Raw genomic sequence first — 104,976 nt, forward strand, 5'->3', positions numbered from 1 at the left:
GGTCGCAAAGGCCATTACGGGAAAATGTGTTTTGCAGAAAAAGTACCAGGCACCTGATAAGCGCAAACCTAAAAGGAACAGACCTCATAAGAAGAAACATGACGTACACGCCATTGAGAAATCGGTAAAAGACAACGTTCAGTCTAGTGACTCGGAATATTCTGTATTCCGATCACATAACAAACGCCCTCAAGTATTGGTTAAAGTTGACGGTATACCCATCACTTGGCTTGGCTTGTAGATACAGGAGCGGACATTAACTTGGTATCTTCAAAGGTTTAAAAAAACTTGACACCAAAACCACTGTTAAACAAAGTAAAAACCAACGAGTACTCGTATGGTTCTCCAAACTCATTGACGCTCGATGGAAAGTTTCGTACGCAACTTAAATATAAAAATAAGTTCTTAAGCACTGAAATTTATGTTTTGAATGATTCACATGGAAATCCATTGCCAGTTTTTGGATACAAAACGAGTTCAGAGTTAGAGCTTGTACATTTTACCACTTCAATTTTCACAACACTCAAAGATAAGTTTTGAGGGTATGAAGATTTATTTCATGGACAATATGTAAAGCTTTTTAAGGGAATTGGTAAATTGAACGACTATCAAATGAAACTTCACATTGATCCCAGTGTACAACCAGTTGCTCAACGTCATAGACGAATCCCTCTGCATCTCGGAAAACCTTTAGAAGACGAATTAAATTTGCGTGAAGAGCAAGGAGTTATAGAGCGGACTACGGGTCCCACACCTTGGATTTTAGCTCCAGTCCTAGTTCCACGACCGAAATCTGGTAAACCTAATGCCATACGACTTTGTCTTGACATGATATGTGCCAATACGGCCATCGCAAGAGAGCAACATGTAACACCAACTTTTGAAGACATTTTCACGAAGCTCAGCGGAGGCAAGTATTTTTCGAAAATATATTAAAAAAAATGGCTACCACCAGTTGGAGTTACATCCAGACAGCCGCAATATAACGAAATTTTCAACGCACGAGGGTCTCTATCAATACAAATGTCTCAATTTTGGTGTTTGTTCAGCGGCTGAAATATTTCAAAACGTGATCCAACAGCTCATCAGTGACATTGAAGGCGCAGAGAACGTCAGTGATGATATACAGATTATGAGCATAACCAAATTGGAACATGATAACACCTTACATGCTGTCCTCCAAAGGTTACTAGACAGAGGGCTCACATTAAACAAGGATAAATGCGAGTTTGGCAAAACGAAAATCACGTTTATTGGTCATACATTTGGTAGATAAGGGTGCTCTCCTGAAATTGAGAAAGTCAAAGCTATTCAAAGAGCCAGAGTGTGCCAAAGAAGTTCGAAGCTTTCTTGGGTTACTTAATTACTGTTCACGTTTTATTCCTAACTTAACTACGATTGTCGAACATCTGAGACAGCTCTCGAGAAAAAGTGTCCCTTTCAAATGATCAAACGCTGAGGAGAATGCTAGGAACAAAGCCAAAGACGCAATTACCCCTACACCAATTTTAATTTAATTCGAAAATTAACTTGAGAACCGTAAGAGCTACGAAATTAGCAAGTTGTTCCCCGTCACATTTTATGGTTAACTAGCTTTGACTCGATCTGATTTGCGAAATAGGAAGTCGAGAAATGTTAGGCCAAAAACAAGACGGTCGTTAAATTGATAACGTGTAGATGACGAGTTTTGGGAGCTGAAATTTTCAAACTAAAGACCCTCAACCACGATGAGGTTGTCTAACAAATTTCAGTACTCTAACAAGAGTACTTTTCTTATCAGTTGAACATCGTCTTTAACACGTTATCAACTTAACGGCCTTCTTGATTTTGGCCTAACATTGCTCAACTTCCTATTTCGCAAATCAGATCGAGTCAAAGCTAGTTAACCATAAAATATGACGGGGAACAACTTTCTAATTGGAACCAACTTCGTAGCTCTTACGGTTGTCAAGTTAATTTTCGAATGACCTTGAAGACATGGTTCAAGGTCATTGAAATTTTCATAATTGGTTGACCCCCTGAGCGCTCTATAACAACCTAAAATTTCAAAATCGTAGTTAAAACAAATTTTTAGATATTCGCCCTGGTCCATTTTTAGTTAACACCCTGTATAGAGAAATATTCAACTGATACGTTTTTTAGAGTTTGAAATTCGCGCAGCACTTATTTTGTTAGCCTGCATCTTTGGAGAGTCTGTGGATCTATTTTTTACTATAGAATTACGTGAAATATTTCAGAATCAAATAAATTAATATAATATAAAGTGTCTTTATCGAGAACTCTTTCCAGCAACCGAAAAAAGCCACACCAATTATGGTGTTTAAGGAAAATAATGTGGAAGTACACCTCGAAAATGGTACATTCGACGTCGGATCAATTGAAGATTTTGTTGCACGACCCTGGCTGGTTATTACGCATTTAATATGCAGTACCCTGCCTCTCTTAAAAAGACAATGGACTACCTTCAAAAAATCGTGTTTAAAATTGAAGCCTCTAAAGTTTCTACCTCAATGGACCTCATTGTAAACCAATTATTATTATAAATAAAATTATAATTTCACTGGTTCTTTCAATTGTACCTTGAAACATAAATGTAACACTTATTTAAGACCCTCTAGTGAATATTTAATTTAATAGCGTGCCTGGAAATCAAAATAAGGATATAAGGCGCTCCAAAAATGAACAGTTCATTGTCTAAAGTCAATACAAAGTATTGAACGGTATTACCTACAGAAATAAATCTATTGAACCGCTAATATTCAACGTTTGTTCATCCGTTATTATTTAAGTTATTTCTCAATATTGAAAATTTTCAGCTCCAAAGTCATACAATTTAAAATTTGATGTTGGTGGGTTGAGTGTTCACTACCAAACTGGTATCTTTTCAATTTAGGACCAAATAATTTACAAAATTGGACAAAACAAAAGCTAATATTACCCGAATTAAAATCCAATATCAGACAAATAACCTCCCAGTGTTGAACATAACAACCTTCAAAATTGGACAAATAAATAGCTAATATTACACGAATTAAACTCCAATATCGGACAAATAACCACCCAATGTTGAACAATTCGAGTCCCAAAATTAAAATATATTTGATGCGATATTATACAATAATTGACAAATTAACTACCAATATATCCCGTAATAATGTGCAATATTAGATAAACAAAAAGTCCAACGTTGCACGTATTGTTTTTGTGCAATATTGGACAAAAATACGTGCTGTCTCAGTGACAACAATTTGGATCATGTTGTATACAATAATGGACGAATTTTTCTAAGAGTGTATGCTAGTAAGGCTTTAACTACGATTGAACAAAAATACTCGCAAGTTGAAAATGAGGCTTTAGCATTGGTTTGGGGTATCGAGCACTTTCATTTGTGTCTGTGTGGCACACAATTTACAGCTGTGACAGACCACAAAGCGCTGGAATGCATTTTTATTAATCCACTACCGCATCCACCAGCCAGAATTCAAAGATGGGCGTTACGTCTCCAACGCTTTAGCTTTCAAGTGCTCTATCAGAAAGGTGAAAACAACCCGGCAGATTATTTGTCCCGACACCCGGATAAGTCGATTACACCAATAGAACTTCGGCGTACGCAGGAAGCAAAGCAATATGTTTATCACGTATCCAAGATCTCCGTACCACATGTGCTAACCATTGACGAAATACGAACAGCGAATTAAGATTCCACGATAGTGGAATCTTTATAAGGGGCCAACATGCTTCTCCATAGACTTTGAAAGCACTATTAATGCTATCAAAAACGTAAGTTTTTTTTCACTTTTAAATTTTAAGCGATTTTCATGCCCAAGATTCAGTTTTAGGGAGGCTAGCGATAGCTTTACGGGTTTGTTATTACTGTCAACTTAAAATATAAAACACTTAATAATCGCAAAAAATACATGGTTTACTCAACAGTAGGTAAAAGACTACCTATGGCTTTGCTTTATTGAAACATTTTTGACATGACGGCTTTACTTATCGGCTGGGAAGTTCATGAGCAGCCCTGTTCCAAAATTTTAAAATAAAAGTTTTGGTCGGTGCCGCCTTAAAAGTTCTAAATATTTTAAGTGATAATGAACGTATTATTTTTAAATAAATTTGGTTGTGGTGCATTTAATTATGCATAAATATTTATTTAAAAAATAAAATAACAATAATATTGTTTAAAATAATTGTAATCAACATTTAAAAACTTAAACCTTTGCACCCCTGTACTTATACGGTAATAGTAAAATTATACCATTTTCTTATATAATCATTAATCATTCTGGATCGATTAGTTTTTACCTCTCCGAGGGGACTTTGTATCCGAGGGGACAAAGTCCCCTAGGAAAAGTTATACAATCACCGTGTCTGTGCGTCTGTGTGTCTGTCTGTGTCTGTCCTGCGAACGCGTTCGCATTTTCCGTGCAAAGGAAATTTCTGCGTTCGCAGTTGCTAGGACTGTCGATGGGTTGGCAAAACCAACGTGCGACGGTGAGCGTTAACGGATTAATTTGCGGTTGGGTCAAATCATGTTTTAGCGCAGTCAGCAGATCAGATGGTTAAAGGTAGAACCCGTTAGTTTTTTGTAATATATTTCCTTTTTTCAATCTTTTTTATCTATTGTGTGTTTAGCGTATTAGTTTTCAAGGGTAATAGTTCATTTATGAAGAAAATATCGAGTTGTTTACATAGTGTTCTTCACTTATGGTGGTCTGGGTTTTTAACTGGGTCGTCATTACTTCGTAATTTATTTTAAACGTTTTCTCGACTGATTAAGATGTTTAATGCAGTTCATCAATTGGGTTCGTTTGTTTTATTTAAAAAGAGCCCTAACTATTCCGTCTACGGTCATTTATTGATATACGAGCTGTCGTTTAGTCAAGTGGCTTTCTGTGCTTTGTGAATGGTAAGTTTTTCGATTCTTGTTAATTCATTTTTTATTGGTGTGGATATTTGGACATCTACGATTCCTAATGCAGTCATTGATTTCCTGGGTGTGCGAGTCATTATATGATATTGGAAATTGGACGGTATTGGTCTTTTTCATGCGGTATGTGTCACAACGTCCACATAAGTCTACGAGTCGTCAACTACCAGTGGTAGAATATAGCTATTCTACGGTATCTTCATCAAGGGCGAGTGATGATATAAAATGAGCGTTAAAGATACGGCAACTATTTCGTAAGCGAGAAAAATACAAATACTCTCTGTAGATATTTCTTTCATTATAATTTGCTTCGTATTATATTTAACTGATAAACTTGTTCTGTAATTGGGTTAAATTCAATTGTGCATTGTTTTAGTACGTGTAACTCGCTGTTGTAACTACTTAATTTATATTATTCTGAATAAATTAAACTCGGTTGTTTCGTCTAAACATTTTAATTAAGATTAAAATTTTATACCGGGTGGGATTGAACCGGGATTATGTTTTTAGTAAATAACTCTAAATTGCGGAGATATCTTTAAGGGACGTCTCGAGAAATTAATACCACTAGGGACAATTCTTCCGAGGAGAGGTATATTTTGGCTTGCCAACTTGTTACATATTTAATGTAAGCTATCACATAGTACTAACTATTATTACTTAACATTTTTATTAAAGTTAATGGTTTATTTGGTTGTACATTGTATATTAAAATAACCATTATCATTTTAAATTAATTTTATTTCACTTTTAAAATTTATGCCTATGCACGCATGAATGTGACACGGTAAGAGCTGCAGTATTAAAAATTCCCAGTAAATTAATTATATAGTATCAATTATTATTATTATTTTAATCAGTGTTAACTAATGTCCATTATTAAGAGCTTTACCGTTTAATAAAATTTTGAAATTGGCGCCTCAAAGATAAAAATTAGTATGACATCTCTCGTGGGCTATGGGAAAGATAATCACTTGATCAGTAGAGATGTGGGTTTAAGAAATATTTCACTGACCTGCTTGTATCTTGGATAAATTATTTTTACAAGCTTTTTGCCGCATCATTGTTATCAAATTTTACAAGCTTTTTGTCGCATCATTTTTATTGAAATAAACTATTGAACATAAATGGTAATTATTAGATAAGCGTTCTTACTAGATTATTCATTCTCTATTTTTAATCAATATTACATTACGAAACTGATCTGTAACAATGTTTTACCTTGTTCAGTTTTCATATTACATAATCACATTGAGTTCAAATACCAAAGTACTATAAATACAAAATGTAAAAGTCAAAATATTGTCTATTTAATAAAAAAACATATCCAAGTAGCTTTGTCTTTCAATTTCAATATTATTGACCTTATGAAAAAATAACCAATTACATTCCGAAGATTCAATCTGCGTATTGAACATGCTCACTAGAACCAGTTAAACACCTATAGCTTGTTATCTAAACCTTAATGGACAATTAAAAGTCAGTTTGACAAAAAATTATTGGTTAAGTTGAGTATAATATATTTAAAACTATTTTAAATACCGTTAATTACATTCAATAATATAGCACAATATCCTACAACAAAGTACTGCTCTGTTCTATAAAAAATAAAACCTATTTATTGTCTAACTTATGGCTTTTATTTTCAATTATAAATTTTAGGCAAAATATGCCCTGTGAGGTAGAGCAAAGGGACAGCTATTAAATAAAAATGCTTTTATCAAAGCAGTTGGAAGGTTGATTTAAGGGGGAGTAGTTGGGATCTATGAAGGCACAGATATTGGAAATGTTTTAGAATTGAAGAGTTATTTTTTGGAATTATTTTAAAAAGCAAAATATATTTCTAAAATAATTTCCATCGATTTTCCTCACCTTTTATATCTTTTAAAACCCTTTCCTTAAATTTGAGCCTGGAAACTGTAACAGTAAACTGAGAAAATTTTAAATTGAAAATAGACACCAGAGTAAAACAGGTGGACTCCAAGAAAAAAGCCAAAGCTAAAAAATACGCTGACGAGAGACGAAGGGTAAGAAACCCCGCTTTCAAGAAAGGAGATACGGTACTGGTGAAACAACTCAAACGCAATCAATTAACAACTGGTTTCGACCAAAAGTCAATATGACTTCGTACAAAAAGTCTCGCTTTAGATGGGGGTCCAGGAACATGTTATTTCTATGGCTTTTCCACTTTTACGCGGATGGATACTATTTTCCCACCACAGTTAAGGCCGACTTTCGTATGTACATACGATCTTATAGGGGCTCAGCCGCGATAAAAAGAGTTCAATGGATTTTCGTCGTAAATTTTCGATTTCATTATGACTTGCTATTTAATAGAAATATTATTTCAATAACTCAGTGTTATATATTATTTAAATAATTATTAGCTCAATTTGTATTTAAAAATGACAATTTGATGAGGTAATACAATACTCGCATATCATTGGTTGTGATTGTCGGCGCTTAAATTGAGGAATGAAAGTCCTGCTATACCCAAAAGCAAAGGTCAATGTGACTTACTCTTTTTACACTAAATAAAATAAGGTAAGGCACAATCATATAACTAAAATTTATAATAGGTGTATTTCACAACAGACTTTTCATTTTTTTTCCCAGTTATAAGTCAATTTCATCATGGCAAAAAGAAAGGATAAAAACTCTATAACACAAGAAAAGGACAAAGATCAAGGCTTAGCACCTCTTCCTGCAGATTTGAATGTAGATAAACTTATAAATGAATACCAAGATGCATTTTTTCAAGTCGAAGGCTGTGATAAGAGAAAATTTCTAATAGAACATTTGAAAATAACAGGCGATCTTAATTCCCTTCTTGAAAATATGAAAAAGAAGTACAACGAACTTAATGTAAAACTAAAAGGTGTTAGAGGACCATATTCTTCATTTCTTTTCTTATGGTCTGAGTTTGTAATGTAATATGTTACTGAACTGTTGGGAAATTTACAAAACAATAACTTTGAAGAAAATGAAGTTGTTTGTACAATACACTGGCTTGGAATGAGGTTTCTTGATGTTGTAGCGGAGTCAAGATTTAGCAATCCCGCTTCAACTGAAGAAGTTCAAAATGATAAAACAAAGAAACAAGCAAGGATTATTAGACATAAGAAAACAGACAGACTATATTCCATTAATAGATTAGGCGGTGGTTTCTTGGGTGAAGTGTGGAAAGTTAGCAAAGGGAAAATGCAAGTACGTCTGAAAATTATGAAAGGAAAATAACCACTAAGCCAAAAGCAGAGAGACTTAGCCCATCTTCTATACAGAATTAGCCTGTCAGTTAGAAATATGTATCAACTGCCAGATATAACGCCACCTGTAATAAAAATGATAAACAAAGGAGGATTGTTATTGCCTGACGTATCTCTTATTCCCTACGTGTCAAGAATGAGTGACTTGGTGGTAGTGGAGTACGTAAAGTGGTCGAAAAGTAGATTGGCAGAAAATTCACTGAGTGAGTATAAAAATACAAAAATCCATTAGTCTGTTTTGTTAAGTTAAATAAATTTAAGCGTAAATCCTTAATTTCAGAAGCGTCAATGAAAATTTTAATTGAAGATGAAGGTTGTAAACTTCTCTTCCACGAAGCTGTGATAGATATACCTAAATTCAAGGAATTTGAATTTTCGAAGGAGCAGCTAGAATTGTTTCGTAAAGAATACCAAAGAAAATTAGGCCATGCTTAATTGGGAGATCTGGTAAGAGGAGATATTTTTTTTTAATAATCAGCACCACCTTAGGCCTAAGTCATCATGCGACTTTTGAAGCCCTTAATTCCGGTGGCCGGGTTACAATGCGTAGGAGGGTGGTTACAAGCCCTGCATACCACGAGAGCGAGCCAACACCTCCCTACACTAACTATTACCGTTAACCTAGACAAGTTTTTATGGCAAAACGAAAATCACGTTTATTGGTCATACATTTGGCAGATAAGGGTGCTCTCCTGAAATTGAGAAAGTCAAAGCTATTCAAAGAGCCAGAGTGTGCCAAAGAAGTTCGAAGCTTTCTTGGGTTACTTAATTACTGTTCACGTTTTATTCCTAACTTAACTACGATTGTCGAACATCTGAGACAGCTCTCGAGAAAAAGTGTCCCTTTCAAATGATCAAACGCTGAGGAGAATGCTAGGAACAAAGCCAAAGACGCAATTACCCCTACACCAATTTTAATTTAATTCGAAAATTAACTTGAGAACCGTAAGAGCTACGAAATTAGCAAGTTGTTCCCCGTCACATTTTATGGTTAACTAGCTTTGACTCGATCTGATTTGCGAAATAGGAAGTCGAGAAATGTTAGGCCAAAAACAAGACGGTCGTTAAATTGATAACGTGTAGAAGACGAGTTTTGGGAGCTGAAATTTTCAAACTAAAGACCCTCAACCACGATGAGGTTGTCTAACAAATTTCAGTACTCTAACAAGAGTACTTTTCTTATCAGTTGAACATCGTCTTTAACACGTTATCAACTTAACGGCCTTCTTGATTTTGGCCTAACATTGCTCAACTTCCTATTTCGCAAATCAGATCGAGTCAAAGCTAGTTAACCATAAAATATGACGGGGAACAACTTTCTAATTGGAACCAACTTCGTAGCTCTTACGGTTGTCAAGTTAATTTTCGAATGACCTTGAAGACATGGTTCAAGGTCATTGAAATTTTCATAATTGGTTGACCCCCTGAGCGCTCTATAACAACCTAAAATTTCAAAATCGTAGTTAAAACAAATTTTTAGATATTCGCCCTGGTCCATTTTTAGTTAACACCCTGTATAGAGAAATATTAAACTGATACGTTTTTTAGAGTTTGAAATTCGCGCAGCACTTATTTTGTTAGCCTGCATCTTTGGAGAGTCTGTGGATCTATTTTTTACTATAGAATTACGTGAAATATTTCAGAATCAAATAAATTAATATAATATAAAGTGTCTTTATCGAGAACTCTTTCCAGCAACCGAAAAAAGCCACACCAATTATGGTGTTTAAGGAAAATAATGTGGAAGTACACCTCGAAAATGGTACATTCGACGTCGGATCAATTGAAGATTTTGTTGCACGACCCTGGCTGGTTATTACGCATTTAATATGCAGTACCCTGCCTCTCTTAAAAAGACAATGGACTACCTTCAAAAAATCGTGTTTAAAATTGAAGCCTCTAAAGTTTCTACCTCAATGGACCTCATTGTAAACCAATTATTATTATAAATAAAATTATAATTTCACTGGTTCTTTCAATTGTACCTTGAAACATAAATGTAACACTTATTTAAGACCCTCTAGTGAATATTTAATTTAATAGCGTGCCTGGAAATCAAAATAAGGATATAAGGCGCTCCAAAAATGAACAGTTCATTGTCTAAAGTCAATACAAAGTATTGAACGGTATTACCTACAGAAATAAATCTATTGAACCGCTAATATTCAACGTTTGTTCATCCGTTATTATTTAAGTTATTTCTCAATATTGAAAATTTTCAGCTCCAAAGTCATACAATTTAAAATTTGATGTTGGTGGGTTGAGTGTTCACTACCAAACTGGTATCTTTTCAATTTAGGACCAAATAATTTACAAAATTGGACAAAACAAAAGCTAATATTACCCGAATTAAAATCCAATATCAGACAAATAACCTCCCAGTGTTGAACATAACAACCTTCAAAATTGGACAAATAAATAGCTAATATTACACGAATTAAACTCCAATATCGGACAAATAACCACCCAATGTTGAACAATTCGAGTCCCAAAATTAAAATATATTTGATGCGATATTATACAATAATTGACAAATTAACTACCAATATATCCCGTAATAATGTGCAATATTAGATAAACAAAAAGTCCAACGTTGCACGTATTGTTTTTGTGCAATATTGGACAAAAATACGTGCTGTCTCAGTGACAACAATTTGGATCATGTTGTATACAATAATGGACGAATTTTTCTAAGAGTGTATGCTAGTAAGGCTTTAACTACGATTGAACAAAAATACTCGCAAGTTGAAAATGAGGCTTTAGCATTGGTTTGGGGTATCGAGCACTTTCATTTGTGTCTGTGTGGCACACAATTTACAGCTGTGACAGACCACAAAGCGCTGGAATGCATTTTTATTAATCCACTACCGCATCCACCAGCCAGAATTCAAAGATGGGCGTTACGTCTCCAACGCTTTAGCTTTCAAGTGCTCTATCAGAAAGGTGAAAACAACCCGGCAGATTATTTGTCCCGACACCCGGATAAGTCGATTACACCAATAGAACTTCGGCGTACGCAGGAAGCAAAGCAATATGTTTATCACGTATCCAAGATCTCCGTACCACATGTGCTAACCATTGACGAAATACGAACAGCGAATTAAGATTCCACGATAGTGGAATCTTTATAAGGGGCCAACATGCTTCTCCATAGACTTTGAAAGCACTATTAATGCTATCAAAAACGTAAGTTTTTTTTCACTTTTAAATTTTAAGCGATTTTCATGCCCAAGATTCAGTTTTAGGGAGGCTAGCGATAGCTTTACGGGTTTGTTATTACTGTCAACTTAAAATATAAAACACTTAATAATCGCAAAAAATACATGGTTTACTCAACAGTAGGTAAAAGACTACCTATGGCTTTGCTTTATTGAAACATTTTTGACATGACGGCTTTACTTATCGGCTGGGAAGTTCATGAGCAGCCCTGTTCCAAAATTTTAAAATAAAAGTTTTGGTCGGTGCCGCCTTAAAAGTTCTAAATATTTTAAGTGATAATGAACGTATTATTTTTAAATAAATTTGGTTGTGGTGCATTTAATTATGCATAAATATTTATTTAAAAAATAAAATAACAATAATATTGTTTAAAATAATTGTAATCAACATTTAAAAACTTAAACCTTTGCACCCCTGTACTTATACGGTAATAGTAAAATTATACCATTTTCTTATATAATCATTAATCATTCTGGATCGATTAGTTTTTACCTCTCCGAGGGGACTTTGTATCCGAGGGGACAAAGTCCCCTAGGAAAAGTTATACAATCACCGTGTCTGTGCGTCTGTGTGTCTGTCTGTGTCTGTCCTGCGAACGCGTTCGCATTTTCCGTGCAAAGGAAATTTCTGCGTTCGCAGTTGCTAGGACTGTCGATGGGTTGGCAAAACCAACGTGCGACGGTGAGCGTTAACGGATTAATTTGCGGTTGGGTCAAATCATGTTTTAGCGCAGTCAGCAGATCAGATGGTTAAAGGTAGAACCCGTTAGTTTTTTGTAATATATTTCCTTTTTTCAATCTTTTTTATCTATTGTGTGTTTAGCGTATTAGTTTTCAAGGGTAATAGTTCATTTATGAAGAAAATATCGAGTTGTTTACATAGTGTTCTTCACTTATGGTGGTCTGGGTTTTTAACTGGGTCGTCATTACTTCGTAATTTATTTTAAACGTTTTCTCGACTGATTAAGATGTTTAATGCAGTTCATCAATTGGGTTCGTTTGTTTTATTTAAAAAGAGCCCTAACTATTCCGTCTACGGTCATTTATTGATATACGAGCTGTCGTTTAGTCAAGTGGCTTTCTGTGCTTTGTGAATGGTAAGTTTTTCGATTCTTGTTAATTCATTTTTTATTGGTGTGGATATTTGGACATCTACGATTCCTAATGCAGTCATTGATTTCCTGGGTGTGCGAGTCATTATATGATATTGGAAATTGGACGGTATTGGTCTTTTTCATGCGGTATGTGTCACAACGTCCACATAAGTCTACGAGTCGTCAACTACCAGTGGTAGAATATAGCTATTCTACGGTATCTTCATCAAGGGCGAGTGATGATATAAAATGAGCGTTAAAGATACGGCAACTATTTCGTAAGCGAGAAAAATACAAATACTCTCTGTAGATATTTCTTTCATTATAATTTGCTTCGTATTATATTTAACTGATAAACTTGTTCTGTAATTGGGTTAAATTCAATTGTGCATTGTTTTAGTACGTGTAACTCGCTGTTGTAACTACTTAATTTATATTATTCTGAATAAATTAAACTCGGTTGTTTCGTCTAAACATTTTAATTAAGATTAAAATTTTATACCGGGTGGGATTGAACCGGGATTATGTTTTTAGTAAATAACTCTAAATTGCGGAGATATCTTTAAGGGACGTCTCGAGAAATTAATACCACTAGGGACAATTCTTCCGAGGAGAGGTATATTTTGGCTTGCCAACTTGTTACATATTTAATGTAAGCTATCACATAGTACTAACTATTATTACTTAACATTTTTATTAAAGTTAATGGTTTATTTGGTTGTACATTGTATATTAAAATAACCATTATCATTTTAAATTAATTTTATTTCACTTTTAAAATTTATGCCTATGCACGCATGAATGTGACACGGTAAGAGCTGCAGTATTAAAAATTCCCAGTAAATTAATTATATAGTATCAATTATTATTATTATTTTAATCAGTGTTAACTAATGTCCATTATTAAGAGCTTTACCGTTTAATAAAATTTTGAAATTGGCGCCTCAAAGATAAAAATTAGTATGACATCTCTCGTGGGCTATGGGAAAGATAATCACTTGATCAGTAGAGATGTGGGTTTAAGAAATATTTCACTGACCTGCTTGTATCTTGGATAAATTATTTTTACAAGCTTTTTGCCGCATCATTGTTATCAAATTTTACAAGCTTTTTGTCGCATCATTTTTATTGAAATAAACTATTGAACATAAATGGTAATTATTAGATAAGCGTTCTTACTAGATTATTCATTCTCTATTTTTAATCAATATTACATTACGAAACTGATCTGTAACAATGTTTTACCTTGTTCAGTTTTCATATTACATAATCACATTGAGTTCAAATACCAAAGTACTATAAATACAAAATGTAAAAGTCAAAATATTGTCTATTTAATAAAAAAACATATCCAAGTAGCTTTGTCTTTCAATTTCAATATTATTGACCTTATGAAAAAATAACCAATTACATTCCGAAGATTCAATCTGCGTATTGAACATGCTCACTAGAACCAGTTAAACACCTATAGCTTGTTATCTAAACCTTAATGGACAATTAAAAGTCAGTTTGACAAAAAATTATTGGTTAAGTTGAGTATAATATATTTAAAACTATTTTAAATACCGTTAATTACATTCAATAATATAGCACAATATCCTACAACAAAGTACTGCTCTGTTCTATAAAAAATAAAACCTATTTATTGTCTAACTTATGGCTTTTATTTTCAATTATAAATTTTAGGCAAAATATGCCCTGTGAGGTAGAGCAAAGGGACAGCTATTAAATAAAAATGCTTTTATCAAAGCAGTTGGAAGGTTGATTTAAGGGGGAGTAGTTGGGATCTATGAAGGCACAGATATTGGAAATGTTTTAGAATTGAAGAGTTATTTTTTGGAATTATTTTAAAAAGCAAAATATATTTCTAAAATAATTTCCATCGATTTTCCTCACCTTTTATATCTTTTAAAACCCTTTCCTTAAATTTGAGCCTGGAAACTGTAACAGTAAACTGAGAAAATTTTAAATTGAAAATAGACACCAGAGTAAAACAGGTGGACTCCAAGAAAAAAGCCAAAGCTAAAAAATACGCTGACGAGAGACGAAGGGTAAGAAACCCCGCTTTCAAGAAAGGAGATACGGTACTGGTGAAACAACTCAAACGCAATCAATTAACAACTGGTTTCGACCAAAAGTCAATATGACTTCGTACAAAAAGTCTCGCTTTAGATGGGGGTCCAGGAACATGTTATTTCTATGGCTTTTCCACTTTTACGCGGATGGATACTATTTTCCCACCACAGTTAAGGCCGACTTTCGTATGTACATACGATCTTATAGGGGCTCAGCCGCGATAAAAAGAGTTCAATGGATTTTCGTCGTAAATTTTCGATTTCATTATGACTTGCTATTTAATAGAAATATTATTTCAATAACTCAGTGTTATATATTATTTAAATAATTATTAGCTCAATTTGTATTTAAAAATGACAATTTGATGAGGTAATACAATACTCGCATATCATTGGTTGTGATTGTCGGCGCTTAAATTGAGGAATGAAAGTCCTGCTATACCCAAAAGCAAAGGTCAATGTGACTTACTCTTTTTACACTAAATAAAATAAGGTAAGGCACAATCATATAACTAAAATTTATAATAGGTGTATTTCACAACAGACTTTTCATTTTTTTTCCCAGTTATAAGTCAATTTCATCATGGCAAAAAGAAAGGATAAAAACTCTATAACACAAGAAAAGGACAAAGATCAAGGCTTAGCACCTCTTCCTGCAGATTTGAATGTAGATAAACTTATAAATGAATACCAAGATGCATTTTTTCAAGTCGAAGGCTGTGATAAGAGAAAATTTCTAATAGAACATTTGAAAATAACAGGCGATCTTAATTCCCTTCTTGAAAATATGAAAAAGAAGTACAACGAACTTAATGTAAAACTAAAAGGTGTTAGAGGACCATATTCTTCATTTCTTTTCTTATGGTCTGAGTTTGTAATGTAATATGTTACTGAACTGTTGGGAAATTTACAAAACAATAACTTTGAAGAAAATGAAGTTGTTTGTACAATACACTGGCTTGGAATGAGGTTTCTTGATGTTGTAGCGGAGTCAAGATTTAGCAATCCCGCTTCAACTGAAGAAGTTCAAAATGATAAAACAAAGAAACAAGCAAGGATTATTAGACATAAGAAAACAGACAGACTATATTCCATTAATAGATTAGGCGGTGGTTTCTTGGGTGAAGTGTGGAAAGTTAGCAAAGGGAAAATGCAAGTACGTCTGAAAATTATGAAAGGAAAATAACCACTAAGCCAAAAGCAGAGAGACTTAGCCCATCTTCTATACAGAATTAGCCTGTCAGTTAGAAATATGTATCAACTGCCAGATATAACGCCACCTGTAATAAAAATGATAAACAAAGGAGGATTGTTATTGCCTGACGTATCTCTTATTCCCTACGTGTCAAGAATGAGTGACTTGGTGGTAGTGGAGTACGTAAAGTGGTCGAAAAGTAGATTGGCAGAAAATTCACTGAGTGAGTATAAAAATACAAAAATCCATTAGTCTGTTTTGTTAAGTTAAATAAATTTAAGCGTAAATCCTTAATTTCAGAAGCGTCAATGAAAATTTTAATTGAAGATGAAGGTTGTAAACTTCTCTTCCACGAAGCTGTGATAGATATACCTAAATTCAAGGAATTTGAATTTTCGAAGGAGCAGCTAGAATTGTTTCGTAAAGAATACCAAAGAAAATTAGGCCATGCTTAATTGGGAGATCTGGTAAGAGGAGATATTTTTTTTTAATAATCAGCACCACCTTAGGCCTAAGTCATCATGCGACTTTTGAAGCCCTTAATTCCGGTGGCCGGGTTACAATGCGTAGGAGGGTGGTTACAAGCCCTGCATACCACGAGAGCGAGCCAACACCTCCCTACACTAACTATTACCGTTAACCTAGACAAGTTTTTATGGAAGGGGCAACCGAAGAACTCGGGGGAAAACCCCTTACAACAGTGGGGGTAGAACCTGCAAACTCAACGCAGAAGGAGTTGTTCCGAGTTTTCACCCAGTGCCACAATCTGGGATCGAACCCGGCTCCTCTGCTGCGAGGCGAAAGTGCTAACCACTCCGCCACCCCACCTATATCCAAAGAAGGAATGAAAGGAAAGGAAGGAGGGGAAAGGGAGGTCAAAATCTACGATGCACGCTTTATGGCTTATCTAAAAAAGACAAAAAAGTTATTAAAAAGACCCTTAAATTGTCATTAAATAAAAAAGTTCCTAAAAAACAAGTTCCTAAGAAAATATTTGAGAGGGTGGAATCTGCACGAACTGCGTCTTGCAGTTCTGCAAATGTAAGAAGCCCAGTAGCGGTGGAACCTGTAAAGCACACCAGAGTGGGGAGAAATGTCAGGAAAAAACTACAGGAAGATTTCATTTACTAGTCAAAATAAACATTGTGATTTTTTTCGCAATATTTTTTATTGTAGATAAAAACACATGATAAAAAGGTCCTATTTATATGTTATTATTATTTATCCAAAATATCGAGGCCAACTTTTCTATATATCGATTCTGCATTTTGTGAGGTACTGGTGCAAGCCTTGATCGCCAATGCTCTAACTCCATTTTTGTAATTTAAACCAGTTAGCTTTCCACCTGCTATGTACTTGACCGGACTAAATAACGTTTCAACTGCAGATCCATTAATTATTACAGGATACACATATTTTGTAGGATTTCTTTCAGTGAAGTCTGTGATGAATCCAGTAAATCCATAAATTGAAATGCGTAATAACTCCCAGGTTTGCCAGGCCAGAAACTTTCCATCATTTAAATTTTAGCACTATTTAATCTTTGAGTAGCCCACTTATTAAAATATTCCAAACCCTGAAGCCTAGATTTTATTGGACTGGACTCTGGAGAAGAAACTGCAATTTTTGACAACAACCCTTCCTCGAAAATTTTGTGGCATGCATGTAAATAATTATAGCACGCCATGACCTCATCTCGGTCAGTAGGTCGGTCTTCGTATAGTGGATTTGCATAATTGTACAGCTCACCTAACATCGGCATCTGCTGCATAATTCGAGCCGGTGTGACGTTGAGTTTCACCCAAGAGTCTCTATCAATATAGGCCTGGCATAATCCTTTAACTTGAACCAACTCTTGATTATCTCTCCGATCATCTTCTCTTTTTTTGACACCAACAATTTGGGACCATCCGAACCGAACACCATCAACCTCAAAGTCCTTCGAGTCTTCTTCTTTGGAATGATTAAGCGCATTTATCATATTCTTAAGCTGATGACTGGGACACATAATCTAATAAATCCAACGGTTAATTTTATATGGATTTTTAAATCTAGGACATATGGAAAAATCAAAAGTACCATCTTCTTCTGGGATATGTTGAGGACTTTTCTGCCAGCCTAAACTATGTCGTAAAGATGCAATATTGTTACTTCCACCATCAAAAATTAACGCAGAAGTCTCTAGACCAACGGTTTGAAAGGCCCAAATACATTTCAGAATGGCGTTTGTTATAAAACTATTAGGAGCAGGTTGAGATAACTTGAAGTAAGGGCCTATAATATCAAATTTGGCCGCAGAGGCCCTCCACAGAATTTGCAAAATATATTCAGCTTCAAGAGTTTCTGTTAACGGATTTTCTTTAAAAAGATCTTCCATAGAAGGCATTTCATTGGCTGTCAAAGCACTTCCTACAAACTCATTATTCCGAGAGTTCCACATTAGTTTGCCTATGACCTTAACCTCGTCAAAGCCCAGAACACCTTCTTTAGGGGGTTTAATTTTCCCAAGCATATTCTCAACCATTATGTCAAATCGGGTAGATTGGCTTTGCAAATACTTCAGATCTATTCCTTGATCACATGGGATTTCTCGTGTTTTCTTTTGAACACTATGAACACTCGGAAGGTTAATTATTTCAAAAGAAGCTAGAGCTTCATATGCAGCTTTTGAACGGCAATACACAGCAAGCGCTATCCGATAAGTGAGAGGGCTCCATCTGCTTCCTTTTGAACCAGCAGAACAACGCTCTTGATCTTTGAAGAAGTCATTGTGATGTAGGTCATTTTTCCACGCCTTTCGTAAAGCTACACCTAATAGCTTGTTTTTCCCACTTGCGGTTGGGAATATTTCTTCCATGTCCGTTTGGCTTTTAGAATTGATTGCTGACACAAGTTCTTGCACTTCTTTATCTTATTTGTCACAAAGCTGAAGGGCAGTATCATCAACCTTTTTTTCTAATAATTTAATTGTTTTGTTTAAATTGAAGCGGCAATGATGGTTGTTTATCAATCTCTTCGTTCTGGATTTGGGAGTCAGCACTCTAATTCTACATTTAGATCTCACTGATTGTGTTCGCTGTTTTGTACGTGGGGTTATAGCTTCTTTTTGCTTAATTCGACCAGAAACATACCTAAGGAAAAATGATTTTAATTAGAGAAGCCTATTGTATCGTTATAAGAGTAACCAAAGAATATAAAACCCAGGAACTGAAAGGTATAGTCATGCGGTACGGGTTGAGTAGGAAACTTTCACCTAGGCTGATCATATAACAGGGGTGTAGCGAGGGTTTGTGGCACCCTGGGCAAATCTATTGAATGGCACCCTTTTTACTTTAAAAATACCTAAAAGGAAACTTTGTTCATTGACGCAAAAAGTCAATGGCATGATGCCCCCCTTGCTACGCCACTGTTGTACGAACTGGAAATAAGCAGCACAACCCTTCCCCTGCCTTGGAGAATAGAGACGGAAAATTTATCCTAGCAAAGGTTAAACATTCTGTTCCTGGGACTTTATATTCTTTGGTTTAACATTTACCGTTGAAGGTAGCGGCATTTACTACACTGGTAGATTTTAGACGTAAATTCTTCTTTAGGTATATTATTTTGTGGTCTGTACCAAACTAAACAGTCAACGGCTTGAAGTCTTTTTTCCGGATAGCTTATTTCCACCAGGTTTTTCACACGGAAATCTTTGCAGATATCGTGTAAATTACAATGATACTTTGATAAAACGTTACCTGTGAAATTCCTGGACAAAATACAAAGTCATCAATAATTTGACTCAAAGCAAATGAGATAATTTCTTCTTTGAGTGAGTTGTTTTCAAAATCAAAGTACTGCATAAGTTGCGAAGCCTTGAATACTGTGCCAATTGTCAGATAGCCATTTGATGAAAATAAGAGTCTGACGGGAGAATCCAGTTGAGAATAAGAAATTTGAATCCAGCCATTTGTGTTAGTTATTTCCATCTGTTCCGAGGTTTGTTGGTGATTGTTTCTAAAAATCCAGGTTACATTTCCTATTATAGTATTCAAACAAAAGATAATATTACTGTATAAAATTCATACTCGATAATTTAGTATTAACTTACGCAATATTAAATTTTCAATGTATTCCTTTAGAATTGTTTATGGAATAGTTGAGGGTGGGTTAACAAACTTCAAACGTTTAACCTTTGGGCCTAAATCGAGTTTAGGATCTAACAGTTCCTCTTCAGATATTTTCCTTTTATCATTCAATTGCATGGGAAGATCACTGACAACTACATTCGTAATGTTTTCTAAGCTCGATACGTTTGAAACAATATATTCAGTTACTTCTAAGTTGGTTTGAACTCCTGAATTCTTTAATAATTTAATAGGCGCTAAATCACACTGTGTTTTTGAATTTACAGTAGAAATGGTTTCTGGGGTTTTGTCAGGCATATAGGGCCAAGGCTTGACTGAACTGTCTTTTCAGCTGTAGTTTTTAGGTAAAAATTACACTGTGACGATTGCTGTTTTAACTGAATTTCTGACTGGCTTTTACTTCTCTTCCGCGGCATTATAAATTTTCAATTTCGCATTTAAATTAGGTAAACGTTCATTAAACTCACGCCGTACGTTTTCCACCGCCCAAATTTTTTTAAACACAGAACAGACGGCCAACCGTACTACTTTTTTTTTAAATCACGTGGTTTCACGAAAATTAGCTTTCGTTTTCTTATTGGACAGAAAAAAACAAGCGTCGTCTACTACTATTTATGCTCAAGAAATATCATGACAAGCATGGCCAAAGCTACGAAATCGAGCGAGAGCGAGACATGAAAATCACAGGTGTAAAAGGAACTATGATCACGGCAGAGAACAGACAACGATGAATAACGAGAAACTCTTCGAGGTTTCGAAACTTCCGTGGTTGTAGAGATACAGATACTGACGGTGATTCTAGCGATGCTGAAGATGACATTCTACCTCTACCTCCGGCCCACCACGAAGTAGTAGCTGACGATCAAAGAGCTATTCACGAACCACCAGTGCGGGTTGAACCCCACCCTGGCAGAAATCAGCAGTTTGTCAGAATTTATAGCCCAGTGTACCTTGTAACAGAGACCATACCACCGGAGGCCTATCATCATAGTGCCCTACGCCAGCGTGCACCTAGCCCGGACAGGTGACAAATTCAGCATGGGTACTGATGGTCGTACATTTGACGCAAGCCACTCAACCCAGCAGAATGTGCAGCAGTGGGTGGACCAATTCCCACTTCGCACACAGCAGTGGGATTAAGAGTGGATGCTGTAGCAACTCCAGCCGACACCCTACCTACGGAGGTAAAGAGTGAAACCCTTGGGAGAGAGCTCCTAAAGGGGAACGACGAGCACACAGCAGCCCACGTTACCGGCACAGTTGGCACCGGACACCCGTTGTTGCCCCAAAAGGCCGGGAAACAGGACCTCGGTGTCTCATACGGAGACCCACCGCCCCACAGCAGGCTACCCAATCCTTCGAGGCGGCCAGTTTGCACGGACCCTCTCCGTTAGCCTGAGCCGAAGCTCAGTATCTAGCCCAAACCTGATCGAAGTCGGAGGTGGAGATAGGACCATTTGATCAGAGCTAACATCTCCCAGTGTGCCACCGCCCTTATGGGTTACAGGAGCCGGACACCGACTCCCCGATAAAGCCACCAGTTATTGCACACTCTAACCCATTTAGGGCCGGCAGAAATCAGCAAGCAAGATACAATTTACGCCGCAATATGCGACTTCCTCGTTTCCTAATTGATGAACTCTAATTCTAAGATATCCTAACCCTTTCGCGATGTATATAATTAATATGTTAAAAACAAAAATTAAAAGAGAAAAGAAAGGTAATGCAGTGCTTTAGTTCTTAAATGTAATGAGAGATGGCGCTAATATCTGCCTATTAATAGATGACGGTATTTACTATAACAATAAAGAAATGGGATATATGTTTGTACGTAAATTGGAAGCTCTTAAGGGGGAGAGTGCGAAGAATACATGTACGGGTTGTGCACCTGGTAATTACCATAATGTTTTGTTGTTTACACTGGAGCTATTCATTAATTTAAACAGTAAACTCAAAATATAACAATAGCTTCATAATAGCTCCAAAACTTTGGTCAATGACATTTATCTCCTTCAAACGTCTTTATTTAGATTGCCGGGAGTTTAATGGCATTTTGGTTTGAACTTGCCTTTCGCTGTGTCGATGCTTTTAAGTTTTCGATAGCTATCTGACCTTTTGTCTTCACAGTAATAATTTCTTCACGAATTTTCTCCACTTGTTGAATTTCGGCTCCTAATTGTTCCAAATTCACTATGTCTTCTATCGTATGGTCCAGTTTCTTAAGAACATTTTCTCTTGGCTCGATTTGGTTAATAAGCTCCTCTAATTTACCGATATTTGTCGGATCGCTGCTGAGAACTGTTTCAATCGCTTCGACGGTCATTGCGATAAGATGTCTATAGTATTTGCGCTTTGCGTTTTTTCTATAATATTCCGACATTGCACTTCTTAACCACTTTAAACCATGTACTCTATTATTCGCGATTTTAACTTAGGATTTAATTTTGGGTAAGAAATACAGTAACTTTTATATACACGAAAACTTTAATATAGAACAAAACAAAGTTACATTCAACTACGCGTTAAAAAAAAGGTGAGGAAACCTAAGCCTTTTTCCCCGTCTTTTTCAAAACACACACGCGTACAAAAACATAATAGCTCGTGAAAAATCAATCTCTTATTGAAGCTCGTGAATTTGAACCTAAAAACAATAAGACGGAATGTTATACAAATGACCATGGAGGAAGCACGTGACTGATACTGCGTTCAGTCGATAGGAGCGGACATCTCCATAGAAGAGGAGGGGTTCAAAAATCAAGTGGCTCTGCCGAACGGCGGAGACACGAACTGAGTCTAAGCGGACGAATTTTCGTGAAAATTGTTTTTTCTCCCTAATGCTTTTCATATGGGAATTTGTTTTCCTAACTGTGTTGCAATTCGGAGACTTTTTAATAATTTTAGTGTTTGTACTCAACTTTGAATTTTTCATATAATTTTTAGTAAGTTTCCAGGTTTTATTTAAGACTACTTTCATAATTTTTCCTTAATTATTTCACTTGTAATCAACTTTTAAAATCGACGAAATTTTAAGGCGAGGAAATGAATTCCCCGCCTTTGGGACCTGTATTTTGCGCAATGACTTTTAAATTCCAAACATCAAAATCGAGGCCTAGCACAAATATAGGTCCCAAAGGCGGGAAATTCATTTCCTCGCCTTAAAATTTTCGTCGATTTTAAAAGTAGATTACGAGCGAAATAATTAAGGGAAAATTATGAAAAAAGTCTTAAATAAAACCTGGAAACTTACTAAAAATCAAATGAAAAATTCAAAGTTGAGTACAAACACTAAAATTATTAAAAAGTCTCCGAATTGCAACACAGTTAGGAAAACAAATTCCCGTAGGAAAAGCATTGGGGAGAAAAACCAATTTTCACAAAAGTTCGTCCGCTGAGACTCAGTTCGTGTCTCCGCCGTTCGGCAGAGCCACTTGATTTTTGAGCCCCTCCTCTTCTATGGAGATGTCCGCTCCTATTGACTGAGAACGCAGTATCAGTCACGTGCTTCCTCCATGAAATGACCCTAATAATATGTTTTCCTACATGTTTCAGAGTTTCAAAACTTACTGTCGCAGTGATCTTCCGGGCCATACCAAATTCCCTCTTGGCAAGTCAAAGATTTGTATCCCAATTTTCGTGTATCGTCTCCTGGTTGACAAGGAAAATGACATTCCAATGTCGACTGACCTATAGCCGTATTAGATTGATCCTGTTTGCATTTACGGCCAGCTGTATCCAAGTACGGGTGATACGGGCATTCCCAATTTCTCTCTAGTCCAGAATAAATCCTCCATTATTGGGGAAAAACATATTTTTACTCTTTCTAAGATTCTAAATTCGAAGTAATCAATCTAGAGCTCGGCAAAATTACACAAGGTACAATAAGTTTCCACATGCGTGACATAATAGTTCGACTGAATTATGTTTATAATAATCTGTCACAGTCCGATCGTTTTCGAACACGAAATTTTATCATCAGCTTCAACTCGAAAATACCTGCTTGCATGACTGAAAATTAAGTGAGTGGTATTATAGTCTATTTTAAAATTCAATTAAAAAATTCACATTTTTATATTCCAAGTCAGTTTTTTTAACCCAATTTATGGAACCCAAAAGGGTGGCTAATATTGGGATAGTTACCGCGAGAGCGCGATAACACCTGAGAGGAAGCGTCAGATAAGAACAATTTTTTTTGGATCAGTTAAGATGCAATCTGAGAACTAGATTGTCTCTAACAGTCAGAAATGGGGAACATTATTTAGAAGTTGTAACATCTTCGTAAAGAAAAATCTAGAAATACTTTTAACCCCACATAGTGCGCTACTTTATTAGAAATAATAATTATTAGTAATAATTTAAATATTTACTTGGATATTTACTGCCACAGTCAATTCTGTAAGGAGGTTTTATTTCAATCGTGCATTCAGATTTCTGACCCCGTACGTCTTGACAATATTTTTGAACTGTATCGTTGCACCGTCTTTCGCTCCAAGAACCTAAAAGATTCCAGAATCACGTTGAATAATCCGTTAACTAGAAAAAGTAGTCAACTGAATTGATTTCAAATTAAAATGAGAAATTCGACGACGAGGCGAAAATTATAAAATAAGCTGTGTGCAACCATTTTTGCCATTAAAAATAGTCACCGCGGGAATGGGAAGTGATCAGGTTCATATCTTTTTAGGTACTAAAGGAAAAAGTAATTTGGCATTCGGAAATGGGAGGAAATGGATTTTCCCTTTGGTCTTGCTACTTTTAAAATCGACGAAAATTTTAAGGCGAGGAAATGAATTCCTCGCCTTTGGGACCGGTATTTGTGCTAGGCCTCGGTTTTTATGTTTGGAATTTAAAAATCATTGCGCAATACCGAGGCCTAGCACAAATACAGGTCCCAAAGGCAGGGAATTCATTTCCTCGCCCTAAAATTTTCGTCGATTTTAAAAGTAGATTACGAGCGAAATAATTAAGGGAAAATTATGAAAGTAGTCTTAAATAAAACCTGGAAACTTACTATAAATCATATGAAAAATTCAAAGTTGAGTACAAACAATAAAATTATTAAAAAGTCTCCGAATTGCAACACAGTTAGGAAAACAAATTCCCGTTGGAAAATCATTAGGGAGAAAAAACAATTTTCACGAAAATTCGTCCTCTGAGACTCAGTTGGTGTCTCCGCCGTTTGGCAGAGCCACTTGATTTTTGAACCCCTCCTCTTCTATGGAGATGTCCGCTCCTATTGACTGAACGCAGTATCAGTCACGTGCTTCCTCCATGGTGCTAGGTTGACTTAAGCGAATGCCCACGAACACCCACGCGCAAAATGTGGCGACATTCAGAAATGTATAGTGGATATAGAAGAGAAATAGCAACTTAATGTTGGATAAGGCCTAAAAAGCACTTCGGGTTATTTGATATTTTAAATATAAGAAGTTCATATAAACTAGCCCAAGAAGATCAGAAAGATAAAAAACCACATGGACGATCTTCGGCTTTTTGTTGATGAAAATTAAGCCAGACTATTTCTACTTAACGCACACGTGACACGCAGAATCGAATACAAAGCGTTTAATATCAAATTCAGTCTGATCGACATAGAATGCGACTTTGTGCAAAACCAACGAAAAGACGCAAAGTTTTCGGAGCTCTCAGTAACTAAGGAAATAAAAAAGTTGGATGCTTAACATGTCGTTTCTCCGCAAAATTTTGTGCATGAAAATCAAGCTTTATGTTAAGGTTTAATAATTTGTTCGTTCAACAACAAAACGTCTTCTTACAAGTATACACTAAGCCGCGTTCACACTAGACACTTTGGAACCGTTTTGAAATGGATTTGAAAGATAAAATTGAAAATTTTTGGTGTGAACTGTATTAATAGCCCTACGATAAATAAATTTGACAGCAAAATTATACAATTTGAACTTTAGAAACCGTTTTAAAATGGTTCCAAAGTGTCTAGTGTGAACGAGGCTTCTGTTTCCAGTCGCTCAAGGCTCTGAATGCAATATGTTAGTAATTTACCATTTACCATAAGAATATCCGTTGAAAAGATTTAAAAAAAAGCATATTCTGGTCGTTTAAATAGGTTAGTTCTACATAATAGTAAAAGCCTATATAACGTAAAGATTTACTGACCGAAAAAACTGGATTTAAAAAATTAACGGCGGGATCATATACATGTTACTTATGAAGGCAGTATTATTCCATTGCAAATTGTGATTAACCAGTTCAAAGATTTTTACATACTGAGGCACGTTATTTGTCTATCCCAAGTGGAATTTTTTAGACAGGTATACGTCATGTGTAATTTCTTATCCTTGAAGCATGGCGCATTGCAGGTCCACAGTTCAGAAACCAAATCATTGTAACATTCTACACCTTCGATTTGAAATAGTCCATGATATGGGCAGGACCAATCTCTCTCTAAAAACCAGGGATAATAAAAACCAATATAATAGATGATAAACTAAAATAGTTAACGTTAAACATGAATAGATTATGTCGAACAGTAATAATACATTCTAAACTCACGTAGTGTATGTAAAGCTCAGATAGTGTAAGCTACACTCGGATAGTGTATCTTTAACTCACGTAGTGTATGCTAAGCTCGGATAGTGTATTTTAAAGTCAGTGTAAATTAAATTGAGATGGTGTGTGCTTAACTCAGATTGTGTGTGTCAAACTCAGAAAGTGTGTGCTTAACTCAGAAAGTGTGTGCTTAACTCAGAAAGTGTGTGCTTAACTCAGAAAGTGTGTGTTAAACTAACCTAACAAATGACGTTACTTACATGGGACGTTCTTAACAAGGGTAGTTCCAAACAAGGAACGATCCTGACTAGGGAGTTCTTAACAATGAACGTCTATTACAAAATAAGTACCTTACAAGGGATGATCCCGAAAAGGGACGTTCCTTAAAAGAAATGTTCCTTACAAGGAATGTATATTACAAGGGACGTTTCTAAAAATAAATTTTTCTATAAAGGAACATTCCTTACTAGGGACCTTCCTATCAAGGAGAGATCTTCACAAGGAACGTTTCTTACCTAGGGCGATCAATACAAGGGCTGATTCTTAAAAATAGACGTTGCTTACAAGGGATGATCCTTTCACGTGTCGATCCTTACCAAGGAAAATAGTTCCAAGTGTGGATCCTTACAAGGGAAAATCTCTACAACGGACGTTCTGTACAAGGAACGTCCTTTACAAGGACGTTCTGTATAAGCTAAGACCATTTACACCTGGACTACAATGCCAACGTTATAACCCCGAATTCCGAGTGTCCGCTACAAAACACCACCAAGTGGAGAAAATCCGCGAAAGTAATCCACAAACATGCAGCAAACCCCCCCTTGTTTGATCCCCCTTCTTTAGGAGGCGAATGGTTCGCGCTCTGTTCCGCGGTTTTTCTCGGACTCGGGGCTCCTCTTCATTTCTAGCGGGGGTCTAAATAAATTTTCGGTGGTCTGCAACTTCTCGGCCGTTAAGTGGTTAAGCCTAGGGCCCTAGGCAACAATAATGCCGGCTATTCGGTGCTCTTATGGTTCATTCAAAAACGATAAGCGGAATATTCAAGACAATATTAAGTTTCCCAGTGTAAAACTGGAACGTGCCAAATGTGATAAGTGGGTCAAGGCTTGTGGTAGGTTAGACCTTACAATGAAAGATTTGGAGAGTCGATACTCAATCAACCAGCCTAAACGATTTTACGTGTGCTCGTCGCATTAATAATTCATAATTAAACATACCTTCAATAAGTTCCCAAAACGTTTTAGGTGGAATTTCAATAAACTTTGCCATGTGGTTTCCACTTGAGCCTTGACGTCGTAAATAACGGGCGACAATTGGTAACGACTCGCGGGGCGACCGAGCAAATGTCGGGAGAGGAGTGCGACGCTATGAACGAAAGGAGCGCGATGTGAACGCGTTTTTTCAACCCGAATTTCCTTGTGGACGATAGTTGCCTCTAAATAATGATGGTGGCGCTGGGGTAGCGGTGACACTAGCCTAACAACAACGCCTACCTTCATTGCAGTCCAGGTGTAAATAGTCTTAGGTATAAGGGACGTTCATTACCAGAGACGATCCATTAAAAGGACCTTCATATCAGAAACGATCTTCTAAAAGACATTCATAACCGAGACGATCCCTTTAAGGGACGTTCATAACCGAGAAGATCCATTTAAGGGACAATCCTTAAAAATGACATACCTTACAAACGAAGATCTTAGCAAGGAATGTTCGTAACAAGCGACGATCTTAACAATGGATGGTCGAAGCAAGGGAGATCCTACCGAGTTAATATATTTACAAGAAACGATCCTAACAAGGGACGATACTTAAAGGGATGATCCTTTGAAGGAAGTTCCTTACAAGTGACATTCCTTACAAGATTTGATCCTTGAAAGCGAAGTTCGTTATAATAAACTTTTGTACAAATGACGTTTCTTACAAGCGACTTTCCTCACAAGGAACGTTTTATATTTGGACGTTCCTTACAGGTGTCATTCCTTAGAAGGGACGATCTTTGCAAGGAACGATCCATTCAAGGGACGATCCATTCAAGGGACGATCCATTCAAGGGACGATCCATTCAAGGGACGATCCTTACAAGAGACATACGTTACTTACATGGGACGCACTTAACAAGGGAAGTTTCAAACAAGGAACGATCCTGACAAAGGAGTTCTTAACAATGGACGTTTCTTACAATGGACGTCTATTACCAAATACGTACCTTACAAGGGATGATCCCTACAAAACCTCAAACTTTTTATGAACTGCAATATTTTAGAAATAAACGAAATAAGGACCATCCTAATACGCCGCTGCCGCGTACCATACTTGTGGCATGTAAAACTAGCGTTACTCTTGTAGCAAAAACAGACGCTCCTCGCTCGGAGTTAATGGGTGCTGTATTAGGAACCCGTCTTTTGAAACAGCTGAATAAGGCATTCTCTATTGAAATCTCTGAAATACAACTATGGTCCGATTCGACCAAATTCTAGATTGGATTCAAGATAAATATCCAACGGGGTTCAAAAGATACGCTCTCATACTGACCCAACTCCGTGGAATCATTGCAGAGGGGAAGAAAATCCAGCGGATCTGCCTTCCAGAGGTCACTCTGTCACTGATCTCGCCACTAATTCGTTATGGTAGCATACACCTTATTTCCCAAGGAAAATTGAAAATCTCAAACGAGAAACGGTTCGGAACCATCTCAGCAATGAAGAAAACCATGAGCTTGAAGACGAACTCAAAGCCAAGTTCCAAGTACTAAGCGCTAATAAAAGCCAACCAGCTCCTACTTTAGAGTAAATATTAATAATAATAATAATAATCAGCTAGGCTAATACTCTAGGCACCACATAAGGTCCAGATCATCAAGGGCTATTAATTAAGATTGCCGGGTTTCAATGCGTAGGAGGCTGGTGTTGTGATTTGAAAATTAACGAGAGTGGTCACTCTTGATTTTCGTTTAATAAAAAAAATATCGTTTACCCTATTTTTACTGTTTTTGATATCGACGGTTAAGCCTAGTCATCCTTTACTTAGATTCTAGTACGTTCAGTCACCTAAAATTAGTTAGAACGGTTAAACGCTCTACCAGTTTCTAATACCTTACAATTTGGCACACCTTAAAAGGGGACGATCCTTAGAAAAGACGTTCTTTACAATGGACGATCCTTAAAACTGAAGTTCTTTAATAAAGACGGTCCTTAAAGGGACGTTACTCACGAGGGACGTTTCTAACAAGAGATATTCATTTCCAGTGACGTTCTTTACAAAGGTCAGTCACTATAAGAAGAAACAGGTCGCTATTTTTCTAAGCTCAAAGCTTACCGATAATATTATTTCTTTTAATACTATAAAACTTTACCAGTTTCCCGCGAGTTTCGGAGATCGGGCTGGAAAAATACTAGCATATATTTAGACCGACTTGCTATCACGCAGTATAAAGAGGCGTAGCTATTTGATTTGTATTAATATTTATCAATCGCCAGTGGGGCCCTTTAATTTCACGACTTAATATTAAAAATAAAATGTGTAATTATTATTTTTGTATATATGGGCACAAATATTCACTATTATAATAAAACTATTAGATATGGTAGTAAATTAAAATTAATAGCATAGTTTGTATTTCCTTGGTTTATTTCTTTTTATATTTCATGCGTGTACGTTATGAACTAATTACCTGGATATTGGCAGCCGCAATCAATTATATATGGGTCCCTAAATTCAATTGTGCACTTTTCAATTTTAGAATCGGGACACCTTTTTCTGTATAATTTCTCACAGTAGAATAATTCTATATCGTTGCAACCTTTTTTAAACCAAGGCTCTGAAATTGATGTAAAAAATTAATTAGCTGAGCATCAATACAAATAAAACCAAGAATATATTTAGGTGATCAGAGAAAAAGCACGCCGTATAATCATTTATCTTTTCTGGCAGTCAGGGGGGAAGTCACTCCGATATCTTCAGCGATTCATATTCTATAATAACTTAAATAAATTCTTGATAACACGTTGTTTTTAATAAATTAGAATCAATTGTAGTAGCTGAATTGAATTTCTCACATTTAGACCTTATAGAAAATTGAAATGTTAGTTTTTAGAGATCTCTCAAATTACGAAACGATTTTGTAAGCCTGAGCTACAGTTTTAAACTAAATGCAGACTAGTTGCAAATGAATTACAATCTAGTTGCAAGTCAAGTTTTTTCCAGCAACATTTCAGATTTTATGTAGTTGCAATTGTAGCTAAATTAGAATGATGCTATTAAGGTCAGACTTCATCCACTTTCCAGTCTACAAATTCAATGCAGTTAATTTGAAGACTTCATGTTTTGCAATAAACTTTTACTGAAATTTAATGATCAATAATGGTAAATCATAGTAATAATACATTTTTACGAATTATCTACAATATTTAGTACTTAAAGCTGCATATAAAGAGGTAAATTCTTGTCTGTCAGCAGGGTTTGAAAATAAGAAACCCGACCCTAAAAACCGAGTAGTTTATTTTTGGACGCAACCACCTCAAAAACCAAGCTCAGAAAAAACCCACTTCCAAATCTCAGATTTTAAATGAAAATCCGACTTGTTCAATGTGAAACGGCCACTTAAATATATATCTTAGACCTAATTGTAATGTGATACAAACTTCACAAAGTTAACTGGCTTGTTAACTTGAAACTTATAACTTGGTACTTCTTCCAGTTCTTTGGTTCAGTTTTGCAGTATCTGTAAACTTATACATATAGTCTAATACAAATATGGAAATTGTATACTAAAATAAAAAAAACCCACTTAATAACCCACTGTGTTGGACTTTTTGGAAAAAACCCGGGTAAGGCTTAGCCGGGCATATTAGAGGTCTACTGACTTCTGCTGGCTGAATAAAGCTGAGATAACATTGTTTTGACTATGTTCCATATCGCAGAACGAAACAAAACGTTGAGTCAGGTTTCTTACTCTCTTTAAATAAGTTTTAGGCCGTTACGATTTTTGAGGTTTCTTGCAAATTTCTCGAAACAGCTACACTTAAAAAACCAATTGTAATTATTTTATATTTACGATTATCTTTCATAATCGATCGGATTCACAATGGCCGATTAATACCTAGAAATTGTAGTTTAACCTCTTTACGACCAACGTTTAAGGAGATATCGCCTTAAGACATATTTTGCTGAATTCACGAAACCGTAATATGCCAAAATACCCATCATCGTCACGCAAGACCAATACCTAATATCATTAATTTTGATAGTTGTTCAAAGACGGCTGATTTTAGGCTTTAGTGACGTTGATGGTTATTTTTGCATATTAAGGTTTCGTGAATTCCGCAAAATATTTCTGAAGCTGATATCGCCTCAACAGTTGCTCGTAGAGATATAAAATGACCATCTCTAATTATGAATCGACCATTGGGAATCCGAAAATGCCATTTTAGTGGCGTCGCAATCGTATTTAAAAATTTAACGATTGTTGACGATCGATAATGAAAAATAAACCTAAATGAATAACAATGACAATTGGTTTCAGGAGTATCAAATTCACTGGCTGTCAGATCAGTATTTTCGGTGCTTAACGAATTGGCACTAGCCTTAGTTGTACAGTGTTTACACTTTTTAGACTGATTGATATTAACGTATAAAAATATTAACTAAAAGTTCACAGAATCATTTTAAAACTTTCAGTCGAATGTCAGGTACTCCATTTTCACCACGGTTTCCTAAAACACGTGAATATGTAGCCCAACCCTAAATAATCAAAACCTCCTATGGCCCTTCAATTATCTAAAACCATTCATCAATTTAGAGTTATAATATCCTAATTTTTGTATTTGTAAATAAACTTTTAGATGTTTTGGCCAATACAAAGATTTCTTAGCCATATAAGACGCCATTTCAGAGATTAATAACTTCAACATGGTTTTACATTTTTCTTCTTTGGATCATTTTTCGGTGTCTGAATCCCTACTTGCGCGAAAGACATTTGGCAAACATACCGCATATTGGAGGATCGTGGTACCATTGTCCTTCGGAATTGCAATAGTTCATAGCTTCACCCACTCGTGTGTAATCCTCAGAACAATTAAAAATGCATTTCTTTTCTTTCACTTTCATATCAGTATAACAATGAACTCTTCCCTTTTTGGGTGCCTTTCGGTCTTCGCAAATTGCTATAAAATATAAACTCGGAGTGAATACACAAATTTAAAAAACTATTGCTAAATAATGAATGAGTAATCGCAACCCCTTGTTTTAGGTACTTAAGGTTCTGCAAGTGCTTAGAAATAGTAATATAATAATATATAATTATGCAATTTAAGTATTATTTTTGGTATAATTAGTCGTTACTAACAAGTTATTATTAAGTTCGCATATTTCCCCGAGAGTATGGGTGTCGAGGGACAAAATCAGAGAAACTATTCAAGATCAGTTAACATTTGGTGTTGCTTGGGAGATGATCAAACCCAAGGTTCCTACAAGCGCTCGAAGAGATATTAAAACCAATCGTAGAACGTTTTATTTGTCAATCATATTATTAGAGACTGCAGGATTCAACGTTAATGTTGGGAGTTTTATTTTGTTACAATGCACTTAGGTTCTATTTCATGGAGGATAATTTCCCGGTACGAAGAAGAAATTGATGATTTGGAGTGGCCACCGTTATCTTACGACCCGAACCCAATTGGAAATCTATGGGCCAGATAGTTTTTCTGACGGAGAAAAGAATTCCAAATAGTTTCGGAATATCTAAAGAAATTTGGTAATTGCCGCCTTTAACCGTTTGACTCTCCAATATTTGACAATTTTTTTCCGTCGAAGACTAAGATAATATTTAAGAAGAAGGGGCGACTTTATTCCCTTTAAGTCTTTTATTTTTTATATTTCCAACTGGGTTTTATAATTATTTTGTAGAAAAGTTATTTTGTGCGTATAGGAAATTAAATGTCCTCCGGATCGTCGTGTTTAGGCTAATTGGCTATTCTGTTGGTAGATTTTCTAACGTGGCGTAGTTAGAAAGGAACACCACTAATTTGAGGCTTCTGATTTCCTAACTTTCATATTTGATCCGGCATAAATTTGAGCGCTCGGGGTGTTTTATCTGTATTGTCAATCGATAGGTTCGTCACTTTCATGCTTGTAAGTCGCAGTGCGGCAGCATCTACTCTCATAGGTTTTTTTGGTGTTAAAAAAGGGCGATGATAGCAAAATATGTCTGAAGGTGATATCGCCTCAACCGTTGATTGTAGAAAGCACATATTTTGGTATCTGAAACCGTACTTGTGATAAAGACATTTTGCAAACTTACCGCATGTTGGAGGATCGTTGTACCATTGTCCTTCGGAAGTGCAATAGTTTATCGTTGCGCCCACTCGTCTATAATCTTCGGAGCATTTGAAAATGCATATCTTTTTTTTGGCTCTCAGATCTATTTCGCAATCAACTCTTCCATATTTTGGTGCCTTTCGGTCTGAGCAAATTGCTATTAAATATATATTCATTTATCAGGGTGAAGAAACAAATTTAAATAATTTATTGCTAAAAGGGGAATGAGTAATCACAACCTAATTTTGTATGTACTTAACGTTTTGAAAGTGCTAAAATAGTGACATTACAACTCATAATTACGCCATTAAAGTATTTATTATTACGAAACATTGTTTAAGAGAAAAGCTGAAAATTACGTAACTACTAACATCGTATCGAAAACGTGTCATCAATAATTTAAATGGCCGATCTAGACCTTGAAAATGGCCATTTTGACCAAGAAAATTTTATTTCAACCTTCCACAGGTTGATCTTGAAACTATATTAGCATCTTATACACTGTAATAGGAAACAACAATTAAAAAAACGTGACGTCGTTCGTCAAAATGGCAATGTTTTAAATTGGAAATTTGGGTTACAGAGTTGGTGGACCTAACAATAACCGGGCAGAGAATTAAATATGTTGGACCAGTCATTATATACGTTCCACATCATATGTATAAAGCTTCTTCCCAAGGAATGTGCAAAACACTTCATGTATACTCAAAATTTTAAAGCGTCCTTTAGTACCATATTATTATGCTACTTATGGTTGTACGCTAAACACTCGGCTCACAGTTTCATTTAGGGTCTTACTTACGGATATTGTTACTTATGATTGAACCTAAACCGACCTAAACCTTGACTCACAGTTTTACTAAGTGGAATACTTATGGATATTGTTACTTTGATTGTACGTTACACAGCTTCATTTAGCGTCATACTTAAGGATATTGTAACTTGTAATTGTACGTTACACAGTCTCATTTTAGTGTCATACTTAAGGATATTTTTACATATGATTGTTCTTAAAAACACGGCTCATCTATTTGTCAAAATTTATATTGATCTTCCATTTATATTGGTCCCTTAAACGGTGGCTGAGGAATAATAGTTACAATTTTGACCAACGGTTATAACGAAGTAGAAAGAATTTCATACCCTATTTATCGACGTATCATTTCATGGAAAAAATTAATGGATTCCCAACGACCCAAAGGTTCTTCGTAATCAATCGTTATTTTCATACCACATTAAACTATGTATCGGTCATATTTTTGAGTTCAACGGTTACTGATAAACTACGAGGCCCAAATTATGACCCTCGAGGGATCAAACGTGTATTTGATCGAAAACCTTTTCATACTCTATTAATAAACGTATCGGTTAATTTTCCATCAGCACTCCCGAATCCGAAAACAGTACCCTCATTGATATTTATAGTTAAACAAGAGAGATGATCCTATCCCAAATATTGATACCAAAATACTAGCCGTGGACCTGTCCTACGGACGGCTCTCTTAGTCTATAGTAAACGAACATTTGTGGAATCCTTGACTTATTCGTTTAAAGTTCAACCACGTTAGTTTTGGGAACAACTCAGCAGATTAAACATTTATGGAATCTTTAAATGACGACCGGACTGATTTTTAGTCTATTGCTATTCTTTATCTGCATTACTTCTACTCGAGGGGCTAACCACTCTTAGAAAGTCTGTACACCGATTACGCCAGATTACCACTGCCAAAGGCAGGGACTTCAAAGATTACGCGTAATCCCATTAGTACAGTCAAAGGTACGACTCTGTACACCGATTACGCGGAGTGATCAGCCAATCGCTTCTACTGAATTCAAAGCTGCTGTTATCTCATCTTCTCAAAACGTTGCAACATAAATAGACAAACCATTCGTTAATTTCAGTTTTGCTTTTAGCCGTCGATTTAATTAAGTCGCCCCATAGAAGGCGCCCCAAAGGCGGGGAGTAGGTAGAATCGAAACGTTATCAACTATCGGAAATTTGAAAATGGAAAGAGCTAGGCGTCGATATATCGATGTGGAAAGTTATTTTTGAAATGATATTTTCCGAGTGAAAGAATACTTACGCGTGCATTTAGGGAAATTATTACTCGTCCACTTCTTGTTTTTACATTCGATGTCTCTGTTCCCTTCAAATTTGAAAAATAGTTCGTCTTTACATTGAAACCTGCAAGCTATGATGTCTCCATTTTTCTCCCAGCAGGAGTAATTTAAATTCGAATTTTTTCCAATTTTAATTTTGTCGCAAGGAATTTCTGTTAAGAAAAGCAAACGCCAAAATAATTTTACTACAATCGTAAGCTATATAATAAGCGTAAGTTTAACACTTCCCATTCTCCAACGAAATATTTTTAATCAACCTGTTTCAACATTGGCTATATAAATTTTCGCAAGCTGTTATTATAGTCTTTTGAAGTCTATGATTACAGGGCTAAAATATTACCGTCGACATATTTTAATTTTCAGCAAAGGAAATAAAAATTACTAAAGCAAAATTGTGATCCAATCACTAGCGTATGTTAATCGGCATGCGCTGTTTCAGGCGCGATTGAAAGTCTGAGGTGCCTCGAGATACCAGCGCTATCTTTAATTTTTAATTATTGCAACAACTGGTGACGTAGAGAAATCATACATCAAACTAACCGCTATTTAATGGAAAACACTTTTATGGTTTATGACGAATTAATTTATTTACAGTTGGGGAAAATGTTGTGATGAACCAAAGGAATCATGGTCTGTTTTACCACTGGTTCGAGAGAAAGAAGGACTCACGTCATCAGTTTGTGCTTCTGTCGCGTCGTAACACGCCAGTTTCCCACAACCCGTAATATAATTGTGTGATTGGATTTTTCTAGAAAAGAGCTGACTGTAAGAGCGCGAAAGTGGACCAGAAGCAGCGCCAAAAGCGTTTCAACATTTTCCCCAATTACCAAAAAAACACGCTCATGTCTATCAACTTACTTTTACAATATGTCGCTTCTTCAATGCCTTGTCCTTTTATGTCACATTTCCATTTTCTTGGTCCCACGAGGTAATGATCATCTTTGCAAGTGAAGTCGCAATGCACAGCATGATGTTCCCGAATGGCACATTTTGCTACTCCATTAGCAAATGTCTTTTCCAAGTATTTCTTATAATTTAAACATCGTTGGTGCGCTAAAATTAAAAAAATCTTTTGTAGATTACACTCGGTAGTATAAAATATAGGCTACGTTTCCGATGCTGCCCTTCAGTTACGGATAGCATATAAAGAGTAGGGTGCCTCCAAACTTGTTTCATTGAGTGAGATCGTGGCACACCTCCTTTAACCTCCTCACTGTTTGAAGGGGTTTTCCACCGAGATACTTTTATCAATAACCTTAACAAGTTTGTAAGTGTAGGATCGAGCTGTATCCACACGCGGCATGAAGGGCTTGCTACGACTCTCCTGCCCATTGTAACCTGGCCACCGGTTTAAATGGAATGAAATGACGCTCAATGACTTTTGCCTATCGTGGAGCCTTGGGTATTAGCCTATCTAATCATAATTATTTTTATTTAATCAAAACGAATCGAGGGAAAAATGTGAGGTTTAACAGATTTAAAGTTATTCTTATACATGTAAAATTATGAGGTTCAACAATATTCAAACTTCTATCGCACACCACAGGAGGGAAAAATGAAGCTGATTGCGGGGACTTCCGTCACACACTACAGGAGGGGAACATGAAATGATTTCGGTGACTTCCAACGTATACTACAGGAGGGGAACATGAAACAGATTTCATTGAGTTGGTTTGGTAAAAACACTTGCAATACCAACAAGCACAGACATTTGTCCGGCCCACCCCCTCCCGATGTATTAAGTACATGTTGCATAGTTCATTTATATTTGATAAAAAAAATATATTCTTGTACATCAGAGCGTCAACAAGCGGGCCCAAGATGTCCCCTTCGTAAGACCCTCTCCAATAACTTGTTTGGTCATAAGCCCTAATACAAAGGCAACCATTAGAGCGCCTCTTTTGAAATGATTTTATACATGTTCTGTTGGTTTATATTATAAATATTAATTTTTATCCAAATGCTCTTTTTTTTGGAAATAGAATTTTAGGGTAACACGTTAGTTCATTAAAAATTATGGCTTTGGACATGTGTATTTAAAAATCCGGGTATACGCAAAAAATACAATTTAAAAAAATCGAACTTATTTTTACAGAATCTTACTGAAGATTTCACAGACACAACTTGTTTAAGCCGGTACTTCTGTAATTTTTTACTTCGTAAACTAGCAAGTTCACCGCCTTGATATTGAATTAACTACAGTTTTAAATTATCCAAACCGTTTCGGTTTATTTTACAGAAAATACCTTTAAGGTACAAAAATAGTTATTTTGTATATTTTTAGGAATGTTTGTAATAACAAAGAAAGCGCAATAAATTTTACAGATTTTTCTGTAAACGTGTTGCGCAGTATCTTCTTGTAAAAATGTCCTGTATCCCAATATAGTCGAAGCCATCCGGGGCTTTTTTAGGCCAATCGGAGAGCCACTCTAGCCGTACCTGCACTTAAATTTCCGCACCACAATGGTGACCATGCACTGAAACTAAAGTCCTCCCACGTGACAGACTGATGTCTTGAAGGGTTGGCTACGCAAATGTATAAATTAATGGTCATGCTTACGTCGTTTGGGAACGCAAGCGCAATTTTTTGAAATTTCATTCCAATCGCAAAATAGAACTGTTCCTCTTGTACATCTTTGTCGAAATATCTTACAAATATTACATGCTGGTGGCCCGTTAACTAAAGTTAAAAATCGTTAAATTAATCAAGCTGATCGAGAAATCAGTGTCGCCAAACAAGTTCTAAGAAGTTAAAAGATACTCCCCCTTTAATATTTGCTCTGGTCTCCCTACTATCCGAGGGGCAGGTCACTTCCTTGATTAACGACGCACCCCTCAAAAGATTAAATCCGATTTAATCGTGATTATTTTAATTAAATTCAACTTAATTACGATTATTTTGAATAAATCATAATTAAATGATTAGTATGATTAAATCGTGATTAGTATGATTAAATCACGATTAGAAATTAGAACGAGAATCAAACACAATTGCGATAGAACCATCAATATTAATAATGAATATTAATTATCGTACTTTAGTTTTGATTTTAGTTATAAAATCTATATTCCACCAATTATATTGATTAAATCATGATTAAAATAATGAAATTTGATTATAATGATTAAGAATATTATATCGTTTAAATCGATTAAATCGTGATAATAATTTCTAATCATGATTAGATTTTTTAATCACGATTAATCTGATTTAATCATTTTACTATGATTAAGACGCACCCAAAATGGAAGTGACCTGCCCCTCGCTACTACCAAGATATTATAAATGTAAATAATTGGAATTTCTGAAAATTACTGCGATGGCCGACGTGACCGTCAAAATAGCATTAAGTATTTTCTTGAATAGAAGTTTACTTACCTTCCGCGATTTTTAACCGTCTAAATACGTGATTTTAAGTGGAAATAGACCAAGAAAAATTATCCAAGATCTTTATCGTGAGAAAAAACTTGGGCTTCTTAAGACTCATTTGCTGGTAAGTCTACTTAGAAAGTTTCCTGGGAGGCTTTTCTTTAAAAACCAAAATTTTCATAAAAATCTCGATCCGTCAAAAATGGAAATGAGCATGTTGAGAAGGTGAGACTATCGAAATATTAAACTATCAATTGTTTTAGTTAAAGTTTTAGTAGTGGCCGTATGTTTCGCTTATCCGGTATTTTAGTCAAATTATTAACTAAATGATTAAGCGCACAACCAATATGTTTATTTTTTTGTTCTCACGAATTAAAATGCCACCATCGACCGTATGTGGAAGCATTTCTTTAAAATCATTTGCATCAGCATAACAAAACGCCACGTTTTGAATTTGACCAATACTATCGATTGTTTGATATTTCGATAGCAGCCTCCAGTGGCGTAAATACGTCAATGCAGCCAATGCAGGGCCCACCCCAGTAATGGGGCCCATAAACTTTTACTTAGCAAACTGTCCGATCGGCTGTCTCACGAAAGAACGCCTTAAACATTTATATTTTTATAGAAAATATTTCCGTGATGTCATAATCACGATATTACCGTGATGTCATTATCACGATATTGGAAAGCAGTGACGTAAATAGGCCAACGCACCCAATCGCTTTAATTGGAACACGCAAAAATTGACATGTCACAAGGGCCCGTTTTCATATCTTGCATTTGGGCCCGATTTTCCTCTTCTGCACAACCACATTGTCATTTTTGACGGATCATGTTTTTTGGTCATTTTTTATTTTTACAGAATAGCCCTCCTGGTTTGAAAAAGCACTGATGTTTTAGGGAATTATAAATGCCTCCTGGTGGACAGTGCCAAGGGTCCCTACCGCTGTATTGTATTTTCCCACGTAATATTATCTCTCCAGCTCTGGTTATACCTTGTGTTAGGGTCAAAGCGTTAAAGAGCTCCCACACAATTATCCTGCCAACATTTTGGCAATTAAACATGTGCGTAATTTATCTGTGCAACGTATTTTTGTAGAAGCTGAGCTAGTTGTGTGTTTCGAGATACACTCCAAGCCAGTTAGCCCCCCTACGCCTTTTTCACATGTTAAAATATCCAAGGCACCCTTTTCCCATGCGAGAATTTTCGTCTTAACCTTTTACATGCAACAATAACTCAAAAACGCGCCTACTCTCTCGTCCCAAACATCCCCCAGTAAGGCCCTCCTCCCACTTTTTCACAAGCGATAATTTTCATGGTACCGTTTTCCCCCCAGGAAAATAACTCAGAAACTCTTATTTCTCTCTCGTCCCAAACCTCCACCAGTAAGGCCCCCCCCATCCCTTTTTACCCTTGCGAAAATTTTCCGTGGTACCGTTTTACCCCCGAAAAAAACTCAAAAACTTGCATTTCCCTCTCGTCCCAAATCTCCACCACTTAGACCCCTAACCCCCTTTTCCCATGCGAAAATTTCCATACTACCCTTTTTTCCGCAAAAACTTGTATTCTTTACCGTCCCAAACCTCCACCAGTAAGACCCCCTCCCCTTTTTCCCATGCGAGAATTTCCGTTTTACACTTCAAAATAAATCCACCTTTTTAACATGTAAAAGTTTCCATGGTACAACCTGTGTTGGGCAAATTTTAATTGCTGGGGCAACTAAAACTTAATTAATTAATTGTTAATCACGGCTATAAAAATTAACATTTAATTAATTGTAATTGTGAAAACTCACGATTAAAAATTTATAAATTGTTATATAGTGTCGCGCAATTAAAAACTAACCAATTGTTAATCGTGACTTTTCACAATTAACAATTAACATTTAATAAATTGTTAATCACGACTATAAAAATTAACAATTAATTAATTGTGATTGTGAAAACTCACGACTAACAATTGATTATTTGTTATATACTGTAGTCACAATTAAAAGCCAACCAATTATTAATCGTGACTTTTCACAAGTAACAACAAATCAATTTTCAATCTTTTAATACATTTGATGAAACACTAACAATTAAAACAGATTATTGTAAAGGGCGCGGACTGGAGAGTGGCGTCCGAACCAATGTGTAGTGCGATGGAAAATGCTTAGCGTAGTAAGTAGGAGCGAAACAAAGATGGGCGATTTCCCGCCAAATTGGGCTACTTTAGGTACTTTGTTGCGGAAAAAAAAATTGGGCGGAGGCAGGGCCGTATTAAGGTATGTGTCAAGGTTGCTATGGTACAGGGCCCCCGAAGTTTGGGCTATGTAAGGAGACCTCCGAGGTTGGGGCTAACTTAGTGGCCTCTGAGGTTCGGGCTTATTCAGAGCCTCGGAGTAGTTGCGTGGAACAATTCCTAATTTCTTAGACGAAAGAAACTCTTGCAATTTTGCGCGAGCCACGTTAATAAAAAAATGCGCGCGCTACGATTTTTGTAAGATCGATTTAAAGTAACCAAGTGACGTGGCCCTACAACGTTTTCAGAGCTAATGTACCTATTCTTTCGGTGTTTTGCGTTTAGACATGATAAAAGTCGAAAAATAAGGGCCCCAAATTATACTTGGCACAGGGCCCCCATTAGTGTTAATCCGGTTCAGTTTTTAGGGTGATTTTATAATGATATTTAAAGACAAAATGACGCAGAATGATTTAACTGAAGCAAAAAAAGCTACGTAGTAGAGCGGTGCAGTCAATATAGGCTTTTAATGTTTGCTTCTATCATAATTATGTAAACTATTCTTTATGAAGAATTATTTTACTGCTCTCTTTATTTTTGCCCAATTAGCGTTCAATAATCAATTCAATTATTTTATTTAATATATCTTTCCAGTTTATATGTGTTGTAGGGCTAAGTCATTATTGACTTGTAAGCCCTTGCGATGAATCACCAACACTTCTTAATTTGTTTAAGAGGGCCGCTAGGCGCGATCTTTTTGGACTGTATTGAGGAGAGAATGATGCTTCATTGAGCGTCATTTTGCTCTAGTTGTCCAATTGGAGTGTGCGGTATCCTTAAAATTAATCTGGCCTATCTGGAGCGAAAGGCAAGTACCCTTTGCACTGCGTGCCGTGCCAACCGCCTACAAAACAAACAAACACGTCGCGACTTGTAACTTTTGCTAGTTTATAGTTACATTCGACAAACTAAAGAAATATGAACGACACACAAAGAAAATAATAAAAACCAAAAGTGTGTCAATCGGACCTATTTCTTAATGAATGTTACGAGCGAAATACAAGTTGGGAGGGGAGAAGGGAAAGTATGCCTTGGGGAGGGAAGGAAGTTAAAACCAACAAATAACGCCTCGTAGTGAGGAACGGAGGAACTAAGTTGCACTTGTCAAACCTAGGGTATTTTTGTATTTTTCGTCGTTCTGTGAAGATGCTTTCGCCATCTACCTACGATATACTACCATAGACTAAAAAAAGATCCAGAAAGGCGACAATATATAGTCTTTTATGTGGTCGATCTCGAGTCGAGCATTCATTAAACCTTTAGCATATTAAAATACAGATATTGTCACACTTTTCGTAATAGGGACTTGGCAGTGTGCTAAGTCACAGTTTTTTTTCAATAGTTTTTATCGTGGGGAGATAAATATGACCACAATGGTGGCCATGGCCAAAGCTACGGAGTGCCAAGTCTTTATTATGTCACTTTTGATATTATGAAAGTAATGTTTCCTACCAAGGAGTAGTGCTAAATTTTATTAATGAAGCAATATATCTAAGAGAAATTTCATATGCATAAATATATATAAATCGTGTTCATCTGATATCCGTAAAGTTAAATAGGGTACGTAATTGTTAGTTTTAATTGATACTTTAAACAATCAAAACGATAATTAACAGGTATTAATCCAAATAAACTAATTGCAATGTGGAATTAATGGTTTAATTGCAACTAATTTTAATTGCTATTAATTTAATTGCAATGTAGAATTAATGATTAAATTCCAATCAAATTTAATTACAATTAATTTAATTTCCATGGACGATTAATGGTTTAATTTTAATTAAATTAATTGCATTGGGCAATTAATGGCTAAATTTCGATTATATTAATTGCAACGTGCAATTAATGGTTAATTTGTAAATATTTTAATTGCAATTAAATTAATTGCAGTGTGCAAATAATCGTTTAGTTACAATTAATTTAGTTGCAATAATGTTTTAGTCAAATAATTAATAGATTGAAAATTTAATTGCGAGAATTTCCGTGATACCATTTTCCCCCGAAAAATTAACTCAAAAACTCACCTTTCTCTCTCGTCCCAAACCCCCTTTACCACCTGTATCGAATGGCTGATTTGCTCCCCCCTCATGACGAGCATAAAAAATACGCTCGTCCTTGAGCCCTGATTTCCCTCTGTCCCGCAGGCTGCGCGGTCTTTAGCCGAACCAGCTCAGTCACGAAGCGAACAACAGTCTCGGTTTCCCTCTGTTCCGTGGACCGCTTTCTCTTTACCTTTCTTACTGACTAACCAATAGCTCAAACGAACGACCATCGTACGAAGCGCTACTTATCATACAGATAGGAGTTAGAGGATGCCAGGGACATCTTGTCAACATATTGTACCTGATAGTACGGGTAAAAGAGGCCCAAAAAGGGCTCTCCAGTGGCAAAATTCGTCCCAACTTATAATGTGGCTGAATCGAATGAGAGCACGTAGTAGTATGGGGCCCGTGATTGAGGCAGGTGCTTTCGTTCAATTTGCGTTCGACAACTGCGATTTTAATGTTAAAAATATAGATGGCCTCGGAACTTACCATAATATGGCAGGTATTGAGGTTATTACTCCAATTGAAGCAATAACTAATTCTGAGAATTGAGTTGAGAAACAGAAACGGCAGTCACTTTCGCTGACAGTAGAGAAAAGGGGATTGGTAGAAGTTATGCACCTTGCATTCAAACAGTTATCAGGTCTACAAGAGTTCATTATGCCAGACTTTAACGAACTTTTTCCACCGCCCAACCACGACACAATCAACATAGCGTTTTTGATGACCGTTGAGCGCGCATTCGACCTTCGACTTGACATGAAGGCTGTTGAGATAACAATGTCTGCTCCTCCTAATTCATCATTGAAAGCTGTCGCTGTACGTCTTGGAGGATTCCACCTACTAATGTCGTTCCTTGGGTCCATAGGGTACATCATGGCTGAATCAGAATTGCAAGAGATCATGGCCCTTGTGTATGCAGAAAACACAGAAAAGCACATTCTGACGGGTCACGCGTACGCCCGTGCTATTCGGGCACATAACCTGGTCACGACTGCTTTGACGAATTTAATTATTGAGAATGTTGACTTTACTACAGAAGAAAAGAAATCAATTGAAAACCTGCTCAAACACTTTGACTCAATGCCACTTACGAAATACGCTTTTTGTGCAAATACCAGCGTTAGTAGCTGTACTACAAAAGTTATCAAAGAAATGATTCGAGTAAAAGGGGCGGGGCCAAGACCTAAACTCTGGATTCAATACATCGAGATGATAACTTAAATGGGTAAGTTTCTGAAGGCCAATAGGACTGGTAATTGTATTATGCATGTCAACCTGGTGAAATTGATGGGTCCATATTTCATAGCCAGCGGGAAAATGCATTATGCGAAGGCGTGTCATATTTACTTGCACCAAATGTCTTTTCTACCGTTTGATATGAGTGAGTCTGAATATAAAAGGTTTTCAGAAGGGTTCTTCAACATCAGGCGATCTAAACCAGCCCTTTCTTTAATTACTAACAGACTCGAGGATTTTGCTGAAATTATGTTCGCCACTTCAGAACAGCATGTTGACGCAAGAAAAAGTAGACTGAAAAGGGATATGGTCAACGTTCAAAAATAACAAGAGTGGTTAGTAATTCGCAATCCATTTACGAACACTGGGAACGTGGTGGAGTCGCTGGGTACTGGAATAAAAGGTACTGATGTGATAAATGGTCACATGTCCAAGTAATTGGGTCTTAATATCATGGCTAAGTTGGCAGGAAAGAAATTCGTAGATGTGAAGATGAAAAGAAGCAACAACGTTAGCCAACTTCAGCTGTCACCACATCACTGAAGGTTGACATTAAAGTAATTACAGTTGACAGTTGCTCCTCTACCAACGGATGCTTGTTTGGAAGAAACCGACCGACGAGTTATCTAATTATTTCAAGCATGAAATATCACCGTACTCAATGTCTCTCTTCACCAGTACCGGTATGAAGTCAGCAATGTACTAAAAATTTCAGAGAGTGGGCGATGAGGAATTGGCGAGAAGCGATACGTTATTATTGACGGGGGTTATTTACTGTGAATCGTTCTTTGAATATTTACAACAAAATGACGATTCTAAGGTATTTGTAGTGTTTGATAGTACCAGAAGACGTGAGCAACTCAGAACGTACCAAAACTTCGCCCCTCAATTTCACATAACTAAAACTACTCCAGTGTACGCAAACCAAGAGAAATTCCTAGCCAACTCGGAAAACAAGAAACAGTGATTACGCATGTTGACTGCTGCTCTCAGACTAAAAAACTTTGATATCAGACAAGCTGAAGGAGACGCTGATGTGCTTATCGTTGAAACCGCTCTAAACCTATCATCACATTCCTTGCCCAAGACGTAGACATCGTCATACTGACAGCTCGTGCCACAGCAGATCACCCTGTGCTACTTTTGAAACCTAAAATAGGCAGAGTACCGATCTAGCAATTTTTTTTCCTCGGGCACATTCAGCGGCAACACCGTAGAATAAAAGTGTATATCCTGATGGTGCACGCATTTACGGTATACTACTTGCGCCATACATGGAAAGGGTAAGAAACAGCTGCTGCCCATGTTTGAAAAAGATCCCACCCTCATCACACTGGCTGACACGTTCAATAACATTTATACTACAGCCGTCGATGTATCTAAGGCTGGAAGAAATATCTTCCTACAAATCAACAAAGCCAAAGAACGTAGCACCATCCTCTATCAACCCAGGTACTCCGTCTTCAAGCAATCCTTGAAAGAGATGGCAGCAAAGCTGGAGGCGTTATCCCTTACCTCAGCTAGTGCGTCAAGACACTCATATCGGACCTATTATCAAGTGCAACAATGGTTGGGGTACAAGCTAAATCCGGAGGAACGGGGCTGGACCCGTCAGCATGGATACCTCAGCCCCATACAGATGACGTTACCTCCTGCTCCGCACGCCATTATGTCACTCATCTTTAGTTCGTGTAAGCGTAATTGCTCTACCGGACAGCGCTCATGCGTGAAGAGCGGTATCCAGTACACGACGGTATACAGATACTGCGAGGAACTATTATTGACGACGTGATTTGCGATACCGAAGATGATATTTAATAAAATTTCAGATATATTATTTATTATTATTATTCATTCATTCTATTTAGTTGTATTGTCTGATGTAATTTTCACTAAGTAAAAATGTGATTGATTGTACCTGTTTTTAAACATCTCTCAATCAATTCTTGTAGCAAACACACAAAAATGATGATAAAAAAATAAAAAAATAAGAAAACCATTTTCAGAACCTGTTTGAGGATTAAATGTCAATTATCTAATGTAAATTCCGTCATCACTCGTTATATATTCATTCCACGGTTCTGCGGTTGCTCTCATTCAACTCAGCAGGTAGTAGTACGTAAGCTGAATTCTTTGTGGTGGTCCGGGGAGCAAATTGTAGACACGGGTGGCGGTTAAAATGAATATTTTCAAACTTTTTAGAGAAACACCATTTATTGTTCGCTCATATTTCGTTATAACTTGGAAACGATTCATCCTACGCAGCGCCGGCCCTAGGGTAGAGCAAGTGGAGCAGTCACTCTAGGCGCCACGACAGCGGCCAGGTGGAAAGGGGCACCGAAATTCCCTTTGAGAGGCGCGGGACGGCGTGGCAACAATAGAAAAAAATATCTCCCTCTACCCTGACCAAGGGCTAGGGCCGGCGCTGATCCTTCGGAATTGCGGTTGGTCTTATTCGATTCGACACAAAATAATGCGTAAATTGTTTTTAATATCCTTTTGGCCATAACTCCCAAACTATTAGTCTCATTCGACTCAGCGTCAAAACATACTACAGAAACAATACCCAGCTTGACCCGATTGCTAGATTAAACATTTGGGGATTTTGTTTCATATTAGAGAAAAAACCACGTGCTTCAGTACAAATTCGGCCATAACTCGGACACGGTTCATCCTACGGGCATGTGGTTGGTCGCATTCGACTCAGGTAAAGGTTAGCATCGGGAACAACACCAAACACGGCCCCTTCTGCCCCCTTTTCCCCCCACCAAACTGTGTTGTCCACACTGCATCGCTGCAGTGGGCTCATCGGATCCTCAAAGTAGACACCAAAATAGAATTTTTAGACCACATTGCAAGTTGGGACGAATTTTTCCGGTGAGCTACCCTCTTTTACCCGTACTATGATGGCAGGGGAAAAAGCTATGCTTTTTAAATTGGTGAAAAAACAACCCTCGTAATTTTAATAGGCCTTTCTATAGGGTAACATGGGCCTTCTTGTTTAGATGTATCGGGCGCGTCACTCGTGACGTTTCACTATGATAGCCAATTAAAATTTAACGAGTCGCCCTTTTTATAAAGATCTAACCTTCAAAACTGAACTGAAATCCCACGTGTCTCGTGACGAAAGCGATGCATTAAAACAAGTTCGGCAATCGTAATGACTTTATAGAAGGGCTTATTGTGGGAAGGTCATTGACACCGCGTGGAATTTCGACACATTCTGACTGTTAACTTTAACTTCTCACCAAGGAAGAGTCATCATTTGATTCGAACTTTGGATTTTTCGTGAAACCAGAACGACCAACTCACCAGCACGCCATATGATACATATAAGATGAATTTATTTTTCATATTTCCCTAAGGTATTCCGTTCTCGCCTAAGTTTTTCAAAATATACACAATGCTCAAAAAGCGAAAAATGTAGATTCCGCTTTTCTCTAAATACGTGAATCGTCCACCGACAACACGAAGTCAACGCAAGGCCTTTTCACACGAGCCAACTTTTCAAATCAAAATGCTGAGTCAGCAAAAATGGATCAGTGATCCATTTTTTTCTCGCGTACTTTTTTGGTGGATCAACTCATCGAACTTTTATTCACACGAACCAACTAGTTTACTCAACTCAAAGTTGACTCATCTAGTTGGATCAAAAAGTTGGCTCGTGTGAATAGACCTTAAGAACAATCGATAACCTGTGAACTGATTGGTCACCATATTAAATTAAATTTAATACTATTGTTTATTAAATAATATTTCACTACGCCTTTTTCATTTTGGGAAACGGTTGAATTTTACGAGAGCTAGTAGTAGAGCCATTTTTTTATTAGTCTATACTTGCTTCTCAAAGTAAATACTATTTAATTTTCAATTAAGGTATGACCTTATACTTCCGCTTATCAACATATATCTACTTCGTAAGCCAGTAGTTTTGGGAAGCTATTTTATCATACCGAATTTATTCCCCCTACCTTCATTTTTGGTCTTACGAACAGAATAAACAGCAAGGGTTGAAGTCTAGATAGAGTTTGGTAGTTAAACCGAGCTTGCCTTAAAAATCTAAACGCGGGGAAAATCGTCTAAGTTAAGGATGCAAAATTTGATTGTTCGTATCTTCTCTCACACGGGAGGAGCTAGATGAGATTTGCTGCAAATTTTGCAAATGAATCTTTGCTATTTAATAGCGGAATCTGCTGTCAAATCGAGTGAAAACAGAAGATAATTCAATAGAAAAGGGTGTATTCTTACTGTAATGCTCCATCCTTTTCGTATCTGTAATAACATTAACGATTTATTTAATCGGAGGTGTAAAACAATCATACGTGAACAGTATTCCGAGGGGTAAGATGTGCTCAGATAACCTGTACACCGAGTTCGTGCATTTAGCGCTGTTAAAGGTTCATATTCTCAAGAGTTCGCGAGTTCCATTTAAAACTGTCAAAGGTACGGCAGTGTACGCCGAGTTCGCAGTGTGTCTTACCCCTCGCAGTATTCAGCAGTGTTAATGACGAATCGCTTTCCAGCATTTACCAAAAGATAACCCCAATTGTTTGTTGGGATCTGATTGATCTCCTATTTTTGGTTAAGTAATGGATTGAAAGTTGATTTTGAGTTCAGGAATGTATTTTCCCTTTGTTCGCGACACTTTAAATGTAGAATGGGAATTTGATAAAAAGTTAAGCTCAAATAGAAAAAATATTGCAAAGGAAATGGAAATGGAGCGATTGGTAACTTTCTTCTTCAAAAAAAGCCCTCTATTTAAATCCAAATTTCGTATTTTTAAATAATAAAAAAATTATTAAAATTGAGAGAACTGGAATATATACGTCTACACTACTACAAGTTTCGCCTCCACGTTTTGAAACGAATGGCTTCACCCGACTAATTTTCACTTTTTAATCCTTTCTTTCAATTCACATCACGCCCTATGAAATAAAATCACAATTTTATTGGTTCCCTGAAACTGACGTCTTCTGGTGACGTTTTACCATCCTTCCCCGTTGGACAAAAATGAACTTTAGTTACTTTCCATTTACTTCAGTTTTCCGCAATAAGACCCTTTTTTCATATAAAAAGCGTTGCTTTTCTATGTATGTTATTGTGGGTCTATGGCTAGCCACTTCGAAAATAGTTTACAGCGGTTGATTTCCAAAGAATTATAGTCTTTGTACTTATTTATTTTTATATACTAAATATTTCAAATATTTCTTAATGTTTTAATATTTTTTGAGATTTTTGAAATTTCTTTTATTTTTATGAGATTTTCAATATTTCTTTTGGTTTTATGAGATTTTCAATATTTATTTTTGTTCTATGAGATTTTCAATAGTTCTTTTTGTTTTATGAGATTTTCAATAGTTCTTTTTGTTTTATGAGATTTTCAATATTTCTTTTGGTTTTATGAGATTTTCAATATTTATTTTTGTTCTATGAGATTTTCAATAGTTCTTTTTGTTTTATGAGATTTTCAATAGTTCTTTTTGTTTTATGAGATTTTCCATATTTTTTTCTAAATTTATGAATTTGTTAATATCTATTTTTGCAAGATTTCTATTACTTATCGGGATTTCTCAAACCAGAAAAAATATTTCGTATACGGTACTTTGAATATCCTTCAGTGTGAGAAGAATACATTGAGAATCTGCCAGATATTGTAGACTAACATAACGTTGTCTTATTGGTAAATAATAAAAACATTTAGGGAAAGTGTTTTCTTTTTTAGCCTAAAGCTTCTTTGCTAGAGCACAATGATTCGCATAAAGATAATGAAATGTTTATTTTCTGTGCTGATAACTCGGATAATAAATTCAGTTGAAGGAAACGAATGATTTTTTATTTTCATGTGTTTATTCGGAATAGTTTTAAACAACTAACTATTATCGGAAGATGGTTAAAATAATCCTTCCATCAGATTTTGATACTTAAAAAGGTTTAGGTGTTATCACGTCAAATAACCTCTCGCGGTTATAACACGATTACTGATGAAGTTTGGTAGGTTGTCGATGTAAAATAGTTAATTAATTTTACATTTTTATGTTTGTTTTGGGCGTCATTGATATGTCTGAGTTAGTAAATTAAGATTAAAGACTAATCTATAAAGCCTACATTAAACTACATTTTGTTACTTATCGCCTGGCTATATCCTGAAGTGGCCAAAACACACAGAAAGCGCAGTAATTAATAATATTTGAATATCAGTTTAATATTTATATAATGGTTGATTTTAATGTAATATTCATTTAATTCTTACTTATATTTTAATTTTATCTAAATATAATGCGTTATTTTAATTAAACCTAACTTAATAGAGCCAGATATTCCTAGAACAGACCGCGATGGACCTATAAACAGGGAGGCAATTTGTTTCCGTTAATCAGTATATCAATACGACCTTATACGCTAACTTCAAATTCGAATATAATTACTTACCCTCAATGCACTTTAAGTCTTTATTATTAGCATCCCTCCATTGGTTGCCATGACAACCTAAATGAACTTCGCTTACTCCCTTTTCCCCGACAAATCCTTCTTTGCATTTTACAACATAATATTTTAAAGCATCGTAAAATATAAACTGATTTGGAGATATAGTTAATTTTTTGCCGCCGCATGTTCGTTTACCTGAAATAAAGTCGATGTAAATAGTCAGACAAAATTATGAAAAAATCAATGAAATTAAAAAACACAGCAGCGCTTCCAACGTCTAACTTATCAGGTCATTTAGGATGTAATTCTCAGATTTCTGAAGATAATCAGTTAAAAAGATCAGGTAAATCTTTTAAATTCGCGTGACACAGCAATAGGTGTTTCTACAAAATACGACCGGGCATGTGATAGTGTATTGACTACGTCACTTAGCTGTAGCTCTTGAAGGTAGAGAGCACGCGCTGCAGTCGCGAGACCTTTCGTAATTTGAAAACCCGCCTGCAAAACTCGTACGCAGGTAAAGCACTTAAGTAACTTGCGCTCGTAACGCAGATAAAAACATTTTATAATTCTATTTTTTATTGTTACATTTTATAGAAACACCTATTGTTCTTAAATAGTTTCTAATGCATTTGTTTAAGAAATCGATCTGAACAAATCTGCTTCAATACATAAAACTTGTTTTAAGAAACCGATCTGAACAAATCTGCCTCAATACATAAAACTTGATTCGGCTAGCTTAAATGTTACCTGACTTATACACTCAATGAAATCTCGTGGAAAAATATTACATTAAACTTAAAATTAATAGGAGGATACGTAAGTTTATGATACCTCTAAGTAGTCAATTGAGGCCTTTCAACGTGGAATATTTGTCTAGTTAACTTGAAGTCAAAACTTGTCTCTTCAATTCCCGTTAAAATGAAAATTTTTAAAAAAATATCTTAGCCAGCGTTTTTTTTTTCTATGCGGGGTTAATGAATTATCCGAGGAAATATCGAAATTTCTCTTTTGAGGCACTTCAAGCTAGCATTGCACCAAACGGGATTAGAGAAACGTTGGCTTCTGCAGTTCAGGTATATATTAAAGCTATGTTGAAACACAGTGCGCAGAGAGTATAGGTCTATTTGGACAAGCATATCCGCCATAGGCAGCATAGACATTTGACTACTTAGAGGTTATGGTAAAATTAATAACGGTGAGGCATCTGAAATGTGATAGCCATCTTCGAATGATTCCGGGCTTAACCCAATTGGTTTCGCAAGCAACTGTTATCTGAAAATGGTCTGAAAACATTAAAACACAGTCAAATGAAACAGCGTGACACTGTTATTAGCCTTTTCAGTTTTCACAGAGCTTTGTAGAGGCTAACGCTAGAAGCTAGGGCGGTGCGAGTACTCGATCATCATCGATATTACTATATTAGATTAGGTTTATAACTGAAAGAGAGGGAAACGGGAAGGGGGTGAAACAATGACTGAACGGTGAAAACCGTTTATCCCCCCTTCCCCACCCTTTCCATGACCTTGAGATGAAGTACAGTCGAAATTAGACAATCGTTTCGTAGTACCGATATTTGATAATAAAACACATTTTTAGTCGGAACGTGCCGTATACTCGAATATGGAATTTTTTGGCTAAATCGAGGATTCGATTACCCAGCTCTACAAAAATAATACCTGACTCGATAATCGACGAAAAAAAATTGATACTTGGTACCCAATTCGATTGCCTAAAACCACTATCCGCACAGCCCTGCGATAAGATCTTATGCTAAGGAGACAAATGGAGTTTTAAAAATGTTCACCAAATGTCTGTTTATCAGACGGAAATCTAATTGTTTGTGAGCTGCCCGCGTTGGCACTACTTTGTCGTAGTTGGTCACCTTGAAGCCAATTTTCGAGGTGAATATTGAATTGAATTTAAAAAAATTAATGCAAACATCGTTTTCTCTAGACATTTATAAAAACGACCGACAAATAAATTTTCAAACAATTGCTTACTCTCGCAACGAAATTTTACAGGAAAACTTTTTCTTTTTTTTGAATAAACATCAGTGTGAAATCGATTACCAAAACTGCATTGGTACATCATGTTGTAAGGCGAAGTTCTAACGGCCTTATCGTTGCACGTGATGGAGCAGAAGCCATTTTCGCATGTCATTTTTTCATTCTCCTTTAGAATTCGATTTTTACAAGAAACTAGATAAAGAACCAAGTATTACGCGATTTTATAACTCATGGTATATGAAACATCCTTTACTTCATTTTCATATGCCGAGATGGTCATCAATTTATTAGTAATTTAATAATATGTATTTGTTTTTAAGGAAACGAGGTTGAGTTTCTATCCTTACAAACAAATCTAAGATTAACACGTGATTATTTTATTCAGGGATTATCGCGCATGCGCATAAGGGGGGAGTTTAGTAATTAATTTATTTGCATAAAATCAAGAAGATATAAATTTCATAATTATAAAAAAATTGCAGGGTGGTGCTACAAAACCCGAGATTAATCCTTTAAATTAAATTCGTGTGACCCACTTGTTAGTGGTGCAGCGCATTCGTCGCTCACCTATATTCAATAGAAGAAAGAAACTTAATGTTTTGTAAAACCATACTGGCCTTAGGAAACTTATAAACTATAATCTTCCTCATTAGATGCCCATTTGCAATTCAGGTCGGGGAGATAATTGGTCAACATTTTCTTGGATAGAACATCGTGACAGTTTTGGGGGGTATCCATCCAACTGAAGGTTCGGCAATAAAATGAACTTTTAGGAAATACTGCAGGCCAATATTGAATTCTAAGGTGGGAAAACCAACGTTTTTAGGTCGACCAACTAAAGATCTACCGGGGGTTAATTTATATACTGACAAAAGTCCAAACAGTAAGGCCGACTAAAAAAATATTAGTCGGAAAAGCGGTGAATATGCTGTCGGCCAGTTTGTGTAATTTTTATTAGTCGGGCCAACCATGTCCGAGTTAGGACATCCCGACTAATCGCCTAGTATTAAAAAAACACCACGCCCGACCTGGCCCCGAACCAGTCGTCCCTACCAAAATCGTAGCGTTCGGTCCGACTGCTTTGTGTTACATGGGTCGCTAAGACAATTACCAATGTGACCTTTCCCTACTAGCAGGAAACGTCGTCACCACTTTTCGAAACATTAGCGGGTATAAGAAATAAACTGATCTGCGGATCGTCGTGTTTCTGCTTATTAACTATTCTCAGGAATACATATACCAGAGGTCGGCGTTTGGATAACAATTAACCGTTTGTTTGGATAATATCCATTAACAAAAATTATCCAAAAAATAATCAGTTATTTTTGGCTTTTTCCCATACTAAATCGTTTTTGTCCATGGATAATATCCACGGTTAAAAGTGTAACCGCAATTTTTATGATTAATTGAAATTTTGCCAGTTAATTTATCTGCTCCGCCGATCTCTATAGAATGCTTATCGCGGCAGATTTTCATCTCGATGTGGCTGACGGGTTTTTTTGACGTCACTGTGTTAACTTAAAGGGGAACGGCCAAGCTTTTCCAAATATGGCCTTATTTCCGTATCAAAAGATTAACAAGACGTTCAATATACTAACAGTCTAACACGTACCTTTTTTGTCTTGAAAAAATAGCTTTTGGCCCAAAAAGTTAAACGAAAAATAACGCCAGGTGTTTGGGTTTGAATTTTCGCCGCCATCTTAGGGGCTGCCGCCAGCGCCCCTAAGCCCGTATGAGCGATTTGCGAACTATCCTAAATTTTGAAATCACGCAATTTAGGTTTAACTCCCTTATAACTGGAATGCGTCACGCGAGCAAAACAAATCTTTCGCGTCTTCAGCAGCGCGCGCTTTTATGTTGTTTTTCTGTCTCACTGACTTCTCACCGGGTGTCGCGGCAGACGCGTGCTTTTCAATTTCCCGAAATTTCTTTATTTTATTAAATATTAAACACTCAATATTTTTTATGCAGTTTTCGCAATAAATTTTAGTTTTTAATGGGCTATAGGGCTATCTAACTGGTTAAAGGTTGACCGTTCCCCTTTAACAAACAACTACGTAATAGGGGAGCGCGCACAGAGGGGATCTTACCATATCCGATACGGCAAGATAAGCATTCCAAGAAGAGGTATATAGTAAAGAAAACAGTTTTGAAAAGGTCTCATGGGTAAAAAAACTTTTTATTAAAATCAAAAAGTTTTTATTTTTTTTTTACCCATGAGACCTTTTCGAAACTGTTTTCTTTATTAATAATTACCATGGACGTACTAGGTTTTCAAGGTATATAGTCCTGCTATTCTGCTGGTAGATTTTCTAACGTGACCTAGTTAGAAACGAACAAGTCTAATTTAGCGCTTTTGATTTCCTAACTTTCAAAGTGAATCTGGCGTATATTTAGGATCTCGTAGTGTTTTCTCAGAATAGTCAATTGATTGGTTCGTCACTTTCACGCTCGTAGGTCGCATCGGGGCCGCACCTACCCTCAACAATTTCGTTAGTTGTTCAAAAACGGGCACTGTTACGCTTGTATAACGAAGATAATTAATTTTGCACCTTTTAGTGTCATGAATTCAGCAAAATATATCAAAATGGTAAGATTTGGGACGATCGATTATGAAAGATAGTCGTAATTGAATAAAAATGACAATTGTTTTCACTAGCTCAGCTGTGATACGTTTCGAGAAATTAAAAAAAAAAACCCCAAAAATCCCAACGGCTGAAGGGTGCGCGAAAAATCGAATAAAGTAACCCGAAAGAACCAGTGTGCACAGAGTGAGAAACACTTTGTTAAACGGGGTATAACCTTTTCAGGAATTTGGGGCAATACACAATTCCCTCCCCTCATTTTTCTGACCACGTGTTATAATATAGTGTGAAATACAGTGGTTTATGAGGAATTATCCCATTAAAAGTATCCCCGCTTTGATAGTGCTTTAATTTCTCATATCTACTAACGCCTTTCGTGAATCTAAATCCACGTACTTCATTATTAAGAAATTATATTTAAATAAGTATCCAAACTGTAATGAAAATAATTAATTTATAGCTCGAATATTGTTGTTCATATGTTAATTAAGGGTGTATTTAAAAAATAAACATTAATATGAAACAAAGGTTTCAAGTGATAAAACCTCTTCAGGGCGGGCACGCTTCCTCTAATTGAAGAATTGGGTGTTTCTACTATCGCTCTAGACTAGCGCCATGAGCGAGAAAAGAAAGAAGCTATGGCGCATCCTACCAAAAAAGTAGGGTTCTAAATGTCTTACCTTGGCAATTAGGAAGATTCCCACTCAATTCGCCCCTAAAATCACATGTTAAAGACGGTTGTCCATCGAGCTCGATACCTTTGGGGCAGGAGAAGTCACATTTCACCGTTTTAGTTTCATCATCCGTCTCGCACTTCACGTTCCCTTTAAATACTTCATTTTCTTTTGGGTAATCACCTTTTAGCTTCTTCTTATTGAGGATCCTCGCTAATCGCGCGCATCGCCCATGCACTACAGAGAAATACGCAAACGCTGTATTAGTAAACCATCGCTTCTTTCGCAAAATAATTCTGTTTAGTTTCCCATTCCCGTTTCGGGAAATGTCACTTAATTTATTATCATTCATTTCCGAGAACGGTATGACATCGGTCACGGTTATCGATAGGCCAATTTTATCGATTACAATTTTTCCAGAGTTTCAAACGGGTTTCTGCGCAATAAAACGGTATGTTTTGTCATAATTTGGAAAAGTGAACGATTTCATTATCAATCTTAGGATTCTTTTTATTCATAGACAGGGGCGTAGCGAAGAGTGGATTACTGGAGAGGAGAGCATAAAGGCCTAAATAAAGTTTTCGCCAAGGGGGGGGGGGGCAAGAAGGCTGCGATAGACTTCCGGTGTCGTCAACCAGTGTTTCTTTCAGCAAAAGTAATAAGGGGGAGAAAGTCTGGCACTTGGGTCCAACCGCACGACGTCTTATTTGAGGGGTAAAATTTTTGGGCTTCGGAAATGACTTCCCCCTCGCCTTTTTACAGGGACACAAATGTATCGGTTGTACTCCACCACGATGAAAAATAGTTCTCTATAAAATACGTGAATATTAAACTTTTACTTTCGATAATTTGGTTAAATTAGTTCCTAAATAAAGTAGATATATGATAGAAACTAAAATTCGACATTTAAAAAATAATAACATGACTTTTGAAAAGAAATAAACCGTAACTAGAAAAACGCTCACTTAAATAGTGGAGAGCGTGGCGCCATCTTAGAGCAGAGATCGGAACTAATTGGTAAATCTACGATGTTAAGGCCTAACAATTTGCAAGATTAACTGAAATAATAGATACAGCTACGAGCTTTTTTTGTTTATTTTACAATTGATATAGTAATTATTAATTAAAATCAACCGTTATCGAAGGAAATAGTGGTCAACATTTGACAGAGAGACTATTTGAATTCGCGAGGTGGTGACATGGTTGCCAGGGAATAAAATTCAAAATTTTCATCTTCAGCGCGGACCGGAATACCACAAATGCACTACTTCGCGCGTAATGTGCTATCCTTATTGGTTAGAAATATCACGTGATCACTAGCTCTTTAAAAAGGGTGTCAAGCATGGTGGAAGGTAAAATCTGGAGGCACTGATAGACTTTCTCCCCCTATTTACTTTTGCTTTCAGGCATCTATACGGGGGGACGAAGCCCCCCCCCCGGAGAAAATCTACCCCCCCCCCGGAGATTCCCCTTTTTCCAACGCCACTGCCAGCACCCCCGAATGTCTGGGAAACCCCCCCGCCGAAGAAAATTTTCTGAGAGAAACACTGACTACGGTTACATGGGGCTGTGAACGTCGACTTAAGGGAACGTCGACGTTTATTTTTCGCATGTAACCGCGCGAACGTCGACGTTCGGGATGATACGTCGACTTAACGAAAACTACCTCGAACGGTCGACTTAACGCCTTACGTCGAGGTTCGGCGCTGCATGTAACCCCTCAACGACGACGTTCCCTTGGCTAGTAAGGATTTTTCCTACCACATATCCGACTGCTCCGAAATAAATACGTTTTCATTTGAGTTTTTATATTATTTACTATTTATATTTATTTTTATATTTATATAATAATTAAAATAACTACCCTATACCTTATAAGAAAATTATTAAGTTAATGTTTTCAGAAATATTTTCATTAAAAGATTACGGTTCCAAGTTTATGTTCACTAAATATTAATTGAATTTAACAATAATGTGAGGAGCAGATCACAAGGTTAATCGGGGATATTATACCTTAATTAATATTAAAATTATGTTATAATTATAATTCTGCATTAAAACGGCGAAGAATTTCGTACATAATTATATGAAATACTTTACATATTTATATCTAAAAAAAATTATTTTATAATTGAATAACAGTAGAAACCTTAAAATTATATACTAAAACGCAAGTGAAGTATAGTTTTAAGGATCGGCAAAAACCCCTACTTTGGAGGAAAAAATCCTTAGAATTTTTTGAAGCGATGACCATGTAACCGCTCCCCTTTTCCGAACGTCGACGTTCCCTTACGTCGACAGCCCCATGTAACCGTAGTCACTGTCGTCAACTCCTCTCCATTATTTATTCATAGATGGTCGGCTTTCTTCAAAATCATCAACGATTTTCCGCTCAAGTACGATTACTTTGCGACAGGATTATTCGGGGGTCGACAAATGGGTGATTATTAGTAATGAGTGATTTTAATCTTGAAAGAGTCTATATCGACTTTCAAAATGGTAGGTATTTTATACTTTGCCTTTTAAAATAGCGATTCAATTTTTTTCTGTTTTTTTTGTTGTTGCAGCTGATGTATTTGGAACTTACCTCGTTTGGGAGTACATTTGCATTTTTCAAAATCCAGCGGATCCCCTTTGTAACAAGTGTAGAATTCTTTCTCGTTACACGGTATTTCTAATTTCGCGCAATGGCTGCATTTTAATGGTCGTACTAGAAAAAATTATTTCGTTAGATTTTATAATGGCCAACTGTGATTAAGATCCAAGCTATTAAAAACCAAATGTAACGCGAAGCTCGCACGAAGCACTCAAAATTACCTAAATCATAACTTTACAAATAAAATAGGAAGTCACATATAGGAGCTCTATATTGTGTCTATGTTCATTTTTATACCACGGGGTCATTCCATAAGATTTCGACCACTCATGTCACCATGGTTCAATCGATTTTTTTTTAAATTTCAACACAGATAGATCTGTCTATAAAACGGTGATATCCAAGGTTTTAGCTGAAAATATTGAGAAGTTTTAGAATAAACACAGTTTAACCGAAACCCACATTTTTTGGTATATCGTACCTCGATTTCAGTACCCCTTCGCTTTAGGTTTAATAACTTTTTATAAATATATTTTATTTTAACAAAATAACACAATCTTACACATTTTGGCAAGGCCAATTCAATGGTAGAGTTTATGTAGTCCTAACTAGAATTGATATAGGTTATTGGATGCCAAAATGTACATTTTTAGTTTTGGGGGGTCTCATTCGAGGGGTTAAAGGGTCATGTGGGCGATTGAAAACACGACGTTAAAATGCCATGTAACTCTTAACTTGATTTTGCGACTAATATCAACGCCTACAGCGACTTCTTCCAGGGCTAGATCCTTTATTCTTAAAGATTATGATTTAGAAAATATTCGAGCATTATTTATCACACATCGTTAAATACGTTGTGATAATATCTAAAAGATTTAAACCATTTTTTGTATGATATCAAAAATAAAAAATTTCAAAAGTGTTGAAAATAGTTATTGATATATCAAATTAAAACAAGGAAAATACCCCTTTTTAATGAGCTTATTGTAAAGCTCTTTTATAGAGCTACCAAATAGTGTATTTATATTCCGTGTTTTCAATGGCCCACATGACCCTTTAACCCCTCGAATGAGACCCCCAAAATTAAAAATGTACATTTTGACATCCAATAACCTGGTATCAATTCTAGTTAGGACTATATAAACTCCACCATTGAATTGGCCTTGTCAAAATGTGTAAGATTGTGTTATTTTGTTAAAATGAAATATATTTATAAAAAGTTATTAAACTTAAAGCGAAGAGGTACTGAAATCGAGGTTCGATATACCAAAAAATGTGGGGTTTCGGTTAAACTGTGTTTATTCTAAAACTTCTCAATATTTTCAGCTAAAACCATGGATATCACCGTTTTTCAGACAGATCTACCTGTGTTGAAATTTAAAAAAATTGATTGACCCATGGTGACATGAGTGGTCGAAATCGAATGGAATGACCCCACGGCTTTTTTGGACACTGACGCTCTCGTCCAGATCCAAGATGCGCTGGAAATGAGTAGTTTATTTTATAGCAAATTTAGAGGGAACAGGACGTTATGGGTTCTTGGCGGAATACCCACCTATTTTAGACACTAGGGGGATCTGTGCTGAGAACTAAAACTTGAATGTAAATATCAAAAAAAATCAGTTTGCAATTATATTTCCTAAAATGTCATTCATGGTTTGATTTTAGATAAATTAAGGAGTTTACTCTCCGATCAGGGGAAGGAGGGTTAATAGCTACGCTAAAAAATGTCTCAACATAGTCCTTGTAACTGTATAAATAAATACATATTGATTAAACTAAGGAGTCAAATAGCTAACCCCATTTATAAAACGGTTTGGATCCAATTGCGCAGTTTCTGTTACGCACTTTTTCATTTGCGGAATTGCTATTTGCGCAGCTCCCCATTTGTGCAGTTTGTCAATTTCGCAAATTACCATTTGCGCGGTTTTCCCGTTAGCGCATTTTTCCGTTAGCACGGATTTCTCGTTTACGCAGTTTCTCATTGGCGCGATTTTCCGTTTGCGCAGGATTTATATTTGCGTGGATTTCCCATTTACGAGGATTTTCATTATTAAACCTTTTTTCTTTGACAAAAGGGTTATTTCTGGCAGATAATTTTTAACATTGCCTTGTGTACCATCTAGCTGCACTGCTGGTCTATGTTTAATGTCCGGTCACGCTGTAACTACGAACACGTTTCATGTTTTGCTCAGTTTAAATATCATTTGTTGAATTAGTCGCTTGAAAATATATCGACAGTCAAACAGCGATTCTTAGGTTTTCGGCCTTAATTAACCTCTTTGACCCTTAAGAAACACGCAATTCCATTAAAAGGTGTATTTTATGTGGCAGGCACTAAAATAAAATTGCAGTATTATGGAAAACGTTTCCTGTTTTAACTAAATTTAATTAGAAATATTTAGAAAAAATCACATTTTTGTGGCAGCCACTAAGTTTAAATAAGCTATATTGTGTGACAGGCATTGGCTTAGATTAATAATTTTAAAATGAAAAATTCTTAAAAAGCCAAACTAAGTACCTTAAACTGTGTTCTTTAACAAACAAAGAAAACATTTTCATAGCTAGAGCCAAAATAGTTCCGTCGGCGTTGCAGCTACAGCATGTTTACCTTAGTCCAAATCCTGAGAAACTAGGATTTGAATTTTTATATTTAAGATATATTCCCAACAGAATAATTCAACAAACGGTATTTGAACGAAGAAAAACTTTAAAATATTGGTATTTACAGCGTGACCGATAATTAAACATTCACCAGCAGCACAGTTGGCCCATTTCCTTTACAATATAGAAGGATAGTTAGTAACGAAACTATTGTGCGATAGTTTTGAGACTTAGCAATTTAATATTCTAAAACCGATTTCCGAATAATTACAAGATGTAAAATTAAGGTACCGATTTAATTTCTAAATCTTCCGATGCGGTTTCCTGAATTTCCTGACAATTAAACGTTGGAATAGATATTTCTAGCGCTTTTTGGAATATGCAACAACACGGGATAATATTTTACTATAATATAGAGGAATATCTATTTTTAAAAGCTTAAATTAAGATCTTTTAACGATGTTGTTAGTTCAATCTTAAGAATTATTTAACATGATTAATTTCTTAAAGTTAAATTAAACTAATCACTTACTAAATAAATCCTGCGTGTAATCTGAAATAAGCAAAGTCAATCAGTTTTATTTTTGTACGAAAGTATATTCGGCATCTCCAAAAAGAAGTCTTTGAAATTATAAAAACTTTGTATTTTACATTCAGCAACCTTGATTTTCATTAAATTGTGCAAAAAGCTATTTGTTAGGCCTTCTTGATTTCACCTTCGTGGAATTATTACCGTTTAATAAGGACCATATTAAGAGTAGCTTCCATGTCCAGCCCCTATGTAGTAATACTTCGTATCGATTCTCCGAATGTCTTTTATTGAAAAAGTATTTCTGATTAAGAATTTTTAAAATTCCAATTTCGTGAAATGGAGAATGTAATTAGAAGTTTGCAAATAATCTTAAAGGTTTTATTCGATCACTTTATTATTCGTTCATTAATACTAATAAAAGGACCCCGATGGAATGTTTAGAGCGTATTTAACCTTTAATGAATGAACCCGTATCTTATTTGCGCGCTTGGATTTTTCAAAGCGGGACCGCTTGTAGCGCCACCATGTCCCATATTGAAAGGTTTCTACCCAAATACTTAAATCCCGCGAACCATATAAGTTCTAATATCATTTTCGATATTATATATCTGGCTTTTAGAAGTTGTTGAAAATTTAGAAAATGTTCTATTTGCGAAAATTACCATTGTTCATACTTTTGATTTCACTCAATAAATGGCCAAAGTAAAGAAATAAAGTTGGTAGAATTACATGGAATTCTCGGTATATCTAGATACTTATTAAGGTGATACCACCATAAAACTGATTTTAAAAAAGGGAGAAGCTAAGTGATAAAATATGGCCCCCTACGTCCTAGCTAAACTTAAACGAGTCTGTACGAGCGCGTGCTAAATGTCACGACCAACGTCAGAGTTTCTGACGCACTCTCAAATCACGCGCGAAAAATCATAATAAAGGTCGGTCCCGTGGTGTAACCCTAGCAGGGAAGGTCAACCTGCAGTCAATACTAACTGGAATGAGATTTTATATGGTAGAGGAGATTTGCGATGTCCCACGCAGCTGCTCGTGGCCTAGGACTAAAGTTGATAACCACTCGGATCAGGATTATCTACAACGTTCTAAAATAATGACACGAGCTGGACCTTCTCTGCTATAAGGTTATACGCCGTTTAAGAGCAACTTGTACAATTCGTCATTTTTTAAGTTTATTTGAAGAGTTAGCGTTATTTCTGTCAAAAGCTGTGATTAAGAATATATTTACCAAATTGTTCTTCATCTAGAATATAAACAAAAAAACAATTTAGTAGAATATTGGAAAGGTTAGATCTTAAAACATTTCATATTAAATAATTAAAATTTGATAAAGATATCTCAATAAAGTGCTAAACTTCTAATCATAAAGATGCTATATTTGAAAATACGTAAGTCATTTTAACTATAAACAAAAACCTAATATTATTTTTCAATACTACGAATGTAATATGGCGTGTTCTAAAAACATGTTAAGCTTTTGTGCTGATAAATATTCAATCGGTTTGTTGAAAATTAATGAAATATTTATTATATTAACCTAGAATTTTTAATAAAAAATCCGAATGAATGAAATCTCAGGAATATGATGGTGCTCTTAAATATTTTCTACAACAAGTAGTCGCTTGGGTAGATCACTCGGAATGGCATAGTGTGAAAAGTGCTCGTTTTCCTCATGTCCAATGTACTGTTCTAAGCCAGCAGATTCTTCTAGTACATGTTAACTTATCCTACATGCATATGAGTTTGCAAAACACGTTTGCAAGGTCACATAAGTTCGAGGGGGTAGCCACTTGGAAAAAAATTGTACACCAGATTTCTGATTTCCAAATATTTTCGATATTTCTTAAATATTTCCGATATTTATAAAATTTCCGATATATCTGAAATATTTCCTATATTTCCTATATTTCTCAAATATTTCCGATATTTCTTAAATTTCCGATGTTTCTTAAATTTCCGATATTTCTCGAATATTTCCAATAATTTTTGGATTTCTCGAGATTTCTAATATTTCCGATATTTCTAATATTTCTCGAGATTACTAATATTTGTGGTTTTCTAGATTTCCGGAAATAATAATTTTTGATTTATCGCTATTTGTACACCATATTTCTTAAGTGGCTACCCCTCGCATAAGTTACATTAATTTGTTGAGCCTACATGTATATTATCGGCAACAACCCGAGATATGCCATAGTACCGGAGCCACTAATCGAATTTCTAGCTTTTTCTTGATTTTGCTTTACTGTTCGTAAAAATATAATCTTACCTTTGCAAAAGCACGTATACTTAGCCTCGTCACCATTATGGTATTCGCAAGCCAAACTCTGCTGAGCATTGTTACATTTTTCTTCGAAATCTTTGCCACAAGTTTTAACTGGAAACTTGCAACGTTTACCATAATATTTCCTTTCTAAATATTTAATAGAAAAAATTTAAAATAATTCGTTTCCCGATATACCATATTGCTTAAGCAATTAATTGTGGTTATACAACTGTTAAGCCCCGTCAATTATAAGCTCCCTTTTTAGGAATCGTGTACTTTAGTATACGAGTCATTATAGGCTTACCGTGTCCGTGTAGGGGTGCGGGGGTATGTGAGTGTGATTGCGAAAACGAAAGGCGGCCAAGCGCGCGGGATCCGTTCAGTTTGCGATGACAAGCGCTAGTGGGAACGCGAAAAATATCTCCATAGAAAAGCCTTATCAGTAGAGTCGACGGTATGTAAGTAGGTAAAGTCAGGTACGCAACGCGTTTCGTTTCTTCCCTCTCGAGCGCATAAATTATGGCGACCCGCCGGCGAGAAATCTACGAGTGTAGAAACGGCTTTATTTGGGATATTCAACTCAGTTATGATTACTGATTTCCCGCTGAGTCCACGATACAAAACATTTACAAATTTTAATTAAGACATTTTAATATTAGTAAAATTGGATTAAAATGTTAGACGCAAATCTTTAATATTTGACTTAAAAATTGAGAGCGCAGGGTTGCGAGATAAGAACTTTGAAGGAAAAACATTCCACCTAGGAGCAACAAACACAATACCCCGCACAAGGAGACCGCAACCCGTCAAAAGTCATTGATTTTCTTGTGTACAGTTTTCCTTGGTTAGACGCTTTAGCGCCTGCTCCCGTCGGAAGGGGAATATTCCGAAATTGTCTCCCCCCCCCCGCCCGTAAAACGTTCAGCGTAAAGGCTCGTGACGCTCCTCCAATGAAATTGGTACACAACCCTTCGTTAGCGTGTTTAAAGGCTGGCTGCGTTCTCCTTGTGTGTGTTGCTCCTAGATTCCACAATGAAATTCCCCAGTATCTGGGACTGACTTTGCGAAGTTTATGAGGAAGGTTTTCAAGGTAAAACGTAGTCGCACTATTTACTAGTGGTGTTATAATTTGTGCACGGAAGAAGTTTGCGTGGAACGTTGTGTCGCATATACTGGTACTCGATGATAGTAAATTTTATATATGAATATTAGAAAGTGAAAGACAGCGTTGTTTATTTGTCATCAACTGAACTGTCGAACGAGCCTCAATGGCCGAAGAGCGATGCTTAGCGCCAATGATTGTTTTCGCAGCCCTATTTTGCCAAATCTGAAGCGGCTTCAAACGGCTTTCGGAGGCGGCATGATAAAATGCGTCGCCGTAATCAAATGAAAGCTGCACTAGGGCTTTATAAAGAGTATTCAAGAGCTTGACATCGAGGGCAGGCTTTAGTGAGCGAATACACCACGGTCCCTGGTTGTTTTTTAGATAAATATTCAGTATGCGTGGAAAATGTTAGTTCTTCGTCAATAAGCACACCAAAGTACTTAACCAAGGTAACTCGATTTACACCGCTTATAGGCAGCTCCTTTACATGTTGAAACACTGATAGTATATGAGCTGTTCCAAAAACCATAAATGTTGATTTGCTTTTTTGGAGGGACAAGTGTAGTTCTTCATACCCCCGTTCTATTTTCTGAACGTCCGCATCCATTAACTCAATCAAGGTTACAGGAGATAGCGATTTACAAACTGAAGCAGCGTCATCAGCGAAAAGATGGGCCGTTCTATATTTAAGCGATTTGGCAATCTCGTTGACATACAGAGAAAACAGCAATGGACCCAGGACACTTCCTTGAGGGACACCAATGTGCGAATTATTGTGCTCGGAAGAGACGACTTCTATCATGACAAATTGGGTACGTCCTGCAAGATACGACTCAAACCAAGAGAGAGTGTCCACGATTACGATTCTTTCGATCATGACGAATTATAGTGTAGCCAGTAATCTCCACCACAAAATCAGGGACAGAATCATCTATCCAGGATTCGGTGATTCCAATAATGTCAATATCATGTATAAGTAATAATTGCTCTAGTGCAATTACCTTTGATCGTAAAGAACAAATATTTAAATGAGCAATGCAGAGGCCACGAGGATGATGTCTATGTATCTGAAATCCTGACAAAGGTATTGTTGCTGAATTTGGCGGTGAAGGTATATTTTGTGCTGGGAGAGGACCTAGTGATAACGAGTTTAGAGACGATACAATTGGCGAAGGTAGGAAAGTTGACGGAGAGCGTAGAATTAACGAACCAGACGGAGAGCGTAGAACTGATAAAGTTGACTGAGAGCGTAGAATTAACGTAGCTGACGGACAGCGTATGGTTGACAAAATTGACAGAGAGCATAGAGTTGACAAAGTTGATGGAGAGCGTAGAGTTGGCGGAGCGCATAGAGTTGACGAAAACTGTAGAGTTGAGAGAGATTTTTGAGGAACAAAAGCTGTAGCAAGTTGGTTCAAACATAGAAACTACCACAGGAATAGTAGGCCCTGCCTTTGTACGTGCTTTACTAAGATGACACGGGCAAAAGGTTCTCCCTTCATTTCCGGTTATCTCTGGTCCAATCAAAAAAAAGCTTTGGAAATGACGGCCAATTATATTCAAGCGGAAATGGACGGAGAACCTTTTGCCCGTACCGAGCCCGTAACACGTTTCATCGATTCTTTCTGTTCCTCTTGTAGTTTCTATGGTTTAAAGTCGAAATTAAAGAATTATAAACGGACTGAGAGACAAAACACGATTTTGAGGTGTTAGGCATTTTTTGGAGACATATCGTTAGTTGCTGAAGATGACAGGGAGTTACGGCGTTAAGTGAGGTCAGATCTTGTGAGAACCACCCCATCACGAAGGACCAATTCCTTTTCTCCCTTAGCCCGGCAGTCTCTGAGTTCGCAACAGCTTTTGAATGCTTAGCCTGCTGACGTTTAGTGCGGTCAATTGAGAACGAGAGTTAATGGTTTCGATCAGAATTTCGTAGAGACTTCAAGCCAGAAAGGAATTTATATTTGAGGTTAAGCGATGAAAAAATTAATTTCACGAAACGAGGAGTAGATCGTGGTGGTCCAAGTCGCTCAACCAAAACAGTCGCCAGTTCAGAGTTAACAAAACCAAAGTCCACGAACGTTAGAGACATCGTTATCTGGTGAGGATTCGGGAAGATTGCGTAGAATAGCGTTGAATTGGCGACTCTGAATCTCGTCCCTCTCTTTAAGCAACTCCTCAATCCGAGAATCCAAATCGGAAGGAACAAACGTAGGAGTTGAGTAACAATTTTCAAGTCTCTTTAGGTTAGCGGTAAGCGACGCAATCGATTCGTCCGTTTTTCTCATCGACGACTTGATGGTTGAGCAGTTGGAGTGTATTAATGAGAATTCATTATGTCACTTTAATTTTAGTTCTTGAAACTCCTTTTGGATATTCAAAATTTCTTGGCCTTGATTAACAACATCTCCAGAGATGGTATCGAGGAGGTCTTGGTGTTCGTTTAGTTTCGAAGAATCACTCTCACGTTGAGAAAGAAAGCAATCAACCTTCGTTTCAAGCGTTGTAAATCGAGTTTCCAAAGATTCACATCGAATGCAATTCTTACAGCTGTCTACGTTCTTGTCTAGAGATGGGGTCGTGATTAAGGTATTTACCTGGGACGGAGAATGACGAGGAAGATTATCGTTAAACCTTTCAGTGGTCATTTCCTCAGTAATTATTTCAAGATCGTTGGGTGGAGAACAATCATCTGATACAATGGAATCCGTATTATTGATCTTTAAGCCACTCTTCGATTGATGATGCGAGCGAAGGTAAGGTACAATGGACAGCGACATTTCACGAGATTTGAAAGTAAAATTACCCACGTGCGCGGAATTAAAAACTTTATAAATAAAACGGGTCTTAAAACCAATGAAGGAGACAACGAACAATTCGAGAAGGGGAACGAAATTATAAGGTAAAGGGGAAAAACAAGGGAAGCGGCACAATTGCGTAATAAGAGTGGATGATTACCGTCGGAGCCCGCAGACTGGTCAATTTTTAGTTTCCCAAGTAGACGACTAATATCAGCTGGTGTACAGGTAAAATTGTCAGAAGAAGAGACCGGGGCAGCGCAAGAAGGAGGCGGGAGAAAGGGCAGAGGTTGAATAGTAGAGGCAAAATACTGATTAAAAACATTGGCGGCCTCCAAGGAAGAAGTCGTAGAGGAGCCATCAGATTTATTTCAATTATTTTACGGTGAGAAACGCGAAATCGATTGACGTGAGAATAGAAAGCTTTAGGGTTGACCTTTAAGAGACTAGAAAGAGCTGTCTCAGATTTTCTCCTCATATTACGCAAGTTATTAGTGTGGCCTTTGCGAGCCTTACGATAAGAGGCAACATGTCCAGAGATAATTGACTGGGAAGCGTGTCGTTTTTAGACTGATTTAGGCGACACCAGGCAACAGATTTAGCTTTTCTGCTTAAGGCAGAGCGGCGGTTAGAGTTATTATTACGATGCTGCGGAATACTAAATTTGATAAAGGACGAAATGCCGGCAGTTAAGAGGGTATGAAAGGCAACCCAAGAGTCAGCGAGGGAATCACGGGAAAGCGTAAGAGACCAATCAATACGCGAAAGAAAGTCATTAAAAGCGTCATAGTTCCATTTGTAGAAATTAGGTTTAGGTCTAAAAATGGGAGCCATACAAAGCAAAGCAAAGCAAAATTGAAGAAAATAATACCGTGGTCACTAGCACCCAAATGAGGAAAAAGAGAAATGTTCGAAACCAGACCGGGGTCAGAGGAAAAAATTAAACCAAGAATATTGTCACGACACAGTGCACCACCAGATCTAGTTGCGAAATTAACAAACCTGGGGGAGGAATTAATCAGTTATACAATCAAGAAAGAGTTTCGTTTGGGCACAGGCACCTACACGCGGAATATTATTAAGCCAGTCTATAGAGGGATAGTTAAAGTCTCCTAAGAGTAATAAACTATAACGCTTCGCGTCACAATGAGAACAAAGAGCAGATATTAAAGAAATAACATACGCGTGGTTGTGACAATGAGCATTATTCGAACGATATATAACGCAAATATCAATAGTTAGATCGGAGGTTACGACCTGGACTGCGACAGATTCGACACTATAGAGATCAGTGCCCATTGAACAGTCAATAGCAACATCATGAAAGTTAAAAGGCTGAACCAATAGAGTATCTTGGATAAACAGGGCAACACCCCATGAGGGCGACGAACACCCCGGATAGGGTCTTTAACACGATCGTGGCGAATCAGTGAGAAACCCGGAATGTTTAGTTCAGCGCGAGAAATGTCTTTGTTCCACCAAGTTTCGGTTATAGCGACAAGAGTTATTTAAAATTTTAAGACCAGCGAGTTAAGTTCATCAATTTTATAACCCGATAAACCACCAGCATTACAAAAGAGAGCATTAGAGACTCTATGGGAAGTATCAGGGGCAAATCTAAAACAGCGTCGGAGGTCCGATGGTATAAAGTGGACAGTTGGTCCGTTAAACATCTTACGTAGGTGGGTCGAGAAGGACGAAAGGCAGCATGGTGATAGTTCAAAGTTGAGTTGTCTTGAGTTCCGGAAGCAGCGAGAGATGGGGAACATCATGCACTGTATGAAGAGGCACCGTAGTAAGGATATGATCCTGGTGAGGTGGTGGCTGAAAACGTTGGAAAGGTGCCAGCTGCAGATTAGGGAAAGTGAAATTCTGGGAGCTAACACGAAGAGGCGGCGGATGATGAAAAAATGACGCCTTTGGGACAGCACCATTGGCAAGAGTGGAAAGAGGACGTAAGGGAAGCGAGGGTTGGCTCCACTTAACAACATTGAAGTTCCGAATAGTCCAGCCCTGCTCGCCGGCGTTGATCTTCGCGTTTAGTTCGTTTTTGTCCTGGATGAAATGTCGACGCTGAATTGGGGTAAAATCGGAGCGGGCAGCGAAGGGATACGAGTTGTCAGCCATGTGCTGCTGGCGGACGAAGGGAAAAACTTTCTCCTTGTGGTGAGGGAGCTCCAGTACTACCTTAATGGGGTGAGGCCGAGAAGTAATTGGTGGAATGGTGCAACCAAGTCGGTATAGCCAGACGAAGCTATTAATACCACATTGAGAGAGAAAGCTAGCAACGTCAGCATGATCACCAGCGGAAGAGGATTCCGGGAATCCGAAGAGAAGTTCGTTATTCCAGCGCGAAACGGGCGAGGCAGATTCACTACGGGCATTTTCAAATGGCGGCAGAAATCGTGGATGAAGACTTGGAAATCATTTCAGACACCTTGGCCTCGGAGCAAAATGTTTATTCCAGTTTTTTAAAAGAGTCTGAATCCCGTTGAGTCAGAACAGGAGTTAATTTGCTTAAAACATCGTCAGCGATAGACGAGGCTTGTTGGTGAAGTAATGTAGTCAACGCTGCGTGGCGAGAATCCAATTAATTCCTAACGCTGGTAGTTTCGGCATAGATCAAGACAGATGGGTTATTGATTTCAGTCTTGTTGGAATTTTAAATGTGGTAAATTTAGATTGGAGATCAACCAGCGAGGAGATACATCGGGAGATTTCATCACTGGTGCCGCGCAAAGTAGTTTCTAGTGCGAGGAGCCTGCTATTAGCAGATTGTTCTGAGTGGCGCAGGGATGCGTTATCCGATTTGAGGAGATCGAATTCTTTCTGGAGCGTAGATTGAGTATGCTCGATGAAACAAAATTGACAGGTTGACGGAATCGAGTCGTTTATATCCTCGAACTTGATTTGGTTGAATAGCGGCGTATTCTCGAACAGTACCCATCAACGACAGTCAATGCTACTGTCGATAACATCACGTCGAATGTATGGAGTTTGGAAGCTCTTGGAAGCGGAGTCTGCCAGGACTCCACTGTCCTTGACCATGGCGAAGATCACCAAAAGAAGTCTTCCAAAAAATTATTAACTAGTATCACTTTTGCTAAGCGATTGGAGTTCCTATCAATTCACATAATTATCACAAACAAAATACACTAACCCTAAGTTTAATTAAAGAAATAAACTTGTAAATAAATATTCTAGGCCTAACGTAGGCCATCTCCCTGCGTGCCCCAATTAATAGCCCGATGTACCGGTAAGATTGAAACCACACCACCGAAGGCCTATCATCAGAATGCCCTACACCAGCGTCCACAGCCCGGACAGGTTAAAAAGCCAGCATAGGGAGCAGAACCCCACTAGTGATGGTCGCACCGTTGACGCAAGCCACTCAACCCAACAGAAGGTTTAACAATGGTATGACCAGCCCACCACTTCGCACACAGCAGTGGAATAAAGAAGGGATGCTCTGGCAACGCCAGCTGACACCTACGGAGGTGGAGAGCCGAGCCCTTTGGAGAATGCTCCTAAAGGGGAACAACGGGCACACAGCAGCCCGCATAACCCAGCACAGCTAGCACCGGAGATACCGGTGGGACCCCAAACGGCCGGGATATGGGTTCGCCGTGCCCTCATACGGAGGCCCGCCGCCCCACACCAGGTTACCCAATCCGCCGAGGCGGCTAGTTTACCTGGACCCTCTCTGTTAGCCCGAGCCGAAGCTCAGTTACCAGCCCACACCTGACCAAAGTCGGCGGTGGAGATAGTACCATTTTAACGGAGCTAACATCTCCCAGTGCACCACCGCCCTTATGGGTTACAAGAGCCTGACCCCGACTCCCCGGTAAAGCCACAATTATTGCACATTCCGACCACTTGAGGGCCTCCCAATTAACCGGCGTTAATTGCATATACGGCAGGGCAAGACAATGGGGACAGGAAACGGTGGAGAGAGATGGAGATAATTATTTTTTACGCTAACGGTAGCGCCATTTAAAAGCCAGAGGAATTCTTAGAAATGTCAAGATCTCTCTCGTCTGCTCGCATAAGCGACATTAGTACTCGTGTGGTCTCATAAGTTAGTGGCTTAGTATGAAATCATTTCAATACATAATATAAGAGTGTTGCGAGTTTCTGATTTTGCCTTAAGTTATTATAAATATTATCTCAACTTGAGTCACTTAAAAAGAGTACTACACGAACCAAGAAAGAAATATCTGTATGCACATATTAGATATTTTTTGTTGCTTAATTGCTGGGCAAGAAAAAAAAAGGATTGTAGAAAAGAATAAGCTGCATGCATTTTCTTTATAGAGAACAAGTTCAATATGCACAAAAAAGGGCCCGTTTTGCTTGATGCACAACGCTACACTATTCATACCATAAGATTAGTCGTGAGAGTCCTTACCTATGCATTTAGGTTCTTCCCTATCTGGTGTGTCTGCATGCCACTTTCCCTGGAAGTCGCAAACAAGCCGTCTGGCGAACTGATGCAAGAATCCTTTCTTGCATTTCACGAAACACGTTGTAATGAAGTCTTTTCCCAGGTCTTCGTAGAAACTCGGCCTACAGCCATAAATGACGCCGTTCTCAGGTGGGTTTGGCTGTGGACAATTCGGTTCTGTAAAATACAGAACAAGCAGAAACGCGGTATATATTATATAAATTTTTAATTTAAATACATAGTTTTCGTCGAAATGCGAGATCTTTTTATACCGTGAATTTATTCATTCCTACGAATCAATGCCGCTCAAAAACTGTGTTGATGGACAAGTTTTTCACACTTGTTTAAATTTTTAGCAAAATTATTTCGTAAAATATTAAGGTGAAGTTGGGTAAGAGTGATTTTGGCCCAAACTCACCCCTAGAGATCCTAATTAACTTATTTTTTAAAATAGGAGTAGTTAGTTTGAACTGTTGTCTTTCTAAAAACCACATTTGTTGAGAAGTAGGAAAAATGTTCTGAACTTGGTCTCACTTGCCCCAACAGCTCTCTCATAGACAATGTATTGAACTACTAAGCCTGAGTCACACTTACCCCCTGTCATCGAGGAAGTGTGACCGCTCGCCCCATTTACTATTTTGTTTTATAACTTTTTCTCTAATTAAACCAAATTTTACAACATTTTATTTTTCTACTTTGAGTCTATTTATAGAGATACGAAATAGTGAAGTTCAACTTTGCAAAATGTGGGTCACAATTACCGCACTTCCCCTTAATAAATATTGAATGAAATAGGTAAAATTTTCAAGATGGAATACTTCATTTATTATTATCAACTTATTTTGTAGTTGGAAAGGTTTTTATCTCATAATTGTGACTAATATTTTTTGCCCTTTAAAATGACCACTCACGAAATCTATTTCTGGATTGGGGCGAGGCCAATCGCCAGTCTCCTGATTGACTTCAGCAGAAAGCCAAGGGGAATCCTGATCGCAGATGGTAGAAAATTAAAAAGATCGATATTCACGGAAGAAACGAATATTTGAATTTAAAACTTTGTGAATTTAAGTGGGGGAAATGATGTGTTAATGCGAATGTGGATAAATAAAGAGTAAAAGATTAAATATGATGAAAGATCGTTTACATAAAAGTACAATAAGACTCGTTGACCTTAAAAACTTACTGAGGATGATAAAATTCGCGAATAAGTAGATTAGTCCATAAGTATAAGGGATAATATAGCTAAAACTTACAAATAGCTCCTACCGATAGGTCTACGAGCAAACCAAAAGACGCGGAAACTCGGATCAAATAGATCTTCGAGTGAAAAACTAAATTAAATTAAAAAATTAGCCAGAAATTCCAATGGTAGACCGGTTTCGTCCTATTTGGGACTCATCAGTACCTATCGGTACGAGCTATTTGTAAGTTTTTAAATTTCTTCAAATTTGTTTAGGGTTTAGCTTTTTTATCCCTTTTCAAGATGGACTAATCTACTTATTCGCGAATTTTATCATCCTTTGCAATGCAGTCCATAGGTGGTTCCTTTTAACGTTAAAAACTTACTGATCTTACGTTTACACATACGCCACAATCGAAATTGGCGCTGCGTGTAACTCTGTGTTATTCCCACGTCAGCTAATGTTTTATTGAGACTATTTGATTATTATTTCGTAAAAACATTCGTGTAAATTTGTTTGCATAAGGGTTAGCATTTTTCCTTTAAAAAGACTTTCATAAATAATTACTTCATTTATTTCGAATTGTGTTTCTATCATTAAGCGTTAAAGATATTTTCTATAAACCTCCTACAGGTGAGACTCGTCCGCAAAGTCAGCTTAAGGTAACATCCCGAGATCCCTTACTTAAACTGCAAACCTTGAACCTTTTCGTGGCTGAAGTAAGTAACAGCTGCGGAGTACTAGGCGAAACCCCGTTGTATCTTAGGCTTCCACCCGGACAGAGGTTTCAGGTGCGGTGACTTTAAACTTTCCTCTTTATTCGTGGGATCTTTATGGATTCAACAACTAAAATTCAAAACCCAAACCAACAACCGAGAAAGGGTCTTTCATTGACCGTACCTGGTTTTACTCAAGAGAAGGACTGTCCAAATAGGGACCCAGCCTAGCTTGTTATCGTTTGCAATATCCAGACTAAAGGCAGAAAATTGAAAGCTGCTCGTAACCATTATGGGAACGAACGCCGTAAAGCAAAATAGAAGTTTGAAAAGGAATCCATAAAGGATTACTCCTCTTTTCAAACAAGAACCCTAGGGAGTCTGAACGTGACTCCCCAGGGCCTCGACAGCAGGTTATTAAGAGGACCAAAGCCCAGACCTTTAGTAAGGTTGTCAGCTCAAAAAATAGTACCATTGTAAAAGATGGACTTTACGTGAGCTGTATCTTTGAGGAGGAGATGGGCACCATCCAATGTGGTATTCTGGAGAGGATAAGCATTCTAAGCTTATTTGGGCTATAAACTCTTATAGCCTTATTAGTCTCGGGTCCAGATGGATTATTTCATTGGCAAAAGGAAATTGATATTATCTGCCCCATGCTGTGTAGAATCAACAGTTTCGTATTGTCCTAGGGTATATACTAAGCACCTGGAAGTTTTCTAGGGTGATCTTCATTCTGAAGCCCAGGAAATCTAGTTATCCTGATGCAAAGGTTTTTAGCCCAATTTGTCTGATCTCCTCTTTCCGAAAGGTTTTAGAAAAATTGGTAGACAGCTATATTAGGCTCAGTATGACTATCAAAAAGGCAAATCTCTTCAGATTGCCCTCTATGGTACGTGCATAGAGAGGGTTATTAATTTTTTGATATTGATAAGGTGTCTAATGCAGAAATAATGAAGGCTTGGGTACAATTTGTTCTGACGAATCATGTTGTGGTATCCTCCCTGCTTCGTGAATACCTTATGGTCACCACCAGCTGTGGTGGCCCGCAATATGGTGTTCCTTCACCACTGCCATGGTGCCTGGTTGTGGAAGAACTATTGGTGAGGCTAAACAGGGACGGGGGCCGCTGCTTCGACTATGCTGACGCTATCACCATCATCTTCACGGGGAAATGATCTAATACTATATTAGTGATTTAGTAAGAAGGGCTCTTGCATAAGTGGAATGCTGGTGCAGTGAGGTTGATCTTACGGTTAATCATAATAAGGCAGTTCTTGTTCCTTTTACTCGGAAAATGATCTGAAACTCTTTAAAAGATATTTCCTTATTTGGGACTAGCCTGAGCAAAAGCACTGAGGTTAAATACTTCGGTGTTATTTTAGACATCAAACTAACGTGGAAGCCTCATCTTAACTACACATGTTTAGGAGTGATCTGCGCACTCTATAAAGGCTGGCTTGTGTCAGCATCACAGGAGCTATGAGAACAGCGCCAAGCGCTTCACTAGAAATTATCCTCACTATTCTTCCTCTTCATATTTCATGTATTGTCTTAATAGTGGTATCGGCTTTTATAAGAGCTTTGGTGTTTATGCCAGCGTTTTTCAGGCAGAAATTTCTTCTGTGTTGACTTTTCCTTTAAATAGAAGCGTCATGGCTAGCTTATCCCAATCTATTCGGATAGTCAAGTGGCCCTCAATCAGTTTAAAATTTCTTCTAATCTGGTTTATAGCTAATTGAATTGCTCGACGCACGAGCCTACTGCGTAGGAGCTTTTAAAAAAAAAAATTATTGTGACTTTTGAGAATATACAAGTCATTTATCCATGTTTTCTAAGGTAACGAGGCTTTTTGAAAGTTGCACTCCTACATCATGAAAACAGACGCTTACTTCAGCGAAATAATTTAAAACTATTGAATCGAAAATAAGGCACTCTTTGTTTCTAAAGGTATTTTTTTGAAAACTTGATAACAGAAACACATTTTAACTCGTACTTAGTCATCAATATAACCTTGTAGTCATTCTGCTAACAAAACAAAATAAAACAACACAGTATTTGTTTCGTTTGTGCAAGATTTCCACGGCCTAAAATGTTTACAGAAAATGAAACGTTTCGACTTTTGGAATGGCCTAGGAAGACTACGGCAATGCGTACAGTGACAATGGAGCCTTAGACATCCAAGTGAATACACAAATTGCTTCCTGGTGGTAAGATTATCTTCTGATTGGCTGAGATGAGGTTGACGGACCCTACCCTTCCCTGTGGTCATTTCTCAATTGGCCAGACGTGTTCAGACACAATTTGTAATAGTTATAAAATATGTCCTGTTTGTCGAAAACATGTCAGCCGTAAAATGCACTTTTTTACTAAGAATGTATTTATTTATACTCAGGGAAAATGAAGATGTCGAGATTATTTTTTAGCGTTTCTCCAATTCCACCCGTTGGGGCCCCCGGTACGCTCCTCCACTTTAATAAAATCAAATAATTCTGCAATCTCATTGGTTCTTGAAAATTACGTTTTTTCGACGCGATTAACGCTGCTGCGAGGAAGCGAAAAATAAGACCGCCTCTTCCCCCCCTTCCCTTTAGCGTGACGGGGTTAGGGCCTTAACGTGTCCGTCGATAGTCTCGACATATTCATTCTCGCTGAGTTTAAATAAACATTCTTGCTGTAACTATTAGTCTTAAAAGTTTGTCCTTTCATTTATTTGAAATTTTAACTCAATTTTCCGGGCCTGATTTCCAACACAACGCGTCTAATTCCAAATACCTGACATGGTTATTAATCTAATTAAATTCTACTTATAGTTCAATTTTATTTTACTGGACTTTGGACTTTCACCTCTTTGCTTCCGTTATCTATTTTCAGGCTGGTCTCGGCTTTCATTTTCTTTTCCCGACTTCCACCCCTTTGCTTCCCTTTTCTATTTTTGGGATCTTTTTACCTCTCGGAGGGGACCAAGTCCCCTAGGAGGTTTTTTTTTTAAATGTCGCGTGGTCGCGCCGTTATTTCGTTTAAAACGTCGCCCAGTTTGTTTCCATCTCTTGAGATCCTTGCGCCCGTCCCGATCATACATAAAATAACTTCGTATATAGATAGGAAACTTGAATGTGGCAAACTGACTTTCAGCAGATTACCCCGACATATAGTGATTGCGCCAGTTGGCTGTGTTCTCAATAGCAGAGAAAGTATGTAGGAATTAAAGTCGGCGTCTTTGCTAATAAACTTTTTAAAAAGGTAAATGCCTTTAGATATACACGAAATAGCGTGTAAAACAAACTAGAAATCTTTACTGAATGCTAGCCCATTGTGCTTATTTTAAATTTGCTTTCAGTTCATGAAAAAAGTACTTTTAATACACCTAGCCCACTTAAGCCTTTGCAATTGGCATTGCGACATACATTCAGCCAATTTTAGTACCATACCTTAACCTTGGATTAATAACAAAAGCTAAATAATTATAATTCATCATACTTTTTTTATCCTAAGCTCGTATAAGTCACAACTTATGGAAGCCAGGGATTTTTGGTTTAAAAATATAAGTTTATATTATTAATCCAGGCTGAAGCATTAAAGCAATGTTTATAGTAAAGGCTTACGCGGAGCTAAGAGTAGTACGGACTTCGAGTAGTGCGAACTTCACCAAATAATATTATTTGGGTGCCACCACCAGATGTCGGACAAAATTCTGGAGTCACCTCTAATACATATAGTTTCTATCTAAATACGAAGTTATTTTATCTATGGTCCTGACCTTTCAATGTTTTTAACTGGTTAGTGTGAAATTCGTAGAAGGCAAGTTAGTGTGAAAGAAAGGGATTTCGTAGAAGGGGAGGTTTAGTTGGGATTTTTAATTATAGTTCAGGACTTTTTGCTACGCGTGTTGGGTTTTTGCTACGAGGACTTTTTGCTACGCGTGTTTCGTTTTTGCTACAGCGTTTACCTTTCTTACGTACAAATCAGATCTAATTCATTAAAACTAAGACCCCGGGTATTAAAGCTAGTTTGAAATAAAAATAAATGAAAAACATTTATCTATCAAAAAATGTTTGGTAATTATATGCTTAATGAATTTATACTCTCTGACTATGCGATGGACGTCGTTTGTAAAGCAGCGTTCAGACTAGGTGACAATATTACGTTTGCGTCGATCGTGTCGGTTCTTTCGATTTCTTACACCGTTCAGACTTCTCAACAGACTTTACATTTTCGCGTGTGTCGTTTACATTTTTTTCATTTCGTTGCGGACTGCCTAGATGGCATCTCGGATTAAAGGTCAAAAAGTTCATAGCAGACAATTCAGGATTTTAACGCGGGAACTCAGGGAAGACATCGGCTTAGAAGGAGCACAGATCAACCATTCGTGTCGGAATAAGATTGTGGAAATTTCCATATTTCTCTCTATCTGTAAAAATCACTCATCCAAATTTCCCTATTTCTTCGGTTTTTAATTCTATTGATCATGTAGGCCGCCAGTAAATTGTTATTACTCAAAATTAGCGCCTTTCTATTATCTGTCGCCATTGTTGCCTATTTCCATTTTCCGCCGTTATTACTGAGCTCTGATTGGATGAACAATCATTGAGTTGGGAATATTAATCTTGAGGTCCAATCAAAATGTCGGATTTCAGTATTTCACGAAACCAGGTTTTTAAAAATAAGAATACTGCCGTCTGCTCCCAAGTGACGATAAAACTTTATCATTCTACCCATGGCGCCGTCTATCTCTCAATGGTTCGTTCAAATAAGACGCGTTTTCCGGCAAAAAGAGTTTTGTTTTTAAAATAATGTATGGTGCCACGGGTCATATGATAACGTAACACGTCATTTTAGAGGAGACGGCACATTCGTAATTTTCACAAACTTGTTTCGTGGGGAGCAGATTTGATTGGATCTCTAGATCAGGGTGACCAGGGAAAGGCTTGGAAAATTTGATAGGAAAAATAGGAATTTTTGAGGCGCATTATAGGAAAATATAGAAATAAAAATAAGCGAATTATAGGAAACTAAATAGGAAAATAATAAGTTAACTACTGCATATCTGTATACTTTAATCGAATCACCTAGAATATTTATAATTTTTTGTACACTGCTTTCTTGCATTATTGGATGACTTAGCAGATTTCAAGATTTTGTTCGAAAGTGGCAAATTGTTCACTACATGTTTTGTGACACGTACTTAAAAAATTATCTCAGTTTCAAAAGATCGTGGAATTATAGGAAAATAGGTGAAAAGCAATAAAAATATAGGAAATATAGTCTGGTCAGCCTGCTAGAATAATAATCCCAACTCAATGTGAACAATCACCTTTCATGTTAATCTCCGTGCAAGGTTGGTTCCTTTCTGAACAGTGAAATGAACGAACTGACGCGACCAACATAACCGAAACGACACGGCCGACGCTAACGTAACATTCGAATACCAAATATTACATGTATTTTGAAAACCGATTAACTTAATATATTTGCTTTGCCAATTTTGGTTTTATTACGCTGTTCTAGAAAATTCCACGCCTAGCGTCAATAATCTATCCAATATGAGAATTATCAACTGACTTAGCAAGCAGCACCACACCAAGATGACTTTTTTGTCAGGAAAACCGAATAGTTTCAATGTTTTTTTGATTTGCTATTAAATGGAATTATTTAGTGTAACCAAATATCTCGCATATCCTGAATTGTAAAGAGATAGTATAATTACTTTTGGCACAATCTAATGGTTCAGGATCATATTTAATATCGGACTTGTTCGTACACTTAAGAATAGTGTAAACAGATCCAGGGTTTACTGCAAAATATGGATATTCACACACCACTTCGTAAGAGTTATCAGAGATTTTCACAGAAATTTCAGTGTTTTCCTCTAAAACTATAGGCTCTCCGCATATTTTTGGTTCTGAAAAGATATACAACACAAGACTTAAAAAGGTCTCGACTATTCAGCCAAAACGTTTTCCTCTTTCGTGAATGCATTCATACACAAAGTAAAACACAAAAACTATATTTAAAACCCCAATTTAGAAACTAGAAGCGGATTTAATTTGTGATTCCGAATGTCCACATATTGATTATTATTACGACGTATTAATAACAATTAATTAATTATCTTTAAAAATGCGTGTTATGAGAACTAGATATCGGTAACATCCGTTGCGATTTCCAAACAATGCGTCATGCGTGAAATGTATGATAACTCAACATTTTAGGGGGGAAATTACTTTCCCTACAACTAGGGTAAAACCTGTGAGATATAGGTTAACAAGATTATATGTAAGCTTCCCACAAGGTAAATGTAAGTTTGTTGTATTGCGGCCGTCAACTTGAAATTTTATAGACCGTTGAGGTTATAGGATAAATTTAAAAACTTAAGTAAATTGAAAGTTTTTAAATTTATCCTTGTCGGATATTTTGTTATAATATCGCGATTAATTATTATGATCATTTACGTATTATTTTAGTGTCCAATTTCTGACAGCTACCAGTGAAATATGTTTCATTATAAAAATATCATCAGTTTTCGAAATTTAACAACATAATTTTTAACTTTCCTCTATAGCTTAATGTTTTCTATTAATTTAAAATTTCATGGTTTCCTTGTCTCACTTAAACTTGAAACAAAAGGCCAAAAAAGGGTTTAAATATAGGTTTAAATTAAAACCTCTTACTAGGGAGAAAGTTCCGGTTGTACACACTTCCACTTCATTTTTAGAAGTGGAAGTGTGTGTTAAAAGCCAATAGGAAGGAGGTGGAAGTGGAAAGAGTATGTTAAAACTCCGTAGAATTTGAAAATAAACGTGTAAAAAACATATATTCTGGTCCACCTTGTTTATTAGTGGTGGGGTGTTCTATGTTAAAACTTCGTTAAGTTTTATTAGTAATAGTTGGTGGACATGCATCAGATTTATAGCCCGGTGTACCGGTTAGATTGAAACCACACCACCGGAGGTCCATCATCAAATGCCCTACCCCAGCGTCCACTTAGCCCGGACAGGTGACAAAACCAGCATGGGTAGCAGAACCCTACTACCGATGGTCGAACCCCCGACGCAAGCCGCTCAACCCAGCAGAAGGTGTAGCAATGGGCCGACGAACGCGCCACTTTCCACACAGCAGTGGGAATAAGAGTTGATGCTCTGCCAACGCCAGCCGACACCCTACCTAGAAAGGTAGAGAGCCAAGCCCATTGGAAGGAGCTCCTAAAGGGGAACAGCGGGCACACGGCAGCCCAGATAAACCGGTGGAACCCCAAAAGGCCGGGAGATGGTTCCCCCATGCCCTCATACGGAGGCCCGCAGCCCCACAGCAGGCTACTCAATCCGCCGAGACGGCCAGTTTGCCCAGCCCCTCTCCGTTAGCCTGAGCCGAAGCTTAGTTACCAGCCCACACCGGACCGAAGTCGGAGGTGGAGATAGGACCATTTGGACGGAGCTAACATCTCCCAGTGCGCCACCGCCCGTGCTGGGTTACAAGAGCCGGACCACGACACCCGGTAAAGCCACGCTATTAAGTGTGTATCTCAATCCCCAGACCGCAATCAGTTTATAATCTCTCTCTGCTTTCCCCAATCGCTATAAATCTATTCGCTGCTTTCTCCGCCACTTGCCCAATCGGTTTTCCCCCAGTCGCTATAAATCGCAGCAGTTTCCAGAATTTGTTTTCCCTATCGTTAGCCAATCTCTATATTTTCCTAGTGAGGGTTCCCTCTCCGACATATTTCATGTACCCAAAATTGAATGGCAATTTTTTTTCTTTTTAGGGGAATCTCTATGGGAGTTTAACATTACAATAAAGTTAATAGGTCCACTTTAGGGGACTTTTGGTCCGAAATAGGTTACATATGGCCGCTAATGGTGACTTTGGTCGCGTTTAGGGTACTTTAGTTCCATTTTGGGTCCATTTTTGGTTACATCAGAAAATCAGTTGGCAAAACGAAGAGCCGTAATTTTACCCCTCCTCCCCCCCCCAATATCTATAATTCCAAGCAATGGTATTTTGCCTATAGCTATGATCTTCCAATCCCCTCTGTAATTTAGTGATTGCCATACAAGTATTTTATTTGTGTGTCCTAACTTTCTAAAGTACATTTTACGTTACGTAAAATTTATCATGACTTACCAAAGCACTCGAATGAAGCGAGTGCATTTTCGTCTCTCATTACAGTCAATTCACCCCAGGTTTTAGTGTGATAATATCTTTTCTTAGTCTTGCAATTAATGACCGGGTGATAAAGACCTCTAGTCGATACCAAAGATCCTTTGCATTTCATGATGCAGACGCTGCCTATGCATTTCGCCTCTTTGCTCGATCCTTTTCGTGGAACCAGGGTCTTGCAAGAGCTATGCGCTGAAATACATAACAATAAGTGATAACTAGAATGCACTGTCGAAATAATTAAATGGACATTAGAAGATTTTCAACAAAAAAAAAAATTTTTCTTCTAAAAAATTATTATGTTGAGATGAATTTTGGCGTTGCTCTAACGATAAAACCAATCGGCACGGAATCTCATTGGTTGTCTAAGACCGTTGTCTTTCAAAGCGTGTCCCTCCTCTCACGCTGTGAAAAATAGATCATGATAACGACTTCATCACAAATTAATACATTCATCAGGGAACTATCTATGGATGCACTTAGAATGTCTAAGGATCCATCGGCTGCGTCTCGAGAACTGGGCGCTGCTCAAACTTCGTCGAATGTAAGACGCGGAACGCGAGTGAAAATTTGAGCTGTAAACCAAGCCAGTTCCTACGAGAATCGTCAGTGCCACCAAGGCCCATCATAGACTTCTTTAGATATTCCAAAGTTTACATAGTGTTTCTGGCTTCAAATTTTGAATCAAACAATAAGGTCAATCGAAAGAATATATATTTTTTTTTAAAATCGGAGTTCAAGAAGTATATCATTTCTCCATTTTAGTGGTTTTTTGCGATTTTTGACTGTAAACAAAAAATTAATTTTTCTACGGAAAAATGATTATGTTGAGACGATAAAACCAATCAGCGCGGTATCTCATTGGTTCCCTAAGACCCAGTGGCGTAGCTGATGGTCTGCAGGGCCTGCGGTGCGGGGGGCGCTAATAATTAAAAAGGGAGGCCTCATAGAGATTTTTGCGGGGGGGCCACTGGGTTCTCAGCTACGCCACTGCTAAGACCGTTGTCTTTCGACGCGTCACCCTCCTCTCATGCTGTGAAAAATAGATCATGATAATGACTTCATCACAAATAAATACATTATATGAAAAAGCTGCGCTGAGAAAAAGGGGATATATAGCAAACCTTTTATCGTTTCACTACGGCGAAGAAGGGACAGGTATTAGATTAGATGTTTAGTAAGGTTTTAGGAGAGAACCAATGGCGTAGCGTGCATTTCTGCTACCCGGGGCCCATCCATGTTGAACCGTAAATCTGCCGCCCTCCCCCACTATTTTCCAGGCCGCCCCTTATTTATAAGCCGCCCGGGACCCCGTCAGGGGCCATAACCCCCTTCCCTCCCCTCCACGCTACGCTACTGGAGAAAACAAAACTTTCTCATGTTACGTTAAATTAGTTAGACATTAATTTGTTTCAAAAGATTATTAAAATTCCATGAACGTCCCAACACCAACGTACAAAAAATGTCCTACTAGCATTATAGTTTTCGGGCTATACATGTATATGGCGGCACGCTACGCCATTGGTTCTCTCCTAAAACCTTACTAAACATCTAATCTAATACCTGTCCCTTCTTCGCCGTAGTGAAACGATAAAAGGTTAGCTATATATCCCCTTTTTCTCAGCGCAGCTGAGCTTTTTCATATAATATATGCCCCTTCTTCGAAACTATAAGGGAGTTACAGGGTGTCTTCATTTGATCGGCCCAGGCATTTTTCTCAAAAACTCGAAATGTGAAATTTTCAATATGTACTCTCTCGGTGGAGATCCTTGTTATTTGTGAATTTCAGGAAAAACGTGAAATATTTCACGGTTTTAGAATTTGTAGTTTTTGAACGCTAGGTGGTAGACGAAAAGTTTTAAAGACTAAGTTGTAGAACATACTCGAAAACCTTTAATGGAGTTAGTATGGTCAGAATCGTACATTTTGTCACTGAAATAACAGGTCATGAAAAATAATAAGTTGGTACTACCCATATGTTTTTACGCCTCATATTATTGTAATGAATGTCTGTGAAAAATGAACGAAAGTTATTTTGATAATATTTGTTTGTATTATTTTATTCGTAATTTTTCTTTTAAACTAAACCTTACTACTTAAAGAACCAACTTGAAGTCCATAGCGGAAAAAAAGCGCGAGAATGTAAATAACTTGCTACACGACGAAAAAAATGACGTAAAATGTAATATATGGAAAATAAAATGGCAAATATTAAAAAAATCTCAATGGTTTTCCTTAATTAATTAAAGTTCCCCAGATACTTACTCAATAAAATTACGTAAGTTTTTCAATTTAACAAATGGAGGTAAATTGTAGTGAACCTGAAAATCTCTTTATAGGTAATCCTGCTAAACCGTCTATCTTAGAGGGTCATCCAATATCTTAAATATACTACTTTTACTTAAAATATAGTATCTTTACTGTTTAAATAATAATGTATGTTTTACAAATGACCTGGCAGCCCTGCTAGACGCGCGCAAAGCGGTAGGTATTCGATTTTTTTATTATACTCAAACATGAAACCTACCCAGGTTGCAAAAACCCTTGTTAAACACGAGTTATATGATAGTGCGGTACACGTGTGGAGTTCACGTGGGGAAAACGGCGAGCCTGTCACCCTCAAACACGTGTTACAGCACGATTTGATATCGTTTTTCGCATGTGTGCATACACCGACCGTCCACGTGTATATACACCGACCGTCCACGTGTATATACACCGACCGTCCACGTGTGTATATACGTACCATGGACGTGCTTACATACCCATTTGTAATTTACGTTTAGGGCACCATTCAATTCACGTGTTCGAACACATTCTTTGTTCCTGTATAACACCTTTAATTGTACGTGTTCAAACACCCTAGTAACATTAAACCATTATCGAACCCTAGTAATTCTCCTACATTCATAAATGAAAATATTGCGTTATTGTTAATTAAAAACACCCACAACTTTTTCATTTTTAAATTTTTAACATACTCGCCTAAAATTAAATATTAAATACGATTAATAAATTTTATGTCCAATTTTAAACTTACGAATAACAAAATATTTTCAAATAATTGTTTAATGAAATGAAATTTTCAATAAAAAAGCCAAATGAACAAAATTAAAAATTTTTAGACTAGAGATTCCAAAAGTGAGACGGGGACTCGAACACACAACCTTGCGGTATATGACCATAGTACAACGTCCTTAACCTCTCGGCCGATATCATTTACAATATATTTTTGAATTTCTTTTCCAGTAATTACAATGTTATCCAAGGCTTAGCTAAAAATTGAGCTTGTGCATCGAAGACGGCCATTTTTTTTTCACAACATAAGCGAGGCTATCTTACATTAAGAGGCCTGTTCAGTAATGGTAGTATTTTTGGATTTTATCTTGCTATTGCCATCTGGTGCTACGTAGGTTTAATAATAATTTTACGAATTGATTTATTAACCCTTAATTACAATTTAAAATAAAACAAAAAAACGTATCCTTAGATAACATTCCGAAGAAGGTTCCTTTGAAAATTTTGATCAGAAAGAACTATACTTTTATAAACTAGAAATTGGCAAAAAATAGCATAGGGTAAAATGGATTTCCCATAATGTTAAGCCCATGTTAAATCTCCATAGATCAGGAAATGAATTTTTGTAACTTTCTCCATAGCGTGAACAAATCGAAACAATGTAAAAATTGGCGTTAGCTATATAACCCAAGGACGACTCGCCCGCTACGCGGGCGAGTCCTTGGGTTTAATTAACCAGGGAACTATCTATGGATGCTCTCATTTAAGTGGTTTTTCACGATTTTTGACTAAATCCACATATTTTTTTTTTAATTAAGACCGATTTTGTTGAAAATTATACTTTAATTAGTACTGATAATTCTGAACTACGTTTTCGGTTGCATTAAGAAATTGTAATTTTAAATGAGATTTCTGGCCAATTCTCTGGACCTCATAACCAACGTACGCTTTATTTTGATATTTAGTACTGCTACTATTAGCAAAAAGCTGCCGGGTCTTACCTTTAGAGACAACGTCTAGAGAACAATGTAAAATAACAAAGAAGACTCCACAGAGCAACCAAATTATTTCCATCACTGAATAATAAATAAATGGTACAATTAATACAAATCAGTTTGATTTATAGTAGAAGGGGTGGGAGCCGGCACTTGAAACCGGATTTTTATTGTCAGGTTGGGTGGGTATTTGAAAGAGTTTTTCATATTGTAACAGGCCATTGGTCGTTCTTTGATGTGCAGCTAGGGTCCCTCTTCGAAACAAAATTGACAATTTAATCTCTTAGATGCAACTCTCATCTTACCTTTGAAAAAGCCAATGAGAGGTTGACTTCGGTTTGAGACAAGCGGGGTTGAGGACAAATATTTCTTTGAACAACTAATGCCGCCTCACTACAGATACAGGTGGTAATAAATATACCTTATTTGTGTTTTGGCCATCAATTAAACATTCTATTTACCCAAAACAAAACAGTAATAAATTGCTAGTCAATAAGTTGTAAATTGCGTATGAAATTAAACGTAGTAAAATATAAAGGGAAAATTATTGCTTATTTTTAAAAAATGCCATACAAAATTTCAAATAACAAAGGGCTAATAAAGTTCTAGTGAATGAGTAGCTATTTTTTATACGAAACCAGTTGAATTATACTGACATTTGAAACATTTAAAAGTTCGCAATTTTCCGGGCCCTTGGCAAAGTTTTAAAATCGGGCTATTTTCGCGACATTTTACTTGTTTCTTTGTGATCAAACATAGTATAAACTTTGCATGGGAGGTCAAGCTTTCGACACTACTCACTGGTGGCATGACAGTGTGTCAGAATTTATAGCCCGGTGTACTTAGTAACAGAGACCATACCACCGGAGGCCTATCATCATAGTGAGAGAGATAAGTGAGTGTGTCTACCGAAAAGGGGTCCCTGCGGGCGGGGGAAACGGGGGTGAAACGGGCCCCCTGTAGGGGCCCCCATTTTGCGTACATTTTCGGCGGGTCAAAAGGTTAGATCAATAGGTTAGATGATTTACGAGGTTAGATGATTTACGATGTTAAACCACCTCATAAAACCTAACCCCCCATTGTGGGTCAATAGGTTATCTGCCCCTATTCGACAGGAGGTGTGGACAACGATGTTATGCAAACAGCTATAAACCGTTAAATAGTGTGAAACGGGCCCCTGTAGGGGCCCCCATTTTGCGGCAATATTCGGCGGGGTCAAAAGGTTAGATCAAAAGGTTAGCTGATTTACGATGTTACCCTGGGTCAATAGGTTATCTGCCCCTATGGCGGTGTGGACACGATGCAAACAGCCGTTAAATGGGCCCGTCATAGTATAGTTAATAGCTGGCGTGGTAACCCATTTTAGGTCAAAAGGTTAGCTGATTTACGAGGTTGATTTACGATGTTATAACCCATAAAACCCAGGTGCTAACCCATTATAGGCCAATAGATTATCTGCCCCTATGGCGGTGACACGATGTTATGCAAACAGCCTACCCATCATAGTTAATAGCTGGCGTGGTAACCCATTTTAGGTCAAAAGGTTAGCTGATTTACGAGGTTGATTTACGATGTTATAACCCATAAAACCCATGTGCTAACCCATTATAGGTCAATAGGTTATCTGCCCCTATGGCGGTGACACGATGTTATGTAAACAGCCTACCCGTCATAGTTAATGTCGGGCCTAGGGCACAATTCGAGTTGGTTTTCGCCGACAAACACTTTCGGGCCCCTAAGCGTACCTTTAAATAGCGGGCGGTCATCGGTAAAAGTGTTTTGGAAAAAAAGAGCAGAATGTATACAAATTATAAGGTTTTATTTATACATTCAAAGTTACAGTACATTAAGCGGATGAAAACGTTTAAAGATAAAACAATTTAGTTTTAATATATTTATGGTGTGTAGATCCAATAGTAAACAAATTGTAAAAGTTAAATACACAAAACATATTTTGGTTGGCCACTGTTTCTTTAAAATCTTCAATAATTTTAAATGCTGTTACGTAATTGGACGCGTAGCGGACAACGGTATCATACCTTTCATGTTCATCCGATAGAAATAAATTGTTGGGTGCACATGGTTCTTTATACAATATTTCGTAAATTTTACGATAATTATCGGTTATAACGTAACCCATTAATTCAAAAAGTTTTTGGTTCACTTTAAGGAGTTGAATGTGCGAATTAATGAAATATTTGAGTCTGTCCAATTCTCGAGTTTCAGTCGCTTTGATTACGACCGACGCTTCGGATATCGTACTTTGCAGGGTTAATTCTTTTTGGTCAGACATGGCGGCGGTCACTAGCGTATCAGATAGCGGGAACGGTGATCGAAAGGGCAGCCTTTGGGGATCATTTATTTGTTCCCAGTGCCCGTATAAATCGTCCCAGGCGCGCGAAGACATTTCAAAGACCTGGTGTGTGATTTTATTGCATAGAGCTACAGATATATCGAGCTCAGACGTGAACCCCGTAGTAACGAAAAGCTCGGATGAAAGTGAATACCGAGGGTTAACTTTCCGCTGAGTCGGATCTAATTTAGACATTTTAGTGGGCCCAGGAACGTTATCTACACAGCTTCGTTTAGACATGATGCTCGAGAAACGGTTTGTAGTGTAGTGCCGATGGATCCCTTATATAGCGATAATAATTTGATGACGTAATCAGGATGACGTAATGGGTTGACTCAATGACTCACGCGATTAGTCAAATTTTGCGGTGTTATGTGTATAGCGACGGCCATATTGGTAAACCAAAGAGATAGAAATTCTACAAGTCCCATTAAAAGTAAAATCAACGCGATTAGTAATGCGTTTTTAGGATTGTTCGCGATGAGGCGGGATCGTCCCTATTCGGTAGGGCTGGTGGAATCATCTGACACGATGTTATGCAAACAGCCAGTAGCTATAAACCCGAGTAATGGGCCCCCTACGGCATCTGTCAAACACTTTTCTCCACGTGCGAGTGGTACTGTTATGAAATAAATCCAAATAGTTCAATGGATCGAGCCTTTTGTGTATCTATTCATAACTATTTTCACCGACAAACACTTTCCCCGTGTAACATTATTTTCAAACACTTTTACGATGCGCAAAGCTATCCGTCTTACGGAATATCGGCCCTAAGGGGTAAAGGGTAGATAGAGGATGGCCCTTGCCCCCCCCCCCCCCGCGCGTAAAATAGACACAGCGGGTGTCCCCTCTCGCTAGCTAAAAGTGTCGTTTGTACATCAGGTGTGGATTCTTCGCGCTAAAATGGTTATAACAAACGATTGTTCCCACCAAAAATGTAAAATCCATCTCCGCTGTTCTCGGATGAGGACGTAGCCATTTAAGTTTTTATCAATTTTTATATTTTTAGCTTGGTGATGTATTCCAAAATTAAATGGTAACCACGTATGCGTAACAATTTCAAGATGCAAGATACTCGAGAATGGTAAAATAGTCTATATTTAAAGTTAAAATGCGAAAACTATATTTGTATAGTCGAAATTTATTTCAACGTATTAAAATTAAAATTCGTCTTTCTGACAAGAGTCTTACCCATCATACATACACCATCTAATCTGGAATCTATGTTTAACAATTGGAGGAATTCGTGTTTACGATAGGCTCTTTTTTAACGTAACTTAGTACATTGAGTATTTTGAAATATTTTAATATCGGAATTTTTTTGATGTATTAAAAGTAGAGTTAAGATGCTTTTGTAGTATTTTCTATGTATTAGCATATCTGAACTTGCGGTTCAATTTCGGGTACATGGACCACTTACACGCTAATGATATTAAAATGAAGTTTAAAAATATTTCCATTTGAACGAGTCTCTCTTTTTATATCCGCAAAGTACTGAACGATTCTATCTTATGGATTTAAATAGTTCTAACAATAGTACAACTACAACATTTGAGAAAGACACTTTTCCCATTGTGAAAGTGGAATACAAAATAAGAATTACTACAATTTAAAACGCACTTTAAATTTAAGTATAGACTATTTTACCATTCTCGAGTAACTCGTTTTTTCTTTAAAAGCTGAAGAAATATTAGAAACGACATCAGTGATCAATTAATTGTTTCCGAGTATGACAGACGATTTTTGATATTAAAGAATCATTTTTCAAAAGTAAGATTGTTTTCGGTTATTTTTTTTTAAAGCTAGCTTAGAAATCACAGTATTTTTATATATAATTATTTAGTTGTAATGTTAATTCTTAATTACTGGTAGCCTTCACTAGAAACTATTATAAGAATTATATATGAATTTATAACCAAGCGTGTATTTACCACTAGTGAATGCAATATCAGTCGAAGAATTGAAGAAAGACGGAATCACGGCATTATTAAGAACTGGTGACTACTTCTGTATATATTGTGACGGTTCAGTTTTTCATGTTCCAACTGTCGGAGGGCTAGCATGGTACTGTGACGGATACTCAATCTGTTTGAAGTACCGTAAAGCTGTTTATTTCCAATCAAAAATAATTCTAAGTATAAGAATTCCTCCAGGTGTATTAAAAGCGTTACCACGCATATATTTGTGTTTAAATTGTGATATGTTGGGCACTAAGAGAGCAGCCAATTTGTCATATTGCGAAGTAACTGGTGGATGTTGTGTATTTCCAAAAATTAAAAAATAATAATAGTATGTGTGTTTTCTATTATTTTTCCACCTATATTTGGCGTATTGAAAGCTATTTAACGTATTGAACGTACAGAGTATTTATGGTAATAAAGGGTAATTATTGTAGAAAATAAAAGATATTTTAATTAAAACCTTTCGGTGACCTATTCCAAAATTAAATGTATCTACCCTATATCATTTACATATTAATTTTTTATTATAATTTAACCATAACTTTAAAAACGTTGCACGTCTGAATAGCTGTGTAGAGTACTATTAACAGAGATAAATATTTCTGGGTTCAGTTAATGTGATGATTCGAGCGAAAAATTTGCATATGTTAAAGTTATTGGATTGAAGGAAACTTCAGTGTTTTCAGAGTGATAATTAAGGGAAGTTCCCGTACAATATAGTTGAAAATTATCTTTTTAAGTCTGTGTCCACCCATTGATTATGTTAGGAAGTGAAAAAATTTCATTTAGCAAGCTTTTCTTAAATTTCGGTATCCACCCTGTATCATTTAAAAGCTCAAGCATTGTTTTTATCAAGTTAATTTCAAAAATATCTTAACTCGTGCTTCCCTAAGTCTGACTAGCTCTGTAGGTTAATAATAAAATAGCTAAATATTTTTTTGGGTTTAATAATTGTGATGCTTAGTGAAAATTTTCCATGTATTACAGTATTAGGTTGGCTAATTATTTTTTTTCACCTGCTACCATTCTCAACGGGTGAACATAGAATAACAAAGATAATTGTCCACTATATTTAAAGCCAACTTCCCTTACATTTCACTATGAAAACACTGAAGCTTCTTTCAATGCGATAACTTTATTACATGCATTTTTTTTCCAGAATTACAATTATTGAATCGAAAAAAATATGGAACCACCCTAGAATTAACCAACACAGGTATTCAGAAGAGATGGTGTTCAATTTAAAAAAATTACTTTTTTTGGATCCACCCTATATCAGATATATAAAACCTGAAATTATTTATTTTTTCAATTCTAATTTAACCATCACTTTAAAAACGGTAACTTCCCTTAAATTTCAAACTGAAAACACTAAAGTTTCATGCAATCCAATAACTTTGACTTTTGAAAATTTTTCACTCAGAATCATCACATTAAATGGGAGCCACTCTGTATCGTAAAATTAAAAACTCAAGCATTGTTTTTATCAAGTTAATTTTAAACATATCTTAAAACACGCTTCCCTAAGTCTGACTAGCTCTGTAGGTTAATAATAAAATAGCTAAATATTTTTTGGGAGTCAATAATTTTGATTCTGAGTGAAATATTTGCATATACTACAGTATTAGTTTGGCTAATTAATTTTTTTTTTCATCTGCTACCATACTCAATGGGTGAACATAGAATAACAAGGGTAATTTTCCATTATATTTAAAACCAACTTTCCTTACATTTCACTATGAAAACACTGAAGCTTCTTTCAATGCGATAACTTAATGACATGCAATTTTTTTGCCCAGAATTACAATAATTGAATCGAAAAATTATCCAACTCGGCTTATTACGCGGATAATACAGAAATATAAATTACTTGATCAAAACGTTTTACGAATAATTTTGAGAGCTTTATCTATTGAATAAAAGTTAACCGTCCGCAACCTCAAAGGTGGTATCGCGCTTAGATAGAAGACCCGATATGTTCGCGAATTCCGACAACGACCATAATTTCAAACTATGTTTTTTATATTTTTTATTTCTTTCTTTTATTTTGCTTAATTATATATATTTAAAATTGAAGCTGAAACAAATTTTAAAATGACTTTGGTTTCCCATAAGACATGCTACCCTCCCCACCTCGCCGTCTTGCGAGCGTGCGCTGATTTCCCCTGGGGGGACGCGGTCTGGGACGCGGATTTCTCGGGGGGGGCGGTCTGGGGGGGCGTCGCGGTTTATTTAAAAATCAAATGAAAACATAGATTTAAGCGTTTTGCGCGGTTAATTTGAATTTGAAACATGGATTTGAGTGTTTTGACGTCATAGAATATTCGTTGTTAAAGTAACGTAGAATGGAAATATTTTTAAACTTTATTTTCATATCATTGTAGTACTTAAATATGCTTGGCACTTGACCCTATATCACGAGTATTTCTTAAAACGACTATACATCTAAACTCTAAATACAATTCCGATATTCAAATATTTAAAAATACTTAATGAAAAGAGACTTTAACCGTTTTTAAAATTCACAATATATTTATTTAAAAAATCGAACGTTTCGGAGGAACTGTTCCTCCTTCTTCAGGGATTTTTAAAAGTCTGACAGTACGATGGTAAAACTTTGGGACGAAAAAATATTTATGCATACATATAGTGGAGGCTACTGTTCTTTAGCCGCGCGCGTTTTTTCTCAAAGGCTAGTGTTACGTTATCATAAACGGAGTATAAATTCCCGTCGCGCGACTATACCCCGTTTTATACATAACTAAACCCTCAGTATCGTGTCGGTGGCATGGCGAGAATGGCCGTTGTCGAATTTGACTTTCTACTAGGAAAATCCGTCTCGCGCTCCGGCGGAGAGCCCCCCGACATTGTCGTGAAGGAACTAGCTATATCAACAGTATCGACCCCTCACGCCTTTCAAGCTTGGACTTTCGAACAACCCTATCCAATACAACAACTTCCGAACGCCATTAAAAGACAAAACGGCTGGGTGTCTAGGAACCTTCACGGTATTTGCTGGACCGCGGGGTATCTCCCCTATTATAAACTACCCGCCTGCCTTATATCAGCTGTATCGAGTGCTGATATGATTTTTACAAAAGGAGCCGTAAAGTGTAAATTTTTAGCCGATTATATTGAGACCGCCATATACGATTTGGAAACTTTTAACTGTCCCCGAGCTGCGACTTTTGATACGCCCCCGCCAGTTAAATGTCTATTCAGACATCAAACTCTAAACACCCGACAACCATGTTCTTTGGAACGAAGTCTACTTTTCGCCGACTGGATTACCCAGAACCGCGCTGAAATAGACAGCCAAATACGATGTCCATTTTAATTTTTTTTGTATCACACTATAATATATTTTTGACTCGTAAAAGAAAGAGAGGGGGTGTCCATCTGGTGATTGAGAATTTCATTCTCAATCACCAGAAGGACACAAAGCTGTAGCTTGGCTCCCGCCGTTCACCCGCGCCTCTCCCCCTCAATCACCAGAAGGACACAAAGCTGTAGCTTGGCTCCCGCCGTTCCCGCCGTTCACCCGCGCCTCTCCCCCTTAATCACCAGAATTTCTAATCACCAGATTCTCCCGTTCCTCCCTTAATCACCAGAATTTCTAATCACCAGATTCTCCCGTTCCTCCCTTAATCACCAGAATTTCTAATCACCAGATTCTCGTTCACCAGCTGCTTTCCCCCATCCCCATTCTCCAAAATTAGTTTTCCTCGCGCAGATATCTGGAGATTAGATTTTTACCCGTTTGCTTATCGCTTCAGAACTCCTTAATTTCTAATCTCTAGGCAATAAAAACAAGAAATATACATTTCCAAATTTATTTTACTTTTAATTACATGATTGCGTAAAACAGGTTCTAATATTAGACCGACAATATAAATAACGCGTTTAAATCGCATTTTATCAATATAAAAAAAATTAACTCGATCTTCGTGAGGAATATGTACAATTTCATTTAAAGGGCTGAAACGAACTACCTTCTGCAAGTGCAGTTTGTATAAATAATTTTATTAAAAGTTCTACCTCGCCACGTCTGACCGGAATAGATATGAAATCGTCATCCTCCAGTGCCGCTGACCTTGGTGGTGCAGGGATCTCCCATTCTTGCGAAAGGTACTTTTTTCCGATGGTGAATTATCCCTCGACGGACAGTGTGGAAAGAATCTAGCATGTTCCCATTCTGGTACGTCTCCTGATTCCCATCCTTCTAATACGCCATGGCACTTGTAACATCGTAAGTAGTTAAGCCCCCTCTTTCTGGATACGCGAGGGGGGCGCAGCGTGCTTTCCCCCACGCGTCCCCAGCTGCGTGACGGGGGGGAATGAAGCGAGGAATCGCGATTCCGCCCCCCCTCGGGCGCTTGTCACGCGTGCACTCGTGCGTAACGAGCACAGGTGTTAATTAATTAGCCTAGTTAGTCGACCTGTTCAAGGTCAATTAAAAAAGGGTGAATATTAATGAGCGTGGTATTGTTTTACCGTTAGGGGTCATTGACCTGTTAGATAGTAACATGTGTTTAGGATCATCAAGTAGTTATATTATATGTTTGAATATTAATTTTTGGCGGGAAAGTGTAAGCGTCGATCAACAAGTGGTTAAACTCTATAGGTCTATTACATGTTTGACATGATTTTGGCGGGGTAAAGTTTGTACCTTTAAAATAAACCGTTAGGGTATTTGACCTGGTAGCTATATGGTTGTTAAAGTTTTGGCGCGAATTTAACATGCGTTTATGATGATGTAAGCGCGAAAATGAACAAGTGGAGGGGGGTAAAGTTTGTATTTACTAGTATAAACGTTTGCATGGTTTAATTACCTGACAACGGTTAGGAAGCGTCTTTGGGATTATGGACCCGAACAAGTGATCTCTTTTAGTGGATGTTATATGGCTGAACTCTTAGCCATTTGGCGGGTAAATCAGTATATTTGTTTATAACAGTTAGGCAACGTCTTGGGGGTTAATCAACAAGTGGTCTTAAGTAGTAAATATTAAAGAGTTTTATAAGCTGTGTTTTAACGTTAGGAAGCGCGGTAAAAAAGACTTAACAGAACGGGGTAAAGTTTGGAGGCTGGTCTCTCTTTTAACGGTTGTTATATGAACTCTTAGTAATTTTGGTTGGAAATTCACGTGTTTTGGCAGACATCTTTAATGATTCATATTTAAACGGGTTCTGTGTATTGAAAAGGGTGTCCATGTCTGATATTTTTAGGAAATTTGCCATATATACTTTAGATCAAGTTTGTGTTTAACAAGTTGTTGCTAACAATTTTTTATATATATTAACCTAAAACGTCGAATTTAAAGTCGCTAGGCCTAAGGTAGTGCCTTGGGTGTAAGCTGATAAATATTATGACAATGCATCATGTGTTAATTTTATATTACCGTTAATGAGGACGCGCGATAAACATTGTGCATTACGTGGTAAAGTTTTATTGTTAAGCCTGGCCATCGTAAATAATAAGCCTAAAATTTATGAAATGTAAACTGTGTATTCAAGGTTATTTTGGGGTGAAGAAATTAGGGAGTTTTTTATTGGATATTTCAAGTTTTTAACATAGTCAATACGATAATAACGGGATAAAGATAGTATATCCTGTCGTCCGTTAGGAAGGGTCTTTGGGGTCATCTCACGTAAACATGTGTTGAAAATGGGGAATTACATAATGCCAAGAACACGTTTTCCCTAGATAGTTCGATCAAAAAGCCGCGTCACGTGATCATCTGATTTACGGTTATTGAAACGGGTCTTCCATAAATTAAATTATTATAATCATGCAATGCTGCCATTTTTCGCCACTAGGCTGGTATATATGGATTCGGGTACATGTTTTCAAATATAAGTCACCCCTAATAGGGGTCCCTTTTAAAGATTTTATAGGTTATTAATCTAACATTGTCTTTAAGCACATAATTCGTTTTGTCTTACACAGTGTATTCAAGGGTATTTTTGCGGTGAAGAAATTAACTAGGGAGTTAAAGTTTTTAGTGGCCATCTTGGATATTTCAAGTTTTTAACATAGTCAATGCGTTAATGGCATCTTACATAACGGGGTAAAATTTGTATTACTTGTCGAGCGTGGTCATCGTGAATAATATTTTTAATAAGCCTTAGAAAACTAAGTTCAATGTTAAATTCGTTAACCTCGCAGTTTGAAACAAGTTGTCCCTATATTAAGAATAAGCTTGGTCTTATTAACAACATCTGCAGCTCTGGCCTTATAAATGTTTCATTGTATACAATGTCTTTACGCACATCGTGTACATTTCCTTCCAAAAATATTAGTTTACGTATATCCGTAACATATACCCTTTTAGTTTTACCAATCGGACATGTTTTAGTTATGGGACAATGATAGGAAACTATCGTCTTTAATCATATAATAAACAAAGTATTTACTCTTAGGATTAGCGCGGGTTGAAGTACCAGACTTTTGTTATTATCTGGATATGTTACTATTGAAACATTAACGATTCTTCTAAATATAATGCATTTATAAGTTCGCGTATTGAATACATAATAGTATTAAGAACTTATGAATACGTGGCCACTATACGAAATATTTACATAACAAGGTCGGTTCGCACTCACAATAAACGTTAAAAAATCCTCTAATCTATCGTATATTATTATTCCGTGTTAACCAAGCGGCGCGAGTAATGTTTCCGCAGCGGTTTAATAGACTTTAACATGTACGGTTCGTTAATTTTCGTAAGTGGCAGCCATATTTAGAACCTTATTGTATTTAATGGCCATTTTTCACCACTAGGAGATTCATCCTTTTAATAGCATTAACATAATTTCTAAATGCAGAGCTATTTAGAGGGTGATTTGTTATCTTTTTAAACTTATAGGTGTTGTGGTCAGTTATTGAGATTTTCAATCCTATACGGTTCAATGCGAATTATTATTAATCGATATTGTCAATTATATTAAGATTTCAAATAGAGTTGCAATTTATTCCGAGAGGGGGTAATGTAGTTTTAAATTATGACATACTTTATATAGTATATCAACTTATATATTATACGAACAATAAAAAGTACAGCTAGATAAATGGCCAAAGACTATTTTCTTACATAAGAGCTTCTTTAAAAAATTTACACAACAGAAATACTACACAGACATTTAATAACTATTTTATTTAGATTATAATATAACACTCAGTTAATCAAGTTAATTTTTAACGAAATTGGCAAAAAACGTAGCAGCCTATCGATTTGATATTTTAGTTAATATTGCTGGCAATTAAACTTTAGGTTTATTTCGCAGAAAATCATGTGTAGTTATACAACAACTTAAACACAAGTTTTTTTGTTTGATACCTGCTTAATTTAAAAGTCGCTTCACGATTTGGTGGCGCTTTGGGTTTTAGCCTGGCTATTATTTAATAGACTAGTTTCTTAATCTTTCAGGACTTTTTTGTTAGGAGATTTCAATATCGCGGCAAAGAATACGTTTCTTAGTATAAAAAGCGAATAAGATAAAAAAAATCGTTGTGTTTTACGACTACCTATCTATCATAATTTTTTAATCTATGTGTCTGTAATCAAATTATTCCAATGAAATTTAATAGCACATTGAATATTTTTGCAATGGAAATAAATTCTAAAAGTACATGGTTGATATAGAACACTACGTGACGTTTTTCAACTTTAAGACAGGTTACTATCTAGCTTTGAAGTTTTTGAAACGTGAGATATAAAATATGAATTCAATCCAATCTCAATAACTGACCAAAATAGCTCTCATTAATTGTTTTTGAAAGTTCATATTCTACCAGAAATATTAATAAAATATTTTATTAGAAATTTAGGTAGTTTACGGTTATCAGATATTTACAAAGTTTTAAATCTGTTTAGGTCTACGATTTGTATTACTTTTTGTTGTACGAGTTGATAATCGGCTATTTTGTATACTAAACCAATCGCGATTTTTTATTACCAACACCTACTAAGTTTTATTTATAAAAAGAATAAAAATCCGAAATGAGATATTCAGATCACGTTTTTCATGAGCTGTTATTCCTCCGGATGTCATGGACATTTAAGTACAATCCCCCCGATGTTAAAACCAATGCTCTAATTGTATTAGTGTTTATATAACGGTTGTGAGATATTTTAATAAAAACGTTTTTTTTTCCCCGTAGAATGAGGAATGTGTGTTTTGAATAACTTCACCGCGTGCGTAACGCCTCCCTCTGTCTTCCCTCTCGCCAAACCGCCAGCGCCGAGATATCCTGCGGGCTTAGACAGGGCGGATGGAGAGCGTTCGTTTAACGTATAGAGCTAGAACGGCAACAACTTTCGCTTTTTACACGCCAGCTTGTCCCAGCCTTTTGATCAGTGTCTTTTTAAGAGAAACTAATCATTTTCGACACTATTCAGCGGCCCCATTTTTCGAAATGAATCAATTTTTATAGATACATTTTAATTTATTAAAAAACACAAATAATTTATACAATTAAAATATTTTTAATTACATTCAAATTTATTGAAGGCATCGTCATTTTAAGTTCAATGTTAAATTCGTTAACCTCGCAGTTTAAAACAAGTTGTCCTTTTATTAAGAATAAGCTTGGTACGTCAGGTATTATTAACAACGTTTGCAGCTCTAGCCTTATAAATGTTTCACAGATGGTTGTTAGTAAAAACCACCTATGGACTATAATACAGTGAAATGACCGAAAAGGTAGAAACGGTCATAATAAAAAGGGGCAAAATGCTAACAAATTTAAAGATAATAAACTTCAAGAATAAAACTCGGACCAAAGAGTCAAAAAGCTATAACTATTATTGAAAACATTAACAGTTACTCTTTGTTATAATTAGAGTATTATAATTCCCCCATTTAACGCATACTATTATTATTTTATCGTCACAAGATTGACTTAGTTAAATATAAAATGGTCGTTGGTATTTCATAACGTCATTCTTCATGGAATAATTTACTGGCAGGTGTTTCAATTTTTAAAAAGCGTCGTTTTTACCCGAGAGGTAATGGAAATGGTTGAAGGGAAATATTTAAGTTGCGGAAAGTCGATAAGTATGACCAAAGTCAAAAAGCTATAACTACTATAATCATTAACAGTTACACTTTCTGTTATAATTAGAGTTTACAAAAATCTTAAAGTAGAATTGTTAGTTTATCTCCCGTGTTTTTAATGTAAACATCCTTTATAAAAAATAATTGCTTGACAAAGTCTTCGGATAATTTAGAAGGGTAGGTGTTAATATAAAAAAAACCGTTACAAATTATTACACATGTGTTATAGAAGTTCCTAAGCGTCCCGCTAGGGGATTTTAGTTTATTATGAAAATTTACACATGTATTAATAAAAAAGCGTTAGATAAATTAGCATGTGTTATAGAGTTTCCTAAGCGTCCCGCTAGGGGACTTTGTAAATATAAATAGAGGCGCGCGTTGATTTGCATTTATTGCTCAACTTGCATTCGACGCGAAGAAATTGTAAGTACATTTTAAAATTTGGGGAATTACATTTTTTAAATGACCGTTTATTATTATTATTCTGGCACGATCAGGCCCGTCTTAAGACCTTTTAGGGCGCTGGGCTAGATTATTTTTAACACTTTTGCGATCCCCAACGGTAAGCCTTTGTATGTCCGTTGTCTAAATTCAACTACACAATAATCAAGCCGAAACTTTACAAAAGTATAAAATAAGACTACTGAAAATAAGATTTTTACTGACAGTGACTCGCTGCTAGGTTTTAGAAATTGTAGGTACCGTATGATACGCGATGTGGCGATAAGTCAAATTACTTTAGACGTAACTAAAAGATACATAATATTAAATGAGCATAAATAATATTTACCAACTAAATCCTTATCCCTAGCCGGGGCCCCAAATTTGGCTGGGGGCCCTGGGCTGTAGCCCATTTAGCCGATGCCTTAAGACGGCCCTGGGCACGATGGAAGTTGAACGAAGAGTAATAGATTATTCTGTCTGTTTTTATTGAATTTTAGAAAAGGTTCGTGCATTGCACCGAAACACCCAACTGTTCACCAATAAGGTCAAACGTGGTCTCGAATATAAAGGCGAAAAGCTTTTCTACAAGAAGACTTATTATGCCACGAGGTTCTCGACAACTCATCTAAACAATCACCATTCAAACCAGTTGATGCGCCACCCAAAAGCACCCCATCCAAGTCAGGTCCATCTAAGCAAGTAGACGACTGCTGGAAGGATATAGTCGGGATAAAAATTGCCAGTATAACAAGTTGGCAAGCCAAAATAGAACTCTCCTCGGAAGAGTTCACTGAAGCGTAACTGTATCCGTGGTTCTGCGGTAGAACGCTCACCTGTCGTGCAAGAGACGTCTATAAAAATCGTGGACTTACGAAAAACTATTAAACTTGCAGAATTCCGGCGAAGTTTACGACAACGATTCAAACCGTATTAAATATTTACGCAGGACTTTAAAAACACCATGGCCCTCGATCTTAGCACCCGTTTCAACCCTAAAAATTTTTACTCGATAGATAAAATCATTGCCAGTTCTTCTCGAAAGTATAGGTGTAAATCTATGCTATTCGAGTGTAATTTTAAAAATTTAGACCAATTAAACCACGCGGATATCAGTAACCAACTGACGCGTATTTTCCAATCAATATTAGATAGAATTACGGCTGATAATTTAGGCTATACGCGCGTCAGGGTGGTGGTAATTTCCGATGAGCTGCAAGATCCGATAAATTTCCAATTAATGAATATTAATGAGTTGACAGCTGAGAGAATTTTAACGGGGATTGAAAAGGTAGCGCAGTCCGTTAAGACAATTTATTTAGAATCACCCCTCAGATTCGACCTAATATTTCTTCAAGATACCCCTATGAGAGGACCCCCTCGCAGCGTTAGAACAAGAAGTTATGAATGTCTAGATCAGTATATCAACCAAGGTAACACATTTATTCCCATTAGAAATACGGACAATTTATGTTTTACGAGAGCCCTGGCGGTGGGAAGAGTTTTGGCCGACTATCAACATTTAAAAAGTTTAGGACAGGGTGCTAATTTTAACGAATACCAATTAAAGACAATTAGAAACGGGACAAAACCCGAACAAGAAATTGAAGCCAAAAAATTACACGCCCTAGCGGGGGTTCCCGAAGGCCCCGTAGAAATAATTGACATTAACCGATTCCAAAATATATTACCCGACTACCAAATTATATTAATCTCGGCGGACGATAATTTCGATAAAGTGTTTATTGGACCCTTCAAAGAAAAACAAATTTTCCTCTTAAAAATTAAAGACCACACCCACGTCGTGCGATCTTATTCGGCCATGTTTGGGGCAAAATATTTTTGTAAATTTTGTCTTACCCTGTTATATAAAGACAAACAGAAAAAAAGTCACGACTGCGGACCCAATCTTAAATGCCGGCGCTGTCGCGGCCCAGAGTTTCACCCCAGTATAGAACAGGCTACCCGTTGTAATGACTGTAATAGGTATTTTGCCGGACCAAATTGTTTCTCCCAACACGTAGAACTAGGAACCTGTCAGGTTTTAAAACGGTGCTTGAATTGCGGGAAAGACTATGAAGGCAATCATAATTGCGACAACAAATGCGCTTTTTGCAAAATTGACCATCCCAAAAACGAGTGTCACGTCCGCCCATTAGAAATAAAATCAAATGAGAAACGACTATGTTATTTTGATTTTGAAACCATAACGACTGACACTGCAATTAGACCAATTTTAATCATTTCCGCGATGCAAGAGGCGCCATTTTCGACCAATTATGATTACCGAAAATTTCACGGTTTTGATTGCGTTCAAAATTTCCTAGATTATTTATTAGCATGCCAGGTGACAGTTAATGGTCGGAAAAGAGATACGCGGCCTCTCTTTGAAAACGTCATATTAATTAGCCATTTCGGGAGTGGTTTCGATACGTTGCTTATTCTTAACGGTCTATTAAAACGAAAGATTAAACCCGAGATAATTTATACCGGTTCCAAAGCCCTGGGTATGTTTCTCGCCCAATTTAAAATAGCCTTTATCGATAGTTTCATGTTCCTACCTACAGCCCTTCGAAATTTCTCGAAAACGTTTAAGATTGTCCAAAAGAAAGGTTATTTTTGTTATTCATTCGCTACGGAAAACAATTTAGATTACATCGGCGCCCTCCCCGAGAAAGAATATTTTGGTATCGACAAATTTACGGACGAGGAAATCGTGGAATTTAATCAATGGTACGATTCCCAGCGTTACGTCGTTTTTGATCTAAATAAAGTTTTAACCGAATACGCGATCGATGACGTTAAACTTTTACAGAAAGGATTCGATAGTTTTAGAAATTTATTTTTAAAAACAGTCGATTTTGATTTGTTAGGGTCAAACGCCATAACGTTGCCGGGAGCCGTCACAAATTTATTCCTTAGTAGATTTGTCGAACCAAACACTATCGCGATTGTTCCGGGGACGGGTTATAGGAAACGGCATAGTGTCAAGGCCCTAAAATGGTTAGCTTATTTGGAAAAAAAACTCAACGTGAAATTTCAAACGGCGCGATCGCTAGGTGGAGAACATGTCATTTACCCCTATCGATTAGACGGTTATTGTTCCTCGCCCGAAATAATTGCCGAATTTTACGGCTGCCATTACCATAAATGCCCACTGCACACTGACCACCAGGCTTACGATAAACAGTTAAAAGATTCAAATTTAAATATTTATCTCAAAACCCTCGACCGCGAAAATTTTTTAAAAAAGGAAAGGCCTAATGCACAGTTTATTAGTATATGGGAGCACGAGTATGATCAGTTAGTAGAAGACCCAGCAATTGCGAGTTTCTGCGATTCCCTACCCTTTACCAAACCGATAGGAGCGAGAGACGCCATTCGTGGGGGGAGGGTCGAAAACTTTGTAATTTACGCCGAAGCCACTCCCGATCGACCAATCAAAGTCGTGGATTTCAATAGTATGTACCCGTCGGTCCAGATGAGTTCCTATAAATATCCCAAATCAAGCCCCGAAATTATAACTTGTAACTTTAATTTTTCCGTTAACGCTTATTTTGGTCTTATTAAAGCTACGGTGCTGCCACCTACCAATTTAAACCTCCCAATTCTCTCAGCTAAAATTAATAGTAAAATTTATTATACTCTCTGCTACAAATGTGCAGCTGAACAATGTTTCGAATGTACCCATACTGATCGAGAGCGTAGCATAACCGACGTGTGGACGACCCCCGAGTTTTATCTAGCGATAGAGTACGGTTACAAAATTATTACAATTCACGAATTACATCATTACCGAGAGACATTCGATAAAGATTGTCCGCTATTCGATGACTATATTCGGCTTTTTTACAAAATCAAAGTTCAAAATTCGTCGTATCCAAAAGACATAATTACATTAGAACAAAAACTTAATTATTTACGAGACTTTAATGAAATTGACGGGTTAGATTTAAATTTAGACGATATAACCGATAATCCCGCTTTAAAAGCTATTGGCAAACTTAGTCTAAACAGTCTGTGGGGCAAAAATTCCATTAATTTAAATCGAGGCCAAAGTGTTTTTATTAATTCTTATAAGGAATTAGTCGAAATTTTGGCCGATAAAACCTAAGAATTGACGGATTTTAAACTACTAGACGATGATATAGCCTTAGTCACCACTCGTTTTCGGGAAGACTACGTTCCAACTTATCGGAAAGGGTAACCAACGATAGGCGCGTTTGTAGCCAGTTACGGC

The 104,976-nt window shown here is 36.9% G+C and overlaps 1 protein-coding gene across 1 annotated transcript; it reads right to left on the reverse strand.

The window, feature by feature from the left end:
* Positions 1-22,370: 22,370 nt before the first annotated feature.
* Positions 22,371-87,288, reverse strand: LOC149926032 (sushi, von Willebrand factor type A, EGF and pentraxin domain-containing protein 1-like). Its single transcript, XM_090162010.1, has 23 exons — positions 87,227-87,288; positions 86,928-87,002; positions 82,873-83,100; positions 80,459-80,653; positions 72,819-73,031; positions 64,511-64,654; positions 63,470-63,484; positions 62,230-62,250; positions 59,085-59,207; positions 56,504-56,734; positions 53,233-53,430; positions 51,233-51,424; positions 49,052-49,075; positions 38,423-38,542; positions 36,721-36,915; positions 35,826-36,014; positions 33,725-33,898; positions 32,415-32,588; positions 30,098-30,244; positions 26,146-26,322; positions 24,270-24,398; positions 23,470-23,673; positions 22,371-22,546 (listed from the first exon to the last, which is right to left on the reverse strand). The coding sequence occupies exons 2-23, from the start codon at positions 86,998-87,000 to the stop codon at positions 22,515-22,517; spliced, it is 3,198 nt and encodes a 1,065-aa protein (XP_090018136.1). The 5' UTR covers positions 87,001-87,002; positions 87,227-87,288; the 3' UTR covers positions 22,371-22,514.
* Between the last annotated feature and the right edge of the window lie 17,688 nt (positions 87,289-104,976).

This window comes from Leiobunum rupestre, chromosome 10, assembly GCF_980474605.1.
Source record: "Leiobunum rupestre chromosome 10, qqLeiRupe1.1.hap1, whole genome shotgun sequence".
In the NCBI taxonomy this organism is placed as follows: domain Eukaryota; kingdom Metazoa; phylum Arthropoda; class Arachnida; order Opiliones; family Sclerosomatidae; genus Leiobunum; species Leiobunum rupestre.

Coding starts and splice junctions, on each gene's coding strand:
- LOC149926032 (XM_090162010.1), bottom strand. CDS start 87,000: ATGGAAATAATTTGGTTGCTCTGTGGAGTCTTCTTTGTTATTTTACAT. Junction 32,589..33,724: donor CAACGATCCTCCAACATGCG/GTAAGTTTGCAA, acceptor TATATTTTATAG/CAATTTGCGAAGACCGAAAG. Junction 30,245..32,414: donor CCACGATCCTCCAATATGCG/GTATGTTTGCCA, acceptor CATCAATTTCAG/AGCCTTGGTTTAAAAAAGGT.